This window comes from Rhipicephalus microplus, chromosome 5 (assembly GCF_043290135.1).
Source record: "Rhipicephalus microplus isolate Deutch F79 chromosome 5, USDA_Rmic, whole genome shotgun sequence".
Lineage (NCBI taxonomy): Eukaryota > Metazoa > Arthropoda > Arachnida > Ixodida > Ixodidae > Rhipicephalus > Rhipicephalus microplus.
This window is the reverse complement of record NC_134704.1, coordinates 28,883,591-29,026,855: the sequence shown is the minus strand read 5'-3', so window position 1 is coordinate 29,026,855 and position 143,265 is coordinate 28,883,591. Positions and strand designations below refer to the sequence as shown.

Here is a 143,265-nt window from a genome sequence, read left to right as displayed (position 1 = left end):
AATTCTGGTGTTTCGGAGCCCTCTACTGTTGAACCAGGATCAAATGTGCACTCTAGCTTGGAAGCACACCTCTTGGCTAGCAACGGCTGTAACAGTGGCGTCTGGCCGAGGCCCTGCAAATCCATAAGCATGTCATGAGAAGCGCGAGCATAGTATGCTAATCAGCCTCAAGTTGGGTCTATGGGCATCATGAACACCTCTATGCGTATCACAAACGTGTTATTTTAAAGCACTCAAAAGAGCATATTCTGTAGCATGACTGAAGATTAACAGTTATGTTACCAAACCATACCATGTTCACATCTCCAGCAGGAGAACCGAGAAAACAATCAATCATACGAAGCTCAAAGTGATGCAATGTTAGGCTAGTTGTTAGGGAGCCATCACAGAAAGACTCACCTATACAGACACCAACTAAAAAACAAGGGAAACAGACAATGGAGTATTTCATGGCTGTACCACATCCTTGAACCAAGTTCATAATATAACCCACCACATTAGGTGGAAGTGCAACAATCTACGAGGACACTAGCACAAAGTAGAAATAAATTTGCTTGTGCTCCTCTCTATGCATTTCTTGAACATGTGAGAATTTTACCACTCGAAAAGCTTGTTCTCCTAAAGACTGCAGAAAGCCTCCTAAAAACAAACAAACATCTCAGCACAAACCCAAAGAAATTACAGCAATTTAGGGGCCCTTTATTTTTATTTTGTCCGTACCGTTGAAGAGCTTATTCCAAGTCTACTCTGGTTGCACGGAAAACAGTACGACCCTCTTTCATTAACAGAAAGAAAAAGTGCATAGATAGATGCACGCCTAGATTATGGAATAAACAAACAGTGCCTTAACGAGTGCTACAGATAGCATTTTTTACCAATATCTGAGGCTGCTGCAAAACTATGTGCACCCGGAAATTGTCAAACTGATTTTTACACAACGGTACATTCCCGTTTTTATAAGTGTACCTTGAACAATATCAAAACCAGAAATTCTCAAGACCCAAGTAGTCATTTACTGACTTTACCTTGTGTATAGATCAACTCATAGCATCTTCTACACATTTAATGCTTGCGTGCTCGATGCAGGCCAAGCACGTGACATTTAGTGGACTGAAGAGAGCTACCTTTGCAACAAGTTTGAACCGTAGTATCAGCCAGTTTTAATGAAACATCTCCATCAAATCTACAAACAAATTTCTGGCACCTAACAAACCATTCTTCAAGTCACATAATCATGTCCCTGTGCGGGATGTAACGTCTACTGACATGGTCAATTGTTGCCTCCTGAATGTAAAATGTGAAAGGTGAATGTATTGAACAGGAGCTCCCGCCTCTTGCTTTGAGGGTGATTCAGGCAAGTACTATCTGCATTCTATAGCCCAATCCCACAGTAGGCAACACCAGTATCGCAGTCAGTAATAAAAATGATGCTACATTATGCATATCAAATGGAATTAAGTCAACAAAAAAAGAGTTCTTGCCTGGAGAACAGCATTGAAATAGCAGGTATTGCCAAGATTGCTGAGACCCTTCACTGCTGTCCAGGTGCCTTGCGGCACCTTCTGTTCCTCGATGTCCCCACCTCCACCATCAATACCGTTGGTCTCCGCTGCCGGCTCTTCACCTTCCACCTGGACAACCGCTGCTGCGCACAGACAACCAGACAGTGACGGCAGTGTTCTTGCAGCGGCCAAACGTGCGCTATTCTGGATGACTGGGACTGCACTCCTACAAATACTGACCGTGGAACGTGGAATGTGAAACGGTCTTTGAGACAAACAACACCAATGTAAGACACGCTCCAGTGCTAATTTTTACACAATGCAATTATTAGTCACACAGCTGACTAAACTGCACAAAAAACAATGCAACCATAGGAAACATAATTCAGTCTGATGTATACAGTAAATAGGAGCACGCAAAAAAAAAGAACAGCAAATCTGGTTGTACTCTAAGAACCGCTTTATCTCGCCATTTCAGACTTGGATGAAAAGTAAAAGTGTTTTCTAGAAAAGAAGACTTGCAGCTGCAGACTTACAATAAATAGGCAATCCTTTATAATGAATAGAAATTATTAGCATGCACGGAGAATATCACCAAGCACTTTGACGACATCTTTCAAGCAAATGCACCCCACCGAACAAATCCCAAGCAACAAGCAGCACCAACCTTTGGCTTTCTTGCTGCTGGAAGCCATTTTTTTCTTCAGGTTCTGTACTATCTGTGTCACCTGTGGATTAGCCTCCACCCAGTTGTTGCAAGGGAAGCACCTGAAAGCAACGATGAAATGACCATGAAGTGAGTTAAGTGCGACACACACACACTAACTGTTTCAGAAGATTAAAGGCCTTTCATTGTTCCCTTTAACATTTAAAAATCAAGGAATGCACAACCTGAACCACACTTCATTGTTTTTAATATTAGGCCCACACCCTCCACTGCAATGATGGTCCAGCCCAGACACGTTTTTCAGAGAGAAAAATATAAAAATTAATAAAAACGAACATAGCAACTTATGCGTGCTCACCACAGCTGCAGTGTCTGACCCGAGAGTGCAAGGGCATGCGAGTCTGAGCGCGGAGTCTCCGAATGGCGCACTCCATGCTTTGCCGTCCCACCGCAACCTCGATGGCCGCACTGCAGGCACAGCCACATCTCGGGCTGTGCCTCACCATCCTCACAGTCGTCGCACACGTCCAGTCGCACCGGATTTCGCAGCACCTGCTGCCGTAGCCGACGCAAGCCGACTGAGCTACGCTGGTGAGAGCAGGTTGTGGAACCTCCTGTGGAAACATTTTTGTAACGGTTATTTTATTAGCTTAAAGCTGCTCTACAAACTTTTTTCGCTTTTCACGATCAGCGCAGAAAAAAAGAACACAATAACACATCCCAGTGAATGACACAAGCGCTGTGTAACAAAGTTGTTACACCATGCTTGTGTCTTGCCTTTCCTTGTGTTTTTGTGTACTTTTTTTGCGCTGATTGTGAGGAGTACATCCCAACTAGCCCAATTCGGTACTTTACTTCAGTAAACTTTTTTCAGTATGGTCAGAAAACGTTGCAGACCGGTAGCCAAAACTTCTGAGAGAACACACGAGTCAAACATTACAGAACAGCATGCAGCCCAGAATTTACAACTATTTCTCATAGTAAGCTAGAAATCACCACCTCTTCTTCCTACAAATAATGTCATGTACCCAAATTACTGCGTCATACACCAAAAGTACATGGCCGCTGGATGATTTGAGTATTGTGAGCTGCGTAGTTACCACGGCCGCCATGAGATGCTGCCGCGTGCCTGTGCTCGCTCGTAATCGCACTGAAAGTAAGCTGGGCTTTCAAAGAAAAAATGTAAAAAAAGTGCTCAAAGTCACAATGCACACTGATACATGTTCTTGGCCCCTTGTCATCCCTCTTGCTGCGAAGCATTCTGTTCGCTCGTACTAAACGGATTCTAAAAATTTCTGTGGAAGTTAATTTGCAAGGCAATAAGCTTTTTTAATGAAGCCATTAGGTCATTACTTCAAAAAGTGTGGCAGGGGCCCTTTAATGGGCAGCATTTTACAAAGCACGGTTGAAGGCTCCCAGGTATATAACTCACTTTAGTACCTAAAGAAGTACTGACACAAAATTCTGAAGGCGAGATAACTTGTGCGATAGATCTGTGTTGACCCGCCAACTATATTTACACGACAACCACTCTAAGTCCTGTCTTACTCAGCGTTCTCTTAAATTGAAACTGCGACCGAGCAGTGTAAGCATCTTTACAAATAATTGACTGTAAACACACCTACCGGCTGACACACCTAGCAAACACACCTACCGGCTGTGATAAGTGGATCTTTATCTACTTATTGCAACAAAAAAATCAAGATGCAAAATTTTGGTCAGTGCTCCTTCAAATGGGTAGCGACACCATTTCAAAGGCAGTTTGTTCTGCCATTTAAATCTCCCGCATATGGAGATGGCTCTCTTAGGAAATGCCGACAAGATATTTCATTCCGATATTAGAATGAGTTTTCCGATGGCATAGCTGCAGACAACAGTAGCTTTGCATTAGGCTGCAGTACTAATTCTGGTGACTTCTGCAGCATTCTGGTTGGTTGTGATCACATCAGGTATGAACACTTTCAATGTGGCCACCAGTGCATCACTAAAACATTCAACATGGCTGCTTGCGTGTCGCCAACAAAGGTACGGTAATGGAGCGGCCATAGAAACGTCATTACACCATGTGCGAGCATGCGACAAGAAGCTCATACTAGGCTGCGAAGTTAGGGTACTGTAGAAACCGAAACTAGCTTTAAAGACAAACTGCATTGATGAAAAAAAAAGAAAACAGACCAATATTTTCATTTCAGTACGCCAAAAAGGGGCCATGACACCCGACTTTCCGTCATAATCAGTTTTTCGTGTTAATTCTAATGCATTCACAAACAAGCTGGCCTGAAAGTCGGCAACACTGGCACACTTGCAAGCTGTGACGTAACAGTCTGCTCGCTGTGCAAGCGTCTGCATTTGATAAATGGTTTTGCACCGTGCTCAGCTACATGTGCAATCTAAGAAGCTAAAAATAAGTTTGTTTCCTTACAAGTTTGGTTGCTACATAAGCTTTCCGAGCTTGGCGTTGAAATTGAATGCTTCACAGTGGCTGGAACTTTGGTAGAAGATGGCTTCGTTCCATGCAGCACATAATGTCACACACAAGCCACGTCTAAATAGTAGTCACCAGCAGTGGGAAGATATTATATAGACGGTAACTTCTAGGGCTTAATTTGCACACAAATATTAATTTACAGTCTGTTTTTCATATATACACAGACACACTGGTACCTCTGCTTAACTTCTCACTGACAGTTCATGGCCCCTTTAAAGGTACTGCACTCAGAGGTAATCACAGAAGCTAATGAAACGTTCAGGTGAAACATCAGTTCTGTGTAGGCTAGTTTCTGTTCTTCAGCAACTTTATTTACACTTTGCTTTATAAATGAAGTTCCTGAGCCCGTAAGGTGCTCTGACATGACTTGAGTGAACTTGCACTGTGTAATTTAATCAGAACACTATTATTATGTTAGGGTGATATTGATTTGTGTATACTGCCTGCAAATAGCTGCCAAAAGGATAAGCTGACTCGAATTTGGCATCTATAACTACTACTTATCAATCTGATTGATGTAAGCAATAAAGGCTCGAGAATCAACAGCGTAAAGCCCAGCGTCAAGGGTCGCAACATGGACGACCAAGCGGAGTTTCTCTAAGCGAAACCCCCAGTAATACATTGACACAAAAGGTGTATGATGTTTTTTGCTGCCCATGGCGGTCATCTTCTATTAGTAAGCTCAACACGCAATAAGGTCAGTTTCTGCGGACGCGGCGTTCAATTCAAAATTAATCCGTTCAACAGCAACATTTCACAAACGCAACACGGCTGGATAAGACAGCGGCACTAAATGACAGCCCTCGGAAACGGCAGCCCAGGGCACTTTTCACGAACGACAACGGAGCAAAAGCGCGACAAAACACTGCGCGTTGCTTCTCTCACAGCGGCACGACGCTCATCGGATCCTCGCGGAGACCTGTCAATGGTGTATGACAAAGTGGTTGTCGGTCGCTACCTTCGGCTGCATCTCCAACTTCATCGCTTGAGGAATCAAGGATGTCGTCCGCCGGATCCTCCTGATGCTTCTTCTTCTTCTTGACCATGTTGCGCACGCAAACTTCAGCACATACGGCACGCAATCGTTGGCAGCTCTCGAGGCGGTCGGAATCGTCGCACGACGGGCGCTACTCCGCATGAAAGGTGAGGGGAAGAAGACACGACGGATTGGCGACGCACAATTCGGTCTCCGCCGGCGAACAAACGACGGCACGGAGTAACGAAAACACGAATGGTCCGACGTGAAGGACACGACGTCAATGCCCTAGCTCTACCCACATGGTGCCGGCAGCCAGTGGTCGTGGCGCCGTATGAAGAGACGCTGTGGAGAGCAGTTACCCGAAAGCTAGCTACACCAAACGTAGGACGGCCTTATGAATCAACTTTCACGAGTGAGGAGAAAGTGTTTGTTGCGTCGTGACAGCAGCGACTGGACAAGTGCGAGGCAGCCGAAAGCGACTTGTGCCAGTCGAGCGGCGTGACACAGCCTGCGCCATGTCAAAAAGAAACAGGAACCGGATGTATATACCTTTCAAACTTACGAGTTTCGTATGTTTTTTTGCACCTCACGTTTTTGGGGTAATAAATACAAACTACAAAGACCAAGGTTTTTTTGTTGTTGTTGTTGTTTGTCACCACGTTTTGATTGAAGGACTGCCATTCTACCGGGGTGCTATTCTGGATGATATTTATAGCGCGAGAACAGAACGACGACAAAGGGACAAGAAGGAGACGAGCGCTGTTCCAGCATGTCATTAGAGTGTACTAGAACTTTCTTCTAGTACACTCTAATGTCATACTACAGTGGCTAACATAAGTCAGTATCACAACTAGGTGACGTTAGCCGCCGCCCGATCTAAAGGGTACAGTTAGCCACCATAGTACAGCCACATCAATCCACCCATCCAACGTTGCTTGCGTCGCGCAAGAAAACGCGCAAGTTTTCGCACGTTCGTCCTCGTTTGTTCTTGTTGCGGTGGCACAAACGGTAGTGTATAGGTGTTCTGTGGTAGCGCTCTGACACCGATGCTTCTGCGTGCACTCTTATGGCGCGGAAACAAAGTCACTGCTTCGTCCCGGGGTGCACTACAGGCTATAAATCAGCTAAAACGAAGCATGCGTTGTTCGGCGTTCCAAAGGACGAAGCTTTGTTTGCGCAGTGGCGGAGAGTGATCCCGCGCGCCGACAAGCAGCTGCAAAAAAACTCGGCTGTGTGCGAGCTGCACTTCGACGAGAGTTATATCGACACTTCGAGCATATCGTGAACGAAGAGACTGTCCGCATCGAAAGGGGTAGGCCTCTGCTACTCCCGGGAGCTGTGCCCACGCAGTTTCCTAACCTTCCGCATTACCTGTCGAAGAAACTGCCAGCCAGCAGGAAACGCGCCGCAAGGAGTGACGCCCCAGCGCCACCCTGCAAGAGAACGGCGTTGGACGACAACACACCCGTCAGTGCTGACACCGACATGACCTACTACACTCCTGACCTGCCCAGAGAGCACCTCTTCCAGCGCCCACGTTCTAGTTCATACCTTCTGCCGCTAGGGCCGTCACCTACGAGCGGCGTGGCGCTAGGCAGCACCTGTTCGCTGTCGTCTGCTTCAGCCATCGCTGTGGCAGTGCAAATCGTTCTTATTGTGCATGAATTGTGTATGAATGTGTAAAATATGGCAAATAAAGCGATATGATTCCTCGTCAGAGTTGGCTGCATTCGTGTGGACGTTTGAAGCAGAAATAGAACCGTAAAAAAAGCACACAAAGGGTCACAGTGGCAAGCAGACGGGAACTTTTCTACAAATGAAGGAAAATTTATTATGAAAATATTTCTTGAATGAAAACGTAGTCCAACGAGATAAAAAAACTATTGTTAGGCATTCATTGTTCACACTGAATCACGATGGTTCCAGACGATACGCATACACAAATTGCAGAAGATACGCAGAAACACAGTAGGTCGTGTGCAGAAACTTGCAGACGGCAGATAGCTGCAGTAGTCAGCTCTAATAGTGGCCGCGTGCAGTTTTTTTTTTTTAGATGAGCTGACACCTCAAATGTAAGTATGGTGTATTGCTGCGTGCCATATTGCAAATCGGAACAAGGCAAACAAAGTAAAGTAAGTTTTCACGAGTTTCCTGCCACAGACATACGGGAAGAATGGATCGAGGCAATTGGAAGAAAAGGTGAGTCTTGTGTTTTTGAGAGTCGTTTCAATTCAGAACGAGTTGCAAGCTAGCAAGAAGCACCAGGGTGCTTTAGTAAACTTTATTTCCGTGTGTTATGCTAATTCACTGAGCTAAAAAACATGAAAGCTTTTTTAAAGTACCGCGGCTAATATGGCAGGCTCCACAAATAGTGCCAAGAAATTTAAATATAGCACACAAGAAAAAAGTAAATATACGAAATCTGTAAATTATGTAAAAATGCGTAGCGGTGGGTTGCGAGGGGTTCGAGCACCCTTCCCGAAGGCTGCCTCAACAAATGCCGCCGAAATCCATAAAAAAATTAATGATATGAAATATTTACGTGCTGCCTCCACAGTTTGTCTCTCTGTGTGTGTGTGTGTGTGTGTGTGTGTGTGTGTGTGTGTGTGTGTGTGTGTGTGTGTGTGTGTGTGTGTGTGTGTGTGTTAGCGATGGACAACTCTTGAACACTGGGTGTCACTGAAGTTAGCGACCGAATTTGGTCAAATGTATTTCTCATCTCAAACCTCTATCTTCCCATACAGCTTTGTTCGTTTCTGTATAAGCTTACTTAAGGTAATTAGAAACGTTACGCCGGTAACGAAATGTGGCGATTAACTGTTCACTCTATATAGGGCTGGCAGGCGGTCGGGTATAATGACATAATTGAAGTCCTTCGTGCAATGAGCCCATCGGCTCTGTGAGGGTTAAGAGACCCAGCCGGTGAAACCGAAATGAGGAACCTGGAATAATCAGCGACAGATACTCTATTTATGTGCGTGCTGCATCTGAGATTACATCATGCATGACAAAGATTCGTTTTGGAGAATGCAAAAGAACAAAAACCACTGAAGTCATCGTCGTCAACGGCGGAGTCATTGTACAGGTTAGAGGTTTGCGCTCTAAACCAAGACCAAGGCGCTCAAGTGCGCCTCGGTTTCGGCTCTGTCGTATTGGGTCGCGCTTCGTTACTGAGCAGCCATTAGGAAATTCAGCTTTGTTATGAAACCTTGTATAGCCAATGAGCTCTTCGAATAAAGGGCTTCAAGTATGCCACTGGACTCGACCACGTACCATCACTAAACATCAATCGACGAATGTAGTCATCTAAAAAGACATTTACAAAGGCTGCGAGAAAATATGAAAATGCACTAAATGGGTATACAGGTACTTCCCCAGAATAAAATCGTGGCTATGCTTTTTCTTAACCTCCCCATTTGGCTTGTTACATTTTGGAAAAATTAATTACAAAAAAGGTGTTATGGACTGTTATTTTGCAATCTTGCTAGCCATGCGTATACGCCTTTACCTTTGATGAAGGTTCAGGAAAGCATCGCTGGGAGCCCAGCGACCGGTCGAAGGTATGCAGCCTGCATTTTACCGCTGAAGATTACAGAACAGTGACGAAAAGGAAGATGTTGAAGCCCACAGCCGTGCCTTCCTTATTTCCCGCTTCTCCTGATCCACGTGGGCAAGATCCAATGCCGCGGAAAAAGCGGCTAAAACGAACGCAGGGGGAAACAACGCTGGCACCCATACAAGTAAAAATACTGTAAGTAAAACTTGAAGTCTAACACAACAACGGATAAGAATAATGTTAGCAGTATTCCCTTATGCGTTTAGCGGGACAATATATCTGTCATGCTTCGCTATTTTTTCGGCTTAACAGGGGAACGTCCAACGCAGATTCTTCTCAAGAAGAGCGAGCATCAGCGGAGCCTGGGGAAGTATATAGTTCTGAAAACCCAATTGAAACTGCACAAGAGGCCGAGTGGTTGCATTTTCCATCAAGTCAGGACAACATGGAGGACTGTAGTTCAGTTATACAAGGGGAACACCAGAAGAGGCCAGTGCGGCGCTCCATGACGTCGCAAACGTCGATCGGTTTGAAGAAGATGCGCTCCCTGGTCGCGGCAACTAAGACGTTGCGGCGGAAGTGCAGCAGGCTGAAAGAAATGAACAGTAATTTGCATTCACAGCTAGAGAAGCTAAAGAAAGATTTTTTCGAGATGAAAGCCCTCGCCGAGGCGAATGGCGCTCTAACGCTGCAGGTACGCAGTTACGTCAGTGGACGAATGTTATATTAATCCTTTTATATTCGCACTTAATTTTAAATGACTCTGAACATAATAACAATTTAGGAGTAAGTCAATTCTATCAACATCACCCGTACTACGAGAGGACGTCCGGTGAGCGAAGGAATTCTCGAAACTATAAGAGATTGTAAAGGTGGCGATGCTACCCTTAAGTTCTCGCGCATCGGCTAGCAGTGACGTCATACTTTGACGGCCTCAGGTAATGTCTAAGACTGCTGTGTTAGTAGATGCAAGGTCTGAAGTAGCAAGTTTCAAAGAAATGTTCTCAGCCAATGCGGCCAAGTACACAAGGAGCGACGCAACATAAAGCGACGTGCACGTGTCGAAGATTGTTCGCCAAACTCAGAACATTAAACCTAGTCTTAATTTTTTCTGTTCTAATAGTCGTATGATCGGAACAGGAACGATAGAGAATTATCAGGTACTCATTTATCAGTCTATTAACTTAGTGTCCCTATACTTTTTTGTAAGAAACGTCAGAAAGGGGAGGATGGAAGCTTGCAGTAAAAAACCTGTGAACAGGGGTTGTTCCCATTCTTTAATCGCTGTTTACACACACACAAACACTGAAAATAATCATGAACCAACTCGCTTAATCAGTAGTTTTAGCAAAGTTGTTTCGAGGCGGCGTTTCGACAAGCAGGCTTGTTTTCTGAAAGACTGAAATACAATTATAGCCTTAAGGATGACAAGTCCGCTGTCATGATGTCTGCTCGAGAGAAACTCTGTTTATAGATTTTCTTCTTCATATAAATTTACGTGACATTTTAGTGTACGCCGATGCTGGCAATCTTTCTGGTCATACGAAGGTGTAGGCCTGACATAAGGACACGGAATAAAAGAAGGTTGGTGGGTAAGCGCGCACATGAGCAAGTGTTTAAGATACGAAGGTCGGTGTGTACCCCCTTGCGTGATTGGCGCACCCCGAGTTTATTCCTTTATCCTGCGAACAACGAGTTCAAATTTCTGTCGTCGCAAACAATTAGGGACATTGGACTGACAACTGGAAAGACAGTAATTTGCAAGCTGTGTTGTGTTGGTGCTATGGGCCGATCGGTTTATGCTCGTACAGGAAGCCACGCTTGACGCACATGTGATGTCTGCCTTATAAACTTGAGCGAGCAGCATTGCATTCAAAAAGGAAGGAATGGTTTGGAAAGTGTAAGTGAACAGTTTCCGCTAGTCCGTATGTGTGAGTCGGTGGCCGGTTACTGAACATGACGCAAGTCTGAAGTTGCGCAATTCATTAATGTAGCATAGCTGCAATTGAATGTCCACGTGGTGACATGAAACATCTATTATTGTCTTAAGAGTAAACGCATATCTTTTCTCGCGATTATGAATTGTTGAATAAGGAATGATGCCAAATGCAAGGTTTCGACAATCAGGTGCACTATTCTTTGTCAGGACAGCAACAGCCTCCTTTAGTAGCGTGTGTGTGAACGTTTGCTCACTCTCCCACAACATCTAAACTTGTCTTGACAAGGGCAAGTCCAGTACGTAAATGTCGAATTGTTGGATGCGCCGGCATTCCCTGCTCTACGATGTTTCAGCGGGTCAAGCTTCCATTCTCCCCTGCACTTCCGCTTTCTTCCAGTATGTTATCTTGCGCGTGATTTACGCATTTCAACTGCCCTTTCATCATCAGGAAATGCTGGACGAGAACGACAAGAAGGCTGAATTTTTGAAGGAGCAATTGCAATGCCTGCGTGAGAAAAATCACCGTTGGAAAGAGGTGACCATCAGGCAGGCCATAATGTGGCAAGCTAAATCACCCTGCGGGTACGAAATGTTGCGGAGGTCTGGGTGCCTCACCCTTCCAAGTCGCATGACACTGAAGCGTTACATTGGCTACTGTACTGGAGCAGTTGTTTCGTCGCTAATGAAGCAAAGGCTGCACACGGAAAGCACACACTTGTCCGAACGGGTACGTTACTTCGATCAGAATTATTTACAATATGCACGCGAATAACGAAGGAAGCAGCGCACGCGGCAGTGTTTGACTGATCAAAATACATGCTAGTATAGCCGAATGAAAAGTGATTTAAAGTGAATAAACAGGGACCAGACCTGTGGCAAGGATTACTCGAACGTAAGATGTATTGTTTAAGAGTATACGGCAGTGCGCTATGTTTGCTCTAAACCCTAATCATTTCTGTTAAATTATGGGTCATGTACGGAACAACAAAGAAGGTTATTTATATAATTAACTGTCTCCGCCGATATATAACGCATGTCTGTTAACAGTGAATTCCCCCCCCCCCCATTTTTTTTGTTAGGAAAAAATGGGCTCTTTGATTGTGGATGAAATGTCTTTAAAGCAAGCACTGACGTACGAAAAAAAAGGAGACAAAGTCCATGGCCTAGTCGAAATGGGAGGCCTAGAAAAAGAAGTGGGCATTCAGAACGAGCTGGCCACACACCTTCTCGCCTTTGTATTTGTAGGCTTATCAACGCACTACACGTAAGTGAATCATCACTTTGTCTATCACTATACGTTTCGCTGTGACTGAAAGACTAACCCCACCTATAGATATAAAAAGAAAACGTTGTCTTTAATTAACCAATGATGTGCTATTCCGCGACCAGGGCTGAAAGTCTGGGGAGGGGCAGGGGGAGTCGTCTTCTATTTTTTAAGGAGGGCTCCCCCCCCCCTTTCCCCCGGCAAGTCAACTTTAGCATTGTGCACTTATTTGACAAGCACTCGAGATGAGCAATTGGCTCTCCTCCTCTCTCCAACGGAGTGAGATTTTAAGCCCAGCTGACACCGACGCTACAGAATACTGCTAATTTTTATCTTTTTCAGGCTACCCGTGGGATATTATTTCACGCAGTCAGTAAAAGGAGACCACCTGCATCAACTAACACTTGAAGTAATTAAGTCCATCGAAGAAGCAGGATTCCAAGTGGTCCGACTTGTAGCTGACAACCACGCTTCGAACAAAAAGATGTTCACCATGTTAGGGAATGGTCGTATGATGCCAGTTGTGCCGTAAGTTGCTAAGTATATATTTTTGCTCTCAGCTCGCATTAAGCTGTGCGCAATGCCTAGTGTAAATATTTTTTTATATGTATTCGCAGTGTGCCCTCAATGTATGCATGGATCGAATCCCAGCTGCGGCTGCTGCTTTTCCGATGGAGGCGGAAATGTTGTAGGCCCGCGTTCTCAGATTTGGGTGCACGTTAAAGAACCCCAGGTGGTCGAAATTTCCGGAGCCCTCCACTACGGCGTCTCTCAAAATCATATGGTGGTTTTGGGACGTTAAACCCCACATATCTATCAATCAATGTATGCACGCGCATGCATGCCGTGTTTGAGTGAAAAAAAAAACAAAAGACTTGGTCGCACAAAAAAAAAAGCCTGTATCAGCATCAGAGCCCCCCCCCCCCCTTCTTTTTTTTTAATCAGCGCTGCCATATAAGAAAGCCGTGTCCATAACAAGATTGCTATCAACAGTACAATCGCTGTAAATAGCCCGTCTTTACAAATCAATTGACGTTACGCGTTTGCGTAATGTATGCGCACCTGCATGCGACTGTATGAATGGGTGAGTATACTTAAAGTTTCGGAAGATTTAAGGTGTAGGTAATCTCAATAAAACACACACACAGACCTGCAGGATCATGGCATGAGTGGAGAAATTTTATAATAAGGTAATAATTAACAACGCACACGTCCTTCGAATGGCTAACATTTACATTACTTTGGTAAAAAACAGAAAACCGTATATGCAACTAATTATTCACACCGCAAACGCCGCCTTTCTCCAATTTATTTATTCATTTTTTTTTGTTGTTGTTGCAGACATCCAATGGATATGAATCGGAGGCTCTTCCTTTCTTTTGACCACTGCCACATCCTGAAAAATCTCCGCAACCAGATGTTGTCCACCAAACGCGTTCTGTTCAACAATGGGCATTACTACAGCCCCACGTATTTGAGAAAGTTGCTGGACATAACAGAAAAACAGTCGTCGTTCAAGCTTGTTCGGAACCTTACGCAGAAGCACGTTTACCCGACGAACTTCGAGAAATTAAGCGTGAAGAGGGCCGTTGAAGTGTTCTCTCCACAGGCATGTATAAGAAAAGGTGTAAACCCATTTAGCGTTAGTGTCACACACTCCCAGATTCTCTGTATTCCTTGTAGACATCACAATGCGTGACGCACACAGGTCATGCAGGAAATGCCTTTTCGTTAGCTGTAAATTATGTATGCTTCCTGCAACCTGTATTACACAAAAAAATACATCTAATTGAGCTAGAATCATGCTCGCAGTTTTCTATCAGTAGTGACGTTTATACTTCTCAAATTCTTTGGCGCGCTCGGGCAAACTTTTATGCGCTAATATTACGCCACAACTCATTTTACATCATATTACGTCAAGTGAATGTTCATGCAGAAGCAGAAAAAATTTTGCAGCTTTTCGTTCAAATGAAGCAGTACAAAAACTGCCTTTTAATAGTAATTCACCGCAAACGATACGTGAATATTCATGTTAGTTTCTGGTTTATTTGTTTGTAGAACCCAAACGGAAGCAAATGGTGAAAATGTAATTCAATACGTATATAACTGCTAACATATTTATCAGTATGGTCACATAAAAACATGCACATGAGCTGCTGCTACTGCTGCTGCTAACAGCGCATGGTTATCTGAACATACAATTTCCCTTTCTTAACGAATGTACCTGCGCGTATTGCTTACCACACAATAATTACGTATCATTAGAGCTTCTATAAATATATGTTCACTAACACAAACTCACTTAAAAGTGCACGTTATTGATGACTGCAGTGCCACTTGTAACTCGTCTCACTTGCTGTATACGAACGTCCAAGCTTAGAAACCTCTCTCTAAATAATTCCGATCATTTTTAATATGTCGCGTCTCCTTGGTTTCTAGGTGACATCGGCCTTACGATACCTCTTACAATACGGCCGCAGATTTGGCATTTTCGGGTTTGAAGACTGCCTGCCAACCATCGAGCTGATGGAAATGATATTTAAATGGTTCACCATACACAACATAAGAAATACAACCTTCCACGTAGTAAGCCGGGACCAAAACAGGATGCCGTTCAGTTCCCCAGATGATGACAGGTACATTCCATTTATCCCGCTAGGTTTCATATTTTCTACAATAAACTGCTTTATTTTCAGGTTGATATGGCTGGAGCAGGAATTTCTGCCCTTTTTCGCAGCATGGAAAGCCGCGGCACCACATAAGAGGGCATTCATATCTCTTGAAACATACGAAGCTCTCCAACTGACCACAATGTCCACAGTACAGTGCACACAATTTCTCATCCGTTCAGGTTTCCTATACGTGTTGACTGCCAAATTCTCCAGTGACCCTGTCGAAGCACTTTTTTCCACCATCAGACAGCTTCAAGGAAGCAACGATCAGACAGACGCCCGTGCTGCGCTTTCATCACTGCAGAAAGTCCTCGTGATGGGAATGATGCACTCATCACCAAGCGGCAGTACAGAGCAAACAACGTCTCCTCTTGGATCGCCCAGTGCAAGGCAGGCGTCGTGCTCCACAGCAGTAAAGCAAGCCGGACAACCTCTGGAAATGCACTCGCTAGTAAACCAGAATCAAGGGTCGTCAGGCGAGTGCGCGGCATCGACATCTGCTACTATAACCCAGACGATGCGGCCACATCTAGAAGCCCTGCAGACTTGCCGTGGTGCGCTTTTCATATCTCGTTGATTCCGTGTAATGGAATGATTTACATTATTTAAAAATTATTACACACCGTCCAACAATTCCCCACTATACGATATTATGCATATATTATAAACTCTGCGCTGCTTACTGTGTTACATGCAAGCCGCGTGAGGCAGCGTTTGCGTCAGTGCACGATGTAGATGAAAACATGCTTCTCAATCAGTTATACTGTGTATGTATGTAACGATAAGTCCATGGTACAAGCAGGTACTATGGCTTACATTTAAAAATATAACATGCTTTCACCAGGCGCCCACACAACTCGACTAACCGACGTCCCTTTCCCGCAATCGGGGAAGAAATTTTCGGCGGTTTTGAATCGCTGTCATAACTGGCACACAGATGATGGCATGGCTCGTTTGCGTTCGCCTTACTCTCTTGAGATGCTGTCCCTTCCTAATCCCGTCGTCTTTCTCTTGCTTCTTCTCCTAGATTTTTTTTTATTTTTAAACGTTTCTCCCTCAGTTTTTTTTATGTTGTTGTTTATACTATTCTCCGGACTTCTTCCCTCCTGTCGTGACAAGCTATAAATCGACGCGGAAAATGTGTAAATATTATTATACCTTGAAAAAGACGGGGCTCTCCCGACGCAAACGTCGGCTGAATGAACAGTTATCTTGATGATATGTGGGGTTTAACGTTCCAAAACCACCATATTATTATGAGAGACACCGTAGTGAAGGGCTCCAGAAATTTCGACCACCTGGGGTTCTTTAACGTGCGCCCAAATCTGAGAACGCGGGCCTACGGCATTTTCACCTCCATCGAAAGTGCAGCCGCCGAAGCCGGGATTCGGTCCCGCGACCTGCGGGTCAGCAGCCGAGTACCTTAGCCACTAGACCACCGCGGTGGGGCAACAGTTGTTATCTGAAAGCGCATTAACATCCATATATATATATATATATATATATATATATATATATATATATATATATATATATATATATATATATATATATATATATATATATATATATATATATATACATATATATATATATATATATATATATATATTTCTCATATTTTGTATACGGACACGTGTCGGTTTAATCATGCATGCTTATCTATATACTGATAAAATTCTTGCACACTTTTCATTTCTACCTTCCCACAGGTGCCCCACAGCCAGGCATAAGGGCCAGCACGCTTGGCCTTATAGCGGGCTTCCTGGTGAAAGCAGCTGAGGATTGCATTACTTGCGACGACTGCATCGGCAAAATCAAGGCTCCCAGCTCATCTGGACCAGCTACTGCTGTGATATTTAATTTAGACAGGGGAGGGCTTTCATACCCAACGATCTCATTTCTTTCCTTTGTGAGCACTCTAGAAAGGGCCGCGGAAGCATTTGCGCCATTGGCCATTTCCAAAAAGAGGCCGATGGCACTTTTTGTGCAAACTGTGCTACCTGCAGTGGCCTTGAACCCTCTTTTCAGCCATAAAGGCGCTACTAGCGAGCACCGAGAAGCCATGGCGCGGCTAGTGTTGCAAAAATTTAGCCGTCCTTTCTTCTCAAACTACGTGCGGGACAAAACAGCCAAAGAAGGAAAGAGAAAGAGAATAGCCGAAAAGCCAAAATCTCGCAAGATTTTAAAAGTTTAGTTGCATGCCTCCATTGTATCATGTACGCGCCCAGAACCTTGCTAGCACATTTTATTGAACTATGACCCAAATGCACGCAGCTCTGTACGCGTACATATGTTTTTCTTTATTGCAGACACAAGCCGTCACTGTGTGCCAGCAAGTAGGATATTCTTCGAAAGTGCAGAAACTTTGTTTGAAACATCAGCTTTAACTGGCATATTGTGGCACGCATAAGTAAAGCGACAAATGTGTTTTGTTTCATTTTGAAGTGCTGTAACATTGCTCGAATCACACGCATACACTCGCCAAATTCTTTTAGCAGAAACCTTGATATCACTTTGAGGGATCTGCTTTTCATTGACAAACGAGTATAATGGCACATTTTCAGCATGTGTACGCGCCCCAACTGCGGGTGTCGCCCTTGGGCGCTATCAATCAAACATAACCACTAGTACAACAAAGGCGGTACTATTCCGCCCTAAAAATAAGTCTGTTAATGAAAACATACATTTCAAGTATGGCGATACTATTATTGAGTTAGTAAATTGTATAAAAATTCTTGGAGTTACATTTTCGAGCAATATGCTTTGAAACGATCGCATTTACAGTGTGCTGGGTCAGTTATCTCGCGTAGAGGGCACGGTGTACAGTGGCAAAACTGTTCTACTATACAAGGTAAAATTCTTACTTTATAAATGACTGTTCTGTTGGCATCTTGCTTATTGTTTCTTGGTATGAAGGACTACGACTAACACGCGCTTACAAAAACTGTACCTGATGCAAAAGACGTATATTAGAATAATTTTTTACTGGTCGTATGATGCTCGCAGAAGTGAATTGTTTCAACAGGCTGGAATACCACCCCTACATCGTCTCTACGATTTTAAGTTAGCATTGGTGGTCAGGCGTCAATTTCAAGAAAGTCGACATTATTTGTACGACCTCTCGAAACTGCAGCCAAATAATTTGTTCGAAACATGACATAAAGAAACATGGAAAATAAAAACTTCGAGAACAAACTACTCCACAGATAGGTTGTTCTACACAGTTTCTACGTTAATTGATAAATATGTGAAAGCTGGCATAGATTTCTTACTCTGTACCCGAACTCAATTGCACGATATACACATGTATAGTTTTCAAGATTTCTTTGCAGTTGCTACATTGTTATCATGGTTGCTATTTTTATTTTTAGAATTTGAACTTGATATTTTTGTAATTGTTGCTTAGATAACATTGCTAACTGTTTGCCAGTGCTGTCGTGCTAAAGGCGTCTGTGGGCCTATGTCAAGCTGCCTCTTTCGAAGAGCAGCTTTTACCTGCCGCTGTCCTTCATCAAACTATTGATGAAAAATAAAACATTATTATTATTATTATTATTATTATTATTATTATTATTATTATTATTATTATTATTATTATTATTATTATTATTATTATTATTATTATTAACTATGCTCGACAAGATGATGATAATGATGACGATAAAAACTTTATTGGGGTCGCAATGTGTTGCCCTCGATAGGCACATCACTGCCTTTACCATATCGTCTCATCGCACGGACATATAAAATCATAGAAACGCGCATCGGCCAGCGCTCCCCGTTCCAGCAGACAAACTCCCGTAGCGAAATTTGACGCACAATTTTTGTTGTGTAGGTCACAGTAAGAGTTAAAGCTTCAATTCCTGTGTCTCTCCTTGATATGCGTCCGTGGGCGTATGTGCATTATTCTCTTCTATCAATTGACTACAAGTGTAACACCTGTCCAGGGCGAGTGTCCAAGGTAAGTGCTCAACAGGGGCACTGCGTTTCACCTGACGCGTCCTAAACAACCTAAAATCAGTTTGATATTCTATTACCAATGAGTACATTATTAGTCAAAAGCTTTATGAATACTAAATTGAAGTTTTTTTAGGCTGGAATGGCAAAAACAACCATGCAGCAAGACATTTCTACGCAAATATACAGCTTTAGAAGTCAATCAACCAGTATAGCCTAACTACTAAAATGTAACACATAGCACACGTTAGCCTTTTCAGCAAAAAACAATCACACGTATAGGCAGTTTGTCACAGAAGCAGACGCATGGTATCAGTCCGTCGCCCTCCTGCCGGCCGCACAGTAGCAGACGAACAGGTTATAGGTAGCGCCACCTACGGCGAGCGATTGAACGAGAGCGGGGACACGCGCTCCCATAGGAACCCCGCTATCTGAACAGGTCAGGAGTGTAGTAGGTCATGGACACCGACGACCAACTTTGCACTTCATTTGACGACTTGGCCTTACCGTCGCCTGCATGGGGAAAGCACACGCTGAGTACTTCGCCCAGGACAATCGCTTACAGCGTGTGTCACATTGAGCGGGACAAGCGCGTGTTGTATGCAGACAAGCTCGTCGTCTTTTCACAAGGAGAGGACTGTGTGATGCACGAAGTTTATGTCAAAGGAGTTCAGCAGCAGGATCTTGCGTGTGACGACCCCACACTGCTTCTCAGAAAAGTCGATGATATGAACATTTGTCCAGGTGCTGGCACTGTACACGAGTTTCCGCTTGCGCTCGCTAATAAAAAGCTCGTGCTGTCAGGCACGGCCATATCGAGTCAGAAATGTCTTGGAGTCTCCGCTGAAGGCAAACTATGCGTTTCTTGCAAACATTTGCGCAAAGCTCATCAGAAACAAAAATAAATTTAAAAAACGGCGCAGTCCCACTGGAGCAGCACTAGCAGCACGCATTTCCATGCGAAGGAGAGCAAATGCACAAGTCACCCGTCCGAGTTTGAAGGCCAAGGTTTCACTCTACACTCAAACCACTGAACAGCTACAGCGAAAAGGCGCCGAGATTGAAGAAGACGTCCTTACTGACCGAATGCAAGCCCTCCCACCAAAGCAAAGGTTTGCTATTGCGCAATGCTTTCAAGCTGCTCGCCGTAAGTCTACGAAAGGCATGCAGTACAATCCTGACTGGTTGCTGAACTGCATAATAATGAGAATGAAGAGCCCGAGGCTCTATGACCATGTCCGTCGAGAAGTTGTTCTGGTCCTCCCAAGCAGAAGCTGTTTGATGAAAGTCCACATGCGAAAGTACAAAAGCAAGTTTGGTTTCAATCCCGCTATTATGACCGGGATTGCGAGCAAGACCAAATCAATGGACGAATTCAAGTGGCACGGTGGCTTAATTGTGGACGAAATGAAACTTTCAGAATGTGTAAATGTGGGCGCTGGAAGAAAAATGGAAGGTCTAGTCGACTTGGGAAAGTTCACACTGGAAAGTGACAAACACCTTCCCTGTGACCATGGCCTCGTGATCATGTTTCAGCCTTTTGTCGGTTCCTGGCTCCAGAGAGGAAACGTGAAGGCTCAGCTTCTGTCCAAGTTTTAATAGAAGCCATTCTTCTTGCTAAAAGGCTGGACTGAAGGTAGATTACGTCACATCAGATGGAGCTTCATAAAATCGATCAATGTGGCGCATTTTTGGGATTTCTGGCTCTTCAACATTCATAAAGCCATCTGCACCACATCTTGTCGACGCTGACAGACGCCTCTTCATTTTGGACTTTCCACACTTGATAAAATGTGTTAAAAACGGCCTTTTAAAAGAAGACACAAGACACCTGAAGGATCTGTATATATTGAAATCATCCGAGTAGCGCACAATAAGGATAATTGTCCACTTGCCCTTCAAATAATGTCAAAGATCACTCTTGCTCATGTGAGCCCTAATCATTTTGAAAAGATGAAGGTGGATCTGGCCTTACATCTTTTTGGACCACAGGTAGTTCGCGGCCTGTATTTCTACAAGAAAGATGTGGAGGAGGAATGCGGTGACCCTGCACCAATGCAAGCCTTTGTTCTGCTGATGTGGAACCTGGTGCATCACACTTTCCTATTCTAGCCACTGTAGTCATACCAACTAGCCCAAGCCGCCATTGTGGTTACATTGCTCCAGGCGTTAGCAACCTATTTTATCATGGTCTCCAAGATCAGAGATTTGTTAAATCCCACATATCAATAAAGATTAGAGATTAACACAAACTAGAGTTATATTGAAGGGACACTAAAGGCAACTATTAAGTCGACGTTGATTGTTGAAATAGCGGTCCATAAACCTCGTAGTGTTACTTCTGTGCCAAGGAATGGCATATTTTGAAATAAAATCATGATTTAGTGGTCCGCATTGGGTAAGCGCACTGCAAGTTACCCGCCTCAAAAATCGGACCGACTTACGTCACTGTTGTCGTGCACAACGTCACCCGGCTTTACTGCGCTAGTAGGAGCAGAAAGAAAGCAGCGGGAGCCACAGCAGCAACAACGGCCATTGATCCATTTCCCGCCATTGGCTTCGAGATTGCAGACGTTTTTTGGTTCAACTGCGCCCCGCTAGAGGGCACCACTTGTCTCGCGTAACCACGCGAAAATTGATTTTTTGAACCACTCGTGCCGTTCCCCATATATAGTAACGTCCGGCGGTTTTTTTTTTTTCATGAATCAAACAGAAACGAACAAGTAGCATTTTATTGCGTTTCGTGATGTACGGAAAGTTCTTTATTTGGTGCAGCTACATCGATTACAAGTGATTAATTGTAGGCGGCTCGTCTGACATCATCGGGACCATTTGGAGAATGTCCTACGGCGGCGCATGTGTTCTCGTGCATTTACCTCAATTTCTCGGTAATTAGGGCACAGTTGATAATAATGTCGTTTTAGGTGTTGTCATACATTGAGCTTTCACTCTGACGTAAGTTGTTATTTGACTTAAGTGTCCCTTTAAGCTTTGGTTATGAGGCCACGTACTTTAATTTGTTGCACAAAATGGTGCAGAGGCAATAGCTTGTTAAGTCATTTATTAAATAACATTCTCGCAGTTTTCACCGAGCTCACGACATTTTCAACTGTGAAAGAGTCCGCCCGAATTAACGTTTTCAGAATTAACATCGGCTCGAATCTCTCGCATTGATTCCGGATAGAACGAATATTTGGATAACATGAATCTCTTGGCTTACTGAAATACAAATGTGCTGCTTTTTTTTTTTGGGGGGGGGGGGGGGGCTACTGGGCTAAATTTTACGAGTGCATATAAAGCGCGCCTAAGTATATCTAACTTCTAACACATGTCGAATCAAAATGTGGCAATCTTGATTGTAACGTGAACTCAAAAAGAACTCTTAAAAGGGACTGCATAAATGCGAGCCTGTTGGTACGTACGTATCCATATATAGAGTTGAAAACAGCGCGATACACACATTCGTCACACAGAACCAGCGATAGTCTTGTATGTGTGAATTCAAACAACCAGTAATTCCTAATCAAAGATGAGCCAAATACTGCGATTGTTTCAATCAAACAGCTACATATTCCAGCACTGCGTCAGGAGCCATTACCAAAACAATGAACGTGCACGTATATATATTCTCATCTGTGTGCCAGCTTTGCGTGTTTACGTTCAACAATTAGTTTGTTTTGGGCGAGTTGGTCAAAATTATGATGACGTACGTGCCTAGAATATAAAGAGGAGGCCGACTTGTCCCTACTTTTTTCTCCCTAGCTTTTATTCTAGACTTTAGCGTATCGCCCCAACACGGTATTTAGTTGAAGCAAAACAAATGTGAAATGAAGATATCGTGGGCAAAGACCTATTCCTTTGTGGCCTCCAAGAGATGGCCAAGGACAGTACGACGAAGCTAGAATAGGTACGTAGCACTGACGGAAAATATGCCGTACATTGAATCGCCTTAAGCTTATTTTACGTACGAGCTAGCATATAATCACCCAATTTAAAAACTATGACGAAGGAACAAACTTCTCAAATCTGTTGAAGCCAGCCCTAAAGTGAACGTTGCCCCGCCGCGGTGGTCTAGTGGCTAAGGTACTCGGCTGCTGACCCGCAGGTCGCGGGTTCAAATCCCGGCTGCGGCGGCTGCATTTCCGATGGAGGCGGAAATGTTGTAGGCCCGTGTGCTCAGATTTGGGTGCACGTTAAAGAACCCCAGGTGGTCGAAATTTCCGGAGCCCTCCACTACGGCGTCTCTCATAATCATATGGTGGTTTTGGGACGTTAAACCCCACAAATCAAATCAATAAAGTGAACGTTTCCCTCACCGTTATAACCGTCAATCTAGATGACTTCGCTTCGTGGCCGCCTGGCCACTTTTCGACGCGCTTATCCTCCTGGCCAGATTTTATCGCCTCGCGGTAATACGTACTGGTGGGCACATTTCGAAAATTTCGAAGTGTCTATGGACTATTCGGCGGGCACAGGTTTTGAGTTCGCCCATTGGACTCGATCGGGTAGTTCCACTGGTTAAAGGGTAATTGTGTTACTTTCTATGATGACTGCCGTAAATAGTGTTTGTGCGCACCTAAAAATGCCTTCTTCCAGAGTAAATTTTCACTGTAATTTTTAAATATTGTTGGACACATTTCATAAATTCTCTGGTTCCCCCGCTTCATGGAAAACTTCCTCTATAGATTTTTCTCTCTTGCGACAGCGGTACTTGCGTGCTTTCTGGACACGGCAAGACGCCAACTCGGTCACGCCGTGTTCCCTGGGGACTCGCTCGAATGTGGGGCGAAGGAGCTCCGTGGGTTCGCCATACAGCATGCATATATAGTAATGTGGCGCACCAACGTCAAGAATACGCCGCATTCATAGGCATGGCGCACGCATTATGTATGAGGACTCGCTCTCTAGATTTCTTGCCAACCGGTTGTTCCCCCGCGATCTCCGACGACAGCGCAGCTCTGGCCTACTGGCTCGCCCTACGCCATCCCCTGACGCCGACAGGAGCTCTCGCCGAGTGCTGCCCCGTCCTCGGACTCCTGCGACCGTGTCCGTCTTTCCTATCTTCTCCTTATTTCCGTATGTGGTCTCTTTGTCCCGGCGCCTCTGTCTATCTCTGTACCTTTAATTCATCCCTATCGGTCTAATCTCTCGCTACTGTTGAGGTATCCGACTATGATGCAGACAGTTACGGGGCTCGCTTTTTTTTTCTTTTCTCTCTTTTAAGAATCACTCCGATGACATAAGGGGTGCCCAAAGTCTACAAGACTTGTCCCTTTGCTTTGCGCATGCGTCGTACGTACGCTCACCTCTAGTGGCGAACGCCCTCTAACTTTTAGCGAACACTCCCAATTGATTTCCGTCAATATAATGATAGCCGCGAAGGCCTCTGATATGTCGCATTCCAAGAGCTGCTTACTTAATTTCCATCTTCATGAAAGCCAAGGACCCAAGGCAGGTCACTTCACAGCGCCTCATTCGACTCGACCATACGAAGGGTGGGAGGGGGGGCTGCTTTTTTTGGCCAACGCTTCCTTCCGCACTTAATGGGGAACTGCGCCCGTGGCCTAATTGGTTCATCTGGGCACGGCAGCGCACATATTTAACAAGGGCGTAGCTAGGGGGGGGGGGGGGGGTGGAGTTCAGACCTCCCCGCGAAAAAATTTTAGCTGCGCGCCCCTGTCATGGGCTAGAATACTCAGATTGATACGAGACAATTCAGCGCTAAGTAGTGCAGATCTATAGTTTCTGGTCATTCGAGACATATTGACGCTATTTCGACTTGGACGCGTAGATCGGGGCCAGCGTTACCTTCAGAGACCAGATTCGTCGCCGCATGACGTGTTATGAAATTCCAGTCATGTATACAACTTGGTATTACAACTTAAAAAAAAAAAACGCGGCTTTTCGGCGTCAGAGGACTTCCTTCGGCTTATGATGTCGCCATCACCGCTTTCGCGCCACGCACACGAGAGGAATCAGTAGGGCCACAGTCGAAGCGTGTCACAATGCGGCCGCCATACCAGTGGCTGAAGGGGGGATTCTTTGACTGCCAAAAGCCGCTCTTTTCTCGAGTTGTGTCGGGGGAAAACGCCGAGAAAGCGTTTCCCTGCCAAAATTGTTTTTAACACTTGGCACGCCGCCAAAAGTATGATTTAGCATGACAAGGACGTTACGCTCTGCAAGCCCTCCAAATGAGCATTTACATTCGCTAGTCAAGAGGCCGATGCCGGTTTCCCAGGCATCAATTGCAACTTATACAAGTAGAGCTCAATCAATAGCACTATGCATTAATTGCAAATTGACCAGCAGCATATTTAATTACCAGTGGTGGTTCTACAATAAGGGCTAACAAGTTATCTCCTTTTCAAGATAAACGAGCAACTTTGAAATTCACCGAGTTGGGTTTCCCTCAATACGTAACATTCCCACAAAGAGAGATAAAGGTACTTAAAGTAGAAAAGTGCAACCACAAAGTCCACCCCAAAGAGAGAAATAAAGAAAAGGAAGAGACAGGGAGATTAACCCAGAATAACTGGTTTGCTACCCTGTACGGGGGTGGGGAAAAAGGTCTGAAAGAGGATAGATATAGAGAGATATAAAATAAATTAGAAAAAAAAAATCACAAGGAAGTTTCCGATCACAGTCGTTTGGACAGGCCGGTTGAACGCAAGAAGCGCAGGAGCGCCTTCACAGCCTTCTTCTGCGACATAAATCCTGTCGGTAGCGCAGGATTCTTTCTTCCGAAAAAGTCTGGTTGTCCAGTTCATCTAGTGCATTGCAGAGTGACTGTCTCTGCGAGCAGTATTGTGGGAATTCACACAGAATGTGCCAAGTTGTTTAGTCACTGCCGCAATGGTCACATGCAGCAGTGTCAGCCATTCCTATGCGGAACGCGTACGCATTGGCAAATACGACGCCCAACCATAATCTGCACAGAATACAGCGTCTCGTCGGCGTAATTCCGGAGGAATTCGAAGACTGAGAGTTGGGTCTAAGTCGCATAACCATGCATGGATGAAATGTGACTCGTTCCATTGTGACGTGGTGGGCGTGCGGAGTTTCCGTGCAGCGTCATTTCTGGAGAGCGGAATTGATATATGATCGCTTTCAGTATGGGCAGAACGGGCAGCTCAATCGGCCCGTTTATTGCCAATTACTCCACAATGACTTGGAAGCCATTGAAGGTCTATTCCATGTCCTTAATGAATTGGGGTCTTTTCGGCAATCCCGAATACCAGCTGTTCGTACGGACCGTGGCGTAAAGGTGATAGAAGGGGGGGGGGGGGGGGGGGGGCTCGCTCGCTGGATTCCGTGCCGACAAGTTGTGCCCTCGCGATTTCCGATGTCAGCGTAGCTATGGCCGACTGGGCTGGCCCTACGTCATCCCCTGACGCCGACCTCCGACGACAGTGTAGCTCTGACCGACTGGACTTGCTCTATAGCCACCTAATGACGCCGACAAGAGCTCTCGCAAGTGGTGCCCCGTCCTCGGACTTCTGTGACCGTGTTTCTATCTTTCCTATCTCTCCTATCCCCTCAATACGTCGTCGCTCTCACGCTTACCTCATCTCTCTCTCTACACCTTTATTCCTATCCTTTTAACCCCTCCTCACCCCCATCCCTTGTGAGCTACTGTTCAGGTGTCGCTCGCTGAGGCAGACCGTTACGGGGTTCGCTTTTCTCTTCCTTTCTCTTGTAACCACTCAGTAGTGATAGAAGGGATTGCGGTGCCGCCTCTGAGTCACTGAAAATTGTCCATTTTTGTGGCTGTTGATTGCCGATGAATTGCAATACGGCATGATGAGCTGTGAGCCCTGCTCCCATTGATGTCGTATAGTGGGAGGTCTTGAATTTTCTTGTCCAGTCTTTCATTAGTATAACAAATGATGCCGGCGAACTCTTCTGTAAAACAGAGCTTTCGGTGTATACGTGTATGCAGCCTTGATACATCTCGATAACAAGAGCAGAGCAAGCTGCCCAAGAGCAGGTGACGACATGTCAGCTTTTCTCTGGATGCCAGGTATAGTTAGCCCGAGTCGGGCACCAAGGAGCCTGGCGGCGGGTGTGAAGCATGTTGGCAAAGAATTGCGATATGTGGTTACCGTTTGGCAAAATGATGAACGTGGTCTGTCTGCTGGTAAAGAGGCTAGGTGGTGGCAGGGTGCCCGAGCAATATGCCTAGTGCCTGTATCCCGAGTGCCTCAACGTCGATATGCGCCATGATGAGGTGGTCACCGGCGATTGCTATAGTAGCCATTGTCGACGCACTACGAGGCAAGCCGAGACAAATCCGGAGTGCCTGGGACTGAACACACTGCAGCGTTCGAAGGCTTGTTTTGCTTGCATTGGTCAATGCCGGTATGCTGTACCATCCCAAAATTTACCATACACCTTGCATAGATCACCAATACAATTCAACATGTCTATGGATATGTTAGTGTTACTAGTTACTATCTATAGACATTTTTGCACTTGTAAAGAAGTGTGACTACCTGGTACGACGGCAAACACTAACATCAAAACCAAAAATGAAGTGCAGAGAGAAATCTTTGTTCACTACGAACTCACCTTCGAACATGATAAATACCGAAGATAGTATATCTAGCAGACCAGGACATCGAAAGTAATTCACACAGACACAGTTATCTGAAAAGATCTTTATAATCGCTGTCGAAACACCATGAGTTAGTTTTTTTTTTTTTTTCACAAGGGCACAATCCAAATGGATATGTAAACAACATATTTTACATGACGTTTTGCTGCTACATCAACACATTCACGTCCCCCAATGGCAGGCAGGCAGGCCTCCCTACACGCACGACTAGCCAGCACACCTGAGTAGTCACGTCGGCACGAATTAAAAAGGAGGGAACGCGAGATTTGCATTGAGCTAACTAAACACGACAAAGTCGCGGAGAATGGCAAAAAGTAGCAATGACGGGCGATCCCAATGGCATTTCCTGTGTCGTGTGGCGGCTTCGGAGCAACTTTTCTCTACGGAATAAATAACTAATGGCGCGTCATCAACAGAAAAAAAGCATTTCCACGAGCACTGAATGAGACCATCAGATGCTGGAGAACGCAAATTGAATCACCAATGTTCTTTGAGCTAAACGAGTTTTCATAGATTGGTGCAGCCAAGTCGAATGCTTGTCTGCCATTTGCAACACCACCACGACAGTTTTGCTTAGAAAAAACAAGGATAAGAGAACATCTACGGCTGGCTAAATACACCTCCTTTGTTCCTTTAACTTGGGCTCGTGCATTGTGGAGTAAAAGGGGTGTATATATGTAAACTCATCACTCACGCCTTTGCAGCCGCCAGCAAAAAAAAAAGCATATTGCAAAGAAACTCGCCTAAATTAAAAGGACTAGGAAGAGGGAGAAAAAAAAGGAAGATCCCAGGATCCGCTTCAGAGACAGCTTTGAAAGGGCTCCTCTATAATGCAATTTAAACTATACGCAACAATGAAAAAGGGAAAAAAAAAGAGCACTCTAGCAAAGATGTGAATAGTGTGATGGCGAGACAAAAAACTCAGGTAAAAGCTCTGGGCACACTGGCTCTACACTTTGACATGTTCAGAGATAGAAAGGAGTTTTTTTTTTATACCACACAATGAGGATGTGGGAGAACGAGAGGAAAGGTGCATGAACGAAAGTAAACGATTACCGCTACTTTGCAACAGTCCGAACGCACGCACCCCTGCATCAATCTCCTCACCTGCAGTTTCCGCAAAATACACTCTCTGGATCCTATCGCTCTGCCACTCCGTGAATGGACAAAATACGTTAGTTGCTGCTGCGAGATTAAGATGTGGGATATTAGAAAACGATGAAAGAAAAAGGTGTACACTGAAAAAAAAAGGATGCCAAGAAGTTAACCAAAGAGTGCTACGAGAAGCACTGGCTGAATGTGTGCAGCGACAAGGCGAAAGTCGCTTGCCATCCCTCCCAATACTCGAAGGGAGTTTGAACACGAGGGTGCCACCGCATCCAAGGAGCCACGTGCCCAGAGTGGGGAAGGAAAGATGGCGGAATAAACTGCCAGGAGCGAGGTCAAAATGGTCGCAGCAACATAGAAAAAAAAAAAAAAATTAAAAGGTGGATCGGAAAAAGGGAAGCCTTCACTGTATGGTGCACTGCCGATGCCCATTGCGCAGCCTCAGCCGCGACTTGGGACGGTACTTCTCCAAGTAGGAGAGCTGCTTGGCATTGATGGCTCCCCGTCGTTTCCTGCGAGGGAAACAAGATATCAGCAAAGGTAGTGCCATGCATTCCCCACAGACAAAGAAAAATAAGAAGATCCATAACAGATTCACGTGTTTATTAAAGCATTAGCCGCTCGTGACAGCCATCACCCTTGAGAGATTCGCCACAACTTTTTATATCAGTTACTGCAGCATTAGTACAGTGTAATCCACATACATATGTATGACGCCAGATATAATGACACATAACATAACTATTTCTGGAGATTTCGCAGTATTCCCGCTGCCCCCATGACTATCATATATAATGATACAATAATTGGCCACGCACTGGATACGACAGAATTCTTACCAACCAAAAGGTGCTCACTACAAAATTTAATGCTTGATAAAAATAAAATATGAGAATGACAACAACTTTTTACAAGTACTGCAAGCAGGCAACAACTCCAGATCCACAATCTTCTAGCTAGAGAGGACATACATCTTAAATACTCACTGCCTTATGAGCTCCACAGCATCCTCATAAGTCATACCTAATTCAATAAGCGCTAATGCAACCAATACAGGTGCCCTGCAAGAAAAAGGAATGCAAGGCTTAAGACAACAGTCCCACAAAAACAAGGCACACACATGGCAGCTGCACCATTGCACTGAACAAGACACCAATATTGATATTGTCCATGTACAGTGCTCAAATCGCATGTACATAACGACAGTGTCGTGCGCGGAACAGCACGGGCGACATCTGCAGTAGCATATACGCCACATCTGAGCATGCGCGGCACTAGTGATGTGCCTGCCTTGCAATGCTGGTCCCTGTTTATCACCGCGGATGCAACAACCACTTTGGCCATCGAAAGCGCTCTGAATGATGCAGCAAAAAAGCAAGAAGCAAGCAAAAAAAAAGAAGTGAACCGTTCTCGCTGTGATATGGTGTCACGAAGCGAGAATTAGTTTAGCATAAAAAAAGACTCCTATGCAAGCAATTGCTGGTTTCTTTTTTTTTTTCCTTTTCATTCTATTACATAATGTTGACAGCGCTTCAACAGCCAAAGTAGTCATTGCGGCCGGGGAGATAAAGAAGGGTGGGAACTGCAAGGCAGGCACATCACTAGCACTGCGCATGCTCAGATATGGCGTATTTGCAACTAAAGATGTCGCTCGCGCTGTTTGACGTGCGACACTCCATCGTTATAGACATGAGAGTTGAGCACTGTACTGGAGACAAAGCTACATCAAGTGTTCAGAGAAATGCCCAAGGACAATGCCCAAACAGGCAAGCGATAAATCTGACTGTGTAGTAGAATAATTGGTATTTCACTAAAGTATGTGGAAAGATTGTTGACATGCTGCTAAAGAACAGGATACCAAAAAATATTGGGACTTGCTTATCTAATGAACACACCGACATTGTGGGAACTAAAAGGAACGAGACACTTTGTGCTCTCTCGCTTCGGATTCATCTTGTTTGGCTAATTTGCTTCTTTCTTGCAAAACCCTACACTTCAGATTTCTGCACCAAGTCTCTTGCAATCAACACCTATCCCGTCCTTAACACCACATAAGCCACAGCGCACCATTACATGAATAACTCTCGTGCTTTCCCCCCCTTCGTTTACTCACAGGATAATCAAGCATGCATATACATAGTTTAAAATCAAATACTACGGAGTTACTTATGCTTTGGAAGTTCTTCACATACAACTAGATGTTTCTTACCTAACAGTGCCCAACATCATTTTTGATATGCCAAGTTTGACCAACTTCTCATGCAAGAGTAGGAAGCACAAAACACAGTGGTGTTTTTGACACACTCAAGTTGCCTACGTGTGCTTCTCAGAACACAGGTACATAATAATCAATTAGGGGTATTTATTACTCAAACTTTTTTTTTTCGGGCACAAATATTGCCAAAGGTATGAGTGAAGTTTTTCATATTTTCTATGGTGCAGAATCAAAATACATTCACACCTGCATACAACAAACACTGGCATAACAAATATCGGTTAAAATAACGTAAATGAATAGTACTGCAATAGATAGTGATAGGAATATTTTTATAACAAAAATTCATATATAAAGAACTTGGTTTCGTGAAAGACACTACTTTGTTAAAATGAGGTTTGAGTGTTGACGGGAATTTGCTAAAAAAAAAACACAAACAAGAAAAGAACACGGACAAGTGCAGTTTGTGTTCTTCAGAGGTTTGAGCGTAGGGCTTTGTGGGTTTAACATCTGCAGAGTTGTTCAGTGCAGCTGCCAGAATTTTGTTTTCTTTTTTAGCGACAGAGGTCCCACACGTGGCAAATAAACAACCACGACATGATACCAGCTTCCCAAGGCTTATCCGCAAGACACTTCTCTTCCTTTTCAAGTCTGCTGCTTCGCGAGCTCACCTGCCCAGGCCGGCAACGCAGTGTACAGCTATGCAGCAGTCTGGGTCCTCCTTGAAGCGTTTCCTGAGCAATTGGAACCACTCCTCCACAATACGTGCTGGGGGTGGGGACCCATCATCGAACTGCCAGTCCTGTAACACAGACACATGCACAAATGGCTGCTCGTTTTAAGGGGGGAGGTGGCATTGAAAAAAACTTTTTTATTTGTTGACCTACAGCAATGAAATTTGGCATGCATACTCGCAAGTGTCGAGAATAGAAAAATATGCAGTTTCATCATGATAGCTTCAGTAGTTCTCAATTTACATAATGCTACACGATCCAATTACATGGTCTGCTCGTGGAAAGCCTAGCGCTGCAACAAAACATGCCAGGAAGCTGCGAAGGGTGTTGATCTTTACTCAAAAGAAAGCTACAGGGTATGGCACTCTCAGAATTTTTTAATAAGTTCTCTTTTTTTTTTTAGAGAGATTATCATGGCTGCCGACACACATTGTCAGAAACAATGGCATGGACAAATTATCGTCTAGAAAAATAACAGGGCCACAAAACAGAAATTGACAATTTCTGTACCCACAAGCAGTGTTCAGGGATTCAGGAAAAAAAAAAAAAAAAAACACAGAATCAAAATTAGTCCAGTCATTCTCGTGCTACTCTTTCCACGAGCAATGCACAATGTCCAAAACATACTTGTGAGAAAAAGCCTGTTGAAGTCTTCGACAGGTTTTTTTCATTGAACTTTTTTGTTTCTCGTTGGATATTGCTGAAAATTTGCACAGACACTAAGAATAACCTCACAGTGCTTCCATAAAAATTTTGAAGCGATACCACAAATACTTTACGAGAAACAAATTATTTCATCATTGAACCATGTTGAGGGGCTGAGCATAATGTAAAAAAAAAAAAAAACAGTATTGAGAAAGCTGCGTTTAAAGTTTCAACTTTTCTTTACGTCTCTAAGACACCTAAAAATTGTGATCTCAGATCTTTGTCTTGTGATATTTGACTTCTTTTCATGATTCACTCCTTTTCATGATTTACAAAGGACAAGTATGGATTTCAAACCAAGTTCTTTGTATGAAGGAGTGGTGTGATAGGTATGACAGAAAAAAAGATTGTAATTGAATAAAACCATATACTGAAATTATAACACATACTTTTTTTGTGCTGAAGTTGTAATTAGCGTAATTAAGCAATTGATTACAAATATTCACTGAACTTTTTTATTTGGAGAGAGGTTTATTGCATCAGAAAAATGGATCACACCATGACGGCTTATGCCTTCTTTCTAAATAACAAAGTTATGGGCAGAAGACTGGTGGCACGGGAATTTCTAGCAGTATAATTAATGACACGAAACGGGCATATAAAAATTCGTGCCCCTGATTCACACATGCTCTTTCGCCGCTCTAGCCGTGAAACGCATCATCATACAGCCGGTCGCGGAAACTCTAATCTACAGCAATTCATTAACCTCGGAACATTCATAGACGTTCGTGGCGATATCAAGCACGGCTCCAAGCACGTCTGAATCGCATCACAAAAGCTTACTGATGCCACTCCATATGACCGTGGGGTGCGCGGCCGCGTGGACAGTGCAGCCGGCGCGTAATGCACTTGCCGGCGGCGTTCGATGACGATGCGCGTGTAACTACGAAGACAAAAAATCGGCACGCACTGCACTTGGCATCGCATTTTCGAATGACGACGCGCGAAACTGCTAGCCGCTGTTCCGAGCGATCCTTGGATGTGAAGGGGGGGGGGGGGGGTGACGAGCTTGACTGTGTTGTCCGCTGCCGATGCGTAAAATACCCGTACGAGATTCAGAGGAGCTAGCGAGTAATGTGGTACATTCCTTGCGAAGAAGCACGTCACCAAGAGTGCGCTTGCGCGTCGTTCCTGCCCGCAGTCTCGCTGTCAGCGGAGTTAGGCCTAAAGCCGACTCCGATGACGCGCCGCACTCGTAGACCGCCGCGCGCCCGCTCGTAGTAATCTGATCGTGCATCCGGTGCGGCCACTCGTAGTAATCAGATCGTGCCGCCGCTTACAGCTTCGTTGCTTGCGAAGAAGCACGTCACCACGAATGCGCTAGTGCGTGTTTCCTGCCCGCAGTCTCGCTGTCGGCGGAGTCAGGGCTAAAGACGACTCCGATGACGCGCGGCGCTCGTAGTAACCTGATCGCGCATCCGCTTACTGCTCGTAACTAAAGCGTAGTTATATCTTAAGTGATTATCAAGCCGTGAACACGTCACGAAGTGGCGATTTTCGAGAGCCATGTCCTCGCGACGCACAAGCAGCAGACGACGATCACCCGGAGCGAGCATCGGGCCAATGGCGAGGCGAGCTGAGGCAACATGGCGGCCACGGCCAATCAAGGGCCTCAAAACGACCTTCAAACATTTGCTTTTTGCTCGCTTGTTAAAAAGAGGAGCCAGCTGAGGCGGGAAAGTTAAACACGGAGAAATGCACTTTCCGATGAGCCGAAGAAGCCGGCTTCCGGCCCAAGCATCGCGAAGCTATAATTTTTTGAAAATCGCCGTTTTCTCGCCATTTCCAGAAAAAGTTTTGCTACTTAGGTGGGTGAAACGAATTTTCCGAAGCACTTCTGCGCGGTTTTGAGTGTCGATATTTTGGAACCAGATAGAAAAAGGGTTCCAGAAACTGAAAACTTGAGTTTCAAAAAATCGATTTTTTTTTTTGCCATTTTTCGCGATCCCAAAGCCGCGTCCCCCCTTAACGTGCCGGGGCACTGCAACATGTTGGGATGAGCACGGCCACAGTTGAGGCTGTTGCGACAAACCTTGATCATTTTCTTCCAGCAGGCACTTTCAGGCCACTGACTGTGAAACTGCCATGAACTACACAAGTGCTGACAATGCTTTCGGCTCTCGGGCTAGCACGAATATTTGTAAACGTTGACTGTAGCAGTAGATTTATTCTTCAAGCATATTTACATAATTTCAGACTTCAACCTTTAACACCTTTATTACGCAAGCCACAAACAGACCTGTGACCAGCAATGCCTTTAGATGGTACAGTAATACAGAAAAACGTTTTTGATACACTACAAATAAAGATTCTCTGATCAAACTTGCTGTCTACTAAAAGCCGCGAATAATGTATTCTAAGTGCTGCTCAAACTTCCAAGTGGTTCGATTCCATGTAATTTTTTTAATGCGCACCACCGTACATACCTACAAAATATTGGTGCCTTCCCAAATATAACCGCCTATTGCACTTCTCAGTACACTTTTCTATTTTCTTCATCTAGAATTTAAGACTCTGCCCTGATTAACTTAAAAGTGGGCTAAAAAAATTCCAAGAGAAGTGAATACCAATAAAATCACTTACCCACACGTTAATGCCTTCCTTCTCAAGCAAATCCTTCTGATAAGTGGCTTCACATACCCTGACCACATCCTTGACATTCCTTTTTTTGAACTCCTGGAATTAAACATAGAATAAGCATTAGTAGAAAAAAATTCTGCAGACCAAGAGTCCAAAAACTAGTTACAAGTGTCTGTGACACCACTAGCAGCATGGCATCAATGGGTTAAAATGTTCTCTGTTTAAGGGGAGAGTTGTTTACTGAGAGAGGACGCAGGGGTGCAGAATCGAAGTATGAAACTAATAATAATGGCAACAGTCACCTTTCAGCTGCAGTTTTGTTTACCAAGTTTTAATGTACCGAGATCCTACTGCACTGCATATCTCCCAAGTTCAAGAATCCTGAATTCGGGAGATTTACGTAAACGTTGGCATTGTGGTCTTATAATGACTTGGAGTGGCTGACCACACGAAGGTAAAGTTTACCAACTAAAGTAGAAGGTGCGAGTCTCAAAGGGGGTTCGTAAACTTTTGTCTCTCCTGAACTTGCGCATCGTCAAAAGAACAAGCAATATCTATTCCTAGCAAAAGAACTTGCGTATGTCTTCCTGCGAGACATGTGAACGGATGAGACGACGCAGCCAGCTGCTGGGGAAGTGAGGGTCGAAGCTTCGTTTGAGGCCTACTAAAAACTGTATGCTGAAGTATAGCCAAAGTATGCAGATCGACAGAAACATTACTAGATTCTTTGGACAGGAAAGCCAAAACGCTTCTAGCCTTTGTTACGTCTTTACCGTTTTCAATCTACCGCTGCATTAACCGCATACCCTTGGCTAGTAGTCGCCATCGATGATCATGACAACGCGATCGCAGCGTTTGCAGAAAATGGTAGTTTTGTTTTCATTCCGCGTGCGCTGGTACTAGATTCTTTGGACAGGAAAGCCAAAACGCTTCTAGCCTTTGTTACGTCTTTACCGTTTTTAATCTACCGCTGCATTAGCCGCATGCCCTTGGCTAGCAGTCGCCATCGATGATCATGACAACGCGATCGCAACGGTTGCAGAAAATGGTAGTTTTATTTTCATTCCGCGTGCGCTGGCCGTGCAAGTGCTTTCAGAACGAAGCCTTTTTTTGTTTTCTGTTATCGATGATCGCACCTGCTGCTGTTTTATCTACAGCATTTGTGGAAAGAACTTCGCTTTGACTCGTAAAGTGTAGGACATGCATGAACTTTCAGAGTTCTGCCAGTTACCGCAATTTCGTCCACAGCAGTTGTGGCAAATGATAATCGAAGCGTGCGCTGGCTGCGCGCGTTCTTCCGAAGCTTCGAGCACGCTGCTCTTTGCCTTCATTTCAACGGTTTAGGTACTAAAGTTTATACGACCTGCCACGATGCATGATGAGGAAAAGTGCTTGGGACATCCGAATTTTGGCCCAATCGACATAGTGAAATTTGGCTGGGGAAGTTCACGAATTCGTATCTGCCGATTTTGCATCGTTGAGATTCCAGTGTATGTTTAGATGAATGCCTCCTAAATTCGTTTAGAATAAAATGCGATGGGTTCGCAAAAAAGCCTGGATCGTATTGAGCTGCATTTTTGTCAATGCGGCCAGATCATGCACATAAATTTTGATTTTCAGATTTTTCTGACAACCGTACAAACATAAAGACTAGTCCAAATCCGGGAGTCTTCCAGAAAATCCGGGATACTTAGCAGGTATGGCAGTGGCTCAATGAGCCTTTTCTCAGTGCAAGTGTGCAGTATATTCGTGTGAAATCAGTGAGAACCAGTGCTGCTTATAATGGTATACATATATCATCATCATCATCAGCCTGACTACGTCCACTGCAGGACAAAGGCCTCTCTCATGTACCGCCAGTTAATTCAGTCCTGTGCTTGCTGCTGCCAATTTATACCCGCAAACTTCTTAATCTCATCTACCCACCTAACCTTCTGTCTCCCCCTAACCCGCTTGCCTTCTCTGGGAATCCAGTCAGTTACCCTTAATGACCAGCGGTTATCCTGTCTACGCGCTACATGCCCGGCCCATGTCCATTTCCTCTTCTTTATTTCAACTATGATATCCTTAACCCCCGTTTGTCCCCTAATCCACTCTGCTCTCTTGTTGTCTCTTAAGGTTACACCTACCATTTTCTTTCCATTGCTCGCTGCGTCGTCCTCAATTTAAGCTGAACCCTCTTTGTAAGTCTCCAGGTTTCTGCTCCGTAGCTAAGTACCGGCAAGATACAGCTGTTATATACCTTCCTCTTGAGGGATAGTGGCAATCTACCTGTCATAATTTGAGAGTGCTTTCGAAATGTGCTCCACCCCATTCTTATTCTTCTAGTTACTTCAATCTCATGGTTTGGCTCCGCGGTTATTACCTGCCCCAAGTAGACAGTCTTTTACAACTAGAAGCGCACTATTACCAATCTCGAAGTGCTGCTCTTTTCCGAGGTTGTTGTACATTACTTTGGTTTTCTGCAGATTAATTTTAAGACCCACCTTTCTGCTCTCCTTGTCTAACTCCGTAATCATGAGTTGCAATTTATCCCCTGAGTTACTCAGCAATGCAATGTCATCGGCAAAGCGCAGGTTACTAAGGTACTCTCCATTAACTCTTATCCCTAACTGTTCCCATTCTAGGCTTCTGAAAACCTCCTGTAAGCACGCGGTAAATAGCATTGGGGAGATTGTGTCCCCCTGCCTTACACCCTTCTTGATTGGTATTCTGTTGCTTTCTTTATGAAGCACTATGGTAGCAGTTGATCCCCTGTAGATTTCTTCCAGTATGTTTATATATACTTCATCGACGCCCTGATTCCGCAGTGTCTGCATGACGGCTGATATTTCTACATATATATACATATATAGGAGTACATTAATCCAAACATGAGGAAGATCATTTGTAATGGAACAAGGCATCAACTGGATTGAGAGTTAAGACAGTACTGTGACCCCCTTGTAACAAAGGCCTACAATGGTAGGTAGCAGGTGTAGGACAGTGACTGCACGGTCAACCAATAAAATGAACTTCATAAAGAATAACCTAAGATCTTGATATTGCATCTGAAGATTCATCCAAGGCTCTACATAAATATAACGATTCATGAATTGCCAGTATTTGGAAGACCATTGCGGAAATAAAAGTAGCAAGGCTGCTCCTGCCCACAAAGCCAACCCCAAGCATACCAATTGCAGTAAAACTGTTTCAGTAAGGGTTGGCAATATGACAGCTCGGCCATATACTCTTTGCAAATACACTGTGTTTAAAAGGTGCCGCCGTAAGCTCTTGGTTGTGGTACAATATGACAAACAGGAATGGGGGGGCTCATGCACATTAGTCTTTGCAGGCATGTTTGTAATTGAGACAGCTTTTGTCACTGTTCACTGCAAGCGCCCCAAAACGAGAAAAAAAAAAGTGCAGACAACTGGAATCCAATGCCAGCATTTTTTTTTGTCAGACATGTGATCTGTGCAATGCAACTAGAAAGACTGGTATAAATGTGTGTTGCAGTATGGACTTGCAAAAGAACAGTGAGTATTAAAGACTACCGTGATTCGAAACACAGCCGTCTTTCAGTCAATCACCAACTTACATTTGCAGGCCGGTATGATAATAGGATTCGCAACAAAAGCAAACGTTTGGAGCTAACAGCGTACTTTGTTGTGCACATATGGGCACCTTTCATAGAAATTCCAGCTTTCAAGGCATAGTTCTGCCTTTTCTACCTGTTACAGCTCTAGCTGTGAGCGAGCAGAGACCCACCTCCAGGAAGGCTGGCACAGTGGCGTCAGTGGGGCGGTCCGTGATGAGAAAGCGCATGTTCTTGAAGTCGATCTCGGAAGGCCCCGGCCGCATGGCTGCCCCCTTTTGCCTCATGGCTGGTGCGGACATGGCACAGCGGCGCAGCACTGCACAGTCAGCCAGACCGCTTACCCCATAGGGCACACAGTACATTGGCAGAGGGGCTCCCTTATTTGTGCTGTGCCAGGCAATACTCGCCGCTCGAGCCAAGCACTACCTCCATCCAAGCACGGCTGCCGCTGCCCTGTACGCCTGCTGTCGCCTGCAAGGACATCAACTAGCGAGTTTCACCTCTGCAGTAAACTGGTAAACATGCGAGTATTTTCCAAAGAAACATCTTAAGAAAGGGAATGAAGACAACCACCTGTTCTTAGAACGTAGCCACAAGAAAATCTGTACCGATTTCTCAGAAAGAAAAGTCTCGTAGTGGCCGGAAAATACGCCCTGGTCCGGGGTTCGAACCCGGGACCAACGCCTTTCCGGGGTGGTCGCTTTACCAATTTAGCTAACCAGGAAGCTATCAACTGACAGCCCGAGGGCAAATTTATCAACAACTCAAAGCACAGATATAAGTAGAAACCGAAAGTTTAAAAAAAAAAAAAGTTCTAGGTGCCTATAATAAGCCCTCAATACTGTCACTTAGGCATAAATAGGCATTTAAACTATCATGCAAAGTACCAGCTTAAAGCAGGTTTGCACGAACTATTGCATGCTGCACATATACCAAATGTTTGCCGGGGATTATTTAGACAAAAGCCATGGACTGTCAAAGAAAGCAATGACTGGCACACCCTGCATTCGTGAATGAACAAATGAATTGGCATCTCTGAGTGCTTAGAACATTTCCAAGTAAACACAGCAAACTAACTGGGAAAACAAGCTTTTTTTTTCAGTGCCATGCAGGTATCAATTGGTAATGGCCTAAATCAAATGCCCGAAACTCTACTTCTATAACACTGAACAAAACATAGTACACCATTACCGCGGTAATGTTCTTGGCAGTACGCATAAGCAGACGCTTTTTCATGCACCTTTGGAACCATGTTCCAAAGGTTTGCCCTAGTCAGTAAAAGCCTGTGACTATCTGCATTCTGAAGTGAACTTCTGCGATATAATCTCAAATAGTCTTGTGGATCGCATGTAACGCCTAAGTGTGGCTAGTTCAAAAGCGCTGCTAACTACTATACATGATTTCTAAGCACATAAAATTTCATTTAGCTTATTTTTTCCCCCAGGATCAAGCGTAAGTACTAACTTAATAGCCAACACTTCACAGCAACATTAATACTACTTTTTGTTAATGTGAATAATTTTTCAAAGCTTACAAGTGAATTAAATAACTGAAATAGGTGCTCCGGAAAATTAAAGGCTACCCTAAATTGCGCAGTTAGAAGGCAAAACTGTTTAAAGGGTTAGAAGGAAGTTAGAGTAGAAGATTAATTTTGAATATTAGGATTCTTCCCTGTGCACGATAAAGAATTTTTCCCTAATTGAAATGCACACTCTAGTTCGATGTCCTAGAGCCCGCCGTCGCAAACTCTCAGCAGGGATGCGAAGTACAAGTTTTAGTGTACACATAGCGGTTTGGAGGACAGAAAATGCACAATAAGCGTTTACTGTTTTTTCAGACCCTTGCAAGTCAATACTGGAACGGACACCACCTCTACACTTGCATCGGTCTAGAAAACTAGAAAGAGTAGAAAATGCGAGTCACTGACTCCAATCAAATTCAGCTGTCAAAAACAATCCATGAAAATTAAGTGTTTAGCATATGGTTGATGTTACACTATTATTATCAAGCAATGATATCCACATTACACAAAAGCAAATGTTACTGTTTCAAGGCATTAGAAAAAAGCAATAAATGGCTGTAGAACTGCATTTATTGGCACTAACCATCCTGCATTAAACTTATTTAATTAATGAATACATGACAGGATTCTGCACGAAGTTGAAACCACTGGAAGGCAACCTTACAGGCAACAAAACAAGTCAAGAGATTATATCTGCCTTAATTTTATATTTTAACGATGAACCTGTGAACCTGTAATAGTGGAACTAACAAAAATAAAGTGTTCGAAAACTAATTTATCAGCCCAAGCCGATTCATTGTTCCACTTTAGTCTCTAATATATGTTGCCCCCTTCAAAAAGGTTTCTTTGACACATGTTTTTTTCAACTTTTTTTACATTTCTGGGACCTCCCATATTTATTATATAAATTATTTTGGACAAAGAAATATGGGTAAACCTTGATCCATTAAAAATAAGTTTTTCAGCCCTGCCCACATGCACCCAAAACAAAGCTTCAGATTTAATTTGTTCCAACTACCAGAAATTTCGTTGCATATAGACAATGTCATAATTTATCGATTCATATTTTACAAAAGCATTTTATAAGGATTCAATAAGGATTCGATGGGGGCTAGTTGGTATGGCATCGTTCCTTTGCAGCACTAAAATGGCACAAGTACGAAACGAGAAGTGCACATCTGTCTTCTCGTGTTGTACTCGCATGTCGTTCCATTGCAGCAAAAGAATGGAACATCCCATGTTTTCTCTATAAAACTAGCGGGCTATGGGAGATAGCCCAGCATTCCATTAATGCAAAAAATTGTATATTTATGCCTATAAACTTGACTTTTACAATGATGTAAACCAAGTACGATGATGCTAACAGGGGCACACCCCCATTTTGTAGCTGGCAGGCAAAAAACCTTGCTAGGACATGACTAAAATTTCTAAATTTTTTGCGGACTGGCTGAACACAAGTCAAACTTGTATGCTAAACATGTGAGGAATAAACCGTGCTTCCCGAGGAGGTCCAAAGCTGACACTGATGAATTTATTATATGAAACATGTTTTATAACCTGGACTAAATATTTAAACCCGCCTCTTTTGAAACTAGATTTTTTTTGCATTCAACAGTAATGCAAACTATAACAACTTTTGTAATAAGCATTTAAGCATAAAATTTGTTGTCCGCTCACCTGTACGACAAAGTATAACTTATGCAACTTTTTATGCTGTAGGCAATCATTTAAAACTAACTGTAACATCTTGCAATACTTTTATAACTGACTTTAGCTTATAATTTATTATTTGCTTATTATAAATTAACGGTGGTTCATTCTTAACATGTGCCTACAACTTCATTTTTCTTTTGCACAATCCCTTTTCTACTTATGATCGTTGATGTAACACTCGCATTTCGGCGAAAGTTTACATAAAAAATCTTCAACAGTATGCATATTTACTTTCTCAACATTCTTGACATGATAAAACAAACGCAACTTTCGGTGGTTTGCTTTTAAAAGTCTGCATTACACAATGTTCACGAGGCGCCACTCAAGATTCAACATACCAGATACATAACAGTAGCAAATCTGACAATTTAGCACTACACCCCGATCACGTACCACTGCTACTTAACCTCTGATAAACAAGAAAACAAGTTACTTTGTGGAGCACACGCATCGAATATCAGGTAGCAATGAGGCAGAAACCAGGAAGTCTTCGTTTTGTCTGCCTCCGTCAACAGCTATTCAAGGTTCGCTTTGTTCGTTTGTTTTTTTTTTTTTTCACAGAAAAGAACACACAGCGAGAAGAAGCATCCGTCTCGCCTGGAGTAGAGTTACAGTAACTCTAGCCCGGAGGCGTAAACTGAAATCTCAGCTGTCAATTTACGGAGAAAAAAAGCTGGCGTCACGAACCCGGTTTTGAAACGGCAACCAATGAAAAGACGCGTCGACACGTTCGGAACAAGTCGAAAACAGGGGCAGACAAGCCGCCGCAGCGGAGATTACGAGACAAGAGTCGAGGCGGTCGAATTTTTTTTCTTTTATCAGCGCGCGAATAATAAAGCTGCAGCGGAATCCTGTTGCGAACTGACCGATACAAATACACGGACACGGTGGAATGTCCGGCGTACTCGAACGAACGATAATGAAATAAGAAACAGGCAAGTGTCAAGAAAAAAAAAAAATACAAGAGGCCCTTTTCGTGCGAAGTGGGGGTTCGCGACTGATAAAACGACGGGGCTGTCACTGACAAGGAACTTAAACGAGGCAGTTCACGGCAAACTCGTTCAGGGCTCAAACAACGCGTAAGAAACAATTCAGTGCCTACCGAAACGCCACAAAAACACCGCCCTTCCGAGTTTTTAAGGCGTAGCCGGCCGTCTCTTTTCTTCGTAGCAGAAGGCGCCTCGCCCGGAGCGAATACTTCGTCGAAACTGCATTAAAACGCCCGCTACGGCTAGCTCGAAAATGACGTTGCGAAATTCTGAGCCAGTAAAGCCAAGACTGCGCGTACTTGCGATGTGATTCGGACTCCTGCTCGGCGCACATCACGGGTGACGACCAACAGCGTTGTCAAAAAGGCGAAGCCACACGCTTCAGGCGGCGTCAGCCGCAATGGGCCACCGAATGAAGCCACTACTCGCTGCGTCGCACATTCGAGAGGCTCGTAAACAAGATGATACGCACATAGGCCTGGCGGCTTCTTCAAGAGTCGCGCATCAAATCGCACAATCGTCAACGGTTGGTAGGCAAGTGCCAAAAATACATTATTTCAGGCGCATCGGCCACTAGGCCTAGCTCTCAATGACGAAACGGTGACGCGCTGCCCCGGTAAGCACTAGACGGCGGTTTACCGTACCGGTTAGGTGCCCAAACGTAACTTTCACAGACTTTCAACTGATTCAACAAGTTATACTTACTGCTGCGTCGCTTTTCATTGAAGCCAGAATGTGTCGGATATTTCCAGCACACGCTACACATCAAAATATCAAGACGAAGCACATGGTTGCCGCTCGCGCTTGACACACACAACTAGGAAACGAGCTGTTTAGTGAAATATGCGTTCGATGTTCTATCGTAAAATATATCATTTTATGTCAACCTTGGAGATGATTAATACTTCTACTCACTGAGAAAAATGCTAAATAGTTTTTGCAATAGTTATTTTCTAAAATTGCCGAAACCAAAACTATCAAAACTCTAGTGCGTGTCGCGTTTTGCGTCGCTCATTGAGCTTCCTAGAAATATTGTAGTAGGAACCTCTGTGGCTCAGTTCATATAGTTTCCTAAAATTAATGCGAGTTTCTAAAAAAAGCGCAAATAGATAAATTAGTTCGATGTGCTAACTCCATGTCGAGCTCATAATTCGCAGGTGCTAACGTAAAGTTCTAATGGCGTTGACTCCTAACGCAAACTTCATGATCATATGGCAACATATGTAGCAATGTTTACGCAACCGCTATTTACTTTGCTTTCGGTTCGGGAGTGTTTTTTGCAGACAGAAATGCGCCCTAAGGGTGTGCAGGCGCGCGTGTCACTCCACACGTAGTGTCTTGAGCCAACAGGGCATGTCAGCATGTTTGCGTTACCTTCGGTCGCTTCGGTGTACGTTCTGCTGCAACATCGTAATGGTGGCCTTCTACTTGTTCACTGCTGCTCTGACGGCGGCGGTCTCAACGGCAGGGGATTACGTTACGGGCCTGGCTCGGCTTCCGTGGCTTCGCGCGCTGGCGGACAATGCGACGCACGGTCTGATCGCGTTCCTATGCTGGGTTATGGTTTCGGGCCGGCCGTTGCGAAAGGCCAGCCTACTGGAGAGCTTGCTTAGCGGTCTCTTCGGCTGTGCCGTCGACGTTGATCACTTTCTTGCCGCAAGATCTCTCAAAATAGAGGTAACGGAAACGACGCCGTGCTGCGAGCTCGCGTGCAGCAGCTAAAAGCTGTTTGTCGCGCTTGCTTTAATAGATGTGTTCGTTCTTAAACGACCCGAAAGGAGACTTGACTCTCTAATTCAGTCGTAAGCAATATTGGCTAATGTTACAGCGGGAATAGTTCGTTAGCTACTGCATCAATGTATTCGAATCAGTTTTATCAAAGTCTGTATATCGCTCTCGCGAGGCCTTTATAACTTCTACTGCAAGCTATGCGCTTGGGCAGCTGATGTCGCCCGTCTTAGGAGCAACATACATAGATACCACCATCCATAGCATGTGTGCCCATCCATAGTGCACACATGCTGGTTTTCAGTTTCACGTGTTGCTTTTCTATGCAAAGCATGAGCCGTGTATACATTACGAAAATAAGTGTTGGGTTTGTAGTTAGCATAAACTTTCCGAACACATGAGCACCAGACATCTGCGATTTCACTAGACTACCCAGTTAGTCGGACCATTAATGCCGAGCTTCTCTCCCACAGGGCTTACAAAAGGTGCGATTTGGCTGGCTCATCTGTACAAATTCAGTTCAAGTTGGGAGGTGGTGCATTTGCCATTGCATTACTACATGCTCACCAGCTACGGTGAAAATGCAAATAGGCTTTACCATGCTTATGCATATGTGGATGAGACTTTGCACCTGTTGTGGGCATTGCAGTACTGGAACCTGTTGCTAAAATAGGTGTGCCGTTAAATCTTTTTCAGAATGCCACAAACCTGAAGACAAGACCGTTCTTACACTGCAGTTCAGTGGTGCTTGTGAGCTTGTTGGTTGTCGCACTCTTGGGAAAGCTGCTGGGACTGTCTCAAGTCTACAAAGTAGCACTGATTGCTATTGTGGCAGTGGCATCGCATCACCTGAGGGACTCCATACGAAGAGGCTTGTGGTTGTGGCCCTTTGGCAGTACGAGCCCTCTGAAGTTGCCCATCTACTACAGTGGACTTGTATGCACAGTGCTAATTGCAATGGCAGCCATGAAACAGGTTTCTCAAGAAAGAAGCACAGCTGGCATACCTTTAGTGAAAGTTGTATAAAGAATCTCACTCAAATAAAAACCACGAAGTCATTGTTGCAATCTCAAAAAGCCTGTAATCTTTCATCACCAATCCTTTTCACATTTGTTTTACATACTGGCAGTGAGCAGACAAGCACACACTGGAAATCACTTTTTAACACAATTGCATTGCATGTCTCATGCAGCTAAAAAAAGCTGCAAACATAAGTACATCATTCGCAACTGCTCTTCCAGTTCACTGGGAAAGAGCCCTCACCACCAGGGTTCACAATGATAAGTGTTATTTTTACATGCACAAACAATTCTTATATATACAGACATTTGCATCACTAATTATCTACATCAACATGATTGACATTTACAATGAACAACAAAACATGCAAAAGAAAATAAACAAAAAGCACTATGATGTCTGGTGAATTTCTAACACTGCATGCTCACCAAAAAACTGGAATGTTTAAATGAAGACTTCCAGTCTTGTCAAATTCATGCTACATACCCGCAAAAATGCCCTTTGCAGCCTTCATGAATGACTTCAATAAATAGTAACGAAAAACCGGTGTGTAAAGGATGCAATTTACATATGAAAACATCATTTGGCTGCTGGACAATGTGAAGATGATGACACTCTGAGCTCTCGGAGATGTCAACAAACTGACACCCCACTGATCAATTATGTGAAGCCAGACTTCACTGGGCCACCATGGCACGTGCCGCGTGCTTAGAAAGTTTTCGTAACCGGCCCCGGCTGCTGACGGAAAGCACCTCGCGTGCCCTTGAGTCAAGGCCGTCCTCATCATCGCCCGAGTCGCCTGTCCACTCAGAATCTTCATCTTCTCTGTAACGAACTTTTTGCTGACCACGGTTTCTCGTTTGCACGCGAGTCTTGCTATTGGTGGTCGCACGAGACCTGACGGTCGTCTCCGGTGAAAAACTAGTTGTCTTGCAGGGCTTGCGCGACGATCGCCGCGGTTGTCCGTAGTCATGGTCCGTCATGAAGGAAGAAGACTTTTCTGAGCTGCCCGTTGTCATCTCTGACTCACCACTGCTATTCTCGCGCTTTTTCCTCCGGTCCATCGTATTTCTAGATGAACTGCTCTCTCCACTGCAGCTGGTCCAGTTGCTGCTGTCATCACTGCCGATCACATTGGTGCGCGCGGCTCTTCTCGACGACCTACGCCTGCCCGGAGGAGAGTCGTCGTCGTTGTCATCGTATTCTTCGCCGTGCTGCTCTTCACTGTTCTCGTCCTCACTGGAATCCTGGCTGCATTCAATGCTGCCTGCCTCCTCTTCGGCGTCCCCGTGGCTGTCGTCCCCGTCCGAAGAAGAGATGTACCGAGTGGCCTTTCGCTTGCGGCTGCCTTTGGACAGAGTTTCGCTAGAGGAGCTACTCTGCAGTTTCCACGTCACGGCGGGAGAGGTTTTCTTCCCGTTCACCATTCGGTCACCTGCACAAAATGGCAATTTTTTAAAACTCAAGCAATGCCATATGCCTGATGGAGAGAGGTTGCTGACAAGGCGCACACATGAAACCTCACGAACAAGACAACCGCATGTCGACAAGAAATGAATAAGACGAGGCTACAGAAGAGAAAGGTGCACACCTTGGCCGCTCGACCTGGTAGACCGAACCAAACTGCTGGCCTGCACAATCTGCTTCGAGTCAACATCCTCATCCGTATCGGAATCTGACTCGGCATAGCATTTCACTTGGAGCACTAAAAGATACAAAAAGAAAAAAGAAACATCAGATGTTGCCCGTCTGCAATAGTCTCACTGAACACAGTAGGACATCTACAATTATGGCAATCGAGCAAGACGGAGATACAGTTACGAAGTGCTACACTATTCTCGGCAAAAGCTTGCTGCACAACACAAATCTACCCGTCACCATGAAGAAATTTGCCCCTTCAGAATGCTTCTCTTTGTGAGGTCACCAGCTCGACCAACTTATAATTTAACATAATCAGACGAACTGAATACACCACAGACACAGAGCATATTCAGTCCATCTTTGTATGTTGAAAAAAGGTCGATTATCCAAAATGTACAACCAACTAGCCCCTATAGCTGCTCATATAAGAAGAACTGGCACTTGCCACCGACGGTACTGGCACTGGCTTCAGCATTCCTATTGTTACTCGCTTGTATGAGCACACCTAAAAGAACGATTCGTGGCTACACTTCCAGCAAAGTGCCTGATTTGAGAGTTTTCAACAGTGGAGCTTGAGAAACCCGTGGTCTCTCAGACAAGAAACTATCATCATGAATTGTAGAAGGGTTGATAGGCGGGCTAGTTGGTATATATCCATAATGAAAGTATTGGGAGCGCAAACTAACGGGCGCTTGTTTGTTTCCTCTTATGTGTCCCGTTAGTTTGCGCTCCCAATACTTTCATATGATCATGAACTGTGCACATGCTCTTTGTCCTCTTCTGCTTTACTGCCTTGAAGATGTGCACCTGGCACACGCTCCCCCACTGCAGTGATTTGTACAGCGTGGGATGTAATAACTCAGATGGGCAAGAACATCAATACAGACAGCAAGGAGGAGCTAATGGTTCCACATGCACCAGTAGAGAAAGTTGCACTAATTTTTATCACTGTGTGGAAAATTGCAAGCAGATGTAGAGGAAAACGTAGGGGGAAAGTGTGGCAATTGCAAAATAAAAAGGAATGAAAGTTGAAAGTGCAAAAAAAATCAGCCACCAGAGGGTACAAAACATCTGACTTTACAGCATGCGCGTGACGCACCACCAGTGCTTTGCAACCAATGCTTCCCTCGAGAGAAGTTGACAATGAACATATGCTAAGTTTACCAGCTGATCTCGTAGTGGATGAGGACGTTCCGGCTTGTGATGAATGGCCGCTTGTCCTTGATGACGATGGCTGAGAGTCACTTGAAAAGTCAAGCACTGCTGCTGGGTGGCGTCTGAAACAGTGCCAGAAAAAAAAAATTAAAAATCAGGAACAGGACAATCGATGCTTAACTGAGGCCAATCTACCCACCATGTGGGTACGTGAAACTGTTTGAAATATCAACCAAGAAGCATCTTGCCGTGTGTGTGGCGATTTCAGTGTTTATGACCGTATTTACTATGGCAATAAACCGGCTTGCATAATGAACACCCCCACCTTAGTCCTTGAAAAAAAAAAGGAAAAAAAAAAAACTTTTTTTAATGTATCTGCTCTTCATTTTATTTCAGTGGAAGCTAGTGAGAACTAGTATGAGGCTAGCCAGGGTTCTTGCAGTACATGCGCTCGCACCAAGAAACAGTTCAATGCTCTTACCACCAATAACAGAATTTTTTTATTTGTTATTACAGTGGCAATTAATTAAAGATACTTTGTGCCTTACAAACAAAAACGCAATTAAAAGTCTGCCATTATGCGGCTGGACTCCTAGTTTCCACGTGACATACCGTACAGGCTCTCTGTGCTGGGTACGTCATGATGGTGGCCACTTCATCACAATGAGCGAGTGTCAGTGCAAAGAAGGACACAACAGGGTTGTTCGGTGCCCGCGCTCTCTTGTACTCTCCCCGCTGTCTTCTGTTCACCAGTCGCACCAAGGGGGAGCACAAAGAAGCGCAAGGGTGCACCGGCACTTCTTTGCTGACTCTGACGCAGCTACGGACAGTGAGCGACTTATCGGTTCAGATGATGACGTTGCTGTCTCTGACTGCACAGATGCCAAGATGATGGCTGCCGTGTCCGGTGCCGCGGAAGTGTACCCATGCGGTTATGAATATGCCAAAGCTTTTGCTGCTGCCGCCAACCAATCTTTTGCAGTGCTACAAAGCTTGCATCAGAGTTCTGCTTCAATCAATGCTGTTGAGGCCGAAGGAGCTAAATATCGCACTATTTGAAAAGCTTCAATGATATTGAGGATGAGTGTAATTTGACAGCACGCAAGGAGCAAGACAAGTTTACGAACTCTTTTCATGCGAAATGAAGTGCGCTAACTTGCAGTTCACACCTTGTTCTTCATTATATTTTAAGCGAATTGTTATGTTAGCACTTCTAATAATTTCCGCAGCCTGAAATGCTTCAATTTAGGCCTTAAATACGCATATTTTGTATTTCGAATTATCGATACATTGAGCTATTTTGCGGTCCCCTTCGAGTTCAATATACCCGGGATCGACTGCATGTAGATGTGGCCGCCACGGCCAAAATATGGCCTCGCGACCTTTGGCTCAGGAGTCTATCACCATTACCACTAGAACACTGCAGCAGGTTGTTTCAAAATACAAGATGTGGGGCATTGCACCAACTTCTGCTACTAACACTACAGCTGAAGTTGCACTGGCAGAACAAACAAAGAGCGAGAAAGAGAGGAGAAGGAGGGAGGGAAGGAGGGGGATCTCACCTGCTGCTAACATACTGGTTGTTCTTCACTTTGGTCTCGTACTTCACTGCTGACCTCCAATCGCTGGTGATTTGACGAATGCGTTCTTCAAATAAAGCCGACATTCGTATTGTCATGGAGTAAATCTGAAAGGAGAAGCATGCGACAGTGTTGGCACAGTCGACTACAAAACTGTACTAGCATGTAAAAGAAAGCAAGAATATTTCTTTAATCAATTAGCATGACAGTCGCATAATATATAAGCCCCTTCAGTGCAGAGTTTAGGAACCCATGCTTTAACTATCCATGATCTAAGTTGTTTGTGCAGTAAGGCCATAAAGTATAGAGGCTTTTCTGTTTGCCCTGTCAGCCTATGCAATGCAGTGACCACCACGTACCCTGGATTTCTTGTTGGTGTTGTAGTTCCGAGAATTGGCAAATATGAGTCGCATGTCCTTGCAAAATTCAACAGGGCTAGGATAGAGGTCTCGTGTGAGCCGATCCCTCACTGTACTCAGGTCCATTGGCATGTCAATTATGTTGGAATAGTCCTGCAAATGTAGACCATAAACACTCGAACAATCCTGGCCGTGGCAACAGCGCTAACTGATGGGTTAGGAAAAAAGACAGGCACAGTATTAGTTCACATTATTCTTATTACAACATGTATTAACTAGCACCAGTAAAAAACACTTTCGATATCCTAGACACAAACAAAAACGGCATGTTGCCTATAAGCCGACTCCCGACAACTTAAAGTCACTTAATTGAAATTTTCGGTTAATTAGAAGTGAACAAGTGGTCCCATCAACTGTCCATGCATGCTTATAGAAAAAAAAAAGCTCAATAATTCGAAGTTATAAGCCCATAATATTGGTTAAGTAGAAGTTTTTCGATCAAGAGCCTTGAGGCGACCGTATTTTTTCAATAAAATTGGGAATTTTCCATGTGCCAAGACCCCCGAGACAGCTGTTTAACCACACTTTTGTCACCATCGCCAATGCCCGCAGCGCCACGGTTCATGAACCGGCCATCTCATTTAGTAAACGCCGGGGCATCGCATTGATCACATCGGTTCACTAGGCCTTTCGTTGTGATGTGTCGAGTCCCATTTCTTTTCTTCACTTAATTGCACTTATTTGCTGTCTCTACTGTAAATTAAAAAAAAAAGATACTCAGTAATTTTGAACAGCAACTTTTTTACAGTAGAAATTTTTCTTCATTTTCGAAAAGACTGACTCGATCAAGCACGAAATTTTGTTTCAAAAGTTAACAACATATGGTATCCGCGGACTGGCGCTTACATTAATTGAGAGTTGCCTTGAAGGCAGAACCCATTACACACAGCTTCACGAATTCAAGCCAGACTTGGGAAACATAAGCTTTGACGTTCCACAAGGATCAATTTTGGGTCCTCTGCTTTTTATTTTACATATTAATGATATCACGAATATTCCTTTTACTGCTGCCATTGTTATGCACGCCAATGACACTGATGTTTTCTTTTCTGGTCCAGATCTAAACGTATAGAGCAGCGTGCAGACACCTGGCTTAACTAACTTCCCATCTGGCTGAGTGAGAATGAGATTAAGGGGGCAGACTGGTCTTCGGGACCAAAAAATCGCAAAAAAAATGCATTTTTAAAAAAATTGACATATTATTTGGTTTCTGCAAGTATTTTTCTATCTCTATGCAAATTTTCACCCACCAGAAAGTGGTAATTTTTTGTAATGTCATTCTGACTGTCCCGATTCTTGGTGCTAGCACAATGCAGAACCTGCTGAAAAATGGGGAACCTACTTCGGGGCTTCTTTATAATTTGCCATTACCTGCGTTTGAAGCTTTAATACCAATTTACGAGTGCTTTTATGAGCATTGCAAAACATGCAAACCGCGATTGATGGTCTTTGAAGAAACTGGGTGTTAGCAGTTTTTTACATTTTTCCCAGAAAAGTAAATTTACGACTGTTCAATCTTGAGGCCTCAACATCTCTGCAGCTGGGGCAGGCACAACAATAATTCCTTTTGCAATAGGAACCTTAAGTGTATAGATTGCAAGTATGGGAGCAGAATTTAGAGTACAAGCCTTTCAAAAAAAAAATATTCATCAAAATTATCACAATTCAAACTGCTTTTGAAAATGAAAAATTCATTTTGGTGAAAAATATTCAAAAAAGGGCAAAAAAAAACTTGCATACTTTCGATCTCTAGTCATTAGTCTATGTTGCCATATCTTAATTATCACTTTTAATTAAACTTCTTTTTCTATGATGACCTTAAACAATAGGGGGTGAACTTAGGTATCCTCAGGAACAAAATGAGTTACAAAAAACATAACTACATATTTGAAATCAGCAGAAAAAGCCTCACAAGCCAGAGCATTTCGATCAAGATCAGTGAAGAAATAAACGAAAAATGTCTAAGATGAGTCTGCCCTTAACTTAAACGTAAAGAAAACACAGTACGTAATATTTCGGCCAAAGATATAAGCCGCTCTTTCATGACCTTGAATTGAGTATCAATAATTCTACAATAGCACCCGTAAACTCTTGTCAATTTCTAGGGGTAATTTTTATGACTGACCTCAGTTGGTCTGAACATATGAACTATGTCCGTGTTATCCACGTCTCTTTGTATGTTATACAAATTGAAATATTTTTTACCATTACATAATAAAAAACAATTATATTTTTCATTTATTCATTCCACATGAATAATAACATACTGCCATCTATACTGGCGTACATGCAACAGGACAGATGCCGAACTTGTTTCCTCTTTAACAAAGAAGAAGCTTGAAAATGATTTACTCTCATCTGCCCTCATTAACTGATTTGCTGTGTTATACTTTGAGCATACTACCGTTCTCTCAGTTGTATAAACTTTGCTTAGCTACAATAACTTTCCACGATATTTAACGCGATTTACCGCCTTCTCAAACAAATATTTAAACAGACAAGTGGCATACAACCTACGTACTACGTCATTGACAGGATCAAGACCACGAACTAACTGCAGCACTAAAACTTTAAATTATCAAACAATTTTGTTGTGTAATTCACAGTCATCCTTAATTAAACTAGGCAATGAAACCAAATGTATTCCGAGTTTTAAAGAACAAGTAAAACTACTTTTTGTCTCCTACAAATTTATAAGTTTTCAATGATGTATCGTAAAATGCTGATGTTTACCTTTTGCTATGATGATGATTGATATGTGGGGTTTAATGTCCCAAAACCATCATATGATTATGAGAGACGCCATAGTGGAAGGCTCTGGAAATTTCGACCACCTGGGGTTCTTCAAGTGCACCCAAATCTAGCACACTACCTTTTGCTTTGTATAGAGTATGCTTCATATGCAAAGACATTTACTTTCTCTATAACAGTTTGTAAAAAATTGTTTTCTTATATTTATGTGAAAGTGTTTGTTTCATTTTGACCTTTATTTGCATACTCCATAATAAGAAGCTGATTATTTCTATTTGTCGACATGTTTTCCCTGCTTTTGTTGCCGACTTCTGTTCCTGCTGTCGGACATGCAAGTCCGGGGTAAAGGCCTCGTCAGGAGACATGAGTCTCCTTTTGCCTTACCTCGTGGACATATTTCTCTTGTATATATGTCTGAAATAAACAAATTGAAATCGAAATTAAAATTGAAGTCAATTTGCTACATCTAACACAAACAGGACACGCAGAGAAGACAAAAAAATGCAACCATGGATGCCCTATTCGCTCATTTTGTGATAAACACAAGGCTTACAGGGTAGGCAGCAGAGTCCACTGGCTGCCGGAAAGGCGTGGAATCCTCGCACTGGAAGATGAAGTTCAACAGTTCCTGGCACTGGCCTTTCCATGTCACGGACGTCAGAGGGGCAGCATCGGGGGCTCTCCGTTTTTGTGGTCTGCTGGACGTCGTCGTCTGCAAGCAAGAGCAAGTCTACCATCAACGAGTGGTCCCGCATTTAGTACCAGAATGTGCACAAAGGCCGATAACATTCAGCATTACTGTCAGCAGTCCCTGCGACAAGTACAACATGATACCGTAAAACAGTGGCACAGTGGCCACAAAACATTTCGTTATGGAAAAAGAATGTTTCCTGCAAGCAAGTGTGAGTCTGCCATCAATGAGTGTACCCGTAATTTGGTACCAAGGTGTCCACAAAGGCCGTTAATATTCAGCATTTCTGTCGGCAGTACCTAGGACAAGTACAGCTGCCAGCGCCGCCAATCGTTGGACGTGGTATGTTTTTTGCAACAAACTAAAGATGAAGCGCACGTCGATTTCGCTAGTAAATTTCTCTGTTTCACTTCAGCCTGACCAGCGGGTCGAATACATTCACTTGGCTGGTCCGTTTTCGCTATGTTTCTGACGTGGCTACACTCTCACGCACACCCATTAAGTTTGTTGTCGTATGCTTATCTCATAATAATAATAATTGTCAGGGTTTAACGCCCCAAATACGCCACATGATTATGAGAGATGCCGTAGTGGAGGGCTCCAGAAATTTATACCATCTCAGGTCCTTTAATGTGCACCTAAATCTAAGCACACAGGCCTCAAGCATTTTCGCTTCTATCGGAAATGCGGCTTCCACGGCCAGGATTCGATCCCGTGGCGGGTCGTATGCTGATCTCGGCAACGAACTATTGATGCGATATGTGATGCACCTTTCAAGTGTGAAATCATAGCTTCCGCTCGGAATAAATGATGCATAGGATAATCGGAGCAAACACATGTTTATGCCATTTGTAAACGTTGCACAATAAATTCACAATGTCCGCCTTTCTGTTGCAACTCTTGCAAACATCATAAACGTGTGTTTGCTCTGCTTTTCAAATGCATCATTTCTTTTGAGCAGGAGCTTTCAAACTCGAAAGTTGCGGGAAATATCACACCCAATAATTCATTGCCGAGATAAGCACATGACAACGGATTTAATGGGCAGCGACAGGGTGTAGCCAAGACGGAAACACGGCGAAAACGGACCAGCCAAGTGAGTGTATACAACTCACTGGTCAGACAGAAGTGAAAGAGAAATTCACTAGCGAAATCGACACGCGCTCCATGTATCATTAGTTTCAACAAACATACAATGTCCAAGGATTAGCGGCGCTGACATCAGTCAAAGCGAGGAGACGCCACACGTCGGACCGTTCATGTGAACCGTGCTGATGGCTGTACAATACGATAGCATTTAATGGTGGCATAGTGATCATAACACATTTCATTTAAGAAAAGAATTCTTTATATCAAAATGCCTTAAAGCCATGACTACACATGTTTCGTGTCGCTGTACTAAATGTTTTGAGCTGCCATTACTTTTTCATCAATTTTACAGTTGCTAATGCAGGGGTGCTACAGCTGAAATCGAATTTAGAGTAATTTCTGGAGAAGCAAAGCTTCACTTCTGGAGCATGAAAATCCAAATTCGGAGCCGATTTTGTGGGTAAAATATTCATTTCCTTTCTTTCATGGAACACCAAGGTTGGAGTAGTAGTTTAACACATGAGGCTCACATTTAGAAAAAAAAAAAAAATAAAAAAAAAAAAAACTCCCAAGTATTTCCCCGAGGGTGAACATGGTTAAGTGCGAATGCACGGGGTGATGCTATGAGGAGGAGTAAAGTTAAAATCCGTTGGCGACGCTGATATCGGTGTCAGTAACGCGCCTTATATCCAGATGGTAGCGTTGCCTCCGGGACATCCATCGCACGACCCGCTCTCGATGGGAGACTGAGAGAGAAGGCGGGCGCGCGAGAGAGAGGGGTGCGCGCGCAGCTGCAGCGAGCGAGGAGAGCGGAGGAGCGAGCGAAGGGGGAGGGGGACTATCAGCGTCGCGTCCATGGCTTATTCGGTAGAGCGTCGCGCTGCAGCCCGCCAAGTCCTCTTTCTTTTAAAGATAGAGAGAAGACTGCGGACGCCGCCGACGGCGGTGGATGGTTCGGGGTCGCTTATGAAGTGTATTCACACTTAAAAAGTACAAACCATTCAACGTCACCAATATTATGCACAGTGAACATGAGCACTGCTATTTCAAAAAAAGCAGTATTTCGAACTACCCCACTAATATATACAATGAAGTCCACATTAGCACTTGAAGCACCTGTCAAATACTTTGATAAACTGCAAATTTAAATGTGGACCTGCCAAGCTGGATTTGATTCGATTTGCATACACACACTCCAATATTCGAATTAACTACGCACCCACAGCTTTGTCATTCGCACAGCATTATTTATTACACGAGCCTTTCTACACGCTGCCTTAGTTAGAATTAAACCTGCAAAGGCATAATCCAAAGTGGATTGCCGCAGCCACTTTCCACTACAGTAAGTTCTGCAAGATGACAGCAATGCCTCACAGGATGCTTGTACCATCTCCATCCTTTGCACTAAAGAATTGGCTTTTTATAAAAAAACTTGCTTTTTTCCGTTTCACACTGGAGGAGGACGGTCCCATCCCATTCACTTCAGCGTCTGTGGACACGATGTCATCTTCCTCAGCCGAAGAACTGTGGTACTTGTCAGCGGTGTCATCCACCAACTGCTGATACAACTTGATGGGATCTTGGCAGGACTGATTACTGCGCAAGACACAAGCCCTTGTTAGCAGTTTTCATGACGTTCAAAATCCCTGATACTGGTATCTCAACTGCCAAGAAGGCTTGCTTGCTTACTTGATGAATTGTAGTAGGAGATTCGTAAGGAGCACTGCCTTCTGCACAATCTTGCTGTTTGGTTCATTGAACTTCTTTGCATTGATTTCCAAGAACTTGACATCAAAACGAACTGAATCCATGCGCCTGCAAAAAAAAAAAAAAAAAATTCTCACTTTGTTGTTCTTTCACATGCACAAACAGCACTGCATAAACTGTTCCACGAGCCATTTAGCCTACAGTCACAAAACATTCACAGAAGCTACTGTATTTACTCGCGTAATGTACCCACATTTATTTATTTTATTTTATTTTCAGAAAGTGACGCCAATGAGAGGAAGGGTTCATTATGCGGGATAAAAAGTCAAGGAAGCTATAACAGCGAAAATTTCGCATAACTGTATTAAAAAACGTGCAGTCAAACCGCTGCTAGGATTCATTTCAGAGGCAAGACTACAGAGCCTCTATTTGAGAACTACACTCTCCACAAGGGAAAACATTCCTTTGCCCACAAAATGTGCAACGAACCTTTTTATGTAGCCGAAAGCTCTACGTGCACAATCCGCACAGCTGCCCGCATGCGGAGCCGCTCTTTCATTCTCCGCTTGGGAGCGGCAGGTGTCCTGGCATGCGCGGCGCGACTGTGTGGATGGCGTGTGTGCAGGCCAACGTGCACTGATCGACGCTGAAAGTGTCGTCCAGCTGCTCGGTTCCCGTGCCCCAGTGTATTTTCGACTAACCTTAAGTTTGAAACCAACCGTGTTACCAGTGTACCAGTCGATCATTAACAAAAAATGACCGCAGTTTCCTAAGTGGGAACACTGGTTAGCATGCGGAGCATATATGTTGAACTGCGATAAATGTGGTTTGTAATTTGCAACATGCGTGAACACGAGTGAACACGCACGCACGTGTGCTGCGAAAGACGATGTTTATTGATGAGACGCTTTGGGTATTTTGAGCAAGATGGCTTTATGGTCCCTAAAGTGAAGGGTGAGTGGGTCTGGTTGCAGCGGTCGAATGTCGAAGTTTGCAAAGACGTGGTCGATGCACGTCCCGCGAACCGTGGTCGGATGATGTTTGTCGTCGTGCGTTGCTCGTTTCAGCGATTGCCGCGACTCCATGTAGTCGACCACCCAATCGTTCTTGATGACGTTGATGTTGAAGTCGCCAACTATCACGAAGGGTCGTCGTTGCTGTCGTTGTTTCAGGTATTCTTCTACGGTTTCGTCGACGTACTTCTCCACGGCAGCACGCGGTAGGTTGGGCCCGAGGTACATCGTCATGACGTCGACTCCGCAGACACTAGCGACGCAGTGCTCGCCGTTGGCGCTTTGTTGAGCGCCGGGCTCGACGTTGACGACTCCCGTTTATGAGTACACGAGTATGAGTACGTGGCCTTGCTCACAGAACACAAACGCCGACGCTCGCGTTCCGCATCGCGAGTTCTTCTCAGCGTGGCCTTGTCCACAGACGAAGTGTCTTCGGAATTGCTTGCGGTTCCGCCAACACATTGGCTGACGCTATTGGAAGGGACGTCAGTAAGTGTGTTTGCGGATTCGTTAGCATACATTTTCACCACAACATCGTACGTGGAGCGACCGCACAAACCAACCGACGAAGGGCGGCGCGTTTGGACACTCGGTTACTTATAGCGAGCGCCGGCCCCGGCCTGCGCATGCGCGCGTTAGCATACAGCTGGTGCACGTAAAACTAAAGGTCGCGCGGAGGTAAGAAGCGAGCGCAGCGCGCGCTGTGTTGAGAGGAGGAAGGAATGCACAGATGGCTGGCGGAGAAGGAGGGGAGGCTGCAGACGGCGGCGGCGGCGCATGACTAGCCCCTACTATAACATGCTCCGCATGTAAAACGTGGCATCGGATGGCAGTGCGCGCATATTGAGAGTGCAAGTCGTGCCGTCACTGCGACTGGGCACGGTTGCACTTTGTTTACAAGCGGAGCATCTTTTGCTCGGGTCTATGTCCCATGGCGTCAGCGTCTGCACTCATGCTACGTATGTGCAACTCTCCCCCTTCCCTCTCTCTAACAGCTGCACATTACTCTCTCCACTTCAATCCTGCCACCTGCTTTTTCGCTTCGCTCTTGCGGCGCATGCGCTACTCTTCTTCTCTAGTCTCCTCTCTTGCACAACCATTTGCTGGCCATCCTGTATATATGGCACTCGACCGTGACCTCCAAGGTAGTACCGGTGGGAAATTTCTGCGGTGCATTGTTAAACAATGAAAAATTTGTAGCGTGCGCGTTAAGTAAAAGCAGACTACGGGTCTCTGTGTCCAGTCGGAGTCTTCTGTTTCTCAATGCCCATTAGCAGTGTTCAGCATGTCCCAGAGGGAAACACCGGTCCACACTGCGTGCTTTGGGCCTCTCCATATTTATCTCCTGCGCAAAACCGCAGTGAGTGCCAGCGTCAACGCCGCCACCTGTGTAAGCGTAAACGCCTGCTGCTTCGCATCTACACAGTTACCTTTTGTGGGGGATGGTGTAATTTTTTTTTCGCTTTGTTTTCGCACCTCTGTGCTTGCGTGGCGCTATAATCAGAAAGTTTATTCTGCGTTCAACAGATGGCGCTCTGTCTCAAAGGGCACGACTTCTAAATATCGATTGACCTCATCTGCACTCCCGCTGCCCGCATCTGTTTAGCATGGTTGTTAAACTACGTATGTTTTGACTTTTGTTGCGTCATTTCTTTTGTGATACAATGGCGTGATTCAACCTTTCGATCATTAATGCATTGGCTATTACACAGAAATAAAATGCAGAAATACATGAAAAAACAAATTTCTTTTTTTTTTTTCGATAACTTAGGTGGTTCATTTTGCAAGTGGGTTCATACAAGACTTAATACAGTACATTGTTGTTGGACAGGGCGCGTTTAAATAGACTGTTCATGCAACAAACGTAAAAAGGAATTGTCAATGTCATAGTGATCAATGTTCGGTCAGCGCAAAGTTGCATGAAGGAACACTATGTATACCCCTCCCAAGTAATGCTTCGAACTTCATGCAATGTCCTCCCAATCTATTACATGCTGATGGCAAGCCATTGTGAAAATGGCATACGGGTTAATTGTACCTGTAGAACCGATTTTCCAGCCTTGCCCTGATGGTGGAGAGGTCAATGGGATAGGCCACAATCCGTGCGTACATTGGGTAGGCATTGAGGTCCACTGGTGCCGCAAATGGCTCTGCTATAGACAGCTCCATTATTCGGCTCACACCGTTGACTAGCCGGATGCAGCATGTATCTCGACCACACCGGGGCCACTCGTTTGCCTTTGGCCGGTAAACCAGGCTGCGACGCTCGTCAAACGTCACTGGCACTGCACCACCGACGTGGTCTGGCATGCCTGCATTACCCAAAAAGCAGTTTCAGACCTTTGTACCCATGGCTTATTTACAATGTTACACAGAACAAAATCTGGTGCCACGGGTTTCAACAACAGTTTCACAACAAGTTCCACAACAGAAATGCTGACATCTGGAACTAGCCTGCTGATGGAAGTGGTGGGTTAGGCACGCTGGTACATCTTTGCTGCTCCTAAAGCAAGTTTCAGCCAACACATAACTTCCGAGCTTAGTATGGTTGTCTAGACTACAACAACTAAAGCACACAAAAGACAGCAGAGCACAGTGCAGTTCCTTACGGTTGCAGTCAATGGGCTCAAAGTCCCATGGGCTCATGCGTTCTGTTTCTCCGTTGTCCCAAGTGACAATGAAGCACTGAAACATGGAGTCGGGAAACTCGCGCTGCAACGGCGCCTGGCTCTCAATGGTCCCCATCCACCAGGCGTCGTCGATGATGCTACGAAACCGATCATCTGCACAGCCACGTGTAGTCCCACTCACAATCGAGCTTTCCGAATATTTCTCACAAAAAAAAAAAAAAAAAAAAAAAAGAGGGGGGGGGGGGGGGGGTGCGGTGGAGAGATATTAGAGCAAGCTACAATCTGACAACAGTGAAGCAAAGCAACTTTCCCACATTTCGGTAAGCTACCTAATTAGGATCATAAAAAATGCCTGAAATTAATGAACACTGAATGGACCAGAATGGAATAAACAGGAGCATATCAACAAGGTAATACTTCATTCTCTGACGAGTGAAAAGCAAAAATAGTGTTGGAATTGCAACATTGCATGTATGTATGCATGCACTTGGTGGGGTCAGAGGATGAGCTAAGTTTACATTTTTCTTTATTAATGAGGGCACTTCACAAAAATGCACTAGCTAGCAAAACATTCTTATTGGTAAACAGCACCAAGCTGCCCAAATGTTATTTTTAAAGTGTGGCCTCAAGAAACCGCAGTGTCTATATCCCCAGAACAAGGAGAGAAATGTGAGGCAGTAACATACGGGGTTTCCAGTTGCGACGCATAGCTGTGTCATAGGTCTGACGCAGGACAATGAAGTCAATCACGTCTGGCATGTCGTGGTAGCGAATGTCGAAGGGCTCGCCATCCATCTGGCTTCGGTGAGGCTCAATGGGCACCACACGAAGGCAGCACAGGTGCACGGGTGGGCATAACTCAAATTTCACATCCAGCACACGCAACAGTTCTTGCTCCTGCAAGTGCACAATCCAGCACTGCGTTATTTAGAGATTTTTGGAGACCAGTAACTAGCCTGCTGCACTCTTTCACGTTTTTTTGCAAGTAACCCACAACACTTGTAGATGACAAGTGATTTCCTGTGCTTGTGTGTAGCTTCCGTGTACTACAGCTTGTTTGCACTTTCACAATACAGTGATTTACTTCATAATACAACCCTCTTTCAAATTCAATGTTTAAAACAGGTTGAAGGTTTCAGGTACATTAAAAGTCCATCAGCAGTAAAATTTGGGTCATGTAAGGGGCCTTATTTCAAATTAAGTTGTGTTTGCAAGGTGCCAAAAATGCAAGTCAACATATTAGGATTCATAATGTATCCAATGCAACAAGGTGCATGTGGCAGCTGCTTAGACACATTTAAAGGCTATTAGAAGGCAGATTTGACAGAAACTAGCCCTGTAGCTTTCTAAAGAGTGCTTCAACATTGTTCTAGTTGGATTACAACATTGCTTGAGCAAAGAACTAGTCAAAACACAGCCAATAGCCACTGACCCTGAGCCGGTGACGCACCCAAGGCTGCGCCTGGTCCCGGACATGGTACACCCGGCAGCGTTTCACCGCCTGCACGTATGACTGGTGTCCCTGATGGAAGTACACCACCTCGTCGCCAATCTGAGGAAAATAAGGCGTCTTGCGCGGCACCGTGTCCATCAGCCATTCCGGGTGTCGCAGGACTTTCTCCGATGCACGCTTAGAGCTCTTCTTCGACTTCTTGCTGTTACTGCTCTGCGGTGGTGTCCTGGCTTCCTCATTCCCTTGCGTGTGCATCACTTGTTGATGGCTCTGTTTCTATAGAAGCAACAAACAAAGAGTCTGAGAAGCGCCTTTTAAAGGAATGAACACCGTGTTTCAGCATGCTGCCATCAACTCTGCCATATGTCAGCTTCATCTATGATCATAAGCCAGGCCTTGCTAACTACATATGCGGCATTCTTCAGAGAAAAAAAAAAAAAGAGAGAGAGAGAGAGAGAAGAAAGAGACTGCCAAGAGTTATCGTAACTTCGCTCTTCACTCAAATGAATCGGTTTATACATGACATCAGACCTTGTGAACCAACAAGCAATTTTCAATGTCGCCCAAGAATGTTGTCCCCATGTCGTCCAGGCCCTCATGAGCATGCAAGCCGTGCATCACTCCACACCATGCAAAGAAAAATTTATGTAAAATTGCAAGAATTACTTGTCCTTTCTTTCTCAATGTCCCCCACCACTTCTAAAGCAAGTGCACATACCCTGTCTGCCTCATCAGTTGGGCTTCTTCCCAAATTGAAAGAGGAGGGGAGGCTAAGAAACTAGCACCTTGGCCTTTCGATTGATTTGTGGGGTTTAACGTCCCAAAACCACCATATGATTATGAGAGACGCCGTAGTGAAGGGCCCCGGAAATTTCGACCACCTGGGGTTCTTTAACGTGCACCCAAATCTCAGTACACGGGCCTACAAGCACCTTGGCCTTTCATGTGTAAAGTGCTGTCGGCAACACTTTGGTTGCACCAAATAAGGTATATATATATACAATTCGTCCCCTGCATTGCCTCATTCTTGATAAGACAATTGTGAAACAATACCCCACCAGCGCTATCAACCTAGCCAAAAGAAACACTCTCATGTTGCTATCTCATACGAATATGCTTAGGAATCCTCTCTTGATCTTTTTCCGCAATTTCCCTTCAAAGTACCCCAAAAATAGTCTAGAACTATAAGAGAAATATTATAAAAGTATTTGATTCGATTTGCACTCACACTTCAATACACAAATTCTCTTCGGACCCAAAATATTGCTATTGGCACAGCTTGACAAAAACGCATGCAGAGTTGTATATGTGCTCCAAGGGTGGGAGAGGACACATTTTCGAAAACAGCATACACAGGTGAAGATTGCTTGTGCGACGACCCCAAAAAAATCAGGTGAGAATGACAATGCAGCCATGTGCAAGAGAAACACAGCAGGAGCATGGGCGTTAGAACTTTCATTTGTACTGACTTTCAGAGCCACCTCATAGGCAAACGTGCAGTGCAGATAGGAGAACTAGTGAATTATGCAAAGGATCCACAAATATCTGCTGCTGACACACTACTCTACTAGCACATTACTCACTGAAGAATGCTTGCTGCTACCAGCCCCAGATGATGAAGGTGTTGGGGTCGTGGGGGACGATTTTATGGGAGGCTTTTTCTTTCGTTGCTTCTTGCGAACAAGGTGCTTTTTCTTCCTTGCACGAGCTGTTGCCTCAACGTAGTCCTCATCACTGTCGAGTGCTGCTGCTTTACTCCTCGCTGGTCGGATTGTCTCAGCACTGTCATCATCATCTTCGAAAACGTAGTCCTCTACCACGAGATTCTCTTCATCTGAGTCGTCTTCAACCATGAGCTCCGCCTCTTCCTTGACTTTCACTTCGTGCTCTTCGTCACCATCCTCTTCCTCGGGCCGTTGCACAATGCGCCGCTGCTTTTTAGGGCTACTCTTAGGGGCAGCCTTGCGTGACTTGGGTTCCTCGACCCAATCCGAGTAGTCAGAGTCGCTGCAACTGTTACACAAACAATAAGCAAGGTATTAACACATTACGAAAGAATTGCTGCTAAGAATGAAGAACAATGCACTTTAACGAAGACCTATAGTCACCTTTCGCTGCCTTCAGAGCTTTCAGAGAAAACTGCACCGGTGTCAGTGGTGGAACTCATGCTGATGTCATCAGGGTCCTACGTTAAAGAAAATTTAGGCCACATCAGTAATTTATTGAAGTCCAAGAGAATGAAAAAGTTTCTTTGACTCTCACTACACGTTGACCCTGGTTTGTCGTCAACGCTAGACAAAACACAAGAGTTCAGATGCTCGTCGTTTATTTAAAGTTACACAACCTCTTTCGATGTTGCGGCTGACAAAAGTAGGTTAGTTGAAGCATAGAACACATTCTCAAAGGATACCTCATGAGGGAACACACTGTAGACAGGACCTTCTCATACATACAAAAACAGTAAACTGGAGATACTGTAGCCTCAGTGATTCAGTTGCTCTATCAACTACGGGAGCGGCGGCCGCGAGCGTTCTCTTAGAAGAGAACGGTGACATAACTCTTCTCTCTTGTTAATCAGTTTAACATGATACCACATCATGCAAAAAAGGAAAGGAAAACAGCTGTAAGTGACTAAACATTCTATCAATGATTATGCCGCATTTCACTTCTTCCTATAAATCAAACAAATTTCATACACCTCATAAGAGACAAAAACGAACTGTGCTGCCTATAAAATATGAATATTGAGAGGCTACAATAATGGCTATCATCACCAGGATGCTTGTCCTGAATATCTAGCACAGTATAACAGCGCACTACCAAAGAAATTAGAACAGTGGTACTTGGCACACTGAGGTATGCTAGTATTAAATGCCATGCGAACAGTGACTGACCACATTACCATGTGTGATGGCACTGTGATGCATGCATGGCATGGCAGTATCTCTGAACAAGCGAACCAAAGATGTGGTGATAAAATAAGGGATACTTATAAAGCTAGGTGCTCAGTCTAAGGAATAAACCTCAACATACCTCAAAGTCATCTCTGGCTAACCTTGAACCGGGAACTCCTCGTGAGGAACGTGTTTGAATGCCGGCGGGCTTCTTTTTGGCGGCGGCTTTGGCACGGCAATTATTGACACGGCGTTTGCTAGCCAGCAGGTTTTCGCATACCTGCGGGGGTAGAGAGTGGGAAAGCGAAAATTAATAACTAAGGAAAACAACAAATACACCCACAGCTCATTATAACGAAGTTGCATCCCAGCCCCCTGAAGCACAGTTCAAGGAGCGTTACAAAACAAACGGAACCAAAATCTCTGAAGTGCTTGCCAAGATATCTGCTCCACGAGCTGAGCATATTGCCAAACTGAGAAAACTGCGTTTGAAGTTTCAACTTCTCTTCATGTTCCAAAAACACCTAAAAATTGTGATCTATGGTTTGTACTGTGATATTTGACTTCTCGGACATGTGGCCTCTGTCCAATGTGCCTTTGTTGCGCCTTTTTTTTTTTTTTGATATTCTTTTCCGATCTACACAGAACAAGCACTGATTTCAAACCAAGTTTTCTGGAGTGGTGTAATGGGCATGATAGAAAAGATAGCAATCGAATAAGGCCATATGCTGAAATAACTACGCATCTTCCTTGTTTTCAAGCTACCATTAGCGTAAATAAGCACTTCTTAATTACAAATGATGACTGAAACATTTTGGTACAAAGAGAGGTTCATTGTATCAGAAAACGGCTTGCACCATGACAGCCTGTGCCTTCTTTCCAGATAATGAACAGTTATGAGGAGAAAACTGGTGGCACAGAAATTTTTTAGCAGTTTATTTAATGACGCGAGTAGGGCAGATAAAAATTCGTACCCCTCCTTTTTACATGTTTTCTTGCTACGCTATCTGTGAAATGCATAATCATATGGCCAGTCGCGGAGACGCTAGTCTACGAGACTCATTGTTCCAGAAAATTCATAAACGCTTGCGGCGATACCAAACTCGGCTCCAAGCTTGTCTAAATCCCATCACTAGAGTTTATTGACAGCACTCCGTGTGACCTTAAGGGGGGACACGGGTCTTGGCGACGAAAAGTGCCAAAAAAAAAAAAAAAAAAAAGATTTTTCAGTTTGGCGATTTTCGTTGTCCTCATATCATCCCGCACCTGCCAGCAAAAAATTAACTCGAAGTGACGCGCGTTGAGCAAAAAAATGTTGTGTCTATTCATCCCACCACTTGGTTTCGCTTACGAAATCGTTGAAAACAGCCCCCTTTTGCGTTGCTCGGATCGCGCTAACCACTCATCGGATCGCGGCCATCTTAGTCTTGTTTGAAAGAGCTTCTGTTGAGCTCGCTTTCCCGCTAAGAACAAACCTTCAATGCTGCAGCCAGTCTGCGCTACCAGGCAAAAAGAAGCGACAACACCGTGCGGTATCATTGGTCCATAGCAGTCACATGAGTGGACCGCAGCTTGTGATTGGAGCGCGGGGACTGACAACACTGGTGATCATGCGCGCACGGCCGCAAATGCGTGTTGTCCCCGCCATCTTGGAAGTTTTGTAGTTTTGCGATCGAAATCGAGATGCCGAACCAAGCTCGAAAGTTCACCACACTTAACAAATTCGGCAAGTGACGGGAAAGATGTGCTGTGCAGCCCAAGGAGTCATCGCAGCCAGCGCAGGCTACGTCGGCAGAGCCGAGCGGGACAGGAGACCGGCAGTCGCCGCGATGCAGCAGTCCGACACAAAGGCAGCCTTTGACCGCTACAACTTCTACCAGTGGCGACACGCGCTCAGACTGCCATAAATCATTGCAACTGCCGATGAAGATATCTGCAGATCTCGGTGGAAGAGCGCAACGGCGGAGGAGCGCAACACAAGCGATCGCAACGGCGACCACGGTGCCGTCGGAGTCGGCTGATTGCGGTGATACTTTAACAAGGCGCCAGCAAACAACGTCGCTTGTGATTAAGACAGCAGATAATGCTGCTGCAGCAGATCTCGCAACCGGAGAGAGCGTGGCAGCGACTGCGACCGCTGCCTGCAGTACTTCAAGTATGCGCGATCAAGCTGGGAGGATAGACGCGACATTATTGACATCGGCTGACCAAGAACTCATTGAGCGTCGCGCCCAGCAAAAAGCAGCGGGACTTTCCTCGGTCTCAGCAACCGATCGCAAAATGAGTGTTCTTGCGAGTAAGCGCGGCACCAAAAGTTCGTCGGCCCCGACGTATACCATGGTTGACCTCGACGTGGTGAACAGTTTACTAAACGAACATTCTGCTTGCCGAGTGTGCAGTGGTCAGTTGACCATCAAACGCGACGTGCGTTAGTACGACGAAGCCGTTAAGCTGAAGCTTCTATGCAGTAACTGCGGAGAAGTTGGTTCGAAATGGAGCTCGCGACGGGTTTGTGGCAGCAGTAACTGCAACCCGTTCGAAATCAACGTTCGTACGACGCGTGCGGTTCAGAGCACTGGGAATTGTCAGACAGCTTTGAATGACATCTTTGCCGCTATCGGTGTTTCACATCAGGGCCTTCACACGAAAACGTACCAAGAGTACTTGAAAATGAAGCTTCAGCCAGCAGCAACGAGAGCTTGTGCCGAACCTTTGACTAAGTGTGCCACAGTGGTAAAGTGCCTCTACAAAGACCTCAATTTCGGACACCCCGGAAATATTGCAGTCTCTTTTGATGGCACACAAGAGGACACACCTCTCATATCGGAATAGCCACTGTGATAGAAGTTTTTAGAGGTTATGTGCTAGACTTTGTTGTGCTTTCTAGCTTTTGCCTCGGCTGTGAATGTGGTCCAAAACCCGAGAGCACAGAATACTCTGAATGGAAAGCCAAACATTTATGCCAGAAAAATACCTCATGCAAGGCTGGCCAAATGGAAGTAGAAGCAGCAATCATTGTATTTCAGCGCTCCCTTTCGCTTCATGGCCTCAGGTACACCACCATGCTTTGTGATGGTGACAGCCGGCTGTACAGTGCTGTCAAAGAAGCTAAGGGGTACGGCTTCATAAACCACCATGCTTTGTGATGGTGACAGCCGGCCGTACAGTGCTGTCAAAGAAGCTAAGGGGTACGGCTTCATAAATGTTAAGGTGTACGGCTTCATAAATGTTTAAAAAGAAGACTACTACGAACTATGTGCAGAAGCGCATGGGGACTGCGCTTTGAAACCTCGTGCAGAAGCACAAAGAGGTCAGCAGCGAGCGTACCAGTGGCAAGGGCCGCCTCACGGGCGACTTCATCACAAAATTGACGAGTTATTACGGCTGGGCTTTGAAATCCCATTCTGGGAATGTAGAAGAGATGCACAAGGCTATGTGGGCTACGTATCATCATGTGACATCCACTGACAAGAAATCAAACCACAGCTTTTGTCTACACGGCTCTGAGTCTTGGTGCAAGCATAATGCAGCCATGGCAAGGAATGAGCCCATCCCAAAAAGCAAGTACAATTTGCCAGAGGCTGTGAGCAATGCACTGTGTCCTGTTTATGAACGCTTGTCCGACAAGAAGCTCCTGCAGAAATGCACCAGAGGGAAGACGGAGAATGCAAATGAGGTCTTGCATTCGGTCATTTGGAGCCTCTCACCGAAGGACAAGAACGCGTCATTGTTTGGTGTTGAGACTGCCATGGCAGATGCTGTGATGCGTTTCAACTTGGAGAACAAGGAAGCTAGTTTGCTTATTTTGCGTGAACTGCAGCTAGATCAAACATGCACAGGTAACCAGCGGGCGGTTGAGAAAGACGATCGCCGTGCTGTCGGCTCGGAGAGAAACCGTGCATCTTCAGCGGCGTTCCAGGCAGCCGCAAAGAAGAAGCACTAGCAAAAGCCCGCTTCAGACTACTCCGCGGGGGCTTTCTGAGTGATTGTGAATACAAGTGCTGTGGCTTTCATGCATGAAATTTTCATTTTCACAATTTTTTCAGTTTTTTGCGTTTTGCATTTTTTTCAAATACAGATTTTTGCATGTTTTGTATTTGGGATGAGCACTGTGCCTCTAATACTGATTCGACTTTCTTGATCTTTTTTTTTGTTTGAATGCTAGGATATTGAAGTGTGCAAGAAAACCTTGATAAAATGTTTAAGGACATTGTAAAATTTTGAAATTTTCCAGAAATCACCTGTGAAAGTTCAGAGCTAAGAGACTGCGACATAAAAACTTCATAACTTTGGGTAAAATTTAGATACTAGCATGAAATTGCATACTTACACTATTTGAATATTCAGCAATATACAGGTTGAATTACAGCTCTTTTTATGCATTACTTTTTATGCAAGTCACATCTCAAATTCATAAAATAGGAATAGTTGTAACTTTGTTTTTGAATTAATGTAAAGAAAATGTAATTACATACTTTCAATTTGTGTACAAAGCTGAATATTTCCTGAAAAAATCATGTCTCTAGGCCTAATACTAATATTTTTCATTATCGGGTCCCGTGTCCACCCTTAAGGGGAGATGAGAGTCGAAAAATCGCATTTTTAGCGAAATTTCTCGTATTTCTGATTTTTATTGCATTGTAATCTTCAAACTTTCTTCTTTCATCTGTGAAAATTTCAAAACTAAATTCGAACCGCAAAATGCAAAAAAATATGTATGAAGGCATCGCGGTGGCTCAAAATTTCGTGAATTTGCGCCGATATTGGCCATCTTTGACTGCGCGCTGCTCCCCGTCGCAGTGCCGCCCGCCATCGCGATCGGTTGGGAAAGTTGCGTCCGGCCTTCTTCTTACAGCTCCGACGACCGCCAGTTTCGTGCGTGGGCAAAAAATAAAAATAAAAAACGAGGCCTTTTTATCACGTGGTTTGAGCGGTTTGAAACGCGCGGCACCCTAAGCCGCATCGCCATTGGCTACCGAGTCATTGTCAGCTGTGTTGGTGGCGGCCATCGGCATTTGGTCCGTCTGCTTTTCTGCGCGTCTACGCATATTTCCGCGATGACAAACCCGAAAAAGTGCAACGTGAGACCGCAGAAGTTTTGAACGAAGCACAAGTTCAAGGGAAGGCGACGTAAAGCGCCCCGAACGACGGCGGCGAACGAGAACGCGCCTACGTGTGCTAGGCCTGACGGCGGCATCGACGCTGCGCTTTCTTTCGTCAGTGCTTCGGAAAAGAAGCTCGGCTTCTTCGAAAAAGACGAAAGACGGCGCGATGAGGTTTGTGCAACGACAGTTTTGTGCGACACCCTCTTGCTGACGGCACTTGTGGCAGGTGCGGCATGCCCTGCTTGCGGTATTCAAAAACTTGCCGTTCGGGAGCTGGCAGAAAAGCGCAAGGAACTTTCGTCGCTCCTCGAACTTCATTGCGAAAACAGCGAATGCTCAGCGACTGTTCTTTCGTGCTCCTATACGTCACTGCGTGTTACAGCGGACGGCAGTAGCCGAGTGAGCCAACGGTACGACAGTGGGAGCTCCCGAGATAGTTTCGCTGTAAATGTGAAGGCGTTGGTGGCTGCACGCGCTGTCGGCATTGGGCATGAGCAATTGTCGAGATTCTGCTCCATTATTGGACTCCCAAAGCCAATGCACCACCGAGAATTTTTTTCGATAGCAAAGAAGGTGCACACCGCTGCCATGGCAGCTGTGAGTGAAAACTTGCGCCGATCCAGAGAGTTGACGAAAGAAGTACCAGGCGAAACTGATGTGGCTGTTATGTTCGACGGCACTTGGCAGAAGAGGGGCCACAAAAGCCACAACGGGATTGGCGCAGTTATCTCCTTAGATACTGGCCTCTGCTTAGACTTCGAGGTCATATCAAATTACTGCCTGACATGCAGTAGGCACAAGGATATGGGCCCAGACGAGGAAGTGTGGCAGGCATTCCATGGCCCAGTCTGTGAAAAAAATGCAGACTGTTCCTCCCATGCCATGGAAACGGAGGCTGCAATGCGCATTTGGCAGAGAACATTGACTTATGACACCCCACTGCATTTCATGACATTCTTGAGTGACGGTGACAGCAAAGCATATAGTGCAGTTGCAGAGTCAAAAGTCTATGGTGCTGTCAATATAGAAAAAAAAGACTGCACTAATCATGTGGCCAAGAGACTTGGCACCGCGCTACGGAAGCTGCATGTGCCATTACCACGAGGGCAGAAAATGAAAGAGCCAGCCATTCAGAAGCTCCAAACATACTATCAGATTGCCATAACAAGCAACAGGGGGAGTGTACGGGATATGTACACTGCAGTATGGGCTTCGTACTTCCACTCATGCTCTACTGACAATGCTGGCAGCCACAAGTTTTGCCCTGCAGGAACAGAGTCGTGGTGCAAACATCAACGCGCTGAAGCACTTGGTGAACCTGCACCACGCCACACACCTCTCCTGACAAAAGCACAGGGATTGGCTGTTTTGCCCATTTATAAGCGGCTAACGGATGAGAAGCTCCTTGCTCGATGCATCAAAGGGAAAACCCAGAACGCATCGGAATCCCTGAACAGCAAAATTTGGCTACTTTGCCCCACGACTAAGTTTGTCTCCCGAACAGTTGTCGAGACTGCCGCAGCTATGGCAATCCTGTGGTTCAACAAGGGTCATGCTACTTTCGAGCACATCCTCGAAGAGCTCAACATACTGCCATCTAGAGATCTAGTTACTTTCAGTGATTCCCGCGATGTGAGGCGCATCAAGAGAATGTCCGAGCGTCTGACAGCAGAAGCAAGGGCCCGCCGTCTTCGTGGAGTGAAAAGGGCACGGCTAGAAGAGTGCTCGCAAGGACCGTGAGGGCACAACCTATGCTGCAGGACAGTTCTAGTAACTTGCAGTGCTTTTCGAAGTTCTGTTGAACATTATGGCCAAAGATTATGCATTTCTAACAACTCTGTGATAAAAAAAAAAAAAAAAAGGTTTCAAACTTTCAAATGCGTTTTTCTCCTTTTGCAGTTTTGTGTGATCTGTGCTTCTTATACACACTAGTTCGTATACTTTGAATTGTCATACCTCTATGAAATTTTGCACATAGCATGATGAAGGCCCATAGAGTGCAAGTATCTATTCAGATTGTCAGTGCTGCTTGATTATGTTTTTCAAAAATTACATTACATTGAAACCCTTGGCAACTAGAGCCACAGTAAATTTTTCTATTTTATTATTGTATTTCACCTTTTTACACACAAAATTTATATAGTTTTTTGCACTCCACAGTTCCAAAGGATCATAGTCAGCTATATCTGCATGCTTTATCTCAAATTTTTATAGGTCAGAATTGTTGCATAACAATGGCCATAATTTTGCAGTATCTGACCTGCAGAAAGAAAACCAAGCAATCTACATGAAAATAAATGACATATTTGAAAAGAGGAGAAAAAACTCTATTAGCATGCCAATTTGTGTTAAATTCAGACTGTTATTAAAGAAAATCGTTTTTCGAGTAGCATCTCCCCTTAAAGTGCGCAGCAGCGGAGACAGTGCAGCCGGCGCGTGATGTGCTTAGCAGTGGCGTTCAGTGACGATGTGAGAAATGTGTAGCTACGATGAGAAAAAAATTGTGCGCACTATGCTTGGCATTGCATTTTCGAGTGCCGACGCGCGGGACTGTTAGCATATGTTTGGAGCAATCCTCCTAGCCAGGGGGGTCTGATGAGCTTGACTCTAAGGTCCGCTGCCGATGCCTAAAATGCCCATTCGAAGTTCCGAGGAGGCAGTGAACAATGTGCTTGGTTGCTTTAGAAAAAGCATGTTGCCAAGATTGCGTTAGAGTGTTGTTCCCGTCAGCGGAGTTAGGTGCGTCGCGCAGTGTACGAGCGCGGCGCACCATAGTAATCTTATCAAGCATCCACTTACAGATACTAACCGTAATTATTATCTAAATGATCGTTGAGCCGTGAACACGTCAGGAAGTAGCGATTTTCAACAACCGTGTCCTTGCAACGCACAAGCAGCAGATGACGGTCTCGCGGAGCGAGCATCGACCCAATGACGAGGCGAGCTGGGGAAACATGGCAGACGCAGCCAATCGGAGGCCTCCCAACGTTCTTCAACTATTTGTTTTTTGCACGATTATTTCTGAATAGGAAAGCCAGCTCACGCGGGGAATTTGAACACTGAGAACTTATCTTCGTGACCAAGAAGCCCGCTACTGCCCGCACTATTGCTAAGCTTTAATTTTTTGAAAATCGCTATTTTCTTACAACTTCTAGAATAATTTTCACCACTTAAGAGGGCAAAACAAATTTTTTGAAGTACTTCTGCGTGATTAGTAGATATTTTGGAGCTATTATTTTGGAATCGTATAGAAAAAAGATTCCAGAAACTGAAAACTTCATTAAAAAAAAAAAAACGATTTCTTTACCATTTTTCACGATCCAAGAGCTGTGTCCCCCCGTTAACTCTTACACTAACCGTGATGCCAGTGGTGCTAACAGCTTACCACTTTGACCTCCAGACTTTGCCGTCGTCTTTGGTTCTCTGCATGGTACAAAGTTTGCTCAGCATCCGCCATCACTGCTGCACGGCGCAACGAGTTTGCTACCAGTGCCGATCGTGAGGCAGTCCCGAGGAAGCACCGGGCGAGCCGAGTCGGTGCAGCTGCGTTGCTGGCATTGCTGCTGCCAGTGCTGCTACCAGCACTTGATTCAGAAGAGGGACCGGGCTGCTCTGTGTCCCGGGACTGCCAGTGGCCAGAGGACTGCCTCACTCCTTCAACATCGCCAGTGCGTCGCATTCCGACTCTGCTGTGGTGGCCCCCTGGAGAATGACCTACATAGAAGGAGAACGAAGAATAAATAAATAAATTAATTAATAAAGACAACCACAGCTGGCTTTAGTGAAACAATGTCAACATATATTAGGTGGGACCATTACAAATGCTTGAAATAGCTGAATTTTGAGTTATCAAAAGTACCAAGAGACTAAGACAAATCATTACATCAACATGCCGTTATTTACTGAATGAATCTGTAAATTATGTTCTTTTTTTGGACAAAAACAGTATTCCTTACAGTTCTCACTGCTAGTCAGTGTGATGCAAACTATGGCAATTTCAGCTGGATTCTGTCACTATTGATCGTTCTGCAGTGCTTCACAATGGGCAAGCTCACAAGGTCATCCAAGTTAATTGCATGTGGCTGAGAAGGCTTGAATGAACGAGGAGTGTGATGCCACCAGATAATTCTTGTGCTATATGAACCAGAAGATGAGTTGAATGGTAAGATTCTAAAAAATATAGCACACAGGATTGACAAAAAATTTAATTGTAGAGCACAAATAGGTGCAAGGAAGTCAAAACAGACATAGAGCTGAGGTTCTTTAGAAGCAGGGCTTCATTTGTATGTAATTTTATTCTCGTGTCTTCTTGCATGCCCACTTGCTAAGAAGAGGTGCAGTCAATGCTGTCGTATACACAATACATTCTGAAAAGGCGCACTCGTAAACAGCATGTGCCCATTCCAGCCAAAGCTGCTCGTCCAGTGGAGCACTTACTCGAAGCAAGTCGAGGCTGTTGTGCCGATCGTGGTGGGGACTGCCCTTCAGCCGCCAGCAAGTGATCCTGCTGCTGCTGCAGCTGCTCAATCATCTCGTCGATGGCCGGCCGATCCTCGTCTGCCTCATTCTCCAGAGGACGCACAGGCTCCAAGATCTCAGATTCACCTGAAGCATCACATCCGTCATATCAGGGAAGCCTTCACTTGAAACACGCTAATAGCGGCGAAAGTTCTTGAGCATGGGTTGTCGTAACATTTCAGCCAGCAATTTTATCATCTTCAAGGCTGCTACATTTGCAGCCTTCAAGACAAGCCTGCTAGTTTAAACATTGACGCCAGTGAAGGTCATTATTCGAGAATTTTCCTCTTTTCAAGCCACCATCTTCGCCTGAACAAATAGTATTAGTATACAATAAAGTTAGAAAATATTGGTATCCTGCTAAATGTTATCTCAAAAGCCACAAACATGTTGAATGGTGTTCTGGGTTATAACTATCAATAGCTTACTTGTCTTACATCTCCAGCCCTACAAATTAAATTGCATTCTCCCGTCTCATAAAAACCGATTCACTCCGACCTTAATATGGCTAAACAAAATCAATATCAAGATGTTAGAAAAAAATTTTTTTTTAAGTTCCCATAGATATCCATGTCATTTGAAAAATTATTTCATGCAAAGTGGGGTATTTGGGGTAAGTGTGTTTTGATAACACAAAGTAATTCATTATAGCATAAATAAAACAGCAAGCATTCATTACAATGTCATACCTGACTATTATTTTTTGCCTTTATTATATTTGATGATCTTTAAATAAACTCAATCACACCAGGTTCTGTGGAATGAAAAAGAAAAAAGAACAAGGCATTTTAAAGACAGGCTTGTCATGCTGTTAGCGTGAATGCAGTAGCAAACGTCTCGTGGACACAAACAGATAAACCAAAGGGGCCCCAAGTGCCAACTGCCAACTGTAACCACATGTATTTAGTAAGAACAGTGAAACCTCGTTAAACCGTACCTGCTTAAACAGTAGTTTCGTTTTAAAAGTAGTAAAGTCAAATTCCCGACTCGGCGGCCATAGAACATAATGCATTTGGTATTCACATAAACAGTACAAGCTTACCGCGCATCTATTGGTTAATAAGTAGTTTTTCCCATTTTCGTTGCGCACTCATTGGTTAATAAGTAGTTTTTCCAATTTTCGTTGCGCACTCGCCACAGCATGTCGTCCCCCACTGGGCGTCCCGACAGAACAGCAAGCCCCAGAGATCGAAACACGCCTCGCTTGTTTGTATCGATGATTGATAATAGCGGCTGTGTTGGTGAGCGCCATCTCTTGGATTTTCCTGCAACAAGAAGCACTCGGCCGGCTAGGCTTCTGGTGTTGTCCACGCGATGGCGCTTTGCACAAACACACAAACACGGTGTGCGCTTGCTTTGCGTTCTTTGTTCCTTTGGTATCGTGCATACGTGTTTTCTGGTTTCCTGCCGTACAGCTCTCGCGTCGTTTTTCACGTGTTGTGTATGTGTGCTTGTGCCGCTTCGTACTTGCGTCATGCCGAAGCTGGGACAAAAGCATCGAGTGCTGAAAATAGACGAAAAATTGGACATAATTTGTGCCATTAAAAGTGGCGAAAAAAAAAAAAAAAAACAGTGCTGGCACGCGAAAAGGACCTGTTATTAACTACAGTGTGTGGAATTTGGAATTCCAGAGAGAAGCTGCTCGGCAGCGCTGCTACAACTGCGAAAAGGTGCCGGCTACGCGGTTTGACTAATCTGATGTAGAAGAGATGCTGGTGAAGTGGCTGAAAGCTGCACGGTCGAAAAATCTGCTTATCAGCGGACCCTTGCTCGTGGAGAAGGCCCTGGTTTTTGCCTCGCAGCTCAACCATAACAACTTCGTGTGCAGCAAAGGCTGGCTGGCTAGATTTAAGGCGAAACACGGAATTACCACGAGGACTGTTTCGGGAGCAGGTGCTGCTGCTGACGAGGATGGCGTGCGAGCAGTGGCAAAATTGTCAGCTCAAGAACATCTTGGAATACTACGCGCCTGATGACATCTTTAATATGAATGAATTGGCACTATTCTTTAAGCTGCTACCAGACAAAACGCTCGTATTCAAAGGCGAGACGTGCACTGGCGGCAAGAATGCAAAAGACAGAATATCAGTGGCATTTTGTGCAAACATGACTGGAACCGACAAAACTTCGCGCCCCGTGATTGGAAAGTCGGCGAAGCCTAGATGTTTTAAAGGCGCCCGATTGCTATCAGGGGTCATCTATCGCAGCAACACCGAAGCATGGATGATGGCAAAACTCTTTGAGGAGTATATGCGCCTCATCGATTGCCGTTCGCGGCTAAGAAGAGGAGTTGTTCTTATTTCAGACAACACTTCGGTGCACGTCGCCCTGGACAACCTGACGGCTGTGAAGTTGGCATTTCTGCCACCAAACACAACAGCCATTGCCCAGCCCTTAGACCAAGGCATCATTCAAGCTGTAAAACAGCTCTACAAGAAGAATCTGCTGCGCAGATTTCTTCTCGCCACTGAATGTGGCAAATTATTCTCCATCAACCTGATTGTCGCGATTCACCTGCTCGAATACTCGCGGCGGCAGGTTGAAGCAACGACAGTTCAAAATTGCTTCAGGTGTGCTGGCTTCAGTGTGTGTGCAGGCGACGCAGATGACTCCAGTGACACCATCGACCAGACTTCGGACATTGTAGACAAAGCTTACGAAACTCTGCTAGCTGAAGTGGCAAGGCGTTACGGAAGGCATTTCCTTCGCCGACTTAAGAGACGTAGACAGCGATGTGCAGACATCTCCGGACATGTCCAACGAAGCCATTGTTGCCTCGGTTGTCGAAGTGTCGCCAAATAATAGTGATGAGGATGACATGGAAAACGACAACACGGGTGATCCAGTTCCGACAGTGCCCGAAGGTGCGCATTGCATTAGCGTCATGCGGGTATTCGCCGAGAAGAAGGGGCTGGCGGAAAAGCTGGCTCGCAGCATAAGTTAGTTTGAGGTCGCTGTCGTTGCTGCTAGGCCGCCGTGTCGTCAAATGAAGATTACAAACTTTGTCACACGAAGTTAATAAATTACTGCACGTTTTTTGTTCTTTCATCGCACTCCCTGAAGGTTTCTTTTTTTTTTTTTTTTTACAGGTAAGTGGGAGACCTGACACTATTTCGATTAAGCAGTACTACCATTTAGTCGTACTTTTACCGAGCTCCGGCCAACTAGGGTTTAACGAGGTTTCACCTCGTTAAACCCTAGTTGCAAAATGCAAAATACAAGGCAAGGGTTCCCACCATTGGCGAGCACAGCCACGTAAGGGACGAGCTGAGAGTCGAGGCAGTGCTCCCGGCCAGGCACAAGTCGCTGTAGGTCAGGCGGGTACGGGTTGCCATCGATGTCCACCAAAAAGGGCGGTGGCATCAGGTGGGGAGCACACTGTGTCTGTTCGTCCAGCACGTGCTGCTGCGCGTCGCGGATCAGCGGCCGATAGTCCGTGTGGAAGAACTGCTCGTCCGGAACCTGGAGGTCGAGAATGGCATAACCATATCTACCACTTCCTCCAACATCCGCATAAGAGCAGCCTGACTAGACCACCAGCTGTTACATCGTTCTTTACATCAACGATAAAAAGGGTGCCGATAAACCCACCCTAGGTTCTTTGAGGAGTCAACGCAGGCTTTCATAAGTTTTGACTACGGCAGGCTCGATAATTTAAACCATGATGACAAACTTTCAATTTTTGCTCGGCCCGCCATGTTTTTAATTGGCCTTTAAGCCCCCTAATTGAAACTACCTCACGGCACTAATTTGGTTGATTCAACCTTTTTGTTGGTCTATGCCTAGAAATATCGGCTGCCTTGTTTACTTCTAGATGAACATTCACATTGTTATGTCATTCACAGTCACAAATAAAGATCACCCGCCTAAAAAACGACCTTTTAGCCAAAAGAAGAAGGCGGCCTGGCTTTGGTCCATCGCACATTGAACGCTTCTTTAGGGTCACGTGGTAATATGTACATCAGTGTCACATGGGAAAGCGTCCGAAGAATGCAAATGGGCTAAAAGCTGTCATAGCACACAACCCATTAGTACATTATTTACAGTCACCTGCACGTGTTCTATAATACCTGAAGACCAGAGTAATTGCTAAAGTTTAAAAAAATTTATGGCAATCATTCAGAGCTGCCTCAAACGTTGCTACGGCACTGGGAAACAAACATCACAACAATACATGGCATGCAGCCCTAACTAATGTTTATAATAACTTCTGATAATTCAAACGAAATCATGAGGTCCCCTTCTAGTTTGAATTATCAAGAATATACTGTAGTTGACTCAGGATTGCTGAAAAAAAGGAACTTGGCTTTATACTCGAATGACCACCTAATACCCGAGACGAGAAAGTGATCATGCACCTTTCTTGTCTCCGCACATGAAATCAGTACTGCACTTTGACAGAAATAGTCACCTTCTTGTATGGGTCCCCGGAGCCGTAGCCAAAAATGCTGATATGACCATGCGAGTCGGTTGAAGAAAACAAGAGGCCGTCTGGAGAAAACTTGCAGTCAAACACCGCTCCGTGCCCTTGTCCTTCAATCTGGGGAGATGGTTGTTGCAATCACTACCACAGTTAACAATATGTGTACGGGAAAGCACAGCATTTTTTAACACATCGCTTGCTCAAGGCGATTAAGTTATAAAGAGCAGTACAGGTTGCATGTAAAAGATGCTGCATCCAGGTGCGGCTTTAAAGCAATGAATGCAGTGTCGTGAAGTTGCACCCCAAAACATACAGCAAACTCTATAAAACCTGAAGGGATCAAGAAAGTATGTTTCATAACAGAAGTTCCATATACTGAGTGTTGAGCTGGGCTGCAATGTTCAGGTAAGAGACCAATCACTTTTGAGGCAGTTCCATTCAAGCAGCAATTTCATTTAAGAAATTTCTGTTTACTGAGAGTTGACTAATTTGGAGACAGAAGCACTCAAGCATTGCCATGAACGAGCTACATGCACAATCAGCAGCAAGGAAAACAACTGATGATAGGTCGTAAAATTATATTGAGCTTTGCTTTGTGCACACTGCTTCGCTTTGAGCCCCAGATTTCCACAATAAGAATTTCAGTGTGATTGCATGCATTCACCGATGTTGGTTATATGCATGATTTGTTCCCTTCATCTAGATATGTAACTTCATCAGATATGCAAACTGCAGCTATTTATAGGAACAACTGTGAGCTGCGCACATCAGAATATGCTGTAACATTTGCAAAAGTTTTTACTCAAATTTTTCGGTGAAACACCGACAAGGCACCACTGGTACACAAGTTCAGGCTATAAAGTCTCGACAGAGCAGTGCAAAGCAGCAAGCTCAAGCAAGCCAAGAAGAAACTGAGTTAAAGAACCTTACCATGTTAAAGAAGCTCCGCACTGAGCATCCCGCAATGAGATCCCAGATGATGATGCGACCATCGTGTCCGCCACTGAGGAGTATTCTGCTGTCCTCGGGATGGGACTCAAGAACAAATGCCTCGTCTTCATGCCCCTAATGAACATATACATAAAAAAATTAAAAACAATGCCACCTTAAAAAACGCAAAAGCACCCACAACTCAATAGCTTCAAGATCTCAGCACTGTGTCTTTAGTTCACACTGAAAACCTGGCACACACACACACACACACAAAAAAAAAAAAAAAAAAAAAACTAGGCTACCAGAGTGCAATGTGAAATTGCATTAGACGCGAGTTTCGTGTCAACAGAATTTCAGCAGATTGCCCAGTGCCTTACCGCTATACGCCTGCCACCCCTGAATCATCCTGCAAGCAACAATGGGCAAAATATTAATACTGCAGTGACCATTGTTAGAGTGAATGAGAAATTTAAAGCATTACTTCGGCACGGCACAAGCGGCGCTGTACTCGAGCGGTCTTCTATTTGGCGAGCGGCTGTGTGAAATGTCTTGCACCGCTTTTGCACCGCTTTTGGGTGCCTTCAGGGTTATCGTGCCTCCACAACAAGAGAGAGCGACACTTACGAATAAGTGGCCCGAGTGTAGTCCAACAACCTAATTTACCTGTCTAGTACCATTTAAAAAGGCAATAGAAAGCAGTGGTTGCATTAGGGACTCAGAAGGCTTTAGAGGCTCACCAAGAGAATGTGCTTTAGCTTGCCCGTGTGCGAGTCCCACACTTTGATGGAATGGTCGTTCACAGCAGTCACAACTAGGTGGTCGTCCTGGTTCCACCCGACCATGGTCACTTTCAACCTCTGCTTGGGGTCCTCCTCCACAAGTTCCTCAGATCTGCAACAAAGGACAGACGACACCATGCTTGACGGTTCCCCACTCAGCACTCTTGCACAATGACCGCCTTCCAGCGTGTTCCAAATGGTTCCTCCACATATCATGAATATCGGGAGATTGCAGCCGCATAACAGCTCTGACATGCCGAGACGCGCATTGCTGATAGCGTGCGAACAATGATGCACTGCTTGAAAGCTACAATGTTGCCAAAAGCTGAATGCAGTGACAAGCCTTACGCACTTTATAACTAATTCAACAGGACATTCCAGTGGACAAAATTCTAAACAAATGACATTTTCATTTAACAGCGCACTCGCTATTAGCTGCTTCAGGCCAACTACCTAAAGGCTTCCCATTTGGCTTCATAGTACAATACGAGTGAACGTTCATTTGGTAACCCTGTATGGCAAGTCAAGGTTAGTATAAATTTCCTGGTGTGTTCCAATGAATGTTCTATTTCTGATACCGTTAAACTCCTCAATAAGAGGCATGCTCTGGGCAGCGATTCGTACGCATTTTCTTATGAACCCGTATTTACTGTAGGCCCACTGGCGTCTTTTATACCCATTTGTGTCCCTTATAAAGAGGTTTGACTGTACAAGTTACCACTCTCTCATTTCACAGAAAGAGCAATACATACATTACTTGCATGTTTACACTGCAGTGTTTTAATGTTACCAAAACATTGTTTCAAATCCTACACATTTTAAATGCAATGCAGAATACTTTATTTTGAGGCAGCCAACATGACAAGTTCATACTTGCAATGCACTGATCGAACACAAATAAAGATGCATAAAAGCATATATAAATAAGACTAACAAGCCTTGTATGCATGCACGAGTTCTTTTAGTGTGCCTTTGTGCGCAAACAGGGCGTTTAACAACGCACCAACACACCAACGCACCAACGCCCTCTTCTAGTCCTTAATGAAATGCTGTAATGTTACCACTCATCACTCCTCACCTATAGCTTTAAATGAATGATAGGCAGCACTGAGACAGTTCGAGAAACTAACCCCACCAACTTGGTCGCCATACGAAGCCTAGTCGACCTCCACTGCTGTCGCTCGTAGGTCCAAACGTTGGCCGTGCCATCCTTGGAACCACTCACAAACCGGCAGCTATGATTGGCAAACTGCAAGCTGTCCACTTGGTCCTGCAAAGAGAAAAGATGCAAGAACGCCCTTTTGCTTTCATCCAAAAGGGAGAAAAACCACCAGATGAAGGTGGCTTCCCCATCAACACAATAAAAAATCAGACAGACACAATGCATGGAAACACTGCAATGTGCCCCTAATTGACAGTGCACTTCCAAGTAGTGTAAAGAACTTTTTGTTGTATTGCTCATGATTATTAAGCCTTTACTTTACCCCATGACAGCACTTCGTTGTGTCAAAACTCAATCTCAAGCTGTAGCATGAGCAACCCAATAAAAAAGCCCGTGAAATAACAAAGATTCTTTTGAATTCTCCTATCCCAAGTAAAAAAAAAAAAGAAAAAGCTCTTTGTGACCTTAAAACGTTGGCACAACAAAATCAACATGGGAGTTTTCACATAATTTACACAAGTGCATGCCCAATTTTGAACTACAACTAGCCTTGCATATGAAGGTTCAATTTCAGCACTACTGTGGAGGTGTTCTAGAGCAAGTAAGCAGGAAGAAACAGCAAAGCCCAACAAAATGATCCAAATTTCAAGCCGAGCGTCTTACAGCATGTGCCTCGAGTTCAGCGATCCGCTCCGGACCGGATGGGGCCAGCATGTGGTAAACCCGAACAAAATGGTCTGTGCTGCCTGTAGCCAAGAAGGCCCCACCTGTTGGGTTTTCGTAAGCAACGGTCAAGAGTTTTTCAGGCTCCCATCGATGGACCTTAGTGAACAGGTGCAATTCTGGCACCTGCTCTTGAATCCACGAACTGTGTCGTGTCTCTGGACCCTTACCTGGACTGAACGAGGAGCAGATCATTTGAGAGCCTGCACGAATCCTCTCGGTAAACTTGAGCGGCTTAGGGCTGTGAATGAAAAGTTACCGCATGAGACATAGAATAGCAGTACAGGGCAAAGCAAATAGAAACTGGACAATGAGAATGTAAACCGTCGACGTCAACAAGGCGCAGCAGCCTGCATGCGGTCTATCATGTGTATCCTACAGTGAAATCTCGATACAATAAATCTCAAGAACTGCTCAAAGTCATTCCTTTTTTTGCAAAATTGTAACGCGAGCGTGTAAGTCGCCTACCTGTGCTGTGTATACAAAGGGGACTGCATTATGCTTTACAATCACGAAAAACCAAACAAATACGAAATATTACGGGACCAGGGCACATTTATTTGAGGAAAAGCACGATATATCCTGATGTGGACAGCTCGACTACTAAAAGAAAAACCCTTAAATTATAACGGGAGTTATAACAGCAAAAACTTGAGACAAATGTTTTGGCCCGCGAAATGCGCGACGAATCTTTTTTTGTAGTCCAGAGCCCTTCCTGTTTTCTCCCGTAACGAATGCGCACGGGTCGCGCATGCAGCCATGTAGCTAGTGTACCAGCCGAACGTGCCCTGCGCAGCAGGTGTCCAACTAAATTCACTACGACAATTGCACCCGACAACAAAAACGCAGCATCGGATGGCGGCGCACAAACGTTGCAGGTGCACGACGTGCCGTTGGTACAGTTGTGCTTTGCATGGCCTCCGAGATGGCGGGTGCGCAGCTTAAAAACACGCTGCGCACCCGTCATCTTGGAGGCTATGCGTTTTGTTTTTTGTTTTTTTGTTTTCGTGTCGCTGTGCTTGCATGCCGCTATAAGCGAAAAGGTTTCTCCTGCATTCGCAGATGGAGCTCTACTGCTAAAGGCGCTACGTTTAAATTTTGATTGATGTCATCTGCGCTCGCACTGCTCACAACTGTTTAGCATGGTTGCCTTACTATGCTTTGACTTTTATTGCGTCATTATTTTGTGATCCAACGGCTTGATTTACCGTTGTTTCTATCATCAACGGCACTGGCTATCACACCAAAATAAAATAAACAGATACATTACCGTATTTACTCGATTCTACCGCGCCCTCGATTGTAACGCGCACCCGATTTCCACCGCGAAAAAAAAAAAAAACGTAAGACATCGATTGTAACGCGCACCCATTTTTTTTCGCTGGCCCGCACGATCACACCACTCGAAAAAACGATTCCTTTCGGGATTGTTTTCCATCTAAATATGAGGTACGGGCGAAGCTTGTGCCCATCTGACGTGTAACAGAGCATTGCCGTCACTGTAGTTTTACCGTGGACCGATGTCAGCACGCGAACTTGCTTTGCCCCCTTCTTCTCGACAGTTGTGGTGCCAGGCATGTCGAAGTAAAGAGGCGTCTGATCGGCATTCCCGATTTGCCCAAGCAGGTAGCCGTTGTTGCGCCGCAAGTTTAGGACGAACCTTTGAAAACTGTAAAGCTTTTTCATCGTACTTCTCCGGAAAAGTTTTCGCATATGCATGTTCCCCTTCGAAGGGAAGAGCCTTTGCTCTTCATATAGTTAATTAGCCAGCACCTGCTCGCTTTAAACTGGCTCCGCATTAGACTTTTTTCTAAGACTAATTGCATAGCCCGCACTTGGAGCAGTTCTGTCGTCACGGGCCGCTGTGCCGCTCGCTCCTCAAGCACATACTCGCGGAGCAGCTCTTTAATTTGCGGAAACCGACCCTGCTGTGGTCCACTGAAGCCTTTGCGTGAAGCTTTGCTGTCGACAATCTTCTGCTTTTGTTTCCGCCGGTCCCGCACGCACGTTTCGGGAACGACCGCGATGCGGCCCGACTTCCGTCCGTTTCTGCACACGCGATGACTTTTCTTTTAAAAGCGGCATCGTGGTGCACTTGAGTTTTTGGAGTCGGCCCTTTCACGTCGTCGATGCTAATGCACTACTAGATGACGAACTCCTCAGCACACGTACGAAGTGCCGCACATGGTAAACACATAGGCAGAGATAGCCGACGCACCATGCCGACGCACGTAGGGGGCGGCCATTTTGGATTTGCGATGGCAATAGATTGACCGTAATTTTTTGTTCGTACTCGATTCTAACGCGCATGCGATTTATGAACTCGCTTAACCGGAAAAAAGGTGCGCGTTAGATTCGAGTAATTACGGTAAATTCTTTTTTCTTTTCTCAAGGACCCAAATGGGGAGTCGGTTCATTATGAGAGTTATTACGGTATGTTATTCTGAAAGATTTTTACATTAAACCAATGGGCCCTTAGAGGAGAAATTTTGAAAAAGTCATTAATCTGAAAATTCATTAATCTGTGGTTTGCTATAACAATATTTGACTGTACAACACATAAGAACAAAAAGAAATAACAGTGGTGATGGCTTCCAGCATTTTGGAGCAGTCATTGGAGAAGGCAAAATCTGCTTTTGGAGTCATTGGAGAAGGCAAAATCTGCTTTTGGAGCAGCCACCTCTGTGTTTGGAGAACGCACGGGCTTTCCATGACACACACCGAGGAAGAAAACTTACCGTTAATTTAGTTTAATGTAGCTGAGCGGTAGAGCATCGGATGCGTTATTCGAAAATAGCAGATTTGGTTCCTGCCAGTGGCAAGTTATCTTTTCATCCACACTTGCATCACAATTACTTCTAATAATAACCTGTATGTTTTCCCGGAATTATTGTCTGCTGGTTCTCTGCTGAACATTTTGCAACTGGAGCAAAACTAGGAATATGAAAATGAGGGGAGAAAAGAGACCGATGGGAGCCAAACGTGATGACATGTGTGGCAAGTTTTCCCCGCCACTGCGCAAGTGTGTAAGTTTACCTGTTTTCCAGCCTGCACCGGCAATAAATAGTTGTTAGTTTGGCGCCAGTCTGTCTCTTTCCTTCCCTCATTTTCATGTTCCTAGTTTTGCACCAGTTACGAAATATTCGGCAAACTAAGGCACCGACTCGCCCCAAAACAAGTTCTTCTACTATAAGTTCTCATTAATTGTGTCTAATAAAGAAAGCGAGCCTTTAAAGTTACACATTTCTTCACTCAGCTTACATAATCACTTATACAGAAGAAGCAGCAAGCCCACAAAATAAGCAAAAGAATAAAATAAGTACGAGCAGGATTTGTACAGAAGCGGTGACATAAGATAGTGAGAGACATTGCATCAACACGCTAGCTGCAGCATGTAGTTCATAGCAGCGCACAACACACTCCCATGCAAGAACACACATGCACGTTCAAAGCTGGTTACAGTACCTATGACAAAGTACAAATCTGAGTTTTTTTAGGTGTGCCATCACCGCTTAAGAAGGAAAAAATATAGTGCCAAAGAAAATATTGCCTTATGCGCCCACCGCAAAGCCGTTTTTTTTTTATTTTTACAAATGTTAAGAAAATATTGGCATTCCCGCATGACCGTCCGATAGCACGCGATGGCACCAAACAGCATTTCGAAAATACTGCGGGGTACAGGATACGCAGTCAACGCAGCAGCTGGCATAGCGACGAAACGCACATAATCGGCTGTCCGTGATAAACGTGTACCACGATCTGCCACTTGGCAAAAAGTGACACAGTGTTTTTGAGACACGGTACGGTCACGGGGAGCAGATTTTCCACTGACTAGTTGCATGCAGCACTTCGCGTACCTGGCATACACACCGCGTTGAGCCGCTTGCTCCCAGTCGACTTCATACCGTGCACAGATGCAACAAGAAGCCTGTTGCGTTAACGCAATGATGCGAGCTTTCTGCAAACGATGCTTTAGCAGTCCTGTTAGCAGACGTAGCAGCATTTGGGCTGTCGCCTCATGAGAGTGTGTCTTGCTGTCTAGGAGCCCGCAATCCGCAACACTCAACTCCGCAACAACGGACTGCTTTCTTTCTGCAAAACATTCGCTTTCTTTCTGCAAAACAACGACTGAGGCGGCAGCCGGCGACTACGCGAGAGTAGTCGCCGGCTATTAAAGCGTGCAGTTGGCTTAAAGCAGCGCTACACCCCACATGTGGGCTCTTTGTTGGCGATAAGCCATACTGACACACCTTTCAGCAGTTGCCACATTGCCTTCGTTCTTTGCCAATGATTATCAAAAAAGACGGTCGCAATCCCGCGTAAGTCAGAATAACTGAGTCCGATTCCCTGCTTCTGAAGCAGCGCAACTGAACGCAAATTCAGCAGTTTGCGTGTACAAGACGGCAACCATCACGTAATATCTGCTCACGGTGCGTGCTGTCTGCTTTACTTTCAGTTCGAACACCACCTTGTGGAGCGGCAATGACGCAAAGTACACAAGAAAAATTTTTTTGGAGCAGTATGGCATGATAATTTCCAATTGGCACAAGTTTCCCATCACTGAAAGAAGCTGAATTTTTAGTACTGCCACAACAAAGCAACTAGTTTATTCAGTGATGATATTTAAACAACTCTCAATGCCTAAAAAAAAAACGTACAAGATAACTCACTTGAAACTCTTAGTGCTGCTCGAGTAGTCCCAAAAACATGCACAGCCGTCGTTGCCTGTCGATACCAAAAACTGCCTGTTTCCCTTTGGGTACGGACAAAACTGCACAAACAAAAGATAGCACGTTGTACGTTGTGCACGAACTACACAAAAGTTATTTCAAGCTCGCATGCAGTGTTGGCACTCACCCTAAGTGAGGTAACCATGGCTGTGTGACCCAAAAGCACAGCAACAGGTGCCAGGGTGAGCAGGCACCAGACGCGGATGACCTTGTCACAGCTGCCAGCCGCCAGCAACTGGTTGTCGGGACTCACAGCCAGATCAGTAATTTCGGCCGAGTGGCCTCGCAGTGTAGCCAGTAGCCTCCCATCCTGGGCGCTCCACATCTTCACCAACAGGTCATCTGCACCCTGTGACGCAAACACACCATGCTCAGTGTGATAGTCCTCTCCCAATCACTAGCTGTGCCAGGTAGGAGGGAAGGAGGCAAAGAGGAGGGGGGGAGGCATCTGGTTCCAACAAAGAAAAGAAGAATTCCTCATAAAGCAGTAGTGCAAATAAGTTCTGCGGAATCCCGCAAAGCGGCAGCAGAGTTAAAAAAAAGAAACTGACAACCACCTGTCAACAACAGGGAGCCACAAGGCAATCCACACAGACTTGTTATGAAGAAGGCCTTTCAAGTTGCCAAGAAATGATCGCTGAAAAAAAAAAAAAAAATTCTCCGGCCATTAAGAAGTTCTTTTTCTAAGAGATCCATGATTTTCCTAGTGGCTTCGTGCTATGAGCACATGGTTGTTAGTTTCTCATCCTTCCTTCTGAATAAATCAATTGAAAATACTTACCGTAAAAATGTAGTTGCCACTGCGGTCAAAGAGGACACAGTAAACGGATGACAGATGCCCCAGGAGGCGCCTGAAAAGTTGCGCCTTCACGTAGAACTGAGTAGATAGCTGCTGTCTGCAACTGCCACCTGCCAGGGCACCCAACTGTCGCCCCTGCAATACCATCGCTACGCACAAATGCAGAACTGAGTTATGCAGCATGCGCAAGGCTGCGCAATGCTTGGAGTTAACAAGTATGCTAACAAGATGAAATGACAAAGTGCACTGCCACCTGCCAGGGCACCCAACTGTCGCCCCTGCAATACCATCGCTACGCACAAATGCAGAACTGTGAGTTATGCAGCATGCGCAAGGCTGCGCAATGCTTGGAGTTAACAAGTATGCTAACAAGATGAAATGACAAAGTGCACAGTGTGTGGGAAAGCACAGTTTCGGTTTTGCCTCCTGGACGGTCCAAGTTATACGTCAAGATGCACGGATAAAATAAACACGTTAAGACCAAGTCACATAAAGATGTAGAGAACAAAGCGTTTCTTAGAATAGATGTGCTCACAAGAAATCTGCCACACATTGATACACATCTCCAATATTAGCTAAACAGTTAGGTCTGGCTAAATGGAGTTTTCCTGCAAGCATATGGGTTTTAAGATGCAAAGTATACTTATAGTGAATGGGTTAAACCCTATCAGCAGAAATTAGAGTAAGAAAAGCGAAAAAGTTTGGGTTAGCCAATTACCTTGAATGGCTTCCCACATTTGTTCATGTGGTGAACTGTCATTCCCAAAGTGTATTATGATCATGAACAACATTTATAGCATGCAATCTGCCAAGAAGTTGCCAACAAATACTTTAAACTAAGACGAATACACTCGAACCTCATTATAACAAAGTTGCACAATACACGAAAATAAGTTTATTATATTCAAAAACTCGTTATAAAGGATTATTACTAATACCATATCTATTGCAAGAACATTTTTCATTTACTTAGTTATAACCGATATTTCATTATATACGGTTTCATTATATCGAGGTTGGAGTGTACAGTCGAACTCTGCTACAACGAGCGCCACTTCAACGAAAAATTCACGATTCCCCGTCAGCAGTCCATAGCAGTCAATGCATAGATATTGTCGCCACAACGAACACTTTTTCTTCTGTCATCCCGCTTAAACGAAATTTCACGATGCAATTCCAGGCTCAGATACTTATTGCTACGCACTAAACCCAATCTTTAAAATTCGATGCATTTTCAGAGCCTGAAAATGCATCAACGAAGTGTAAAACGCGCGTTGGCACCACCAGAAACCGCTGCTGTTCAGCAAGCATGGGTGCCACCATTGCTCGATAGCAACGGCAATGAGACTGCCCAGATTTTGCCACTGGCTTGCAGTAAAAGCAAGCCATTGGCTTGCATGGGTGCCACCATTGCTCGATAGCAACGGCAATGAGACTGCCCAGATTTTGCCACTGGCTTGCAGTAAAAGCAAGCCATTGGCTTGCTTTTGAGCCGCAGATGATCTGAAGCTGAAGCTCAGTCGCTCAGTTCATGGTTTCCTTCACGCAGCTGCTGGGTGCAACCGCGGAACGATGCCTTTTTCGATGCTTATCATTATGTTTGCGCTTGGTCGGTGTGGTAACTAATCATAGCGGCTGTTCATCCACATTATCAACAAAATCAGCTAGCCGCGAGTGATAGATGATAAGAACGGCATAGAAGTTGCCACTCTACGATACCCTGCCTCCATCTCAAAGTCAGATACACGTCGGATACTCATTGACGGCAGACAGCTGCTGGTGTTAACGTGTAAATGTAACTGTTTGGTTCGTTTACGAAGGCAGTTTTAGGCGTTGTTTCAGCGTGATTTTCATTATGGCCTCGCTATGCATGGGTGAGAATAACGTCGTGACGCTGCTGGGAAAGAATAGAAAGCAGTGGACACTGCTATTGGCGTTGCTGCAGGACAAAGCCTAGATGAAAAGGTAATGTGGCTCCCATGTGTTATGCCTAAAAAGTACAGATGAGCAAAGAGATCACATTGAATACAGCCTAATGAAAGAAAGGAAACGAGATTGTGACTAGGGGGACATAAAGTAGTACTTGGAATGTCCCAGGAGTCAGGACAAATGGTATTAAATGAAACTGTCTTGCTTTTAACCCAAACTCCAGGAATCTGAAAGTTCAGAAAGTTTCCCTTTGTAGTAGTGTACACCAAAAAAACTCCGCTGTGTGTGCAATTTTGAAAGCAGCAGGACACTGTCCCATTTGTGCACCTTCCCACGACTATTTAGTGACACTGCCCTTCTAGACCACACATCAATGTGCTAGATTTAAAAAAACACTAAATAAGAAAACAGAAAGGAGAAGGAGATGCAGACAACAAAAGTATATCAATTAGGCAGCACTCACCAATATTGCAAGGCACTGTGCCAGGGGAGAGGCAGGCAGGGGCGCCATGGAGCCGGACGGCCACGTCTGCTGTGGCACGAAGTCGTCGCACCACTGCCGAGGCAATAGACCATGACAACTGAGTTCATGCTGTTCCGTTCTACTTCTCTATCACACGAAGAACTAGCTCTATCTATGGGCAAACAGCTGGGCTAGTTGACACTAGCAACACGCTGTTTGAGTACGAAGAAAGGCACGAAAAGCACAGGTAGAACACAACACGAACTTCCACAACACGAACTGCTCATTTCATGGAAACATGACAAATGCATACAGGGTGGAAGAAAGAAAGTGTGGGCTTGCGCAATGCACACAACGTTTGTTTGAACAGCATGTTCGTGATCAAAGAATGTTGCAAGTGGCAACTATGTACAACCAACTACAGCCCCCATTCCCCCCCCCCCCCCTACCTCCCCGGCCCTTCTAGCTGGACTACTTAGTTTCGGTCATAAGCTACATAACACGATATGACAAACAAGGACACACATTAATCGAAAGTACAGGACAAGTGTCGTGTAGCACAAACCTATGGCAGGTAAACATTCTCTACAAGTGGTAAAACATAAACAGCACCATTTTGTGCTGGCTCAATATTAAAACCCCAACCATCCCTGCTGAGGTTAAACAAGCATAGAAATGAGGCGAGGCGCATACTTCAGAATCATTTGCTGGCTGGTGTGTTTGCCAGGTAAAGTTCTACACGGCTTTTTGCAAGAAAATTTATGGCGTATTTGGTTAGGCGTTTTCGAGCGCTCTGAAGACTGGCTGCGCCTTCGGTTGGTAGAATTTGAGCGCTTAAACTACCTTCAGTTCGTTCCTTCAGAGTGTCAACCTGACTCAGAGCGCTCTCGTCTGCTCCGACTTCGAAGTGAGAGCGTGGCGCGATCTGACCGAGAGGACGAATCACGTGACACAACCCAGCCAATCACGTGGCTGCCGGCAGGTAAATGAGGTGAGGAGCGCGAGCGTGCATTTAGGAAGGATGTATCGCCGGGCGCGTAATACTTTGTGTTTGTGTGTTGTTAATGGCGGTTCTGCGCGTGTGGGGCGAATTCACATCTGCGAAGCCATAAATGTACCATGTCGATAATGAGGCCGCTAGCGAAGGTGGAGAAAACTTCATTGCTGTCATGACAGCAGCTCGCAGACAGTCTCGTGGTTTGCCTAGAAGATAGCAGCTCAGACGAGGACGATCGCCAGATTTATGTGCTGAGCTCAGAAGACTTTCACTACGCCCAGACATGCCAGAGATGTCCACTGAACTGATCGGCATCATTTGTAGACATGGCGCAGCAATGTTTACCAGGCCGCTTCCCGCGCTGGCTGCACGGTGGTGCTAATGGCGCGCTGCTCTAAGCGCTCTGAGATGGCCGATGTATTCAGTTGGTATGCTGCCTCTCGTGCTCTGATTGCAAGCTGCCTTTGCATCTAGCGACGGAGCCAGGGGACCAGAGCGGCCAGACGAATACGCCGTTAACGACAGTGCTGACACTGCTCTTAATACAAACCATTACTGCAACATAAAGCCTTTGAATAAAATGAGCTCTTTAACCCTCTCGCTTAATAGATCAGCTCTTGCAATTTCACACGCTTGTAACGTGTGAGAATGGCTAATGAAGTACTCACCGATAGTACAAACTTACGAGGCTTCAGTGAGACACTGTGGTAATTTCATCCAGTAAAAAAAGATATAAGCAACCGTAGCTGCATCTGCAAGCTAAGCCACAAGTCTAAACAAGCCAATGCTAGCACTTCCCATCGTTAGCGGATGAACGCATGAACTGTTGACAATAAAAAATTAATATTAATCTCTAGGGTGTTACATCCCAAAACTACGATATGACTATGAGAGACGCTATAATGTAGGGCTTCGAAAACGTTGACCAACAGGTATGCTTTAATGTGCATTGACATTGCCTTAAGCATTTCACCTCTATCGAGGCATTTAAGCATTTCACCTCTATGTCCAGAGATGCAAGAATGATTAAAAGCACCAAAGAAGAACTTTTGCGCGGGCACTGGTACCACCTTGAATGCGCAAGTAACTGGGCGTCTCTCATAATCATATCGTGGTTTTGGGACGTTAAACCCCACATATCAATATGCAAGTAACTTTACTCACTCGAGTGCTGCCGAAGCAGAGAGTAGCTCCCAGAGCCCAGAAGTGAGCGGGAGCCGGCCACTCCACACGGTATGACCTGGTCCAGGAGAGGACCAATCCGAGAACATATTTGCAGCAGGTAGTCGTCGGGAATGTGCACGTTGGAATTTGCCTGTAGCACATTTACAAATGAAGGAGAAACCATGCAGTCTTGTTTCTTCAGAAGGATTAGAGCTAGGCCAGAAGAATTAGAACTAGACACATTTATTCCTACAGAAAGACAAGGACAGCAATACCACCTGTGTCAACGTTTCTTTTCCTATAGTCCAATTCTGATTAGAGATAAATTATTCTCACAGCCAAAACGCAGCCAATTCGAGTGCAACAAGTGCTAGATTACCATAGGTCGCGGCAAAACCTGTAGAGCTCACTCAGACTCGCTCATGAAATAAATTTTGCGCTTTGGACTCGCTTGAACTCAGATTCACCAAAATTTTCCCAAGCCACACTCCCCCGGACTCACAATCACAAAAATTTTCTTCAACCCAACCCACTCAAACTCACCAAAATATTACTCACCCGGACTTATGGCTCGAGCTAAGTCTGAGTGACTCCGAGTGAGTCGACTCACAAGTCCGTTGGCCTAGTATTGGATTTCTGGGCCGAATTGTCGATGCTCTTTAACACCAATATCTCACATAATCGGTGCGCTTCTTGGCGCCGCTTGATATAGTACCTTCTAGTAATAATAAGTGTCGCAAACCAGTCAGCTCATTTTCTTGGAAGCGATGATCACATAAGACATATTTATCAAGAACTTCCTTGGATGGCTGCGCGGCGGGGGACGTCAAGACAGCTTCCTATGCAATTCCCACCTCTGATCAATAAATATTGAAATGATGTATGAACGACACTGCTTTATAATACGTGTGAATGAGTACAAACGTTAATCCAGGTAAGCCTGATAGTAATGCTTAAAATGAGTAGATAGGACCATAGGTCGGCAAAAGAAAGCAGAACTCAGGCTAACTCAAGAAATATACATATTCCACTCTGGACTCACCAAAATTTAGAAGGTTTTGCTGAGCTAGTTCGTACATAATAATGAGGTAAAATGAGTGATGCTATTTCCTTCTGCTTCTATGTTGTTCTTGTGGTGTTTTAGGAGTCTGAAATTTTCTCTTACCGAAATTTTCCTGGGCTGAATTCACTCAGACTCGCGAAAGTTATCTTCAATGAATTTCTCGCCAAAATATTACTTATCCGGACTCACTCAGACTAACGGCTTGAATCTCAGTCTGAGTGAGTTGGCCGATCTATGCGAAAAGATGGCGAGTCTCAAATCTTCTACTCAATAACCCAGAAATGATTACTTTGCTGCACAGTTTTCTTTTAGCAATACTGATGCCCCAAAACATTTTTTCGCCTAAAAGCATGACAATGTTAACACTTAAAGTAACAGTTTAGTGTGAGCAAACTATATTAAATATGATTATAAAATAAAAATGGCTATTTTTCAAAACTACAGGTGTTCAATCTAAATTCTAATATTCTTACACATTTGTCATTCAAGACACAGTGCAGTTGATAGAAGCTATAGCTCTGGACTGATTCTTTAATTATTAGGGTTACCACCACAATTTTTGCACATGCCCACCCCTAAAATATTTTGACCGAGTCTTCTTACTCAATAAGAAAATATTAGCCTGAAACATCACTTAAAATTTTTGGTTCTTTACTGTGCGTCATCTAGTTAAAAAAACTAAGCCACTAAACCATTTCTATGTTCTTGACAAGTGTGCACGGTGTCAGTGTTGTCCTAACTCAGTTGACATAGAAAAGTGGTCCTATCCTAAAGGATAAGGACATTGTGACAGTAAACAATATTATCAACTGAAAACCCAAGCACTACAGATGAAAAACATATTGTCAATACAGCTACATGCTTAAGTTTTAAACGGTTGTATGATGCTTCATTTCATGACAGCATTAAGCTTCATGAAAACGTGAGTATAGACAGAAGTCACAAGTATTTAGTAAGGGGCTTTATTTGATACAAATTCAACTAATGAATACAAAGTGCAATGTCAGCCTCATTCGTAGAACAAGAACAAAATTTGCAACTTGTACCAGCCATTAGAAGCTGCGATTTATGTTCATAAAGGACGCGGTACTTTGAAATTCCTTTAAATGAAAATGCACACACCACCGCGGAATATGATGCGATCAATCACAACAACGTCAACGCAGCGGGCGGCCAGATTCGCAACAAGCCCGCAGCCACAAAACACCGCAGAAAATTGAAAAAGTACTTCTTTCCCGCCACTTTTACAAAAGAAACACGTCCGCATTCGCGCGCAAAAAAAAAAAAAAACTGAACATAACACTGCTTCCTGCCCGCTCCTGCAAAACTCGCTACGTGGAAAATTACAAAAAAACAACAAACAAAAACGCCACCTCATCCGTGACGTGTACCGTCGCCGGGGCGACGAATTGCCAAGAATGCCTCAGCCAATCGCCGACTCGCATTGCATGAGCTCGTTCGTAAGAGCTCACACGATTGGCTGCCGACTGAGTTCACGCCCCCGTCTGGTCACTGAGTCAACTCGGCAAATAAAAAGCAACAAATGCCACTCCTCCGTGAATCGGAATTCATCAGCTAAGGGGCAGCGTCTTTTTTTTTATTTTCTTCATCGTCCGCGAATAATGCGAGGAACAGTTCTAGGTCGAATTTCTGGCGCTCTCGAAATAAACGTGAGCCCGAAAACGCAGAAAATCACGCCATGTGGCCGCACAGACAACACGGTGACAAAAATGTCAACTTTCGAAAATTGTCCAAAATGCAGCCGGGTCACTTACCAATTCGGCAAAACTCCTGTCATGCTCATTCCCATGCCAATCGAGCCTTTTGGGCAAAAGCTAGAAAAGATATTAAAAATTAGGCTTAGCGAAAACCAAGCACCCGTCGCACTAACAGAATGCGCGGCTCGGAACTAACTAGCGCAATGTTTTGATCGCCACAACCCACGTGCTTCGCACGAGGTTCTTTCGGAACGCAAGCGGCAACTTACATGATGCTCTTCAATCTCCCTCCGAAGAACCTGAAAAAACCCACGCATGTATCGGTTTTCCGCTTGCAAGCGACAGCATTCGCTCAAAAAAGCAACCAACTATTACCTCCGCAGCCTCCTTGCAAGGTCCCCTGCCCAGGAACTTTGAAATTATGAAATACAACTCTGCAAGCAAATCAATGAGAAATCAGCCTCCACTGATCAGGTACAAACGCTCGTTCAAGATCGGACTTTTGTTCCCGAAAAATCTGAAGCTTACGGTACCTTTTTCGAGGAGTTCCTGCGTCCTCCTGTTAGGATTTGCTGTTGACATCCTTATTAAACGTTTACATCTACAGTATGACTACATAATGCGTCACGGTGTGCTTGTTAATCGTTACAAACTACTCGCGGCAATCCAAAATAAAGGAGGTAACTTTACAACGACATTGAACCGAAGCCCTGCAAGAAGCGGATACATTTCCGACACAGAAAATAGTTTCAGGTCGAGTTAGCTAAAAAAATGTCAAAACTTACACTTAACGTGCTTGCAGTCAAAAAATTAAAGCTAAAAATATTCCGCAGCATGTGAGTTGCTCAATATTTTAACTAATAATAAAATATGTTCTCTTGGCGGCAGGGCGGAGTAATACAACAAGGGCAACGGCGACATCCAGTGGCATATGCCGATGTGCATGAGTTCCGTCAGCTAGCACGTCGGCGACGGTGCTGTTGACGGAAAATTTCCGCTGTTTTGTCAATCAACTGTGCGACGTTGCCGTCAGTAAAATTTTGTTCAACTTGGCCCAACTTTATATGACGTGAACCTGGTCCGGTGGAAAAGGTATAGGCTCTCTATTACGCACAATCCCGTAATGTGGGTTGAAGAAAATGGGGCCAGAGCCGGACGTGTTTGAGCGGTAACTTTCGGAACTTTCTTTCGGCGATCGAACTCTGCACAGGTTCACAGGATGTCGTGGATCAAACAAACGAAGCTTACATGGTTGCAATCGGTCGCCGTCCGTGTTCTAAAAGCTGGAAAGGTGCCGTCGCATTTGGCTGTCATCATGGACGGGAACCGGCGTTTCGCAAGGAAGCAAAACATGCGCTCTGTGGAGGGTCACGTCCAAGGATTCGACAAATTGGCCGAGGTGAGGTAGATTTTGTTTTGGTTCTCGATAAACAAGCGAACGAATCATGCATCGCGAACTTCAACTGTACCGAGACCGGCTGCCTGTTTGCAGGTCCTTTATTGGTGCTCCGAATTGGGTGTCACCGAGGTTACCGTCTATGCGTTTAGCATCGAAAATTTCAAGAGATCCAAGGACGAAGTGGATGGCCTCCTAGACCTGGCTCTTCAGAAACTGAGGAACATGTTGAACGAAATGTGCGCAAGAACGTTTGCTTACGCACTTTGACCTTGCCCCTCGACGACGTAAGTGCATTGACACGTGTGCACTCGCGCTTCGCAGGGACAAGATCCACGAGCATGGAGTCTGCATTCGCGTGCTTGGAAACTTGTCCTACTTACCGGTGGAATTGCAGCAAGTCGTGGCCGAAGTTGTACACGAAACGCAAGGGAACTCGAGGTACCAAGTGCGACGGTTATATTTCTCTCGAATAGTACATATTATGTCATGTTCATTTTAGTTTGGCGATTCAGAACTCGGTGCTTTCGCATAATACAATCCCGCATACAAAAAAACATGGTAGTGTAGATTACAGCGGTAAAGTTCTCGGGTGATAATTAGGGTAATATTTGTGGGGCAGCTGAGAACAAAAAAGAAAAACAAACGAGAAACGCACAGCGTTACACTCTGCTAAAGTATGTTACCTTCATTCCTTAAAGTGCTTTAAAAAAAAAACATACCTTCTGACTTTTGACACCCACTTCGAATGACGAATTCGCATATGTGATAACAAGCCGTGCATCTACTGAACAATTTGGTCGGTAGAGCTTTGTTCATTCGTGTTATTTTGCCCCAGTTTTTTACTATCCAGAATTCTTATTTTGCATGGCACCTGTATCAACAACCTCTGTGTTAAACAAACCTGAAAAGGCAACATTTTTCCTACCAAAAGGTTTCAACTAGTTACATTGTACAAGTAGTTTTCGTGCGTGACCAAAGAGCATATGTATGTAATATTTGAAGAATTGATGGCGAGGGGAACTTGTTGAAATTTTATACATGTTACTGCATGAGGACAACGAAAATTGTGGCTGATTACAATTTCTCATCTCTTTTCTGAGATGGTGTTATTTTAATAGCTGTTCCTATACTGAATCAAGTGAAAATAATGTACTCGGCAAGTCATTTCAAGATGGGAGCACTAGCCTGTCCTGTGTACATTTCAGGTGCTTTCTCAATATATGTCTGTCGTACACTTCTCGGGACGAAATATGCAAGGCAATGCAAGAATTGGCCACTGGAGTTGAGAAGGGCATCCTGTCACCAAGGTAAGACCTGTTATTATGAAATTACATCATATTTGATATAATATATGGAAGGAGAGAGGTCATAGTCATCTACCGTGGAGAAGTAAAAAGCTACAAAGTTGGCTGCATTGTGCTTTTGCAGTGTGATGTAACATGCAGCAATTAAACTTCCTTATGATGCACATTTCTTGACATCCTCATTACCGTAAAATTTCAAGCACTGCAATGAAAAATCATCTGGACAAGATTTGGGGGGGGGGGGGGGCTTGGTGCTTTCTTGTTCACAGACCAATATTTAAGATGGCAGAGAAAGAGCCTTTTAAAAGAATGCATGCATGTGCTTCTGATGAAATGCTTTACTGCATACGCATGCATTTGTTATTACTGTACCAGAAGTAATCATTGTGTGAAATTTTATGTGTTGTGACAAGAGGGGAATGTGTTCTTCAAATGTTTCAATTTGCAAGAACTTAGAATGCAACCTCCAGACACCACACTGTAAAAGTACTAATAGTTAATGCACATATCTAAAGACACACAGAATTTGGGTTCCTAGGAACGGCTGCTTTAGGACTGTGTAGAGGGGAGCATGAAAAAAAAAAGGAAAGGGGGGTATTGCTTGGTCATTATGCGCACGTTTCAAATCTCCCAAAAAGGGAAAGTAATTGTTGGCTCAGGATTTTATGGTAGTGGTATCATCACATCACATTAAGGCATAGAAGCCGGACAGTTTTCTGCAAATATATACTTTGCACAATTAATCTTTTTCATTTTGTGTTTATGTTCGCACTGGTATAAGCTACAAATAGAGTAGCCTTTCCTCACTCCCCATTCTCCGTCTGCTTGTTCGGGCGCAATAAAGGAAATGGCTGCAATGTTGACTTGTAAAGTAGGTAACAACAATCAAGATGTTCAATACTGCTTACGGAACGTTTGTAATGTCATATTTCTTTGGTTGATTTGCTTAGTGAAAGATAGCAATGATACTTGAGCTAATTAACAGGCCAAACTTCTGAGATGATGTTGTAAATAGTATGTCGATAATTAAGGCATCTAATAGAAAAGCTGTTAACCTTGAAGAGGCCTTATTTTGAACGAAAAGTTCTCTTATACACCGTATGTATTTTATCTGTATGTTCTCATTGATTGATTTTCTGAAATACAGGTATGCTATGAAAGATTTTGAAAGGGTACACTGTGCCTGGCACTATGTTTCAGAGAGTCATATGGCATTTCTGTGAGCAGTGTCTTAGCACGCTTGAGATAAATAGGCATGCGCACCCGGAACTGACGTTTGTGATCACTGCACAAGCAAGAAGGGTTTGTAACTATCCCGCCATTCTTTTGCAGTGATGTGAGCGAAGCTGCCCTGAGCCAAGCGATGTATAGTCGCAAGAGTCGGGACCCCGAGCTGCTCATTCGAACGTCAGGGGAAGTTCGCCTGAGTGATTTCATGCTGTGGCAGAGCAGTCGATCTGTTATCGAATTCACGACTGTACTCTGGCCCGAATTCACCATATGGCATCTGCTTGCCGCCATTCTCTGCTATCAGAGACAGTGTGGCCTTGTGGAGGTAATACTTTTCTTTGCACGGGTTTATTCGGCTACTTAACGTGTAACTGACCTGAGGCTCTGCACATTCCTTAAATAGACTTCACTGGGAGCTACCACACAGTACATCTGGCATGAAGCTAGAATGTATCAACACCTTTGCATTCGGTCATTAGTTCTTTGTGCTCTGGTTGCAGCTTCAAAATGTGGTGTGCTTGTCTTCGCAAACAAATTTGTGCTGCTTTCACAAAGTCATGCAAAGCTGTGTCGCGGAAGAGTTGATGGGCATGTCTCAGGTTTTCTTGTTAACATGTTCACTGCGGTATGCTTTTTGTTGGTCTGGTTTTAGGGGTGTTACGACGCACGGGTGGGACATGTGGCTCTATTTTTTGCTCCTATGGAATGACACTGCCACCTTTGCAGTGGACGTTTGAAACATTGTTTGGAAAGATGCAAAGCTATTTTCTATCTTCTTCCCTTGAATTTATGTCTAAATACAAAGTGCTTACCCTGAAAACACACGTGAAGTCAATTTCTGCGATAAGTTGGTTTCTTTCCTTGGTGCCGTGCTTTTTTTTGCGCTTGTAAAGGCACGAGCCTCCGTTTGACGCACTGTAACCTTTTGGAGCAGCCCTTACACTTAGTTCAATGGCAGCTATTTCTAATTTGTGGGAAAAGATTGCAAGCAACATAATAAAGGAATGTGCCGCCACTCAGTTCCTTGGAAACAATTGCGTTTGGTGCAATAGACGTTACATATTAGTTGCAATTTTCAACTTCAGACAGCAGCACAAGATGGAGAGCTCTCGCGCATGGTTCACCAGTGGGCCATAGCCTTTAACGTCAGAAAAGTATTCTCCTGGACGTGTGCATCCTCCTATAACAAAAATCATACCTCTGTGTTCGAGTGTCAAGTTATCACAATCGCTAGCAGATAGATGCCCGTAAATTCGCAGCCGCATACGGGGAGCACGATCCGTCATCCACGGGTGAGCCACGACGTAGTGGATGTGTTGGCAATCTACAGAATGCATAGAGTGCGTGCCGCTCGATGATAATTTTCTATTAACATCACAGTAAACCTCGACCAAAACAGTTCTGCTGCAACAGTATATCTGCTGTATTTTTGTGTGAAAAATTTAAATAAATTTGTATTTTGCCAGGATTCCCAGTTTCTAAGTCCAACCACAGTTCTGATCATTTTCACAAGCGTGGTTCGTTGGGCTAGTTGGTCGCACATTTGTAATAATTAAAGCTCATACCCTTTAAGCATTAGTGCAACTGACCACCAAACAAATGCTGTAAAGCGAATTTCTCTACACCCAAATGTACCAACAGGGCCAACTTGTACGTAAATCAAGAGCATTTTTCTTACATTCTTGAATTTTCTTCCCCAGGCATTCAAGAGTGCCAGACCGAGGGAGCGACATAGTGCAGAGGACCTTAGCTTGCAGAGGTTCATAGACGACGTTGAGACAAGGTGGCAAGAAAGGCTGCAGCTCATGAGGCTAGGCCAGACGGCACAGGAAGTAGTTGTCACATGAGACCAATTCTGTGTATATGTGCGACAAATATATTCTTTCTTGTTTTCGTTTTCTTACATAGTGGTGTTCCTTGGCTGTTCTTGAACAATGGCTCTTCAGCACTAGAGACCATCGTAGAAAACCTGGAAATTTCTTGCCTCGCTTTCAATCGACTTAGCTGCTCTGCATGGTGATGGGAGTGCACATTCAATCAACTTAGCTGCTCTACATGGTGGTGGGAGTGCACATGCTTTCAAATATTAAATTAGTACCAGGCATTCACCATAGTGCTATGGATGTCGTATTCCATGAAGCCACACACACAGACCGACAAATGGCTAGAATGCGTGATTGAACCCAAGTGGAAAAGGAAAGACTACAAATTTCAGTGACATAATTGAGCATTCTTTTAATTATTTGAATAAGAATAGTAGTAATTCTGAATTTTGTTCAAAATTGTGAAAACTGCTTCATCGCGAGGCCTAGTGCACAAGGAATCATTTAAATTAGATAGTACACTCAAACCTCATTATAAGAAAGTTGCGAGTTACACGAAAATAAGTTCGTTATATCCAAAGGTTTATTTCTAACATTGTATCTATTGCGAGACTATCTTTCGTTTACTTCATTGTAACCAATATTTGTTATATTGAGATTTGAGTGTATAAAGCCCTGATGCTGTTGCGGGTGTGTCCTATGTACGGCTGACGCAGAAGCCTAGCTAATGTTTCAGCCGCACACAGTTGTACCCTGCACGATTAACGTCCCCTATCCGTAGCTAGTCTTATTGCAGCTACACGGGTTCGGGCGAATAAGGCAACAGGCTAGGTCAACAAAAACTACAGTTTATTGCTGGGCGTTAACAAAAGCGTGCAAATGTCGCAAGGAGATAGTACAGAAACAAGAGTGGATGCTTACCCCTTGGTCGTTGACGTCCTCGGCTCGCAGGGGGTTGCTGGTTCGACCTTTTTCGTTTCTGGTCTGTGTCAGAGAGAGCGTGCGGTCGTCCGCACGTTAGTTTTGTTCACTGACCCGGTTTCCCTTTCCCCGACGAGAATTACTTTTTCTCGCTGAGGGAGGGAGACCCATTCCGCACGCCGTAAAAGGGGGATTGCGAGTGCTGGCTGTGGAGGTGTTCCCGCAACTAGGTTTTCGCGCTGCCGTAAAAGAAAGGGGGTGGCTGGGTGCACGTGCTCCCCCACAATGCTTACACATGAACTTAAGAAACAAGGGGTCAGTGAAGACAATGCTTTCTTATAGGTAGGACCTCGTGGTTGGTCTGCATATAATTGCCGTCGTGCTCATCTCCCACTGCTTGCAACACATACATTGCGTGCATGACTATTGGTGCTGCAGATCATAAAATATAGATGTTTTCTCAGTATTTTCCGTGTTACCATTTTATAATGAGACATTCCAACCCACAAACGTTACATAGCACTAAAGATACACTCAAACCTTCATATAGCGAACACGGATACAACGAAATATCGGCTATAACAAAGTAAATGAAAAATAGTTTTGCAATAGATATATTGCTTCAAATAAACCATTATAACGAATTTCTGGATATAACCAACTTATTTTCATGCGAGATGCAACTTTGTTATAACTAGGTTCGAGTGTAGATAAATTCTTTTATTAAGAAAAAGGAAGAGCGAAAGTCATGGGGTGACTGGAGGAGAAGAGGGACGATAGGCACACACTAGATCACGTGCGCCAAGCCACTGCTAATTTCGAAATGGGCTAATGTGACAAGCTGATGAGGGTTCCCGAGATGTGCTTTTGTATCGCTTCCAAATCGGGATGCAGAAAAATTGCGTTCTTTTGATAATGATGTAGGGCAGGACAGAATGAGGTGCTCCATGTAGGCCATGCTTAAAGAATGGCAGAGGGTAAATATGCAGTTGCTAAACTGCAAGTCCCATTAAAGAGTGCAGAGATCTGCAACATTGTGTCAGTTACAGTGCTCGGCTGCTGACACGAAGGTCGAGTGTTTAATCCCAGCCGCGGCGGTCGCATTTTTGTGAAAGCGAAATACTTGACGCCCGTGTACTACGCTATGTCAGAGCCCTTTAAAGAACACAATGTCGAAATTTCTGGAGCCCTCCACTACAGCGTTCCTCATAATCATTTAGTGGTATTGGCACATAAAACCCCAACAATTATAATTAAAGCGTGCCAAGAACGACGTGGATTTTAGATTCCACATGCTAGTTAGCCCCCGCTGTAGCTACATCCAACACACTGCACGGGCCAGCACTTGCAAAGCCAGGTAGAAATTGTACACTCACACGAGGGAAAAACTTGCATACTACAGTGCACGATAGCCAAGGGCAATGATGTGCCCCACTAGAGAAACAACTTCAATAAACGCAAGGCTAACTGGTTAATGTGGGTGGAGCCCCTGGTCCAGGGCCCCACTGGCAATTGCAGCTCACCTAGTCACTTCCTTCATTGGGGGATAAACAGTGCTATCGCATGCGCTCCCAGTTCCTTCCTTAAAAGGGCTCTTAAAGCACTTCCGATCATTTTCTAACGTTTCAACAAAACACAAATATCTAGTTCGGAATGCTTTCGAAATCAAAAATGCCAAATGTGACAGCGCTTCGAGCCACAGGCGCCCCACAAATTCCAAGAAACAATGCCTTCTCCTCTCGGGGGCCTTTCCGCTATAGAGTATCCTGTAAATACACTAGAGGGAATTCTGGCACTAGTGTCTATAGGAGCTGCAAGGCATGGCACTCCACCCATAATGGGAAATATTTGTACACGGATATGTCCAACTTTTTTTTTTCGGTGCCCGTTGGCTCCGCGAGACCTGGAGTTGCTTTGTCGCAACGGGAAGTACCGCAAACATGCAGCAGTTGCACTTAGCCACCTATAACTTTTTATGCTCTCCAATTCAAATCTGCCCCCGAAGTTTACAATGATCCATTCTCTTATCCAAAAGAAATTCAAAGGCACTGAAATGACAATGACATAGCCACAAATGCATTCGAAGCTGCAAGCATGATTAGGCAAATCTGTGTACTACCTATCATTTCCATGGTGGCTGGACGATAGCGGCACCAAAGCTACCCCCTAGCAAACATATTATGAGAAGCGCTATGCTTTCAGCAATCCTCCTCCCCTCAGCATTTGCCGTGATGCCAACATGTCTACTTGTTCTCCACAATACCATTTGTTAGCAGGCAGGCACATGCGCTAGCTGCTCTTCTTCCTCTCATAGTGAAAAGGAGGAGCAACGAGCCATTTATCAGAGCATAGTGAAGGAAAACGTGCGAGGGAGTTTTTCGCACCAACGGATGCGTGCGACTTCACTATTACTGCACAATTCCTCAAAATTCTTACGGCTGCGTGTTCGTTGTAGACACCACAACTGTCACCCTCCGGGTCGTTTCGGGCCCTTAAACATTGGTGCAATTAATTGTGGACCACTAGCGGAAACAAACTACACAGGGAGGCAGTATCACGTCCCTTACCCAACTGTTCTGCCGACATTAATCCTGATTTTCCTGCTCATGGTTATTGCTCGAGCAGCAATAAAGCTGCTGTTTGTTGACTTGGCCCGTTGTTTTATTCACCTGAACCTGTCATAGCGGCAAACAATTGCATTACATGAAGGCAACATTGACACATCACAAAACGAACATGTGCAGCTGGTAAAGACGGTAATGTTTGCACCAGCTGGACATAGAGTGAACCCCTTCAAGAAACAGAAACGAGGCGGCAGCACGGTTGAGGAAGCCACATTTTATTCCTCCTTGAAAGTTTTTTTTTTACTCTAGGGCGCATCACATAAACCACAGACAGATGTTGTCGTCGGCTGGAAACCCACTGCTTGCTCTCCGTAAGTAGATGCAAGGGATGGGCAGGAAGGGAAGGGGGGAAGTTCGAAACACACATCATCGACAACACAGGCTGCAGTGCACACTGCAGTCTGTGCAGAGAACAAAAAAAAAAAAACAATAAAGCTCAGCCCTCAATGGATGTTTTACATTTTCCACAAGCTTGTCCTTTAAAAAACGAGTCCACTTCACGTCGCGACGGCTACTGTGACCGCATCTTTTTTTTACATTTATACGTGCCACATTCTCTCCTGGCAGTACTTCATAAACCCTGTATTTAGCACAGTGCGCGCTGGAATGTTCAGGGAACCTGTTACGTCCCTGTTCAAAACAGCAGCACTGCAAAAAAACAAAAACAAAACAATGTATGTACATACACATACAATGCAAAATAAAAAATCTTGCAGAATCCACACATCTGAAGTAGGCATTTCCTTAATGCACTAAAACAAAACTGCATCATATTCCAACACATTACCAGATTCTTGGTTTTTCTCCACTCTGGCCTGACATACCACTGAGGCTGAGCTGCTTAAACTTTTCAACTCTTTTTGAAGCACAAGAAAAAAAAAAGTAAATGTGACCTCTCAAAATGGCAGAGGGCAAGACTAGACAAAAAAAGGGGGGGGGGGGGTTGGTGAATCGTGGGGGAGTGGGGGGGTGCTTAGGTAGGGAGCCAAAGGGCAGGGAAAAGGTGCGTGTGAACCAGGCGCATATTGTACAATGAATGTGATGGTATGCATGTGAAATGACAATGAGATCATGACCTGATCGTAAACTTAAAATAGCAATGAAATGTGAAAGAGCAAAATTGAACTCCAAAAAGACAAGCTAAAAAAATAAATGAAAAAAAGAAGTCACTGGGATGCTTTTTCTAGTGCTTTGTCAATAACAAGCAATAGTACCGCAAAAAAAAAAAAGAAAAAAAAAGGAAGTGGCCCTATGATTGAACCAAGAAAGTTCAGCATAGAAAGAAACTAAGAGCTAAGAACAGGAAATTAACTAAGTGCGCAACAGGCTTCGTCTTGGCACAATTCTTTTTTTTTTTTACCCTCACCTTGCACGAAGGAACTCTGTTCTTGCCCTGCGCACACTTCCTGTCCTGTCGGCAACACATTTATCGACTGGCTGGTCGTCCTTATCAAGTGCTCTTTTTTCCTCAATGGCACTCATGGATGATGAAAACACAAAAATAAGTTACCCCTTTTGTACAACCATCAGGCAGATGTGTGAACAAGCTAAAATGTGTGCACAGAAAACAACAAAAAGAAAGACCGCATTTCTTTTTTTAGTAGTTAGGTTGGAAGGAAAGGAGGGGAGAAAGAAAATGCTGGGTGAGAACTGTTGCAAAGGTACAAGAAAGAAAAAAGAGGTCTGTCCATTACAATAAAGACATGAACGTTACGCAAATCACACGAAGAAATGGTAGTGCTTGCAAAGCTGGAGGGGAAGGAGACACACGCAGAGGAAAGCTTTTTTTACATTGACGCATGAGAAAGACACCGGAAAGCATTCCGCTGCACTTGAATGAGCGAAATAAGCAAGCACTTCCCAGCATCAAAGAAAGGACAGCGTGAATGATAGGCTTGGTGACGTTCGCTATAGCGGCAGCACACAGAAGACCGGAACAAGAGAATCTGAACATTCGAGCGGCTGGCCCAAGGGGTTGGTAAATGAGAAAATCAACCCCGAGAGCGAACACAATAACGACGACGATAAACGACGGTCGTCTATTCTAAAACCCGTGGTGAGGCACGAAATTCGTGCTTGCCGAGCGGGCTTAAAATATACATTACTCGCACACAATGCAGGCGTGATAAGGGGAGCGTCGAAGGGGAAGAATAGGGGTGTGCACAGCGAAATGAATGCAGCGATAGTTTGCGACAAAAATCCTCTGCATCCACGTGCAAAGAAAAAAAAAAACTAAAACTGCACGTGTGTTTTGCTCACCTTGGCTCCCGCAACTACAGGAGGCCACAGCTATGAAAAAGACACAGTTATGATTATTAACTACCCGAGAAAGCAGAGGCAGCAGGCACCAGCGGCTCTTCTTTAGACGATCTTTTTTTTTTCCTTCTTCGCTCTCTTTTCCAACTGCAATGCCTCGTTAGTTATCAGCACTAATGGTGCCAGATTGGACTGCCTCATTAGACGGTCTTCACTCCCGGGCCATTAATAATGATAAATGTCACAATCCTGTACGTCAACAAATGTCTTTTTTGTTTTTTAACGACTTCCTGCCACCTTAGGGGGGAAAGTACAACAAACCATTCAAGTTGGGGAAGAAGAAGAAAGCGGTGTTGTGTGTGTGTGTATGTCGTTTGAGTGAGGCCAAAAGTGCTCAATGGTCAGAAGGGACCATCTTGGGCGTGTAGACGGAGGCGTTTGGGTCCAGGTTGGACTTTGGGATTTTCTTCTCTTCAGTGGCGGGGCCGGGCGACGTGATGAACTTGGGGCTGTACAGGAGGGATGACACCAGCTCCGAGTCAAGCGACACCGGTGCAGGTGCTGCCGGGTAGGTGCTAGTGGCGGGCATCACCGCCATCACCTCGGCTATCTTGGTCTTCAGGTCCTCCACCTCCTTCTCCTTGTGGTTCAGCATTGCTGCACACACACACATCATAGAAGGCTAAGCTGCTGTTGCCTCGCACACACGCCTTAATCAAATGCATCGTGTGTTGAGAATTACACCAGAACTGCCACCAGAATACAACAGCACAATGAGTCACTTGAGGCAAGACCGACCTCTGGCCTTGTTGGTACGTTAAGGGTCAAGCACAGATTTATCGAGATGAGACAATGACTTGTTGAAAGTTTGCACTTGTGTCTGTTTCCTTCGTCTTGTCTTGTCTTGATAAATCTGTGCTCAACACTTGATTTATGAGATAGATATAGCATCTTTTCAGCAAAAACTGCAAGACGATGTTATTAGGCAAGTAGCAGCATGACAACATGACAAACCACTGCCAGCTTCCATGATTATTGTTCTCCATAGAAGTTGAGGCAGAAAAGCACACTATACAAGGGAAGATCATTACTCTGGGGTAATGGCATGCAATCTGGTTATAAAGCACCGGGGGATCTCGTAATAACTTTGACCACTCGGTTTTCTTTACTGCGCACTTAACTAAACATAAGTGTTCTGGAATTTCGCTTCCGACAAAATGTTTCGATTGTAGCTTGAATCAAACGTTTAGCTCATTAGCACAGCGTCGTAGCCAGTGGGCTACCATGACGTCTCACAGCAAATAAATTCATCATCTCTAGAATGTGAGCTTGTAAAGTTTTACAAAAGGGAAATGTTCTAAGAAATCATTTATGAATACGAAGAAACACATACACATGGCCAACATTCTCCATTAAAGCTTCGTAAATACATGCTATTTTCTTTCATCAGTGCCAGACCAATTCAGCTACACTATTGTGCTGCCCCATACCTACATGTGCATTCAAGTGCAATGTTGCCAAAACAATTGCAACCTTTCCAACAATAACCCAAGTGTTGTTAAAAACTGAAGTTAATGTATTGGTCACTGCTGTTGTGATGCTGCGGTTATTGACTTTGTAATACGCATTAGGAAATACAGATGGGCTGATTTAGAATAACTTTTCTCCTTTCATAACCTTGCACACCACACACGACGAAAACATACATTATTTAAGAAATCATTTTCACTATATCTTCAAATCCCTCGGCTCCAAAGCTAGACCGGTTGCGTCTGAAAGCACACACGCACAGGGGCTTGCAAAAGATAAAGCTGCACAAGCACCAATGCACATGAAGAAGCGAACTCCTTTGCGGTTATGTCACGGTATCAGCTCACGGGGGCTATTCGACAAAGAGTAATCTCTACACCCAAAGAAGAAGACTAACAAAGGCAAGTACCTTGGCAAATCTCCTGCTGCCGTTTTGCCTCGCCAAGTGCTGAGAAGAGATCCATCTTTAACCTCGTCTCTGCACTGAGTGAGTTCTCCAAGTGTGCGTTCTTGTCTTGCATGGCTGACAGTGCAGACATGAGGATCTCTGTGTCCCCAATGGAGTCTTTGTACTGCCGCAGAGACTGCACATACAGAAGAAACGAATGCACTTTCATTACTGCATTTGCTCTGCTCACATATCTGAGTGCACCCAACTTCAAGGTAACTAAGTTCACAAATTCTCCAGCTCACGGTATAAAGCCAAACATAGGTGACTTGGTGCTTTATGCTTACTTGAGTACAGCTAAGAGACAGATAAAGTAATACATTTCAACTGTGGGGGGCCTAGCGTTATGAGTGAGCATGAAAACGAGAGAGGAAAACACAGCGTGACCAATGAAACATGTGCAAGGACTTACTACTCTGAAATTCGCAAACAAGTGAATTTGGTATAGTGGCTGCATTTTTTGTTTTTAATTTGAATTGCCAGTAAGCGCATGCTTTATGACCCAGAAAGTGGGCACAGAAAAAAGGGGCAGTACTGAAACTCGCTCGTTGGTCAACTATACCAATGCAACCCAATTTATACCAGCATACCATATGAGGAAGCAGGCCGAAGCAAGGGCCACGACATCACCATGTTATCCTTCTAAGTGACTGAAAACCTTAATTCACATCACAAACTGAGTCTAGTACCACAGTAAAGTATCGAGCTTGCTTTGGATCTTTCCAGTATTCCTCCTAGGGCTTCAAAAGGCCTCACAATTTTCGTTTGACACAAAAAAAATGAAATTTCGGAGCTGCCTTACTAGCTTTTGTAGGCACTGCAACGAATTCGCTAGCCTAGACCACATGCTCTAACGTTGCCCTTCGTCGCGGGGCATGGACCAATCTAATGAAGAAAAGTGGTTATCCGCTATCAAGAGCCCCGATGTCGGGTATGAACTGTGGGCTGTCCAGAGGGCCCACGATGTGGCGGTCGGGCTTGGCCTGACTGTCCCAACGTGGAAGCAGCCCGCTGCGCGTTGAGTCGTGCACCTCAGCAAATAAAGTTTCGCATCTACCCATCAATCCATTCGTAACTACGATGCCAGTGTTCCCGCTAAAACTTCTAAAGAAAACAAAAAAAGTTACCATGATTGTCCAAGCTGCACAAGTACACAGTATGCCTACATATTCAAGCTCCTTGTGATGCACCTATTTGAATTTGTTGCAGCTGAATGGAATGCATTCTGGAACCTTCCACGTGTGAGCTGCAAATGCGCATCAATAACCATGAAAGCGCAAAAGTGGCAGTATCTTTAGCTCTGCTATTTCACGGATCCTACATGCATTCTCCATATATTCTCCATTCTCTGCATCTATAAATCAATTCAATTTATGCGGTCGCCACAGTGAGGTCACACGGAAAGACCAAAGCCGAGTAGGGTAGTCGAAGCAATGCTCTCAGATTTAAAACCATTGTACGGAAAACAATATCCCTGATGTACACCGATTTGAACAGAAGGAGATGATCGTACTTGTGCCTCCCGTTCCATAGCACGCAGCTGATCTTCTCGGACCTTGAGGTCCCTCCTGAGTTGCCGCACATCGTTCTCGAGGTCTCGCCGCCGCGCTTTGCAGCTCTCTGTGCACTCGCTCCTGCACAATCCACACACAACATTATTCCCAAGTTTGGGCGAGTTGGATGTAGCATTTCAACAAAGAATGCAGCAGAAAGCATGACAGAAGAAACACAGGTACTGCGTTTTTATGAATTACTAAAGATATCAGCTTAGGTAGCTGTCATGACAACATCTTGTCACAGTCCATCATGTGTAAACACTAAGACCAGTGGCAACGCGACTCCACTCCGGCTGAACGTACAAATATTAAGACTTTAGGGCCACATTTAACAACATCCTCTCGAAAATTCAAAGAAAAAGTATACCATTGACCCATGAGCATATTAATCTCGCATTCACCTGCACATGTGGCATACTAAACGCTGCATCATGCTACACGGCTGCTAATGCATCTGTTTTATCTGGCTCGAAAGTGCGTTTCAATCTATTCACGCCAAAGATGCTGTCGAACAGGGCATTTAGTATGAAGAGCAGCAGCAGCCATGGAAATAGTTGATCAAGGTGCATGTCTCAAAATGTGGATGGATCATGCAGCAGGTTTGTTTGCAGTCATTAAATTTGCTTTCATAAACTTCAGGGCAAGCGCAGCAGTGTAAATGAACTGACCACCGTGCAATAAGCCGTTCCACCTACAGACATTCATGGTTACTATGTTGAGTCAAATTTACAGGTTACTTGTTTCAGAAGTTTATAACCATTTTCAATGTGCTAAAACATCATTCAGAAATGCCTGTAATTGCCACAAGAGAGCTTGCTAGTGCTTGTCAATTGGAATTACCAGCACCAAAATGGAGTTGACTTAATTCCATGGAATGTTCCTCTTTGCCCCTTGTGAATCAGTGAGTCAAATGTTGCACGCAATAGGCACGTTAATTTATAATAGGCAGCACCATGCAATTTTCCACTTTTCTCATTTTCTTGCCTATATAAGCTCCATTCTTGCAATATATGACAAATGTTTATTACAAAAGCCTAATCTTGCAGTATAGCTCGGCTTAACATTTTCTTTCAGTGTCCCTCAAAGAACTGCATATAAGCATCCTCTTGCAGACACATCAGCCGTGACAAGTGTGACAAAAGAAGACTTGCCTCGCTGTGGCCATGGCGACCGCTGCCCGTGCAGCTGCGGCCTCCTCGGCCTTCTTAGCCTTGCGCTCTTGACTGAGTTGCGTCTCCAAGACGCCACGAAGCTTCCTTTCCTCCTGCAACCGCTTCTCCAGCAGATTAACGTTGGACTTGTCCTGCTGCCGCGCTGTCACCAGATTATGCAACCTGCACATGTTCGTAGTTGTGGGAGCTGATCACATGATAAGGCCGTAGCCTGGCTACGGCCCGTGTCCCACCCCTCCCCAGAAAATTTTTTCGCTATGGCATAGAGAGCAAAAATTACCATTTCAAAAGGATGCCCTCCCTTATAATCAGAGATGCCCCCCCCCCCCCCCTCCCCGAAAACAATGCTGGCTATGCGCCTCTCACATGGCGCCACAAACATTGATTTCTCAACATTTTGCTAATCACAACTCACGGTGCACACTTATGCATTTCATGTCAGATTGTAAGTTGGTAGTCGCTGTTAATGTGCTCCGCGGATGCCGGCAGTCTCTTGACCCTCGCGTGGGAGCCGGCAAGCCGCCGCAGCGGCTCCCTCTGACCTAAGCTTACCTTGCACAAGGGCTAAACGTTGGGCCCACAATGTCTAATATACGGTTTATTCTAAGTCAGCACTGCACAGTAGTTAGTCTGACTAGAGCCATTAGTGCTCTATAAAAGGCCAAAGCAGTCCCCAACATGCAGCTTGTACAGCAATGGCCTCACATTTTGTGTAGCTTGGAGAGCACTGGCTAAACTGATGTTTCATCGATTCCCACCGAGACTACTGTCAGAGACTGTGATAACTCAAAACACACTCTGATGAATTAAACAATGGTGATACACAATAACCAACAAAATTTGCTGTCCTGCAAGATTGCTAGTTTGGCATTCACTGTAGCTTTATCATTTTTACACTTTCTACCATGCCTTAATCTATGCTATGCGTTCGCTAAATATGAAGCTTGTGCCGGCCTACTAGGTAGGTTTCATCCGACAGTTCGGCGAAGTTTACTCAAGAGCAGCTAGCAAAAATGAAAGAAAAGCTGTAGTACGGTTGCCCATAACTGGCTACTTACATACTTCCAAGTCCAGCATGGCCTTGAACAAAAGCTTTATGATCACAAAGATAGATGGTGGGGAGAAAGCAATGAAATGGCTACATTGGCAAGAGCCGCTGCTGAGTTCTTACGAAAATGCAACCATGAAAGTCATGTGAGAAATGAAGGGAGAGGGAACCCACTTGTTCTGCAGGCTCTCGTTATCCTGCTGCAGTTGGAGCAGTTCGTTTTTGACGGACCGCTCGCCTGCACTTAGGCTGTGCAGCTGTGACCGCAGTTCCTGCTCAGTCTGTCGACTTGCTTGCAGGTCGGTCTTGAGCCGCTTGACGTCTGCCTCCAGCCTGCCACAGCAGGAGAGAAACATCAGCACAGCCTCAAACCAATAGGAGCTCGGAAGCAAGCAGCAAGGATGACACTAACGCCGCCAGAGGCAAGTAACACAGCGAGTAACACCAGGCTAGGACAAATGCAAATTCTGACAACCACAATGACCACAGTAAGATTTCATGCGATCTGTTAAAGCTGGCATGATATTGCTTGATCCCAGTCTTGATGTTTCTACTCAGGGTCTGACCCTGGGACCAAAATTTGCAAGAACCTGTTTCGACATTCACTACGGCGGCTTAGCATCTACGCAGCTGTGCTTAGCAAGCACAAGTGTTTGGTTAGACTCCTGGTCACAGCATCCGCACTACGATGAGGGTCGAAATTGAAAAATGCCCTCGCATTTAGATTATATTCAATTTAAACTTGATACCAAAATTCACAATAGTAATGTGCCATTATTTTAACTCTTTTAAGTTCAAGAAGCACTTTAAAAAATCCTACAACTTTAGAAATATGCATCGAAGCTCTTTTAGCGAGTTTTTGGCAATATAAAAAAACTTTTTTTTTCTACACTTCCTTAGAGTTGCAAATCTTAATAACTTATTCTGGTAACCTCTATCTTCAGAAAATTCTCGAACAACTTGCAGGGAATACAGAATTACAGCAATGGCTGAACACACAGCAGAAATTATGCAGAATACACCATTCGAGTTTACTGTTAATTTCAAGTTTGGAAGCACACAAGCCATTAAGCACATGCTTTTTCTGCGAAAGAAATAACCACCCAGGTTCAAGCCTTATTACAAGTTTTCAAAGTGAGACATTTGAGATGTAAGGAGGATTAAGTTTCTTTTTTTTTTAAATCCGCTTTTTGTATTTAGCCCGCGCAATGCAATCACGAACGAATTTTCAGGGAGCTCTCGCAACCACACCTAGAAATACAATGTCAATAAAGAGGCAGTCAGAGAGGTTGGCTTTAAGCAAACCATAGCAGAAAGCTAGAAACAAATATAAAATAATTAAAAAAAAATCATGCTGGTTGAATGAAAAAAGCGGTTTCATGTTGGTCTGACAATCGCACCTAGTGCCTGTTCACAACTTCAATAGCAAAAATCAATTACTCCAACACATGAGAAGTCCTATTGACCCGACGTGGTGGTCTGATGGTTATGGCGCTCGACTGCTGAACTGAAGGTCGTGAAATCAAGACCCGACCGCTGCGAAGTACTAAAGGCTTGTGTGCTTAGATTCAAGCCTTGTTTCACACGTCGGGCGCAACACTGTAGATGTTTTTGCATTAAAAATTATCTACATATTTTTTCCAACTTGATAAGAATTTTTCAATTTGCTCTTGGGCTAAGTATTAAATAGAGATGTTTTGTGTCTCACAAATATACAAACCCTGTTATATGGATGTTATCACACGGCAGGATTGCTTAGCATTTTCTTTTTGTTTCCTGGTGTTTCATTCACAATGCCAGAAAGTATATGAAATCGTATGCAAGGCTTGTGCAAGTATTTACGACAAAAACTGACTGTAAGGTGCGTGGAGTTATACATTTTTGCTAACCAAATTTTTGGCATAGCTTCCAGTGTATTTTACACATTCCAGAAATTATATGAAATCATATGCAAGACTTGAGCAAGTATTTACGACAAAAACTGACTGTAAGAAGCGTGGAGTTATACATTTTTGCTAACTAAATTTCTTGCATAGCCATAGTATTTTACACATCATACCTGATGTACGGAATGGAGTATGGGTACACGTTCAAAAATCTAAGTTGGTTGGAATTCCTGGGACATATCACTATAGCATCTCCTAGTCATATTGTGGTTTTGAGGCGTCAAACCCTGATAATTATTGTGAGTACTTGCAAGAGGTGCAGACGTGAAACGATAATTTTCATACATATAACAGTTTCACTGACTGGCTTCAAATCAACTGGCCAAAGCGATAAAACCCTTGCGTAGGGGAAGTAGAAAATGATAAGCAGACTAAACTAACAAATGAAATCAGGTTTTCAACGGCGTTCTGTCGGTTAACCATTGATACAAATGGCTAGCAAGAATGTTTCTACATTTGATCTTTAGCAAAACTTTAGCAAAAATGTGCAAGTTGACTTCTCAAGAGGCACATCAACAGGCATGAAGATATACAGGGAAAAACAAGTAGCAGCTCGTTTATGCTCGTGCCGCAGCGCAAAATCTGGTTAACCTTTTGGCCTTTCCTTCAATTTCCCTCCCTTTTCCCCGAGTGCGAGTTCAGTTGTGTTACATGAACGGTATACTCAAATAATTATACATAAACACATTCACAGCAACACATAAACACTCCACAACATGTTACAAAGACAATCCAGGATGGTACATGAAATTCATCACTGGGAACAAATTTAACTGATCAATCGTGTTTCTTTATGCTCCTTGAGTTGGCAAAGCACCACATTGGTACCTAACGCTAAATAGAGATGTAGAAGCGGCTCCCATGTTGCTAAAATTTATTCTTTTATCAACTCTCATTTCCATTCAGAACCTTACTACAGCCAAACCCCCCTACAAAAGACTAATGCAGGAGACAAATGGGTATACGTGACACCAGTGCACCTCCGTTATAGTAGAGGTTGAAAAGCAAATGCATACATAACCTGCATTTGAGAGACACCTCATGTAGGGGACAAGAACTGCTCCCTGGTGCATGATTCTTATAAAGAGGTTGAGCTGTATTTATAAATTTCGCAAAATCATTATTTATCCTGCAATTCCTCATATTTCGTTGTCTGTCCTTTCATAATGTTAAAAGAAAGCATGGAGTACATAAGATCCTGTTATTTTTGTAGCCTAATACAGCAAAAAGAAAGCATGAGAAAAGTGTTCATCCCGTACAGCAGAATTTTATCAATCACACAGTTCGGCTAAAAAAATCATTGAATATTCTATGAGATGACACCTTATTTTAATTCTAAATAAAATATATAACAAATAAACAAAGAAAACAGATCACAGTAAAAAAATGCCTAATAAAGCAATGCCAAGAAAAAACACAGTACCAGTGCTGGGCCTGTTTGGTCGATCCAATCATTTTACTGCACTGTTTTGATATTTGGTACCGTGATCATGTATGAACAAGCTCAATTTCGTATGCTTTTAAAACAGACTAGACTATGAAACAGCCATGAAAGAAAACAGAGAGCATAATTTTGGAGATGAACTATGGCAGCAGCATCGTCATTGTTCAACAGAGCTTCCAATGGCTGCGATTCAGTGATCAGGTAATGTAGAATTAGGACAGAATGAAAATGAAGAGACCTCGGCTTCAACAAATTCAATGCGTGGCTGATAACTGCAAAACCAACTCCTAACTAAACTTTCAGTAGAGGGATTTGGTAAACTAGGTGCAGACAAAACCCATAAGCTTAGAGGCCCTGCTACACTTTTGCAAGAAGCCATGGGAGGAATTCAGTAAAAGAGAATACTGCCTCACGAATTGCCCACCACATAAAGTTTGAAAATCCGCTCAATACGAGCAGAGTTACAAATATTTCTAGCATGCTGCAATTGCTTTCTCTCTTCTCCCGTCCTTAGAAAGGGTACATAACGCGTGCCTCTTGACCTTGAGCACTTTTTCTCTCTTTCTTTTTTTCATTGCTCAAATGCAAGACTTTTCAGTTCGATCACATGCGCACGCATGTTGCGGCCTCCCGCGGTGACGGCGATAACTCTCAAGTGCGCAATGCTCAAATTAGCCAATTGCTAGATAATGGCCTGTGACACAGTGATTTTTGTGTTCATAGCGTCATTTCTCAAGAGAAGAGAAAGCAATTCTTGGCAGGTTCTGAGAATTTCTCGTAAATTCAAGTTGGCTTGCTGCGCCCTAATGTTTGGCTCGCGTCTTCTCGGAAGCTTTGGCTATTTGACTACTGATTAGCAGTGCTTCCCGACTGTGCTCAAAAAGTGTTGCAGGGCCCCTTTAAAGGTTCTACAGAGCGCAAGTGCCCAGCAAACTATGAAGACTTTTAGTGCCAACAAACAATGAAAATTCTAATGGTTGCCATGACAGGCACAAATACTAATACCATAAATAAATTTTAAGAAACCTTGACTTAACTACATTACCAATGACTCTTAGCTTTAGCTTGACGACCCACAAGCATGACGACCCACAAGGTTTCTGTGGGCAAACAACAAATCTGAAGAGCCTGCAACATCAAAATTTGACAAACAAATGAAGCAACCACACTCACCTTTGATAGTGCTCGTCTCTAGGATGGTGGCCCACAACAGCAAGCGGCATCGCCGTGAGCGACGAATTGCTGAGATTGTTGTTTGTTGTCGTGCAATTGTTCTTGGTCGCTCGCCGGCTTGTGCTGCCACCGGAGGCCGTTGACACCGCCTCCTTGGTGCAGTTGGCCTGCTGCTGATGCTGGTTCCACTTCGATGACCGCGTTGTGACGCTGGGAGACAACACGCCGCTGCCACCGTTGCTGCAAACGCCATTCACTTTGAAAGCAGTCTTATCGCGCACTTCATCGGTGCTGGCATCAAAGTCGTTCACACTGGATGTGCGACGCGGCGGTGGTGCTGTGCTGCCCTCTGTGTCGGCTGCCTGCTGGCACTCAAATTCGTGCTTGTCCGTTGGTGCAGACGAGTGGCCCTTGACGTCAGCCTCCGCATACCGTGCCTTGCGACTCCCCAGGAACCCGTTGCTGGTCGGGGGGCTTTCCTCTCCCATTTTGCACAGTGCTGCGTCAACACCAAAACAAGTTGAGTGACTGCAAAGTGGATGCAAACTGCAGGCACAAGTGCAACTCAATATACTTATTTGTTTGAAGAGGACTTTAGTTTGGGAAAATACTAGGTGTAACATCTGCAAATTTAAGCAGCATAGAAGACGAAGAATCAAGAAAACATGTACACACAAGAGCAGTTCAGCACTGGTCCGGTGTGCGCGTTTTCTCGTATTGTCTTTCATGCTGTGTCTCCTTACAGTACACTTACAATATGGTACCACATATCTCCTGCTGATCGTCACCAAAAGGCCCATTGCAAATTAAATTTCTATTTATACAAACTGCTCATAAATTATTAGCAAATATTATCGAAACAACCATAAATATACTGTTGGGCTAATGTTGAAGGCTCACACTGACAAATAATGTCAATTTCCAATCTTGCAATCTGCAAAAGCGTGCTCCGAGAGCATGCAGCATAGCCATGGCGAACCACTCCTTTGTTTGCAATGTGTCTTTAGTTTTTCTTTTTTTCCTCACAGCAAAATGCTTTATCTACTTATACCAATGCGGCGGGCCTTTCCTTTCCATGAGACCTAGGGCTGGAAATTCTTCCAGTCCTGCCAAGTTAAATTGTTAATTTAGCTTGACCAGACTATCGTATTGTAGTGCCAACTTCTCATACATCTGGTTAAGAAGGCATGCTGTTGAGCATGCTATAATGCATTCCCAAGACGAGCACTTTCGGATAATGTTATTAAAATTGCCTAGTCGCCCAACCAAGGGCTGAGAATTCACGCAGTGTTAGGTGCCAAAAGATGAGCGCAAACAGACCTGTCCTTCATTAACTTAGGCCTTGTAGTACTTCATCATGCTAGAGTATAACCCTGATTTATAATATTTCTGGTGTCCAGTTTCAGCAAAAGGTCTACAGACACGTGTACTAAAATGCCTTTTCATACATCATTTTCACAACGTTACTAAAACACCTTTATCGTTACAACCAATATAATGTTAAAACAGGAATCGTTATAAATGGGTACGGCAGTAAACATTTTCCAGCTAGAGCGGTCTTTCTTCCATAAGACCATGAAAAAAATAGTAGAGCAGCTTGACAATGCGGTATTCCCGAGACGACTATTGTGTCACAGAGCAGCATGTCACCATTTGTGTAGCAGCAGGCGATGCTGCTTTACATTTTACTAAGCCCAAACCCCAGTTGCAGGCCATTCCTGTCAGTAATGTGAAGTCCCCAGAACAGGCATGTATGCATGCAGAGCAACAACGTATTTGAAAGTTGGGCACTCACATTTGTCAGAGCTGCTCGATGTTATACTGGGAGGTTCGGGAGGTAACGCCTGCTGCAATAGCTGAAGGTAGAAGTCGTTTTCCTTGGCCACTTCTTTCTGCTTTCTCTGCAAAGGGAAGTCTTGATGAGCCATTTATTTCACCCTGTTGTTAATTAACATCTCGTCAAAAGCAACAGCTCTCTCTATGGCCACAAGTCATGTCTCTGACAATTCCATCAAGCACATTCCAGCCTGGTAATAGCAAATTTGGCTAGACCAGGTCGCCACGTTGCAGTGTCCACTTTTCGCTACACTCGCGCCTGCTATCGGCACACTGACTAAGGGCATGCTGACAGTGAGGGTGCTATAGAAAACCATGCTAAAAGGTGCACACTTTTTGATAACGTTCTCAATATCGCCCAATTTCATCGTTACTGCTGCTTTGAAGCTTTCAAGACAAGTAATTCTCATGTCACAGACGTGAACTTTGGAAACAACTTATGCATGGGCTAAAAGCTCAAAGCGAGCACGACCTTTGTCACAACGAGTGTACGAGACTGTTTTCTCAGCAGTAATGGCAACCTTGATGCACTAATAGCCGCCAGAAGCGAAATAACCATTGCCAGCCTGCTTAACGCCATGGCCACTGACGAGGCGGGGAGGGGGGAACAGCAGGCCTTTCAATTAGGTCCTTTAATGTTGCTCCATGGAGAGACGTACAACTACATGACCATAATCAACTTTCAAAGTGACTTTATTTCTTTTCTTAAATAATGCAATTAAGCAGCTTATATTAAAGTTACTCAACAAGGGTGCAGATTTGTTATAGGTTTCATGTGATTAGTTGCTCTATTACCCATACCAAAGAACTTAAAATGTGCAAAAGCGTTTTAAGTTCCCAAAACCACCATATGAGTATGAGAGACTCCGTAGTGGAGGGCTCCGGAAATTTTGACCACCTATGGTTCTTTAACGTGCACCTAAATCTGAGCACATGGGCCTACAACATTTCCGCCTCCATCGGAAATGCAGCCGCCGCAGCCGGGATTCGATCCCGCTACCTACGGGTGAGCAGCCAAGTACCTTAGCCACTAGACCACTGCGACGAGGCAGTTTTTTTGGGGGGGGCCATATCTGGTAAACTTACATTACATCCACCATAACACAACTGGGTTCCACGTGTACTGAAAATAGATGAAGAATTGAAAGCAGCAACCTGAACTTGTTTTCTTGCGAAACACTGACGAGTTACAAGCAGGTTACAATGCGAGAATAGACAGCTATGGCTGTAGTTTACAGCTCCAACTGAAATTGGTTGAGATTTATTTATTTTTTTTGCACATGCATGGAAATCACGGCCCAAAAGTGTTCGCCTCGCGGTATTTCCTCCCTCAAGAGACAAAAATTCTATGCCGAAGAGAGCCAGAGCTTTATCATGAAATTTTCTTAGCGACCAAATTATTTTTCATTACTGAACAAAAATATGAAAATTTTGAAAAAGCAATCTATTAAGTCTGCCTAGTACCGGGCTCCTATATTTATCATGCAATTTTGTTAGCGACCAAATTATCTTTCATCACTGAACAAAAATATGACAATTTTGAAAAAGCAATCTATTAAGTCTGCCTAGTACTGGGCTCCTATATTTATGTAATTGAACAAAAACATACTGATGTTACCTGCGTGAGAAAACGAATAGAAAAGAAAAGAAAAATCAGCCAGAACCTTTGCACTTACCATCGGGATAAGCATGTGGCGTTAAAATGTTCGGCACTCGTTTGTACTGTATTGCCAAAGATGCCCTCCTCCCTCTTTTGTTACAGCGTTGAATTTTTTTAATTCATGAAATGTTGGTGTAATAACTAAACTCCACAAATGGTATATGTGAAAAAAGAACTTCCAATAGTTCTAACACTTTTCAAGCACTCGTGGGGGGCGCTAACACCCCGTGTAATGTTGTTTGCGCCTTGTGGCGCATGTGTCTCGCGCAGAGGCTGAATTGAGGGGTCAGAACTGTCGAGCTGTAGTTAGCCTTGTGCTTGCGAGCGTGCATTACCACCATCATCATCATGGTTAGAACAGTAGCGCCGGCGGCGGCAAGCCTGCATAGCAGCACATTAGCGAAGCGGCCCTCTTTGGCCGGTAGCGGTTGGAGCGGTGAGCCCGTGGGGACGGCACCACGGGTCATCGCTCGCGGACCCTTGCGAGTCGAGCGTTGGCGACGCCATCTTGTTCTGTGTTGCGGAATACTGTGTAAGGTTGTCTTAGCGTGTTGATCACAACTGACGTTACATTAATTCGGCTGGCAATATTGTCGTTCTAAATGTATAGTTAAATAAATGTGTGTTGTTTGGTTCGTTTCGACTGTGTCAACTATGTCCATCCACTCCAAGAGCTTGGCACTCTCCACATCGAGACCCCACACACTATAGCTGAATTGTGTGCCACAATCAAAAGAGATACGCTTTAAAGTGCTACTTACAAGTCGCATCCTGTAGCCAATGTAGCTTTTGACACAGAAGCTCATTGTGACCATAGGATAACCTATGCTGCAATGCAAAAGCAGACGAGCATCAGCAATGCACATTTGGCACAATTTCATTTTAAAAGAGCATGCACAAACATTTTCAGGTTATTTTTTTATCAAATCATCAAAACCTTTCAAAAAATTCACAATAATAATTATTTCTACAACACACTTTTTAATAGGTTCTTAATGATTCATGACGTCATAACTAGGCTTGTGCAAACATTCAAATGCTTTGAATATTCGTATAATGCAGCATTCGAATTCACTTCAAGCCGACTTTAGGCTATTGAAAATTACAAATTATTCGACACGAACAAATAGAGGCATACTATTTCGCACGTTACACCTTGAAAGGTGGTTTCACTGCAGTGAAGGGATGCTAAGCCGTGAAAGTACTTTTAGAGCAATATAATAATTTGCATGTAACTTCTTGTAAAAGTGGTTTCATTGCAGTGTGGTTATGCTGAGCCGTGAAAACACGTATTCAGGAGAATTCCGCACTGCCGCAAAGCCTCACTTAAAGGTTAAATGAAAATATTACCCTCCCATTAATGCATTTAAAAATTTTTTTTTTCAGTTTAAAAGATCGTTATACAGACTTATATGCTCCAAGTATAGCATACTTTAAAACTTGACATTATACAGGCTGTCACTAGCATTTTACCGAGTCATATCCTGATGATATTCAAAGTTGTTTCCACTTCCTTTGATGCAAGAAAATGATGTTTATATAGGCCTTGTTTCTAATTAATAAAAGATAATGAGCAGGTTAGTTAAGTCATAACAAACACAACCATCTTTCTTTTAATGTGCGATACATATATATTATTTGAATTCGATTCTAAATTATTCGATCAAAATCATTATTCGCTTTGTACAAAAAATTGACTATTTGCACAGGCCCAGTCATAACATATGAACTTCATCTGCTCCTTTTAATTTTAATGTGTGTCATGATGGGACAATAAAAGCATTTCCAGACTAGATGTATTACCAAACTCACTTCCAATGCGGTATTCTGAAATACATGCTGCCCCGATCAATGTCTTTCATAAGCATTTCCTCCACCTTTAAAAATGTAGTAAAGTTTGTAAAAACTAAAAGAAATGCATTAGTACTCTTTTAAATGCACCTAAAACAGCAAGACTACATAAACTATGGTGGAATTGTTCTCTATTGAAGCGTCATGTTCATCAAATTAGCAGAATGAAGCTGAAAAGTCGGTTTTATCGTATCCAACAAAACAATTTTCTTAATTAGCCTCGGCGCACTCATTCTATAGTACTCTTTTGTACATTAACTCAATAAAGAAGGACATGGATAATACTAATAATATTTCATCACAGGAATGACAATCGAAGCTCACAAGTACGGTAGGCTCTTGCTGAACGGAACCCGAAGGGACGAGGAAAATGTGTTCTGTTTACTCAGAGGTGAACAAGGGTGGAGAGAATACAAGTATGAAACCAATCATGCCGAAGGAAGTTGTTCCATTTAAGCAGCTTCCGTTTAACAGATTTCCGTTTACTGGGAGTCTATCGCACAGCAAACACTGGTAGCACAAGAAAACACATACAGGAGTTCACCAAACACACCGAAGCATTACCTCTTTCTCTCACTATGTTTCTGCCTAAAGAAGCGGTAAGCTTGAATATTCATTGTACTAAAGTGTAGGAGCAGCCAATAAAAAACAATTAAATACAAAGCTTTGTGACTTGCATGCATGCACGCAGATAATCACACAATTAAAGGAAAGCAGCTTGCACTTACCAATGCGCTGCAAACGGCCTGCACAGGTCTAAGTGAAAGGCCGTGTTTTTTATGTCTTTGAGCCGCACTGTAGCCTCTATGTACATGAAAAACAGCCACAGCGACAGGGTCGGAAGACATATGCCCCGTTCTGCAATGAAAGCAAGCGTGCTTCTCGTGTAACACACCCATGCTGGTGAGTGACAATTAACACACTTAAAAAGGGGGCCCCGCAGCACTTTTCTAACTAATCATCAAACAACTTCACTACAGGTGTTTATTGACTCACAAATCGACCACTGGAAAAAAACCTTTAGAATCCGTCAAGTATGAGAGGAGGAGGAAGAAACTTGAGTAAATGCAGGCGGTTGTGGTTGGGTCCTTCGTCCAGGGCTCCGCTGGAACAAGCAACTCACTAGTCCTTAGCCAAGCAAAGCTGTTTGGCTCTGCTCAGCCCCATCTGCAAGCCATGTTTTCCAGTGCCTGTGTATCATGTGCGGACGGTTAGTAATGTGTGGGCTGTTGATGTGTGCGGGCCTCTTGGTGCATTCTGGCTCAGCTGCTACATGAATTTGTGACATGCTTCAGTGGTTTTCTCTCCTTTTGAACCAGCAAGCTTGCTGGAAGTTACACAAGGAGGGATGACAAGGGGGCATGAAACTGCGTCCGCTTGTCAGTGCGCGTCATGACCTGGGGCACTCTCCGCGCTCTTCGAACGTGCGGCTTACTTTAAAGGGACACTAAAGGCAACTATCAAGTCGACGTTGATTGTTCAAATGGCGGTCCAGAAACCTCGTAGCGTTACTTTTGTGCAGAAGAAGGGCTTATTTTGAAATAAAATCGTGTTTGAGTGGTCCGCATCGAATTAGCGCATTTCAAATGACCCGCCTCAACGAAACGCTTGGCGTCACTGTTGCAGTGCACAACGTTGCCCAGCTTTACTGCGTGGCCGCCGACATTTGTAGAGAGAACGAAAGAAGCGCGGGCCACATCAGCAACAACAGCCATTGATCAATTTCCTAGCACTGGTTCAGAGATGGCAGATGTGTTTTGGTTCAACTGGGCCCCACTAGATGGCACGACCTGTCCAGTTTGATGATGATTGATTTGTGGGGTTTAACGTCCCAAAACCACCATATGATTATGAGAGACGCCGTAGTGGAGGGCTCCGGAAATTTTGACCACTTGGGGTTCTTTAACGTGCACCCAAATCTGAGCACACGGGCCTCGACATTTCCGCCTCCATCGGAAATGCAGCCGCCGCAGCCGGGATATGAACCCGCAACCTGCGGGTCAGCAGCCGAGTACCTTAGCCACTAGACCACCGCGGCGGGGCGACCTGTCCAGTTCAACCACGCGAAAATTGAATTTGGAACCACTCGCGTCATTCCCCACAGTGATGTCAGTGGTTCTTTTTTACATGAATCAAACAGAAACAAACCAGCATTTTATTGCATCTCTTGATGCACAGAAGGTTTTTCATTTAGTGCAGCTAGATGGATTACTAGTGATTAATTGTAGGCAATTCGTACGACATCGCGGAGATCATTTTGAGAATGTCCTACTGCGGCACATGTATTCTCGTGCATTTACCCTAATTCCTCGGTAAGCAGGGCACTGCTGTTGATAATATTGACGTTTTAGACGTTGCCACACATTAGGCTTTCCCTCTGATCTAAATTGTTATTTGGCTCTAGTCTCCCTTTAAGTGTGATTGTGAGCAAGGGCGTGCGCACATCGCAGGATGCCATGGTGGCCACGGCAACTATGCAGCTCATGATGCTGAAATCTGCCAATAGCCACGAACTCTGTGTTTATAACACAGTTATGTTTGGTATAGGTCATCATTTGTTGAGAAAAAAGCCGGCAACTTCGAGCTGACTTCGAAAATTAATTTTAAATTTCAGGCCGCATGCTGCGCTATAGTGTTCGGCTAACGTATTCTTGGGAGCCTCGACTACTGATCAGCAGCACATTCTGAATGTGCTTCAAATGTTGAAAGGCCCTTTTAAGGTTTCCCTCGTTTGCATTTGACTTTCTTACGCCCATTTCTACCAGCACTGATTCACCGTGGTCTGAGGTTGCACATAGAGTTCGTTGGTGCACCATACTGAATGGCACTGACATTGCACTTTACTTAAAATGGGAGAGAGTAGCAAGGAACACACACACAGCGCTTGCTTGGTTGTTCAAAGTGAGCACCATGAGTTTGTTTTCAAGTCCCTATTTTGTGTCATCTTAAATGCAGCTAAACCTCAAAGGCATGAGCTTTTGACGTACACCCACCCTGTAATGTTACCACATTAGACTGGCCTTACTACAAATAGTCCAAGGTTACGTCAAAATGGAGTGAATGTCAAGTTTTCCCACAGCCAGATCACCGGACGACATACACCACAAGTGAACATATGGATCAACACAACTCTCAGGGGTAAAGTATGCTAGACGTCAAGACCAGCAAATACCACCAAATACCACCAAATAAGAAGATCAAGGTCTGTGAATACACAAAACAAATTGTACGCTGGCATACTGTGTGTGGATATCATGTGAATGTTACATTTTGTTACCATAGCGATCAATTAGCCTAACTTTGAGTTCTACTGAATAATTAACCAGTGCAAGCAGGCTTGTACTTTAAAATGTAAGCTAAACAAGACCATATAGTTCTGTGTAAAAAAAAGAAAATGCTTTAAGATTACAAAAGTGGAATGCAAGAACGACCTGGTTGGACAGCAATCATGGAAAAAAAAAAGTGAAATATGAGACAGCTAAATCGGCACTGTGCCCATGATACCCTCACTTGTCTCATTTTTCTCAGCTTTTTTTCTTCTTTTTTCACAATAGAGTTTTGCACTTCGGACACTAGTTTGCAAAAAGGGCTTTGGATGGGTAAACACATAACTAATGATTCTAGCGATGTCTTTTAAAAAAGCAGCAAAATCAAATTCAGAAAGAAAAGACAATACAAAAGCTTTCAAACTCCAAATTATCGCAGAGTGTTGGGAAATTAAGGAGGTGTATCAATAAGAAAAGGCCACAGGCAAGACAGTAAAAGAAACAGGGACGCAACACATGGCATACGCAATCAAAGGAATAAACGGTGGTTTACCTTGTGTGCCAAACCAAGGCAGTAAGGCATAAAAACATAAAAAAAGAGGGTCTCACTGAAAAGAGGAAGGAGGTAAACACTAACCAGCCATACCTGTGTGCCAGACGTACTGCCCCCACACATACGTGCTGGCCACAAAGAAAAGGACGTGGACGGGCAGGAACAGGAAGCAGATCATGTCTGACGTGAGGGCGATGAACACAAAGAACAGCGAGAAGGCCTGCGTCAGGGGGTGGGAGCAACACACAGCGCGTCAAAAGCATTCCTCGTGGTTTGGAAAATGTTTCCTTCTGCAATGTTTAAATGATTGTCATCAAAGAACGGCATCAAAATTCTGTTAAGTTTATTAGGAGCAAATAGTCATCATTGTCATCCTCCCGACTACACTTATCGCAGGCCAAAAGCCTCTCCGATGTTTTTCAAATTAACACAGTCTTGTGCTTGCTGCGTCCACGTTATCCCTGCAAAATTCTTAAAGGGGCCCTGCAACACTTTCTGAGCATGGTCAGAAAATGCTCCCGATCGGTAGTAGAGGCTCCCAACAAAACACGCGAGCCAAATATTATAGCGCAGCACACGGCCTGAAATTCACAATAAATTATCAAAGTCAGCTAAAAATTTCTTTTTTTCCCTCGACAAATCACGGAATAAGTCCAGAAATCACTCGTAGTAAGCCCATCTATCAGCCATTGGCTGATTTGAACATGACGCGCTTGCTCGTTACAGACATCGCCGTGGGAGGCCGCTACTTGCCCACGCATGCGCGCGATTGCACTAAAAAAGTTGCGCATTCGAAGAAAAAAGAAAGAAAAATGTAATCAAGCCCACGTCTCCAAGGGTCAAGTCAGTCCACACAGCAATTACGTCAGTAACCACAACCCCACACTAGATGCAGAATTTAGCAAATCCGAAATACATGCTGCCCTCTGTAAGCTAAAACAGTCGCCCTGCTCCAGGCCCGGACGGGGTCACAAACAAAACCCTTCGAAATCTCGATGACGAATCCGTGTCCCATCTGACTGACTACATCAACGATTGCTGGCACAAGGGCACCCTTCCGCCTGCCTCGAAAACTGCGAAAGTCATCTTAATTCCAAAGCCCGGCAAACCATCTAGCCTTGACAACCTAAGACCCATTTCCCTCACTTCATGCGTGGGCAAGGTTATGGAACATGCCTTCCTGGCACGTGTCAACACTTACCTCGAAGACAACTATATCTATCCCAACACCATTATTGGATTTTGACCTCACCTGTCAGCACAAGATGCTAAGCTGCAACTTAAGTACCAAGTTCTAAACAAGCGTTCCCGTAACAACAAAACTATTCTTCGACTCAACCTTAGTCAAGCTTTTGACAACATTTCCCATGCTGCTATTCTTGAACAAGCTTGTCTCCTCCACCTGGGAGAGCGAGCCTACATTTACATCCGCGACTTCCTCTCCAACCGCACGGCCACCCTTTCCGTCGGAGATTTACGATCAGCCCCGATTCCTCTTGGCAGTGTAGGCAATTGCCTACACCTCTCCCATGCTCTTTAACTTAGTCATGCTTGGCCTTGCACAGCAATTACAATAGGTCGACAACATCCACTATACTATCTACGCCGACATCACCATCTGGGTGTGCCAAGGTAGTGATGGTCAAGTGGAGACAGCCCTGCACACTGCGATTAACACGGTTGAGGCCTATCTCCAAACAACCGGACTGCGCTGTTCACCTGCTAAATCGGAGCTTCTTGTTTACAAGCCCATTCAGCGGAGACGCCCCCCTAAACACCTACATGAGCAAAGACCCATTGACACCATCACCCTTCACCTTCAAGATAGCAGCCCTATCCCGCACATCCCTAGTACTCGGGTCCTTGGTCTCACTATATCAGCCAATGGCTCTAATGGCTTGGCTCTCAGCAAGATCTCCGCTCAATATCACAACACCTTCTGTCTTCTCAAACATATATCCAACCGAAGAAGTGGTCTCAAAGAAGAGAGCCTTCTCCGCCTCGTGCAGTTTTTTGCACTGTGTCATATCACCTACGTTGCTGCTTATCTGAACTGGTATCGTGAAGAACAAAACAAACTCGATGCCCACATACGAAAGGACTACAAGAAGCACTTGGCCTCTCGCACTACAGCAGCACTGAGCTTTTCAATCAACTGGGAGTTCACAACACCCTCGCAGAACTCATCGAAGCCCAAGAACGCAGTCAGCTTGAACGGCTCACACTCACTGAAATGGGACGTTCTATTCTCTCCACGCTTGGCTTCACGTTTCATCAGCAACTGGGCCCCAAACAATCAATTCCGCATAACATCCGCAGCTGGATCCACGTGGATCCTATCCCTAGAAACATGCATCTTGAGTACAACAGAGCACGGCGCCAAGCTCGCGCTGGAGCTCACGAAAGCCCTTGCCCATGAACCTGGTGCCACATTTGTTGACGCAGCTCAGTATCCTCAAGGCACACGTTTTGTAGCTGTCACCACACGCAATGGAGTCCTGCACCATGCAACCAGCGTCACTACTCCCTCTGCCGAGACGGCTAAAGAGGTGGCCATCGCCTTGGCCACTCTAGATCTCACCTGCGACACCATCGTATGCGATTCTCGCTCAGCCGTCACTAACTACAGCAAAGGCCACATTTCTCTTCAAGCGCTTCACATCCTCTGCCAGGCACCACACTCTAAAAAAAACATGGTCACCCTGACATGGATCCCCGCCCACGTGGGCCCAGTCTACCCATGCCTCCCCAACCTCAACAAGGTCAACCACTCCCTTGCGCGAGGCCTTGTCAACCACGCTGGAGCTAATGGAGACGAGATGGACGCCAGAGACAACCTGACTACCCACAATGACCTGGTTAAGAACTTTTACCTCATACGCCGAGCCTTTCCCCCACCTCACCCCAAGCTCAAAAAGGCACAGGCCACCCTTTGCGTCTACTTCAAACAAACACGTGTCCCTCACCTGCCCGCCTTCACCTCATATTCCCGGACGTGTACACAACCTCCCACTGCCGGTGCTGCAGCACTCACCTGGCTATGCTTCCACATATGCTGTGCGAGTGCCCGGCACAGTACAGACACACTATGCCACGACTACTTCGTCGAAGCTCCACGAGGCTCTGCGGAGCCCGCTCTTGACGACCTAACCTGGGCAACCAAGCACGCCCGTGAGGTGGCGTCGAGGCAAGCCCTTGACGTCCTCTCATGGGAAACCTAGGCCCGGCCACTTTAACCTGCTGGTTTTTTATAATAAAGTCTATTCCTCCTCCTACTCAAGGCCACGAGGCCCGCGTGACGTTTTTATGTGTCCCTGCCATCCCTACCTGCTTAGCTTCCAGTGCTGTCGTCGAAGTGAGAGAAGAGAGAATGCAATTGCAGCATGCGACAAATTTTTGTAACTCCACTCGCACTGGACAGATTCTTAAAATTTTTGCGGCGTTGAATTCGTGAGGCAATAAGCTCTTCCAGTGAATTGATTACATGGTTGCTTGAAAAAGTGTTTCAGGGCCCCTCTGATCTCATCAGCCAACCTGACTTCTTGCCTCCCCTGGCACGCTTGCCTTTTTTCAGAAAATGGTAGTACCGTATTTACTCGCGTAATCCTTGCACTCGCATAATTCTCGCACCCCCCACATCGCCCAACAAAAATACGTTTTTTTTTTCCTCGAGTAATTATCGCACCCCTGAAGGCTGCCGCAATAATGTTGTCTGCTCGTTCCGGCCACCGATGATGATACCGCGTGCTATATGACGCCATCTCTTAAGCATCAGGCGTACTATTATTGCACGATGATTCAATCTAATCCAAGCTAAGCCAAAGTGACAAGTGCGCGTTGCGGTGTGTTTTGTATGTTGTGTCGGTAATCTTGTCATCTTATGGGGCGATACTGAAGCTACACAAGTGCTTTCAAGTTGAAAACGATAGATCATGCATTAAACAACGGCAATAGGGCCGCCGGTAGGCCCTTTGGAGTCTACGAGTTTTGTGTTCACTACTGGTGACGGCAGCTGAAAGCCACCAAGACGCGTTGGGCCTGCCGTGTGCCTAAAACTGGGATTGATGGAAAACTTTATTTCCTCAGAAGGAAACTACGGACGATTCTGTTAAATAGCCATTAGGCCAGTACTGACGTCCTACGCTTACCTTTCGAGGGCTCCTGTTGAGTGACGAACGCTACCGCTACGCCCGCAACGCCTACAAGCTTTGCATACGGTATTCTAATTCTCGACTATTTGCTTGCACTTTAGTGTCTCAAATAAATCTTGCCTTGTGTTGAACCTGTGCCTTCATTGTTGAGATAAGTTTTAATCAGTACTTCTCAAAGCTTGCTGTTAGTTGCTGGTGCGAGAATCCCGATTTGCGGCCACTTCGTTTTCTTTTTCGCTCTCTACGTTTTCGTGAAAAGTTTTCCCCGCGTAATTCTCGCATCCCCCAACTTTGCATCGGTTTTCCGCCAAAAAAAGTGCGAGGATTATACGATTGTCGTATTATACGATTGTCTATGTAGATTGTCGGCACATGGTTGATCTCAGATCTCAGAACACATGGTTGAGGAGGCACTCACTTTAGGTTATGTCCTCGACAGACAACACGAGCAAGCTGTACTAACGGTTTCCTTGTCAGTGGAGGTACCAAAAGAGGCCAGTCTTGGAACTTACTCCCGACACTTACGCTCAAATCCAGAACACGAAAATTTCGCATCAAGGCTCCTCTACACCTATGCTATCTTGGTTGACGCAGTTTATGCAGTATAAAAAAATTCACTGCTCTTGGTCTTTAATGCATGCCATTTCTACACTGCCCCACTATCCAACAAGATATTACAATGGTCGATCTTACAGCGTGAAAAGAGAAATTATATCATCGAGCATCCAAATACGCAGACAGAAAAGCCACCTCATTATCTTGCAACGCCAAAGATGGGCAGCTGACACACTTATCTCCTGCTTTCCTGAGGAGGCTTTTCTTCTTACGTATTCGTATGCTCGATGATTTGATTTTTTTCTTTTCATGTTGTAAGATTGACGTATGTTATAACTTGTTGGATGATGTGTACATAAGTAAGAGACTGATGCAAGGGTACATTAGGTTCTTTGTTTCAAATAAATGTCAGTTGCAAGTTGACGCTCTTTCCTTTCGCTTATTCTTCTCGGGTGGTTTGCGTCATCTAATTTTCTTGCATTATGGACCAACTCCAAGGTCCAAACCAAGGTATTGTTATAATGAAGTGGCATTAAAATTACTAAAAATTACATCCTCTGTACTTTCTTAGGTTTTCTTGTCTGATAATTAAATTATCAATAATGAAATATCTGAAGGGATGGTATAGTGAAACAATGAACCGGTCTGGAACGATAACTTGTACTATAAGAACTATTAATGTCGGTAATCTCACCATCACATGTTGATTAATAGAGGGAAAACTGGAGGTCAAAGTTTAACTTCTAAATTTCGCACCAAACTCTCCACGGGTGACATCATGAATTTCAAAGTGTATTTTCTGTATTTTGGCCACAATGGCTAAATGAAATTTTTCAGAACTTTGCGTTCCAAGTCTTTGGTCCCTTCAGAAAAGAATGAATTTCAATTTCACGGATTAATTAACTGCTCAGGAGACAAATAAACGCCATCAAAATCTATGACATCATGCCATTGGGGGCAGAAATTTCAAGATGGCATTGCCACCCGAATTTTCTTCTCGTGCGTTTTACCGCTTGCCAGACATCGTCTCTCGGCAAGAGTGGCGTTTTCAGCGTTGCGAAATTGTATAGTCTACTAATACGCGAAAAGCTTTTTTTCCCTTTGGTGTCTCTCTAAGGCAGATGGAAAGTTATCCACCATTGCTGGCCATGCTTCTACCTCTGCAATCCCTCACCAAAAACCAAAAGACGTGTGCATGTGCACCTTTGTAACAGCATGTTTTAAAAAGAGCCGCACGAGGACAGCACTTACCAGTCCCTGGTACTTGAACGAATCATACACGCTTCGCAGGAGCAGCCAGAATGGCCACAGGAACTCAAAGCGCAGCTCCAGGATGAAATCGGCCAGCAGCAGCAGTGCCCACAAAAGGAGGAACTTGATGTACACAAACGTGCTGGAAAAACAAGTGGCAGAGAGAACGTACTTGTGAATTCTTGAAGAAAAAATGGACTTTCTGCTTTTTTGCAATTCAAAAACATTTGCTCTGTTCAGAAATGGCAGATATTTTTGCCTAGGTTATCCTTCAGCTCTTGCATGCAACGGGCCACCTTGGTAATTTGTATCTATGAGCAAAAAAATAAGAATCATATGTCACAAAAAAAAAAAGAATATCCTTCTTTTTGCTTAAAGCTATCACGGCTTCATATTCATAGTTAGCCAATACTAATTTTTTTTTTCATTTCTTTCTTCTTTTTGATGATAAGGGGACAGCGACACCCTTTTTCAAAGGTCAGTTTTCTCTGCCATAGAAATTTTCTGTATGCAGAGACCGCTGTGAGCAAGCTTGAAGGTCAGAAAATGCCAATAAGATGTTTTATTTCGATATTACGGTAATTTTTGCCATGTTGCACTGACGGACAGTGGCACTGACGGACAGGTAGATAGGTCTAGTTATTTATAAAAAGCTTCAAATCAGAAGCCTCTTCCAAATGCCATATATTATTAAAACATGAGAACAAATGATTGTGCTCTAAATAGAAGTGGTGCACCTTAAAGGGACCCTGAAACACTTTTTTTTGAGTAACCATGGAATTGAATCACTGGAAGAGCTTATTACCTCACAAATTCAACGCCAATTATAAGAATCCCTCCAGTACGAGCGGAGTTAAACATTTGTCACACGCTGCAATCGCATTCAAGCGCTTGAGGTGTACAGTTTGTCTGTGTCTTTTCGCGCTACCTTTACGTTGTTATGAATCGCATTCTCTCTTCTCTCGTCTCGACGAAAGCGCTGGAAACTGAGTAGGGAGAGATGGGAGGGGCAAACAAAAAAACGTCACACGCACCTAGTGACCTTGAGCATTTTTTTCTTTTTTGTTTGTTTGAAAATGCAGTTTTTTCAGCGCGATTGCACGCGCAAGCGTGGATAAGTGACGGCCTCCGGCAGCGATCTCTGCAACGATCGATTGCACCATGTTCAAATCAACCAATGGATGATAGATGGCTTGCTACGAGTGATTTTTGAGCGTCTTCCGCCATTTGTCGAGGGAACAGAAAGCAATTTTTAGCTGACTTTGTTCATTTATTGTGTGTTCGAATCCCGGCTGCGGCGGCTGCATTTCCGATGGAAGGGGAAATGTTGTAGGCCCGTGTGCTCAGATTTGGGTGCACGTTAAAGAACCCCAGGTGGTCAAAATTTCCGGAGCCCTCCACTACGGCGTCTCTCATAATCATATGGTGGTTTTGGGACGTTAAACCCTATAAATCAATCAAGCAATCATCATTTATTGTGAAGTGAAGGTCGCATGCTGCTCTTTAACATTTGGCTCGCGTGTTTTCGGGAGCCCCTACTACCGATCGGCACCGTTTTCTGACCATGCTCGAAAAGTGTTGCAGGGCCCCTTTAAGCAACACAGCACACTTTCTAAAGGAGCACTTTATGCATTACGTCTACATTACACCTTGAAATAAAAATGTTGCATTTCCACTTCATTTTTAAATTTGTTCATCTATTTATGCACAGTTGACACAGGTTAACACACAGGCACAAGTATGAGTGAGATGGCGCTGGAAAGCATGAATCAACACGAGTGTGAACGTGCGTGAGTGCGGATCAATGTGAGTGATTGAGATGAGCGAATGCCACTGTGAGTATTCGTATGAACATAAGTGGCAAACATTGCTAAAAATTATGATGAGACACTGTTTGCTTGCACAGCCGAGATAAGACAGTTGAAAATACATTCAGCTACGTAGTAATCACAGCGAAAGGTGCAATGGTCAGTATTTCTTGGTAAGTTTTCACACATTCAACTTTTGGGGCCTGATTGCCATCACCTTCTGTTTGAAAAGGCCATTTAATTTTGAAGCGGCCTCACAAGGTGTCTCGAGACTGACCCATTTAGTCTTGAGCGACTACTTTAACCATGTGTGTGAGCAAGAAGCTACAGTCAATCATTGTCATTGGTTGTGGTGAATGTTGTTATTAATACCAGTGCCCAGAATTGACATGAACCGTTTCTGACAAACTCAGCCAACACTAAAATGATGTGCAAAAATATCACATTTAAGGTAATCTTTTAAAGTTAATAGCAACATCTAAATGGCTTGATATTATAGTTTTGTTTGTCTTAAGAGCCAATGAAGAGTCAAGCCATTTTTCACCATATTAGTAAAACGCAATTTCACAATATCGAAAGCATCACTCTTATTGCAACACGGTGCTTGGTAAGCGAGATAATGGACGAAAAAAAAAAATTTCGGGTGGAAACTCCCGCATCAAACATTGTGACGTACAAGATTTTGAAGGCGTCTACTGCATCTTACGTGGCTTATAATCAATAAAAATTAAGCGCACTGTCATCTGTGGGTGCCACAGATTTAGCATACGAAGTTTCAGAAAATTTTATCGTGGCAATGTTGCCAAAATGCTAAAAATACATTTTGAATTTTTGATGTCACATGCGGAGATTTCGTCACAAAATTTGAAAATGAAACTTCGAGCTTGACTTTCTCTGCTTATAACAAACTTACGGTAGTGAAACATATGGCATGAGACCTCTCACAGTGCAGTTTATCAATCTAACCAAGCCATTCTTTTTCTTTAGAGTTTCTTTAAGATATAGACCATTTGCTCATACCATTGTCTGATTACCCCGACACACGTACAGTATGAAGATAGAAGACACAATGTGCCATAACACACACAAAAAAGCAATGAATATTCATTTCTTTTCAAACCACACACACATTGGAATAGACATAAAACAGTTTTACTTGACTGCTTAAGGTAACAAAACAAAATAGGAGGAAAAAAAACAACTAAACTTAAATGAACAGGCAATAATTTTACGTCCTTGCACAATCATGCAAGCACAAATTATCTCCCATTAATAATGCCTGGAGCTTAGGTCCCCAAAACTACGATGCGATATGATTGTGAGAGATGCTGTAGTGGTGGGCTTCGGAAATTTCAACCATCTGGTATTCTTTAATATGCACTGACATCGCATAGTACACGGGCATCGACCACTTTGCCTTCGTCGAAACGCAACTGCCGCAGCCGGGATAGAACCCGCTACCTTTGGGTAAGCAGCCAAGCAGTGTGACTACTATATCACTGTGGCGGACACAACATTTCACACAGCACCCACTTCACATACATTCAATGACTAGAATTCAATAGGCTATATTTTAATACCTCGAAGGGTAGTTTCTTTTTCAACTTTTCTTAGCTTTTTTGACACAAACAGCACATGCCTAATCATATGATCAGAACACGATATTAAAAAAATAATAAAGAAATAATGCAATGACAGCCCTCCTATACAGGTCAACGTTTCAGAATTTGTATTCTTGTATTCCAAGGCATTCAATCACACAGAAGAGACAATATTAATGAGAACTAACAGACAATTGTGCCAAGGGAAGTATATGGGATGTTATTAGAAGTAACTGTAATACAATTGTGAAGAAACAAATGTGGACAAAAATGTGCACAAAGTCGCACCTATTTTGAATCAATATTAGTATTCAAGAAAAGCGGCAGGGGAAAAATGCACCCCTGATCAATGAAAGATCTACATAAACAAACCAATGGTCGCTTTTTTTTTTCCTGTACTGTAATAAGGTATAGAATATCTAGCAATTAACAGTGCACATAAAATATGGCACAGGTGTAGTGTAAAATTTGCTCAGTACCAAGTTGCCAAGCTCATTTTCGAAAAGTTGTATATAACATACTACATAAAAGTAATACATTTCAATTAATTTCGTGCATCTTTCCCACTTATGCGCCCGTGCTATGCTGTAGGCACAAGTGACAAAGCTTCGCTGTGCTACACGTGCAAACTGCAGCCCCTACAAACTACATTGACGGGTAAGTTGTACGCACTCAGAGCGGCTTCAATATTTGAAACATTTATTCAAAGCCTGCCAACAGCAACATTCAGGTCGTTCGATGGTGGTGTTAACTGGGGTGTCGTATCATCGACTGCCAAAATAGGCAATCGGCTGGTTCGACGCTTTTTACTGCCGCAAGCTCACACATATAAACTGCACGAAATGCCACAAGACTTCCTGAAGTCGAAAACAGCTGCCACGCGATGGATCAGTTATGACTGACGAACTGTAACCACACCAAAACGCACGTTTGGCGAACTCAACCTACTTTAAGCTCGGAGCTCAAAATCCGCGTTTTCCCGTCGCACCGCAAAGCGCTTCCCATTATGAACGTCAAAGCGATATGGATCTACTTGTCAAAGAGGCAACGACTTATGATTATCCGTTTGTGTTCCGGTTTTCGTAGCGTGCCGCGCAGCTGTTTTGAAAGCGGATACCTCTCCGTGCTTATCAGGGCACCACGGCGGGCTATCGGCCAGCGCGGCGGACGCGCCACTAAGAGCTCCGAAAGCGAAGCGCTCGTGTCACAATAGAGTTCCTTAAGTGAGCATCTGCAAGTATACTCGGCCTCGAGCACGAACGCTGGTAAAGAGAGGGCCTGCGTAAAAGCGGCAGATGTTCCGCCAACGCACGGACCACGTTCCTTCGTACGGGGGTCGGTCAGAGCACGTTCTTCTGTTTACATCCGCGTTTAGACAACTTCTGACGCCGCACACACGGACTTTACCGATTCCCGCCGCGCCAGAGAGGTTCGCGACGGCCGCTAAGCGTACCGGAGGAATAAAAGAACGTGTATTCGGCGAACAACTCATCGGGACAAAACGGGGCATTTTTTTTTTTTTTCGCGCTCTTGGCGTGCCCCGGTAACAAGCATAGCATGCAGGAGGCGCGCCTTTCCGTGCCACCTCAATGTCGCGCGTACTCGAAGCTCGATCGCGGCGCGACGTTAGTCGTGGGAAACGCATTTTACGGTCTGCATCGGTGACGTTTAGCGCTGCGACCACTCGGGAGCCGAGCAGACTCGTGCACCGCAATCGGCGGCTTCCGACGCGCGCCGCAGCCCGCTTCGAAAAGCTTGCGGCTATTTCAGCCTTCTCATTCTGCCCCGGACGCTGCGGCACGACTCGAACAGTGCCCGGTACGTGTATCGTACCGTCGTCAAAGCATCGCGTTGCCGTGCAAAGACGCGCCGTATTGAGCGCCATTAGGCCTATAGTTAAGCAATGGTTTTTTGGGGGATCTTACCTGCCGTAAATGCCTTCGGTTATTTTCGCTCGCTTGCCGGGTCGTCTGATTTTCCCGCACTCGGCATTCCGTCTCTTCATATTTCCGTATACCAGCACAGTTAGGCTATTTCGATATCCTCGCGGCTACACACAAATATATACGAAAACAGCAGATGCACCACACCGTTTCAGTATGTTTTATTTGTTTTCTTTTGTTGTCCCAGCGCGCGCATAACACACCCCCAATGCGCATGCTACAATACGTCATAGTGACGCCACTGAAAGTAACGTTGCCTCAAATTTTTTTTTTAAATTGTAAAACACGCAACTCACAGAAACGTGTTTGCGGCAAAATTTTCAAACAATAACAAAATCACAATTTTTAAAAATTTTTATGGAATTATATTTCACACGCAAAATTTTATGCAAATATGTAAATACAATTATGAAAACTGCAAATCAAGTTTTTGTTTAGTAATAGTTACAGCGGTTACAATGTATTCAAAGTCTTTTCATGCAAGTTACGTGGGTGATTGATTTAAATTAAGAAGGCGTGACTTGGTTCAACTTGAGAAACATCTGTCGGCAACGGTGATCAAAATGTAAGATGGCGAATCACTACGATGTACCGTCTTGGTAAGAACACACTTTTTGCTCTATAAACCACCTGGGCGGCCACTTAAAGCCGCGGAAATAATTGTGCTAAGCGTTAAGCTTGACATACTTTCGTCACAGCATAAGTTGTCCCGTTCAGTGTTACCGATTGGACGTTTTATGGCATGTGGCCAAGTGTTGTGGAAGTGGTACGGTGTCAGTCTTGTGCTTCGGCGCTTCTATTTTCGTATGTGCGGCGCGTGGTTATGGTCATTAGTGTCGTAGCGTAAACTGTCTCCCGTTTCCAGGGCCGGAAAGCCTCCTGTCGGATTGCATCTTGACGTTCTGAAAGGCGAGAAGCTTATACAGGTGAGAACCCGCTGCCGGCCCCAAAAGAGGTATATTTTTGGGTGGGTGCGCGCGCTACGATAAACGCGTTTGTCTATTCGTGAAGCTTCGTTGCAACTAGCCCACGTTGCGATGCGCAGCTGATTGTTGTTTCCTTTCGTGCAGTAGAGTTTGGAGCGTGCACGATTTGTGGGTTTGAGGCAACGAAGAGATGATGGCCGCAACGCTATATCCGTTATATTCTGCTTGCGTTCTCACTGTTTCTTGCTCCGCCCTCGCCGAGCCCGGACCACGATAATAGATTGTTTTTTTTTACTGTGCCGTCGTCGCACACTGAAGTAGCTCGGGCAGAGTTCCATGCTGTCCTGTAGAAATGTTAATGCCCTCCGTATTTTGCGTTCCCAGAAACTCATGATAGATGAGAAGAAATGCTACTTGTTCGGACGGAACCCAGATCTGAACGACTTCGTCATCGACCACCAGTCGTGTTCTCGTGTCCACGCTGCGCTTGTCTATCACAAACACCTGCAGAGGGCATTCCTGGTCGACCTGGGAAGCAGTAAGTACGTGTTTTAATATTTAATGCAGAAAAAGCTGAGCTGGCAATTGGTTTGAAAGTAAATACACAACTATATCGCTGCAACGAAAGAAGTTACAGACAGCAGGCCAATGACGCCCCATTGTCCTTTATTTTCGTGCACATCGTATTCAAGCTGGTCATTCACAGTCTATGTACTATCGGGGTTGCTACATTAATTCCACAATAGTGTACATTTACACTTGTTAATCAATTGAAAGCTGCATGAATGTTGTAGAAGTGTTTCTGATGCAACGAATGCGGAAATGCTTATTGCAGTCTTTGTACCAGTCCTGGCTCTCTGAGTGCAGTGCTGTGTACTGAACATGTCTGCCTGTCTGTTCCAGCACATGGAACATTCATTGGCACCATTCGGCTCGAGCAGCACAAGCCCACCCAGCTGCCCGTGGACAGCAAGTTCCACTTCGGTGCGTCCACGCGCCTCTACATCCTGCGTGAACGGCCCCAGAAGGTGGCCGCGCGGCAAGGCGACGATTCAACCGTGATGGAGGAAGTGGAAGGTGGTCTTCTCGGCCTCCCCGAGACGGAGACCGAGCTTGATGTGAGATTCACGGCGATCGCTTGGTGGGGCTAGTTAATATTGCAACATAGAAACTTAATGGTGCACACATGCAGGGACAAAAGAAGAAAACACGGGACACAGCAAGCCCAGGGAAATTGCTCGTGTGTCCCGTGTTTTCTTCTTTTGACCTCCGTTGTGTGCGCTGTGAAGTTTCGTCATGTGAGAGATGAGCTGGCTTGTGTACTCACGAAAAAAGGGTTGAGGGGGGTGGGGGGGGTGTTCACTTTGTTTGTGGGGTTAGCTTTCAAAAATGGGACCAAAACTTATTTTATTGCTGTTGCTTGTCGCACTTTGTCAGTGGTGCGGGTGTCTTTCACTTGTCTTATGATTGGGATCAGCTAGCTGTGTATTGTAGGTGATAAGCCAATCAAGGCAAATGAAGAATTTTGACGTACCAGCTTGACGGCCAAATACAAAAACAATTTGCCTACATAAAAAGTTTCCAGTAGTGCATATACAGAAACCTCCGTGGAAGATATCTTAAATTTGACATACATACAAGCACGAGTGACAAAAGAAGCTTGCAGATATATTTGTTCTTATTAATTTAACCAAACGAGAAGAGACACTGTAATGACCAATTGACATAAATCACTTGTGACGAAGGTATGACCTAAAATTTGTGGCTCCTCTGTATTACCTCTGAGAAGTTATAGAGAGAGAGCGCAGAGGTGGCATGCATAGGTGTATGTCGTAACAAGAACCACCATGTACACATGTAACTTGCTCAAATGCTGATAGAAGGCTGCTAGTGACAAATTTATTCCATGTATTGCCGATGCTGCATATTTGCCATAAATAGCTTCATTGGTATATACTACTAGCTCATAAGGAAATGAGCTAAAGCGTAGTTTAGTTTTGGCTGGCCTTTTTATGTGCCATTTCCACCAGTGAAAAGGCTGTGCTGTGCTTGGGTGTCTACTACCGTAAAATTTATTCTTGGGGTACTATTTCAAAGTTGTAATGTCAACAATCCTCGAGTTAACATTTGTCTGACACTGTCATTCAGGGATGCACTGTGATGGCCAAATGTGAGCCTGAGTACAAGCTGCATGTCTCATTATTGCAGAATTTAACCGAATACAACACTGCCCACAACCGGAGAATAACGATGCTCGGTATCCCTGATGAAGAGCTGAAACCTCCAAACAGGAAGCAGAAGAACCTCAGCGTCAAGTTCAATGAGGAGGAAGACGTTATTAATCCGGGTAAGCCCACATTCACTCTCGCCAGCTGACACACTGTTAGCAGGTTGACTTATTGAAACATTTGAAGTCAACAATTGGCCATAAACAAGTTCAGTTAGCAGTCCTCATTTTCTGTGCTTTCGAAATAAAATAGAAATCACATTTTTCTTTTTTTTTTATCGGCTTTAGGCACAAATTGAATGCCTACTATTTGCTGTGCGAGAATCTGACATGCTTTCCACATTGGGTGAAGTATCACAGTTGGCACTACCAACAATAGACCCTTTTCATAACTGTAAAGCTAGCTTTCCTGCTATGCCGTTTGGGCGAGTAATAATGGCTACTCACTTTCTGAAAACAAAGTGTTCAAGCCCAGTTTACTTGTGCTATGACATGGAAAATGTAGGCTCTGCTCTCTTGACATTAATGCACATAATAGACGAGCTGCAGCATACTCAACTAAGACCTTGTTTCCATTTGAAGCAAGACAGGTGCTGCCATAAGTAGGGCAAGTATGCAGCACAAGGAAGCGCATGTGCAGATTATGGAAAGGGCCTATTGCACTGGTGACTTCCGGTGGCTCCGTTTTCTTTCATGCAGTGCTACCATGTGTTCATGTACGATTGCAGGCTCTTTTCTCACAAGGTTTTGTGTCTCAATGTTATTCTCTCTGTGTGTACATTTTATTGTCGTTTAGTTCATGTGTAAGCGCACACATATTTGCCGTGTCGCAATACTGGTCAAGTTAATCTTTTGCTCGTCAGCGATTTATTTGACTGTAGTACGGACCTGAGCAGCTGATTCCGAGTGTATAGTGTGTCACTTGCAGTACTGTACCTGACATGGCTGCTGCTCTTGTTGCAGAGGATGTGGACCCGTCAATTGGAAGGTTTCGCAACTTGGTCCACACTGCAGTCATCCCAAAAAAGGTACAGTCCTAGATGCTACCTATCACATGGCCATCTCGGCAAATGGATCTTGTGAATCACTAGCCTAACAGTCTTGCTTACACTGTGCCAATGGAACATGTGATTATGTACACTGTTTTCATTGCATGCAGAAGGCAAAGATGGACACCGGAGACCCATTGAGCACTCTGCTGCCCGACTCGGACAAGTCGAGCAACATGCACCTTTACTCAAAGCCCGAATCTACGCACGTCTCTCACCTAAGTACCATCTTCTCGCCAATGCTTTCAGCTAAGCTTGGACTTCACCTGCCAAATCCTGCACCCGAAATCGAGCCAGCCGGTGCTCCTGTAGAGAACCCTGCTGCTGCGCCAATAGTAACAGTGCATCCAGCTGCCGCAGATGCCAACCTACCACCGGAACCCAAGAAGAAAAAGTACGCCAAGGAAGCATGGCCCGGAAAGAAGCCAGTGCCTTCATTACTCATGTGAAGGGGAGGATTGTTGTGTGGCACCACTGGCCTCAATTTCTGTACTACGGGAAGAACAGTTATGCTCGTGGTTAACTGCCAAAAAGGCACTGGACTAGCGCGTGGAAAATGTGCGCTGGCTGCAACAAGTGCCTCAACATATTCGTGCGCTGCTCTGTCTTTTGGTCGGCAGATACAAGAAACGATTGACACCAGCAGCACAGCTGTACTATGGACACTCAGGACAGCTACTGCCTGCAGGCGGAACACCGGTGTGCTGCTTGGCGGCTCGTCTCTTCTTGTGATTGGCATTGCCATGTCGCGGTGGAGCAGTTGTGAAAGATTGTGTCGCTGAACGTACACCACTTGGCTGTTTTCGGGTGGTCCTGTTGGAACAACTGTTACACTGTTCGTGGTAGAATTTGTGCATTGCTTGTCATAGGTACCCACACATAATATTGGTGAAGTTAATGTGCTGGGATTTTTTAAAGCTGTACAGCTTTTGTTTGTGATGTAATTCCATTACATTATTTGAACTACTGTATTTGTCTAAATGACATTGTCCAAAAACGAGCGTTGGCCTCTACATTCACAGGCCAATGCTGAACAAAAATTATTATTTGGTGGTAGCGCATGTACATTGTAAGCACAGGTTCAGCTACAGTATTTAGGACAATTGATGAAGATGTTATTGATCAAGGTCAAAGGCAGTACCATCATTTTACCTATGTCATAAACCGGATATTATGGTGGTGAAGGGGTTAGTACACCCGTGGGCATTTGGTGCCTTTGATCATGAGTTCAAAATAGTTTTGTTTCGTGACAATTATTCGTAATTAGCATGTAATTTTTTTTTAAAAGAGGCCAGTCCTTAAGTGCAGTAACACGATTGTAGTCGAATTATGCTAGCTGCAGCGAGTGATATTTCTGAAAGTTTGCACAGTCTAAAAAAATAATCACACAACGCCAATCACAGCATGTGCGTCATCAGAGCACTGTCATCCCTCATCATGTTCAGTTTGAAGTTAACCGCTCTACAACATGACTGCTGTACATTATACACATAGGACATCATCAAATCTCTTTGTACACGTGAATTAAAGAGCGTTTTATTGTGAACTTGCCACCTGTGCACGTGACAGTTGCAATAAATCTGTGTGCCCTTCAGCTTGATTTGTTCCCTCGAGGCAACATCACCGTTTTAAGGGAATGATTAGGCTGAGA

General features: G+C 44.4%; 6 protein-coding genes across 12 annotated transcripts in view; 2 read left to right on the top strand and 4 right to left on the bottom strand.

The window, feature by feature from the left end:
* Positions 1 to 6,137, bottom strand: part of LOC119174823 (ubiquitin carboxyl-terminal hydrolase 45) — a 27,612-nt gene extending 21,475 nt beyond the window's left edge. Inside the window, exons 1-5 of one of the 2 annotated variants that reach the window (XM_075895077.1) lie at positions 5,616 to 6,137; positions 2,528 to 2,783; positions 2,170 to 2,270; positions 1,482 to 1,645; positions 1 to 113 (exon numbers count right to left, since the gene is read on the bottom strand). The exon at positions 1 to 113 is cut by the window's left edge and continues 1 nt beyond it. In XM_075895077.1, the coding sequence (XP_075751192.1) occupies positions 1 to 113; positions 1,482 to 1,645; positions 2,170 to 2,270; positions 2,528 to 2,783; positions 5,616 to 5,703 (722 nt within the window). In that variant the 5' untranslated portion in view covers positions 5,704 to 6,137. The remainder of the gene's footprint in view (positions 114 to 1,481; positions 1,646 to 2,169; positions 2,271 to 2,527; positions 2,784 to 5,615) is intronic. The other variant, XM_075895078.1, reaches the window with a different exon arrangement.
* Positions 6,138 to 28,931: 22,794 nt separating this feature from the next.
* PRL-1 (protein-tyrosine phosphatase 4A family member PRL-1) lies at positions 28,932 to 43,624 on the bottom strand. Of its 2 annotated transcripts, none has more exons than XM_037425922.2 (6): positions 43,492 to 43,624; positions 38,733 to 39,033; positions 34,986 to 35,078; positions 31,635 to 31,765; positions 29,735 to 29,809; positions 28,932 to 29,260 (listed from the first exon to the last, which is right to left on the bottom strand). In XM_037425922.2, the coding sequence occupies exons 2-6, from the start codon at positions 38,922 to 38,924 to the stop codon at positions 29,152 to 29,154; spliced, it is 600 nt and encodes a 199-aa protein (XP_037281819.2). In that variant the 5' UTR covers positions 38,925 to 39,033; positions 43,492 to 43,624; the 3' UTR covers positions 28,932 to 29,151. The 2 variants fall into 2 exon arrangements, with proteins under 2 accessions (XP_037281819.2, XP_075751189.1); XM_075895074.1 differs by lacking the exon at positions 43,492 to 43,624 and adding an exon at positions 43,086 to 43,223.
* A 1,948-nt stretch (positions 43,625 to 45,572) lies between these two features.
* LOC119174829 (bromodomain and WD repeat-containing protein 3-like) lies at positions 45,573 to 95,783 on the bottom strand. Of its 3 annotated transcripts, XM_075895070.1 has the most exons (34): positions 95,597 to 95,783; positions 95,439 to 95,497; positions 95,333 to 95,362; positions 95,121 to 95,180; positions 92,283 to 92,433; positions 90,122 to 90,214; positions 87,712 to 87,878; positions 87,058 to 87,279; positions 86,871 to 86,971; positions 82,371 to 82,441; positions 82,141 to 82,244; positions 81,446 to 81,585; positions 80,274 to 80,427; positions 79,534 to 79,668; positions 78,592 to 78,720; positions 77,417 to 77,642; positions 74,100 to 74,267; positions 73,048 to 73,376; positions 64,697 to 64,837; positions 63,772 to 63,848; positions 63,247 to 63,676; positions 61,643 to 61,939; positions 60,897 to 61,107; positions 60,190 to 60,363; positions 59,619 to 59,892; positions 56,550 to 56,675; positions 56,297 to 56,456; positions 53,634 to 53,792; positions 53,465 to 53,494; positions 50,270 to 50,422; positions 49,893 to 50,017; positions 48,340 to 48,452; positions 47,126 to 47,239; positions 45,573 to 46,969 (listed from the first exon to the last, which is right to left on the bottom strand). In XM_075895070.1, the coding sequence occupies exons 1-34, from the start codon at positions 95,643 to 95,645 to the stop codon at positions 46,212 to 46,214; spliced, it is 5,730 nt and encodes a 1,909-aa protein (XP_075751185.1). In that variant the 5' UTR covers positions 95,646 to 95,783; the 3' UTR covers positions 45,573 to 46,211. The 3 variants fall into 3 exon arrangements, with proteins under 3 accessions (XP_075751185.1, XP_075751186.1, XP_075751187.1); XM_075895071.1 differs by lacking the exon at positions 53,465 to 53,494; XM_075895072.1 differs by lacking the exon at positions 60,190 to 60,363.
* A 230-nt stretch (positions 95,784 to 96,013) lies between these two features.
* On the top strand, positions 96,014 to 100,899 carry LOC119174827 (dehydrodolichyl diphosphate synthase complex subunit Dhdds). The gene is made up of 7 exons (XM_037425923.2): positions 96,014 to 96,155; positions 96,274 to 96,462; positions 96,556 to 96,698; positions 96,784 to 96,900; positions 97,668 to 97,769; positions 99,099 to 99,321; positions 100,697 to 100,899. Exons 2-7 carry the CDS (start codon positions 96,283 to 96,285, stop codon positions 100,841 to 100,843), a joined length of 912 nt encoding a protein of 303 aa, XP_037281820.2. The 5' UTR covers positions 96,014 to 96,155; positions 96,274 to 96,282; the 3' UTR covers positions 100,844 to 100,899.
* Positions 100,900 to 106,886: 5,987 nt separating this feature from the next.
* LOC119174830 (macoilin) lies at positions 106,887 to 137,574 on the bottom strand. Of its 2 annotated transcripts, none has more exons than XM_037425926.2 (12): positions 137,395 to 137,574; positions 132,061 to 132,202; positions 126,188 to 126,323; positions 123,013 to 123,142; positions 121,195 to 121,261; positions 118,733 to 118,838; positions 116,938 to 117,436; positions 112,549 to 112,707; positions 111,306 to 111,488; positions 110,112 to 110,232; positions 108,560 to 108,734; positions 106,887 to 107,277 (listed from the first exon to the last, which is right to left on the bottom strand). In XM_037425926.2, the coding sequence occupies exons 1-12, from the start codon at positions 137,472 to 137,474 to the stop codon at positions 107,015 to 107,017; spliced, it is 2,061 nt and encodes a 686-aa protein (XP_037281823.2). In that variant the 5' UTR covers positions 137,475 to 137,574; the 3' UTR covers positions 106,887 to 107,014. The 2 variants fall into 2 exon arrangements, with proteins under 2 accessions (XP_037281823.2, XP_037281825.2); XM_037425928.2 differs by having other exon boundaries at positions 126,197 to 126,323.
* Positions 137,575 to 137,913: 339 nt separating this feature from the next.
* On the top strand, positions 137,914 to 142,583 carry NiPp1 (nuclear inhibitor of protein phosphatase 1). 2 transcript variants are annotated; one of them, XM_037425929.2, is made up of 7 exons: positions 137,914 to 138,011; positions 138,278 to 138,338; positions 138,723 to 138,876; positions 139,242 to 139,456; positions 140,547 to 140,685; positions 141,529 to 141,593; positions 141,725 to 142,583. In XM_037425929.2, exons 1-7 carry the CDS (start codon positions 137,983 to 137,985, stop codon positions 142,061 to 142,063), a joined length of 1,002 nt encoding a protein of 333 aa, XP_037281826.2. In that variant the 5' UTR covers positions 137,914 to 137,982; the 3' UTR covers positions 142,064 to 142,583. The 2 variants fall into 2 exon arrangements, with proteins under 2 accessions (XP_037281826.2, XP_075751184.1); XM_075895069.1 differs by lacking the exon at positions 137,914 to 138,011 and adding an exon at positions 138,054 to 138,178.
* The last annotated feature ends 682 nt before the right edge of the window (positions 142,584 to 143,265 follow it).

Excerpts from the sequence above, each read along its gene's own strand:
- PRL-1 (XM_037425922.2), bottom strand. The coding sequence starts at position 38,924 with ATGTACTGTGTGCCCTATGGGGTAAGCGGTCTGGCTGACTGTGCAGTG. Across the intron at positions 29,810-31,634 it reads TGCGTTGCCGGCCTGGGCAG|GGCACCTGTATTGGTTGCAT; the intron begins GTGAGCTCGCGA and ends TTTTTCTTGCAG. Across the intron at positions 29,261-29,734 it reads GCTGTGGAGCTCATAAGGCA|GAAACGACGGGGAGCCATCA; the intron begins GTGAGTATTTAA and ends TTTCCCTCGCAG.
- LOC119174829 (XM_075895070.1), bottom strand. The coding sequence starts at position 95,645 with ATGTCAACAGCAAATCCTAACAGGAGGACGCAGGAACTCCTCGAAAAA. Across the intron at positions 90,215-92,282 it reads TCTGCTTCGGCAGCACTCGA|TGGTGCGACGACTTCGTGCC; the intron begins GTGAGTAAAGTT and ends TTGCCTCGGCAG. Across the intron at positions 63,849-64,696 it reads TAGCCAGAGATGACTTTGAG|GACCCTGATGACATCAGCAT; the intron begins GTATGTTGAGGT and ends TCTTTAACGTAG.
- LOC119174827 (XM_037425923.2), top strand. The coding sequence starts at position 96,283 with ATGTCGTGGATCAAACAAACGAAGCTTACATGGTTGCAATCGGTCGCC. Across the intron at positions 96,463-96,555 it reads GATTCGACAAATTGGCCGAG|GTCCTTTATTGGTGCTCCGA; the intron begins GTGAGGTAGATT and ends GCCTGTTTGCAG. Across the intron at positions 99,322-100,696 it reads GACAGTGTGGCCTTGTGGAG|GCATTCAAGAGTGCCAGACC; the intron begins GTAATACTTTTC and ends TTTCTTCCCCAG.
- LOC119174830 (XM_037425926.2), bottom strand. The coding sequence starts at position 137,474 with ATGAAGAGACGGAATGCCGAGTGCGGGAAAATCAGACGACCCGGCAAG. Across the intron at positions 132,203-137,394 it reads ACCGAAGGCATTTACGGCAG|CACGTTTGTGTACATCAAGT; the intron begins GTAAGATCCCCC and ends TTGTTTTTCCAG. Across the intron at positions 123,143-126,187 it reads CTGGCACACAGGTATGGCTG|AACGGGGCATATGTCTTCCG; the intron begins GTTAGTGTTTAC and ends CTTTCATTGCAG.
- NiPp1 (XM_037425929.2), top strand. The coding sequence starts at position 137,983 with ATGGCGAATCACTACGATGTACCGTCTTG. Across the intron at positions 138,339-138,722 it reads AAGGCGAGAAGCTTATACAG|AAACTCATGATAGATGAGAA; the intron begins GTGAGAACCCGC and ends TTGCGTTCCCAG. Across the intron at positions 140,686-141,528 it reads GGAAGACGTTATTAATCCGG|AGGATGTGGACCCGTCAATT; the intron begins GTAAGCCCACAT and ends CTCTTGTTGCAG.